The sequence below is a fragment of the Mytilus trossulus genome, chromosome 4, assembly GCF_036588685.1.
Source record: "Mytilus trossulus isolate FHL-02 chromosome 4, PNRI_Mtr1.1.1.hap1, whole genome shotgun sequence".
Taxonomy (NCBI): domain Eukaryota; kingdom Metazoa; phylum Mollusca; class Bivalvia; order Mytilida; family Mytilidae; genus Mytilus; species Mytilus trossulus.
In genome coordinates, this window is record NC_086376.1 from 37,616,369 (window position 1) to 37,741,500 (window position 125,132).

The 125,132-nt window shown below is 31.5% G+C and overlaps 6 protein-coding genes across 9 annotated transcripts in view; 4 read left to right on the forward strand and 2 right to left on the reverse strand.

The window, feature by feature from the left end:
• Window positions 1-1,294, forward strand: part of LOC134715243 (uncharacterized) — an 8,251-nt gene extending 6,957 nt beyond the window's left edge. Inside the window, exons 3-4 of the mRNA XM_063577295.1 lie at window positions 29-83; window positions 510-1,294. Of these exons, the coding sequence (XP_063433365.1) occupies window positions 29-83; window positions 510-1,279 (825 nt within the window). The 3' untranslated portion in view covers window positions 1,280-1,294. The remainder of the gene's footprint in view (window positions 1-28; window positions 84-509) is intronic.
• Window positions 1,295-8,051: 6,757 nt separating this feature from the next.
• Window positions 8,052-18,997, forward strand: LOC134713898 (uncharacterized). Its single transcript, XM_063575177.1, has 5 exons — window positions 8,052-8,159; window positions 11,735-12,371; window positions 13,911-14,201; window positions 16,674-16,728; window positions 17,727-18,997. Exons 2-5 carry the CDS (start codon window positions 11,739-11,741, stop codon window positions 18,500-18,502), a joined length of 1,755 nt encoding a protein of 584 aa, XP_063431247.1. The 5' UTR covers window positions 8,052-8,159; window positions 11,735-11,738; the 3' UTR covers window positions 18,503-18,997.
• Window positions 18,998-30,830: 11,833 nt separating this feature from the next.
• On the forward strand, window positions 30,831-66,815 carry LOC134715244 (prominin-1-A-like). 2 transcript variants are annotated; one of them, XM_063577296.1, is made up of 28 exons: window positions 30,831-31,188; window positions 33,007-33,062; window positions 35,048-35,179; window positions 36,043-36,116; window positions 36,788-36,908; window positions 39,511-39,577; window positions 39,818-39,901; window positions 40,893-41,101; window positions 42,467-42,541; window positions 42,963-43,026; window positions 43,539-43,615; window positions 44,471-44,544; window positions 46,193-46,345; window positions 47,391-47,514; window positions 48,546-48,637; window positions 49,202-49,286; window positions 50,266-50,418; window positions 52,297-52,383; window positions 53,791-53,865; window positions 54,621-54,674; window positions 55,473-55,553; window positions 56,354-56,422; window positions 57,893-57,982; window positions 59,854-59,969; window positions 60,324-60,344; window positions 62,336-62,356; window positions 65,151-65,183; window positions 66,176-66,815. In XM_063577296.1, exons 1-28 carry the CDS (start codon window positions 30,945-30,947, stop codon window positions 66,204-66,206), a joined length of 2,562 nt encoding a protein of 853 aa, XP_063433366.1. In that variant the 5' UTR covers window positions 30,831-30,944; the 3' UTR covers window positions 66,207-66,815. The 2 variants fall into 2 exon arrangements, with proteins under 2 accessions (XP_063433366.1, XP_063433367.1); XM_063577297.1 differs by lacking the exon at window positions 65,151-65,183 and having other exon boundaries at window positions 66,176-66,234.
• A 4,603-nt stretch (window positions 66,816-71,418) lies between these two features.
• Window positions 71,419-93,828, forward strand: LOC134716590 (prominin-1-A-like). Its single transcript, XM_063579602.1, has 24 exons — window positions 71,419-71,665; window positions 73,266-73,321; window positions 73,991-74,122; window positions 74,415-74,488; window positions 74,843-74,963; window positions 75,923-75,989; window positions 76,577-76,660; window positions 77,886-78,088; window positions 78,893-78,967; window positions 79,259-79,322; window positions 79,709-79,785; window positions 80,304-80,377; window positions 82,193-82,265; window positions 83,390-83,481; window positions 84,132-84,216; window positions 84,935-85,087; window positions 86,044-86,130; window positions 86,845-86,901; window positions 88,985-89,065; window positions 89,774-89,842; window positions 90,226-90,315; window positions 91,747-91,853; window positions 92,707-92,886; window positions 93,669-93,828. The coding sequence occupies exons 1-24, from the start codon at window positions 71,419-71,421 to the stop codon at window positions 93,706-93,708; spliced, it is 2,388 nt and encodes a 795-aa protein (XP_063435672.1). The 3' UTR covers window positions 93,709-93,828.
• A 4,798-nt stretch (window positions 93,829-98,626) lies between these two features.
• LOC134715245 (uncharacterized) lies at window positions 98,627-105,244 on the reverse strand. 3 transcript variants are annotated; one of them, XM_063577299.1, is made up of 4 exons: window positions 105,113-105,244; window positions 103,761-103,834; window positions 100,492-100,823; window positions 98,627-98,746 (listed from the first exon to the last, which is right to left on the reverse strand). In XM_063577299.1, exons 2-4 carry the CDS (start codon window positions 103,831-103,833, stop codon window positions 98,717-98,719), a joined length of 435 nt encoding a protein of 144 aa, XP_063433369.1. In that variant the 5' UTR covers window position 103,834; window positions 105,113-105,244; the 3' UTR covers window positions 98,627-98,716. The 3 variants fall into 3 exon arrangements, with proteins under 3 accessions (XP_063433369.1, XP_063433370.1, XP_063433368.1); XM_063577300.1 differs by lacking the exon at window positions 105,113-105,244 and adding an exon at window positions 105,062-105,084; XM_063577298.1 differs by lacking the exon at window positions 105,113-105,244 and adding an exon at window positions 104,646-104,686.
• An 11,330-nt stretch (window positions 105,245-116,574) lies between these two features.
• LOC134713899 (uncharacterized) lies at window positions 116,575-124,680 on the reverse strand. The gene is made up of 8 exons (XM_063575178.1): window positions 124,472-124,680; window positions 123,044-123,154; window positions 122,657-122,791; window positions 121,962-122,012; window positions 120,953-121,063; window positions 120,312-120,461; window positions 117,925-117,990; window positions 116,575-116,657 (listed from the first exon to the last, which is right to left on the reverse strand). Exons 1-8 carry the CDS (start codon window positions 124,563-124,565, stop codon window positions 116,626-116,628), a joined length of 750 nt encoding a protein of 249 aa, XP_063431248.1. The 5' UTR covers window positions 124,566-124,680; the 3' UTR covers window positions 116,575-116,625.
• Window positions 124,681-125,132: the final 452 nt, after the last annotated feature.

The window sequence follows — 125,132 nt, forward strand, 5'->3', positions numbered from 1 at the left end:
TATGTTAAATTTTGTCATTTTATTTCAGAAACTTCTATGTTATGCTGAAAAACGAGAACCAAGAGAAAATATTGATATCCATAGTAAGTTTTGTCACAGATATAATTTTATTTCAAGATATTATCAAATGCCAATATGATAAATATTATTTTTTTAGAGGTTTAACCATTTTTTTTATGGACACAGAGCTTTAAAATAAAAATAAAATATTTTTGCAATTATATGTTGAAATGACATTAAAATAGCAATGTTGTGTCAACTGTTAAAGTTGTGATTTTTTCTTAATAAATTTATAATATCGAAAAGACGTGTTGTTATATTAATAGTGATATATACCAGACCCTTATTTTGCGTACATAGCACTGATGCGAGATGATGTAATGATAACCTATTTGTATAAGAATTCCTAATTTAGTGGAAATTTATAAAACAGTTAGTTCATATTGCAGTTATGATTCTTATTACCTACCACATAAGCTTAAAACATTTTCATGTATTTCATTGTATAGGACAAGAAAGAAAATCCTACATACTAGGACAAGATATTTTCTATCAACATCATCAATTTACTATAGAATCAAGCTTTTTTTACTTCTATAACAAAGCTGTGATTACAGATGATGGACATATAGCTTATACACGATTTGGGATTAATACTGTAGAGATTCATAATACAGATGGTGCACGTTTTGGTCGAATACACCTACATGGTCAGCCATTTGATATTACTGTAGTCAAAAACTCTACAGTAGCTGTTACACTACCTTACAGTATAGACATATTGGATATAAACAATAAACAGAAAGTGAAATCAATACAATTATCTACAGAGTGTCGTGGCATCACAACAATAAACAACAAGTTAGTAGTAGGCTGTCCTGGAAGGTTGTTGATCATAGATCCTCAGACAGAAAAGGTGGAGAAGAGCATTGATACTTATGGTTGTTATCCTATGAGATTGTGTGGTTCTGGTGATGGTATATTTTACGGAAATGGTTTAAATCATTACCTGTACCATTACAATCACTCTAATAACAAGATTTCCCATATAGAGTTAAAAGCAAGGGTCAGTTGTATGACGATACTAAAAGACGGTAGTGTGTATGTGCTTTGTAAGGATGGACCAGTGCATGTATCATCTGATGGAAAGGAGTACAAAAAAGTTACTATAAAGGGACTAACATCGCTGATATGGACAAGTGGAATAAGTTATAATCCTGTACAAAAGAAACTGGCCATTTTTAATGAAGACGCAATTTCAGTGTTTAATGAATACTAATAAATAGAATATTTTAGTGCACTGAAAAGCAATTTGATTAGATGTCCATGGGGTAAAATTCAGAACATAACCTAGAATCACAGAAGAAAGTTTTCGCTTTAAATAAGTAAATTATGTTATCATTAATATATTATTCTAGAATAGAAGATATTTCCAAACCTACAAATATATTTGTATAGCTTAATATTTAACTTGAAGATGTTTATTAAAATATATATGATTATGAATGAAAGTTGTATTAAATGTTAATGAGACAACAACCCAATAGCAAAAACAAAAGACATCAGGGGTAAACAAATATTTATACAAGTAATGGCTGCATTGTGTCTTAAAAGTTTTATATCAGATAACTATTATAAATCTAACTTTGTAAAACATAACTTCAGTATTATCAAACTTGTGTGTTGATGATGTTATTGTTTGAAATACGGTTTGAGAAATTGCAAATATTACAATAAAGAAATGTATGTAACATTTTTAGTGTCTTTTAAAATATTTGTCGGGCTTCTTTTTAATGTAACATTAAACTCAGTACATATTAACAATATGATATGATGTAAGTCTAAAAGTATAATGGACAACAATGGTGGCAAATTTCTTTCATTTGTAACCAAAATTTAAGGACACCATGTAAGAAAACAAAAGACGACCAAACTAACAATAGTACCCAAGAAGCAACATAGAAAACAAAAGACTGAGCCACACAATCCGATTTCATAGATATGCAACCAATACGTACGATTGTTTTTAGATATTGGTGTGGTCAGAATATCTTTAATATTTTGTTTTATATACAATTATTACAAATGGTCTTTCAATTCTGTAGTGGTTGTCAGTATCCCTAAAGTTATTTATTGATGTATAAGGCCGGGACTTGGTTATCCACCGTTGATACTTCTTTAGTCGATGTTTATACTACTCCTTTAGACTTTAAGACGCAATAAAATGTTTGTGAATCAGACGTGTAGAGTAAACTGTAGATTTTAACGGAGGTTGAATAGTTTTTTTTTTCTCGCCGAGTACACCATAGATTTCTTTTTAATTGAACTCATAAAAAATGTGAATTTTAAAATTAATTTGATTGAAATTGTTATTTTGAAACCACCAATATGACGATCAATTTTTTAACTTGTCTATTGACGAAAAGTTTATATTTCTATTCAGAAACGAAGAACTATGTCAGGCAGTTGCGAAAACCTGCTATAATATTTTATGTAGAAGAACAATTTTTTTATTTATATATAGCTGATGATATATTTTAAATCTTAGATATGTGTAGTTTTAAAATTGTTTAAATTTTGTATATAATTAATCCTTTAATGGTAGTCTCTCATAATTCTTAATTGAATGGCACTTGTATATGTTTTAGTATTTTAGCTACATGTAATGATATTTTACTGTTAGTTTTAATATACAATATGTTTTATAAATGTTATCCAATATTTCATGTTGTCGCTATTTTGTGCTTTTTTCCTTTGTTCTTTTTTTGTTATAATTTTCATATCATGCTTCTCGCTTGAGATGGAAAAATTATCGCTAGAAATTAAGGAGGTCACGTTGCGTTGCTAACGAAATTGACATTGAAATTGACAACGTCGTCATAGGTAAAATAGCGTTAAATAGATTATCATTGGTCATCTCAACTCGATTGCTTTTCTCACTTTCGCTGTTCCAGCTCAAGCGAGAAAACCAATCTCGTTGAGATAATCAACGATAGTCTATAATTATACGCAATGTTTTATATATTTATTGGAATGTATAATGTTATACAAGAGGTGAGAATTTAATAAAATATTGAATCTATGAAAATGAAGAACTAATTGTGGCTAATTTACAACGAGACAACAACCCACAAGAGTTTGAATAACGAGAATATAAGCAATTGTAGGTAATCGTAGGGGTCTTCAACAATTGGGGAAAAACAAACCGTATCACGGCCGACTCTCGGCTTACCGAGAGATTGGTCGGTGTATCTATATTGAGTATGCGGCTATATCGGCAGTTGGTCGGTTAATCGGGTTGGCTAAAGTCTGTTAATCAGGTGTTATCGAGAAAATCATTGAAAGTTTAGTATGTTTCATTGTATAACTTTTTTGATATTTTTTTTTATCATAAAAATTAATTTATGTCTAACAGAACAATTCAATGTACTGAATCCAGTGGTGAAATTGTTATTTGTCTAGCTTCGATGTACGATCTATAAAATAAAAAGGCGTATCATCAATAAATTTATACACATTTTATACACACAAAATGTACACAAAATGACACGTTGGTTGAATTTACTTGCATGCAATATCGACAAAAGACAGGCATTATGTTTGTTAACCATATTGATATCAGTGTGTGAAAAATCTACACTAAAATCTGTATTTTGGTGACATAAATCAATCTTTATTTAAAACCTGGTCTGTTAATGGGTCGGATGTATAAAACCCGGTCTGTTAATTGGTCTGTTAAGAGTTATGAATGGCAATAAAAGTATAATTTTACTGCTATATGGGGTGTTATCGGATCAAATGGGTAGGCTCAATACGAGCGGCTAAAACATACGGAAACTACACATGAGCTATGAAAGATAAAATATACGGTAACAACACATGCACAATGAACAATTTAGACAATGGGAATTGCGTATAAGCATAAATACTACATACTTGCGCGACGCCTTTTAGTTTTACTGAAAACTACGCAGACTATGAAATGTGTTTACAAGGGGGAAATGTTTTATGATAGATATCATTTTGTCAGACACTTTTCTTTTTTAGATTTGGTTCTTATAATATGCCATAAATCGGTATATTTAATAGAGTTTAACTTTAAAGTGTGTGTTGTACTCTTAACAGACGTATAACCAACCCGATTAACAGACCAATCCCCCATATAGCCGCTTACTCAATATCGATTAACCGACCAATATCTCGGTTAGCCGAGTGTCGGCCATGCGTATAGTCCGATATAAATGTCGCCGACATTAAAAATATGAAACAATTTTAATCATAAAACCATCCTAATTTAAAACATCAAGTTAACAAAGAAATCCCCAAAACAAATGTCAGAAATGATTCAACGGAAACTACTGAATTGCAGACTGGTGAATGGTAAAAACTATTTGTTTTTGACACTGAGAGAAAAAAGAATTTCAGATAGAAGCGTTGAGACTAGAGAGAGAAAAAAAAATATCCCATTCAGCTGCTCATTACCTTTAAGATCTCTCTGTCTTTTATGTATTGCACCGCCAATAAGTTTGTTTTTACTTTTTCTTGAAATCCTGTTCTTTCTACTTTTTTCAGATGGAAATCTTTATTCTTTTTTTTTAGGTTTTGTTATTTTTATTGTTTGTTTACACGATACCTTTTAAATATTCCAAATTCTAACTCGTGGGAAAGAATGAAATATCAATGTTGTGTTTTAAATTTTGTTCAAATAACCTTTTTTTTTAGATCGAGATTTCTTTCAAAATTTATTGATAATTCTGTCCTTCCTTTGTAAGTGGCTCTTGTAAGTTTTCCTATGTTTTCCATAAACAAAATATTATCAATAACACAAAGTAAGATTTAAAAATTAATTGTCCAATGAAATCTTTGATATTCTTCCACCAATCACATTCACGTGTGAATTAATGAGAGGATTACATTTGACGTTAAATTTTAGTTTTTAAGAAAAATACTACATGCTACAGATAGATAACTAGTGTAGTTAACGAAAGCAAGGAGAATGGCAGGTCTTCAAAATCAGATTGAGATTCTTAAGGAAGAAGTTCAACAGCTGAGCCATGAGGTTGGTATCTCCAGGGGTAAAGTGTCGGACTCGATAGAAGAGTAAGTTAAAAAAAGAGAATGGAAAACTACTTTCACAAATACTTGAGTATTAAGATATTAAGAAAAAAATATCATTTGAAAGTAGTACAGTTTGAAATCTGATTAAAATTAAATTCTGTTGAGATTTTATTTGTACTTTTCCTTTATTTTTTACTTCACAGGAAAAACCTTTATTTATCGTTCGAATAATTGATTTTTTTGCTCGAAAGTGATATCGCTGTACTCATATTTCCAGCCGCGCCAGTTTGACTTGAAAGTGTTTTTTTCTTCTTCTGACAGACGTACGAGATATTAACTCGACAACTAACCAAACATTCGAGATATATATTGCGTATTGATACGTGAAATGTTTAGAGCACTAAATGATGAAATTTGGTCCAGAAATATTTTTTTAAGAAATAGGACGAATTGATTCAAACTTTATAAAAAGAAGTGCGACTAATTTTCTTACTACTTTAAATACTACTTTTTCATTACAGAATCAGAAGCTATATAAAAGAAAATGAGGAAGATGACCCTTTCCTTCAACCGAATAAAGATAATCCTTTAGCAGAAAAGGGAGTGTGTATCATTTTGTAGGTAAGAAAACATAAAATACTTATAAAAAAGAAGATGTGGTATGAGACAACAAGAGAGCAAATGACACAAAAATTAACAACTATAGGTCACCGTACGGCCTTCAACAATGAGCAAAGCACATTATACCCCATCGACAGCTATAAAAGGCTTCGAAATGACAAACGTAAAACTATTCAAACGAGAAAACAAACGGCATAATTTATGTACAAAAAATGAAAGAAAAACAACACAACCACTGAATTACAGGCTCCTGCCTTGGAATAAGCACGTACACACAGAATGGAGCAGAGTTTAACACATTAGCGGGACCCCCCTTAACGTGAGCTATTGATGTAAATAAGAACGAACTATATAGATAAGTTGAAAAGGCCTAAACTCATCAGATGGATACAAATGGAAATACATCTAATAAAAACACAGAGTGGACGGGGCTGGGTACTTGTATATCCCAACAACAAAATTACACTAAGTTCAGAGCTGAGAGTACCAACAACAACAAAAAAAAAACCACCAATTTCAGAGCTGAGAGCACCAACAACAAAAATGACACTAAGCTCCGAGCTGAGAGTAAAAACAGCAAAAAGATACTTAGTTTAGATCTGAGAATACTCACAGTTACTGAGAGCTTGTTCAAAGCCACTAACAACCAATAAAACAAATCACGTTTCGAAGACTAAACTATCAATCAGAACACATCCAATATTAAATGGATTTAGTATAATGACGTTAAAAAATATAATACTGCTTTCAATTTTCTTAAATGAAAAAAATGTTTAACAAAAAATACAAAGCAAAAACACCATTGAATGGATATTTCGCAAAATACACAAATTTTTAAAAACAACGTATTATCGGAACCAAACTTCAAGACAAAGACCGACTCATATTTGTCACTAAAAGATTATGTAATTTAAACAACCATTTCTGTTCACACGGTTTTGTTGATTTATGAATTATAGAACAGGTTAAAAGCGAAATTGGCGCATATAGTCACATTTCTGAAAAATTAAACTAGAACAATATGAATTCCACGTAAAACAGCAAAAGAATTAAATTGTATTTGCGTTTAAACACTGATTTTGGGTATAATATGACAAATTAAGGCGTTTTATTCGTTTCAATCCGTTTAAGTAAACATGTGCTGACAGCTTTCCCAATTTTTTTTTTTATCTAAAATATGTTTTATCCTTATTTGATATAGATAAATCTCCTCTGTATCTACCCTTTTTTGCAGGTTTTGCATCTATATTCTGTGATATGGTCTTCATCCCAAGTGGAATAGTAAATGTTAAATAAGTAAAATGACAAGAAATAAACAAGCATAACAATGTTACTGGTTGATATTAAAACAATATTTTGTTAAGTTTCTGTATCATAAATACATGTATATGTAAAAAAAAAAAACAGACAAAAAATAAATACTGGAACGTTCTGTATCAATATTACCGTTCCTGATGTTTTGTTTGTATTTCTTTATTTCAATTTAGTAAATTAAGCCAGAAGGTCTACTATGTCTTACAACTTTTTCATGTGCTCAGGTATATCTGTGTAACCATGGTCATATTTTCAATACTTTATGATGAACAAAATATGGATTGTATATCAACAAGAAGTGAATTGACGATTCGTGTTTTTAAAGAAAAATTAAAACAAAATTCCTCTTGACCTTTTTTTCTAATCAACAGCCTTTGAAAAAATATCGCGTTATTTACATGAAAAAAACCCGTCCTGATGATAACGAAAGAGTTTCTTATCTTTAACAAACTAAAAAAATCCATGCACCCGTTGGTGACATTTTTTGGGCTAACAAACAATAGCTTTTTACCTGTTCAACGAAATGGACGCCACCCTAAATTCCGAAACATGCAAATATACCTTAATTCCACAATATTAACGGAGACGATGCGTTTCTCACTAGCTTGGGATAGGCTTTAATTTATTTTACAATTCTATCATTTTGCTTAGTTTCTAATCACAAAAATATGTATAATCCATACAAAATGTGTCGTTTTGTTACAACCTGTATCTTGAAAATGCACGGTGACCTATCCATTTTATTATATTTTTGAATATATATAACATACTACGTTTTGGCAAAATATGAACAAATTCTATCATTTTTATTTAAGACTCCCATACCACCTTAAATGCTTAAAAATCTAATTAATAAGTATTCTTTCTAAATTTTTCAGTATGACTGGTATTGGTTCTATTTCTATGGGGTATGTTTGATATACATTTATTTTTTTAAAATCATACCTATTTTTTTGTTTAACTTTTTTATTTACTTAGCTTTATCCGGAAACGTATACCTATATGTTTTTAGTTTACTTTATGTAGCATTGAGTTGTCTCCCATTAAGCAATGGATCAGCGTCGATAAAAATAGTACGGGGAATTTCCACACATACAATCGTTTTGGTATGAACCAATATACAGAAACTGCAATATTTTCGTGTGACAACACATTTTCTTGATGTGGTGGGTACATTGAACATGTATTACATTTTGTTTAATTTCCTATAGATATTTCTGTTATTTTTTTTGTTTCCATTAAAGACGTATTGTAATATATTTGAAATGAAAGTACATCGGTTTATTTGATTCTTTACAAAGTAAGGAGGTAAATCAGGCGATTATATTAATTTCTAAGGTGATAATGTTTACTTTAAGCCTAAATGTCCAAAATTGTCCTGTGCGCTTTTCCCATCTCTTGACGTCCGTCGTCTGTCGTTGCCATACGTTTCCTTTAACAACAATCTAATCTTCTAGGACTGATTAGCAAATTGGAACTAATTGAAACATGATCATCATCATAATTGGGGTATCTTGTTTTAAAACATGTGTCCTAAAACCTTGCCTACCGAACAACATGGCAGATATTGCTAAAAACGAACATAGGAAAATATACGTGAAAACCGTTATAGGTAAAAAATCTGATAGAATCAAAATGCTAAATATGATGGGATCAGCCTAAAGTATATTGACATTAAAATGTCAGACTTCTCCACATATGAGTTATTGTCCTTAATCGAAGTATTTTAACGTTTTTTTCATTTTGACCCTTATTTCGAAAATTATCATAGGACATCATAGATAGATAGATTTGTTTTGGCAAAATTATCAACAGGACAAGATTTAAAAAAATGTAAAAACATTATCACAATTGTCAGTCGACATCTCATTAAACTTTTTGCCTTTTTATGACATTTTTCGATTCTAATCTAATTTTTTTATATAATCGTGAAAACTAGAATAGATTAACAGAAATTTAAAAAAAACCCATCAAATGAATAATATGGATTAAATTCACAAAAACATCAACAAGACTGACGTTATAAATCTAGCTAGAGTTATTTTAGGCAATGATATCAGAATCCTTCTATGCGACCCTTAGCCCTTATATCCTTAAATATCAAGTATTTTATTTTCCATATATATTTAAACCAATATTGTTGTCTTTTGGCTGATCTCTTTGACACACTCCCCATTTCGATTCTCAATTCTGTTGGTTAAAACGTTATCAAGTGACATTAAATAATTCAGTTAATTTTCATTTAACTGCAAGGAAGGACGAATAACCCTAAAAATTTGTATATGTGTTATCTCCCATAAAGAAGATGTCACATACGTTAAAAACAAAATGGCAACTTTTAAGTAGCAGGAAGCCCATCAAGTGCCGTAGAAAGAAGACCAAACAAGCGTTGGGAATTCATCAAGTGTCAACGGTCTCTCGTGTGAACGGCCCTTTTCTTTGCCATCTGTATATTATAGAAGAGTCTACCTTCGTTGTACATATTGTCTATTTCGACAATCTGTTGCACTATTTTACTTTTAATTGATACTGTTCGTTCGGTATAACAAAAGGATTATGGTGCATTGAGTCGGTGATTATCCAAAATTTTCAACCCGCGTAAGAGCTATTACCCCCGATCTAAAGCCCTCGAGGAATTACCCTTACAGTTTACAATTTTGGAAAATCAAGTCCTCAGCGGACCATAATTGTATGATGTTAGTTCTCTTATAATATAATATTGTCAGGTCTTCAAAAAAATGCTGAAAATAAGACCAACTGTGAATTACGATAAACTGACCAATTAACATAATTTTCTTCTCCCTCCTTGATCACATGATTTTACCTATTACTCCTAAATGAATAGTACCATGTTAAATTATAATATTATTTTAGGAAGCGCATGCTTAATCATATCATTAATTAATGAGTTATTCAATATCTGGAATAAGCTTTAGGCTGTGAAAAATTGAATGCTTATACAATAAGCTTAATAACATATATATATATATATCTTAAAGTCATATGAACCGAGTGACTAGTGATAAATAATATTTATCTAATTCTTGGATCAATACATGCATATATCATAAACTTGGTCTTCTGTGCTCGATTTTATCAAATTTTTTTCGCAAATATATCGTATACTAGTAATCGTTTTTTTTTCTCTGTCTGTTATGATTCAACAGATATGGCAGCTCATAAAAATGCCGAATTTTGACTCCAAAGTTTAACGATTGTCACCTTATAGTGAACAATCAACAAAAACATGGATTTTGAGCAGATGTTTAACATCTACAATCAGATAATAGTTTATTTCATTGACAGATCAAGGCGTATTGTGACCACCGGGTTTTTACGAGAATGTTGACGCTTAGGTCACTTTGCATACGGAACATATGTCACTGAATTAAAGTATTATCTGATTGTAGATGTTAAACATCTGCTTTAAATCCATGTTTTTTGTTGATTGATTACTATAAGGTGCCAATCGTTCAACTTCGGAGTCAAAATACGGCGTTTAATGAGCTGCCATATCTGTTGAATCATAACATAGTCCCTGGAAGCAAGCAATTAAAAAAGTAAACTTCTTCTAAATGTGGATAAATCAAAGAACATTATTTAAATGTAAAAAAATATGCATTATTATTTTTAATTTAGGGTTTCATATGACTTTAAATGTACATGTAAAATTCGAAATAATTTGGGACTCTACTTTGCAGTATTTTTTCCTGAAATCTATAATTATAGAAATTTGGTGCATAAAATACTGTGTTCACTCAAGTGAATTCAATTTTCAAAAGATTGGATTAAGTTATGTAAAAGATTAAAAAAATAAAGAAATAAGTAGGTGTAATAAGTTCAACCACCATGTTTCTGTGTCTTTAAATGTGATTTTAAAAAAAAACCATTATAAATCTCGGGATATATGAAAAGAGTGATTCACCTGTTTAAATGGGATATATATCATGGCATTGAAATGAAATGTTAGATCAATAGAGTGGATAAAATTATTATTAGTTGAATATTGTGCTAGTGACCTAATACTGTATATATGGGGTCAGTAAATTCCATATGGGGTGAGAGCGAATAAAACGAATTTATCTTACCGACTATCTTAACCGATGTGGTATATAGATTAGTGGTCTATCAAGGTGAGCAAGTCATCAACTCCGTTAGCATCAAGAAACTACTTACATTGTTCATACAAAAACAAATGCTAACAAATACAAAGGATTTGTATAAACCATGATATATTAAACTCATTTAGATTCATTGAATGCATATTATGCTATTTAACAAAGATAAAATTGACGCTTTTATTTCACATTGAATAAAACTATCTTAGCTATACTATAACAGTAACTGTACAATTAAACTTGTGAAGTGATAGGACAGCATTCAGGCAGACTCTAAATGCGTGCGTAATCATCTATTCATCAATTCTAACACTAACAACTAGTAAATCTAAATGTCCAAAGTTAATTTTACAATCTGGTTGCGCAATTTGTAAAGGTTAACAGCCAAACGTATAGTCAAGTTAGAGTACAAACCATTATTCTGTTTAATCATTTTATAGTTTAAACTTTTATTTTCGTGTCATTATTCAATAACTATGACTTCAAGTATTCTGCTTATTTTGATTGTCACATCTGTTTTTTGGTTTGTTAGATAAATGACTACCTTCACGTGAGAATTTAATTTTGTTACTGAACATCTTTGTTTTATTTTGTTATCATCTATATTGATATCTGAATTTTAGAATCATGGACAGAGAAGACCGTAGACGATTCTTTGTCATTGGGTCTGTGTTTCTAGAAGTTGTTACTCCTGTGTTTAGAAGACAACTAGAGAACAACTTTACAAAAGCTGGATTCAGTTGCTTGCATGATTTCCTAAACAACCAACCAGTAGTTCACACTTTGTTCCATTTAAATCACAGATATACATGGTACTGCTGTGTAGATAGCACAAACTGCATAGCCAGACAAAAACTTCCACTAAACAACTATCAATGGAACCTGTTGTATACAGAGAACCCTGGACCAGGTAAACACCACTGTCACTGTAAATATACAGCTAAACCCGTACAACTTACTGATCTTGATATCACCTTGATGGGATTCATCCTTGTCAACTGCTTCACCTTAAGACCACCCGAAGAGCAGGCAGTCAAGTCTCTTAGGCAGTACAAAAATGATTATCTTAGCCACAACACAAACGGCGGTATAACTGAGCCAAAGTACAATTCACTGTGGCCAGATCTGACCTATTATATCCTCCAGCTTGACCCCTCCAGACAGAGTGACCTTGATGAAATGAAAAACAGACCTCTTGATGAACAACTGTGTCAACAATACTACATTCACCTGTCAGATCTAAACAAGAGATTTGAGGAAGTAATTACAATTATGCAATAGTTTATGAAAAACCTATTTTATTGATGAGTGCATTCTCTTATATAATTATATCATTTTTGGGAAAATAAACTTGAGGTTAAAGGATTGTTTTTTTTTTTTAAAACGAATTTTTTAAGTACTAGTATTTGTTAGACAAGAAATTATAATGTTTTGCCAGAAAATCATTGATAAAAATGTAAAATCTGATAATATGAAAGTTAAACTTAAGCTAGTGCATCACAAATAGGTCTTTAACACAGCGAGAAAATCTCGCATCCGGAGATTGGCTTATGCGGGCCACTTAAACAAACAAAAACTCTAATTGAGTTAAGTGTCACGTCCATTTGAGTTCAGTAAAAGTGGACGTCACACTAAACAATAAAACAACAAAACAAAAAAATTGAATTGAAATTGAATCTAAACAGAAGTCTAGCAGAGGTCAGAAACTCATGACTGGGACAATCTAAAAATGCGGCAGTTTTGTGAGATATCAACCCTCCCCTATTAGCCAATATAGAATACACAAATTAAGTCTCAGATGCATGATATTTCTATTAGTTGTTGTTGGCTTTGAAGAAGCTGTCAGTAACTGCGAGTACTCTCAGATCGGCACTTAGTGTGTTTTTGATATCTGGATTTACAAGTACCAGGCCACTTTCACTCTGTATGTTTGTAAGATGTATTTTTTGTTGTTTCAATTTGAAGAGTTAATCCTGTTCAACTGAATTTATGGTTTGTTCTTATGTTGCACGGTTACACAACTATCCAAGGTAAGCTGAGGGTTGGTCATTTGCTAACATGTTTAACCCCACCATATTATGTATATGCCTGGCTCAAGTCAAGGGACTGTAAATCAGTGGCTGTCGTTTGTAACTATGTAACATATTTGTTTTTTGTTCATTATGTTGTAGACGAAACGCGTGTCTGGCGTACTAAATTATAATCCTGGTACCTTTGATAACTATTGACACCACTGGGTCGATGCCTATCCTGGTGGACGTTTCGTCCCCGAGGGTATCACCAGCCCAGTAGTCAGCACTTCGGTGTTGACATGAATATCAATTATGTGGTAATTTTTGTGCATTTCCTTTTTACAAAACTTTGAATTTTTCGAAAAACTAAGGATTTTCTTATCCCAGGCATAGATTACCTTAGCCGTATTTGGCACAACATTTTGGAATTTTGGATCCTAAATGATCTTTAAATTTGTATTTATTTGGTTTATAACTATTTCGATATGAGCGTCACTGATGAGTCTTATGTAGACGAAACGCGCGTCTGGCGTACTAAATTATAATCCTGGTACCTTTGATAACTATTGTAATTAAATTAGGCCGTTATTTTTCTCGTCTGAATTGTTTTACATTTGTCATTTTGTGGCCTTTTATAGCTGACTATACGGTTCGAGCTTTCCTCATTTTTGCAGACAGTACGGTAACCTATAGTTGTATTATTTCTATATCATTTGGTGTTTCTACTGACAGCTGTTCCATAAAAATGAAAAAGTCTAAAGAAATAATTTGTCTTTTCTACCATCAGTTTGAAGTTTACCTAAAAGAGACAAATACATCTGTACAAGGTATGAGAACGGATGTCCATGGCATTAGTACTGCATTACAGGGTATAGGATGGAATATTCATGGAATAGGTGGATCAGTACAAGCGGTAAACAACAGACTTCAATGCATAGATGGATCAGTACAAATGGTTAACACTACCCTACAAGGCATGGGTGGATCAGTACAAGGGGTAAACACTACTCTTCAAGAAATGAACTCATCTATACAGACAGCTGTTCAAGAAATTCCTCTGATAAATGATGCATTACAGGTAATATTTATACATGTAGCAAAATCATTGAATGATATTTTTTTGTTTATCAAAAAATAGCTGTTGGAGAAGTGTAGTGGTGCGTTCCTTGACCTAGTTGATTGTTAAGCTCATTTCCATAGCTGCGCTAGTAAGCTATTTATTCAAATAACTTTGTAAAGCAATAGCTTTTTGAAGCAGGGGTCTTAAGTTCAGAACATTGCAGCTCGTAGATTTTTTTGGATGACATCGTGCTGTTCTATATAAAACACTTAATGAGGCCAAGCCTCTTTTTAAATCACTCAGCGTGATTATGTAGGATTTTTTCGATCATTACATGGCGATTTTTAACTTCATCGTCTGATAATGTTTTAAAAAAATCCTCTTTTGGTAAATTGGAACCAAGCTAGGCCACAATCATTCTTTTTAGTTTCAAGTTTTTAAAATGTGGTCCATGTTCTTGCTTGCCATCCGTCAATGGCCTCTAAAGCTTAAATAGAACACGGATTATCGTCCATCGTTTTTAAAACTGCAATAGATCTAACAGTGGTAAAAATATTAAAAATAACAAGATTTTCTACTACTCATTTGGATTAATTTGAATTATTACCCTTAATTGACGTTTTTTACAATACTGTTTTTCAAGTTTGGCTATTTATCTTGAAAACTATAAAAAAAAATATAGCTGTAGTGGATTCAAAGTTACGGATAGGACATTGTGACGGGACTATCTTTCTGTCCGGAACGCGTTCAAAACACTCTTGTAGACATCGTGCAAGATGCGTATCTCAACAGATCTTCACTATACTTGTTGTAATAATTGACTGTTTTTGATACATTTCTCCATTCTTAGGCATAAATATTACGGGAATCACGTCAAGAGTGTTTTAAGAATTTAAATCTGCTTATCCTGGCCAGTCGTAGAACTTGAGTTGATCCCAATTTTACGAAGACGGTGTTTTCATATACAGTATAACTTTGGTCTAATATGTGAAAATTGTTGGTTTTTAAACTGTTTTCCTTTTGTTGATTTACTCTTCGGTTTTCTTCTATCTTGTTTTCTTGCGAATCGTAATGGTATGTTTATATTTCACCTCTGACCAAGCAAAGAGAGATGTGTAGGATCCGTTTATTTAAGAAGAAAAAAAAACCGCCGCATATGTTTTGCCTCTTTTCAAAACCCTGGTTGGTCAAAGGTATATTCTTTTCTCGGTTAAAGTTTTAGTCGACGATTTTATACTGCAGCCTTAGATTTGATCTCTTTGTTTTTACCGAGTCCTTCAGATTCTGGTACCGATTTCTCGAATGTATTGGGAAATCACGCGGTAACCACAAATTTGTAACGTATTGCATTGTGTGATTTTAATCTTTATTTGTTCCGTGTCCTATGTCCGTGCCTGTTTTTTATCATTAACTTAAACATAGCATGAGTGAATGTTTAAAAAAATAACAAGTATAAAGTACACTGTGAATGCATTCCAGGCAAAAAATAGTGGAATGTGAATAGACGTAGTCCGCTCTTCTCAAAATATAGAATAGAATATTAAATATTTTCCTTTTATTAGTTCATGAGAGACTGAAATGGGGTCCCTTAACTCGTATTCTCTGAAAAGTTTTTAGCCTTTTCTTTATTCTTCTTTTATTTTGACCACTATTCTTTATCATGTCTATTCCACTTTTTACGTTTTAATATTTAGTATAAGTATTTCGTACTTTTTTTTGTTACCTTTTTAACGTTTTTGGATTCGAGGTCACTGATGAGTCTTTTCTAGACGAAACGCGAGCCTGGCGTTAATATGAAATTTTAATCCTGGTATCTATGATGAGTTTATTTACCACCACTAGATTGATCACACTGTTGGCGGAGTTTTAGTTTACCGAGGGTATTATCAGCCCAGTAGTCAGTACTTCTGTGCGGACATGAATTATCATTAATATGGTCATATTTATAAATTAACTGTTTACAAAATTTTTGAATACTAAGGCTTTTCTTCCTCATGAATAGATAACTTTAGCCTAATTACTTTTTTGGATTTTTGGGTTAAAAGCATCCTTAAAAGTATAAACCCTCAATCATTGAAATTAAGATAAAACAAGCGTTTGATCTTGCTAGCGCTTTCACGTTTACAATCCTTGTCGTATTTTAATGAAACTTAAATGAAAGATAGATATCAGCAATGTCTTGATGAGTTTAAAAATCAGTGTCGATCTCTTATTTTGTTTTAAAAAGTTATGCTCCTTGAAAATATTGAGTATATGGAACATTGCAATGATATCGCTTTCATGTGATCAATTCTTGCTAGAACTTGATATTCAAAGAAAAATTTAGAAAACAAAAACAGAATTGCTTATTTTAGTCATTGTCCTTGTATTTTGGATATATAAACAATGTGGGGGCATTAAATATCTGTTTTTTTTTTTTTTAACCACACTAAAGAAAAAAAAGAATAAAAACCTTCAACTCTTATGTTAAATTTTGTCATTTTATTTCAGAAACTTCTATGTTATGCTGAAAAACGAGAATCAAGAGAAAATATTGATATCCATAGTAAGTTTTGTCACACATATAATTTTATTTGAAGATTAGTATTATCAAATACCAATATGATCTTTATTTTTTAGAAGTTTAACCACTGTTTTTATGGACACAGAGTTTTAATATAATTAGTATATAAATATATGTAGACTACATTGAAACGACATTAAATAGAAATTTTGTGTCAACTGTTAAAGTTGTGATTTTGTTCTTAATAAATTTATAATATCGAAAAGATGTGTTGTTATATTAATAGTATATATATATATATATGATACCAAACCCTTCTTTATTTTACGTTCACAGCAGTGATGCGAGATGATGTAATTATAACCTATTTGTATAAGAATTCCTAATTCAGTGGAAAGGAGTATGTTCGATAAGGTCCTAAAATGGCCCCCTTTTTTAGCGTAAATTTCAAATTCGGATTTATCGACCAATGTCACGATAAAGTATAGCTGATACATTGACTAGCTAGGATAAACACAATTTTGTTGAAAATGTTACGTTTCTGCGTTTTATTATGACGTCACAAGTTGTACTCCTGTTGAATTTTCACAAAAAAATAAATGAAAATGGGTAAATTTCCATAGATTATTGGACAGGAAACGCATACGTCGACAACAAAGATCTTTTAGAATAATGATTGTGAAGACATTTCACATGTCTTATTTGAATCTTAAGCTTGTCGACGCCTGCGCTCTATGTTTCCTGGCCCTTTACATGGTTGAAATCTAGCTGATTTTGTCCCTTTTTGGATGTAAAAATCAACGTGTTTTTTTTTTTTTTTTTTTTTTAGAACTAAACTTTGACAAAAATAGTTCTGTTTAACTTTCTAACATGTCTTTAAGGCAACTTCAACATTTATTGCCTTGTAACTATGAACTTTATATTTGGGGACAAATATGACCCTTACCGAACTTACTCCTTTATAAAACAGTTGATTCATATTGCAGTTCTTATTACTTACCACATCAGCTTAAAACATTTTCATTTATTTCATTGTATAGGACGAGAAAGAAAATCATACACAATAGGACAAGATATCTTCTATCAACATTATCAATATACTACAGAATCAAGATTTTATACCTCTTTGAGCAAAGCTGTGATTACAGATGATGGACAAATAGCTTATATACGATTGGGGTGTAGTTCACTAAAGATTTATAATATAGATAGTTCACCTGTTGGTACAATACAATTACGGGGTCAGCCATTGGATATCACTGTAGTTATCAACTCTACAGTAGCTGTTACAAATCCTAACGGTCACAGTATAGATATATGGGACATACACAATAAACAGAAAGAGAAATCAATACAATTATCTACGACATGCCGTGGCATCACAACTATAAACAACAAGTTAGTGGTAGGCTGTCCTGGAAGATTGTTGATCATAGATCATCAGACAGAAAAGGTGGAGAAGAGCATTGATATTGGTGATTGTGATCCTATCAGATTGTGTGGTTCTGGTGATGGTATATTTTACAGAAATGATTTTAATCATTACCTGTACCATTACAATCACTCTAATAACAAGATTTCCCATGTAGAGTTAACATCAGGGGTCTGGTGTATGACCACACTAAAAGATGGTAGTGTGTATGGGTTATGTAAGGATGAACTAGTGCATGTATCATCTGATGCAAAGGAGTACAAAAAAGTTACTACAAAGGGTCTGTCATTACTGGGATGGAAATATGGAATAAGTTATAATCCTGTACAAAAGAAACTGGTCGTTTTTAATGAAGACTCAATTACAGTGTTTAATGAATACTAATAAATAGATTATTTTAGTGCACTGAAATGAAATGTGATTAAATAACCTTGGGGTAAATTTGGAACATCACCTAGAATCACAAAAAAAGTTTTCGCTTTAGATCAGTTAATTATGTTATCATTAATATATTATTCTAGAATAGACGATATTTTCAGACCTACAAATATATTTGTTTTTGCATAATATTTAACTTTTAAGATTTTAAAAATATATATGATTATGAATGAAAGTTGTGTTATATTTTAATGAGACAACAACCCAATAGCAAAAATAAAAGACTTCAGGGGTAAACAAATATTTATACAACTAATGTCTGCATGGGGTCTTAAAAGTTTAATATGGTATAACTATTACAAATCTATCTTTGCAAAACATAACTCCAGTTTTATCAAACTTGTGTGTTGATGATGTTATTGTTTGAAATGCGGTTTGAGAAATTGCAAATGTCACAATAAAGAAATTTATGTAACATTATTAGTGTCTTTTAAAATATTTGTCGGGCTTCTTTTTAACGTAACATTTAGACATAGTACACATTAACAATATGAAAAGTCCAAAAGTATAATGGACACCAAATTGGCAATGGTGACAAATTTCTTTCATTTGTAAACAAACTTCAAGGACACCATGTAAGAAAACAAAATACAATTTTTCTGCAAGGTGAGAGGTAGATTTTAGATATAATGAAAGCATATATAGACATGGCCAATAGACATAATTTATTGGCTTTAAGTAAACAAATAAACAATAAATATTAAGGATAGAAAAAATATTTAGAATAAACACAAATTATATCACCTATTATGTGACTACAGAAGTTGAATTACCCAAGGCACAAAAAACGACGGTTGAACGACAGGGATATCAAGATTTATGTGTTTACAGATGTAATGTAAAAAAGAAGCCGATTTGACCAGGGAGAAACAATAGGGGCGAAAGATACCAGAGGGATATTTAAACTCATAAATCAGATAACAAACTAACAACGCCATGACCCAACAAGAAAAAGACGACCAAACAAACAATAATACTCAAGAAGCAACTTAGAAAACAAAAGACTGAGCAACACAATCGATTGCATAGATATGAAACCAATACGTACGATTGTTTTTAGGTGTTGGTGTGGTCTGTATATCTTTAATATTCTGTTTCATATACAATTACTGCAAATGGTCTTTCAATTCCGCAGTGGTTGTCAGTATGCCTAAAGTTATTTATTGGTGTTATATAATAAGGCCGGGACTTGGTTGTCTATCGTTGATATTTCTGTATTCTATATTTATATTCACTTCTCCTTTAGACTTTTAGATGCAATGTCATGTGTGTGAATAAGACGTGAAGAGTAAACTGTAGATTTTAACGGAGGTTGAATAGTTTGTTTTCTTTCGCCGAGTACACCATAGATTTCTTTTTTTTTTATCAAATTCATAGAAATTGTGAAATTTAAAATTAATTTGATCGACATCTCTATTGCTATTTTGAAGCCACCAATATAAAAACAAGGGTTTGCAGTTAATTGAGGCATAATTAACAATCACACAACAGCCCACAAGAGTTTGAATAATGGGAATATAAGCAATTATAGGTCAGCATAGGGGCCACCAACAATTGGGGAAAACAACCCATATAGTCCGCTATAAATGGCCCCTACATGAAAAATATGAAACAATTTTTATCATAAAACCACCATTATTTATACCATCAAAGTTAATAAATAAATCCCAAAACAAATGTCAGAAATGAATCAACGAAAACTACCGAATTGCACACTCAAAACTTCCGACTGGAATATAAAGACTACTAAATGGTAAAACAAACTATTTGTAAAAGTTTTTTACACATCCCTTAACCCGGGAGAGTGGTATGAAATCTTAACAAATAAAAAAGGAAACATTGAGAAGTTATACAATATTGACAAAAAATTGAAATATAAACTTTTTTAACTGCGAGTAAAAAAAGGTTTTAGATAGAAGCGTTGAGACTACAGAGAGAAAAAATATCCCATTCAGCTGCTCATTACCTCTAAGAACTCTCTGTCTTTTATGTATTGCACTGCCAATTGATTTGTTTTTACTTTTTCTTGGAACCCTGTTTTTTCTACTTTTTTCAGATGAAAATCTTTATTCTTTTTTTTTTAAGGTTTCGTTTTTTTTATTGTTTGTTTACACGATACCTTTTCAATATTCCAAATTCTAACTCGTGGGAAGGAATGAAATATCGATGTTGTGTTTTCAATATTTTTCAAATACCTTGTTTTTAGGTCGAGATTTCTTTCAAAATTTATTGATAATTCTTTCCTTATTTTGTAAGTGGCTCTTATAAGTTTTCCCATGTTTTACATAAACAAAGTATTGTCAATAATAACACAAAGTAAGATATAAAAATTAATTGTCTCATGAAATCTTTGATACTCCACCAATCACATTCACGTGTGAATTAATGAAAGGATTACATTTGACGTTACGTTTTAGTTTTTAAGAAAAATAGTACAAGCTACAGAGATAACTAGTGTAGTTAACGAAAGCAAAGAGAATGGCGGGTCTTCAAAATCAGATTGAGATTCTTAAGGAAGAAGTGCAACAGCTTAGCCACGAGGTTGGTGTCTCCAGGGGTAAAGTGTCGGACTCGATAGAAGAGTAAGTTGAAAGGAGTACAGTTTGAAATCTGATTAAAATTAAATTCTGTTTGGATTTTATTTGTACTTTTCCTTAATTTTTTACTTCACAGGAAAAACCTTTATTTATCGTTCGAATTATTTTGCTCGTACATGAAATTAAAAAAATAAAATTTCCAGCCACGACAGTTTGACTAGAAAGTTTCTTATTTTCTTCTTACAGACGCACGAGATGTTACCTCGAAAACTAACTGACCATTCGAGATATATTAGCGTATTGGTACGTGATAATGTTTAGAGCACTAAATGATGAAATTCGGTCAAGAGATAATGTTTGATGAAACAGGACAAATCGATACAACTATAAAAAAAGAAATGCGACTAATTGTCTTACTACTTACTACTCTTTCGTTACAGAATCAGAAGCTATATAAAAGAAAATGAAGAAGATGACCCTTTCCTTCAACCGAATAAAGATAATCCTTTAGCAGAAAAGGGAGTGTGTATCATTTTGTAGGTAAGAAAAAAATTAATACTTATAAAAAAGAAGATGTGGTATGAGACAACATGAGAGTAAATGACACAAAAATTAACAACTACACCGTACAACCTTCAACAATGAGCAAAACCCATAAACCATCGACAGATATAAAAGGCTCCGAAATGACAAACGTAAAACTATTCAAACGAGAAAACAAACGGCATAATTTATGTACAAAAAATTAAAGAAAAACACATTTGTAGCAAGGCAACAAACGACAATCACTGAATTACAGGCTCCTGACTTAGAATAATCACGTACACACAGAATGTGGCGGAGTTTAACATATTAGCGGGACCCCTTTAACGTCAGCCATTGGTGTAAATAAGATCGAACTATATAGATAAGTTGAAAAGGACTAAACTCATCAGGTGGATACAAATGGAAATACATCTAATAAAAACACAGAGTGGACGGGGCTTGGTACTTGTATATCCCAACAACAAAATTACACGAAGTTCAGAGCTGAGAGTACCAACAACAAAAAGACACTAAGTTCAGAACTGAGAGTAAAAACAACAAAAATACACTAAGTTCAGAGCTGAGAATACCAACAGAAAGAATACATCAAGTTTAGATCTGAGAATACTCGCAGTTACTGAGAGCTTGTTCAAAGCCACTAACATCTAATAAAATAAATCACGTATAGAAGACTAAACTATCAATCAGAACACATCCAATATCAAATGGATTTAATATAATGACGTAAAAAAAAATAATACTACTTTTTAATTTCCTATATTGTAAAAATGTTTAACAAAAAATACAAAGCAAAACACCATTGAATGGATATTTCGCAAGAGACCCGGAATATTTTACAAATTTTTAAGACAACGTAATATCGGAACCAAACTTCAAGACCAAGACCGACTCATATTTGTCACAAACAGAAAATGTAATTTAAACAACAGATGTAATGTTGAATTATAAAACCATTACTGTTTATCCCGTTTTGTTGATTTGTGAATTATATAACAGGTTTAAAGCGAAATCGGCGCATATAGTCATATATCTGAAAAATTAAACTAAAACAATATAAATTCCCCGTAAAACAGCAAAATAATTAAATTATATTTGCGTTTGAACACTGATTTTGGGTATTACATGACAAATTAAGGCATTAAATTCGTTTCAATCCGTTTTTAAAAGTAATCATGTGCTGACAGCTTTCTCAATTTTTTTTTAATCTATAATATGTTTTATCCTTATTTGACAGATAAAACTCCTCTGTATCTTACTTTTTTTTACAGGTTTTGCATCTATATTCTGTAATATGGTCTTCATCCCAAGTGGAATAGTGAATGTTAAATAAATAAAATGACAAGAAATAAACAAGCATAAAATGTTACAAGTTGATAAAAAAAATAGTTTGTTATTTTTCTGTATCATAAATATATGAAAATAAAGAACAGACAAAAAATAAATACTGGAACGTTCTGTATCAATATTACCGTTCCTGATGTTTTGTTTGTATTTCTTTATTTCAATTTAGTGAATTAAGCCAGAAGGTCTACTATTTCTTACAACTTTTTCATGTGCTTAATAGGTTTGTCTGTGTAACCATGGTCATATTTTTTAATACTCTGATAGTGAAAATATGGATTGTATAGCAACAAGAAGTGAAATAACGATTCGTGTTTTTAAAGAAAAAATAAAATAAAATTCCTCTTGACATTTTTTTCCAATCAACAGCCTTTGAAAAAAAATATCGCTTTATTTACATGAAAAAAACCCGTCCTAAGGATAACAAAAGAGATGGTTATCTTTAAAAAACTAAAAAAAATCCATGCACCCGTTGGCGACATTTGTTTGGCTAATAAACAATAGCTTTTTACCTGTTCAGCAAAATAGACGCCATCCTAAATTCCGAAACATGCAAATGAACCTTAATGCTACAATACTAATATGGCGTTTCTCACTTGGGATAGGCGCAAAAATGTGGCGGGATTAAACATGTTTTGTGATATCCCAACCATCCCCTAATACCTTTATCCGATGTGGAATAGACTACACTTAGCAATACACATAGTCACTGTGCTTAAACGGCCGTGGGTAACTTAAGTTACCCACAGCCCAAGATGTAGCCGCCTGGCTTCGGTTAGGAAGTTTGCTCCTATATAATTACAATACCATGAATACAAAAGAAATGTTCAGTAATTAAAAAGTTATATAAATCTTTTAGAGAAACTCTGCAATGTAAAACGTGGTTAGTTACTACAAAATAAACAATTACAGCACGATTTGCCAAAACACTTAAGATGTCCGTAACTTCAAAACAACTTGTCCGTAACTTTTTTCTGTATACTAATAGGGATGTCCGTAACTTTAGCATGATGTCAGTAACTTTCAAAGAGGTCAATCCTTAGCAGAAATACAGATGAATCAGTCCAACCCTCTAAAGAAGATATGTATGATTTGATACCCGATCTTATTGAACCCCTGAGGCCAATGAAACTGTAAGAAGATTTTAAATCTACCTTTATTGCTATAATAAACTGACACATGTTCAACAATATGGGCAGAATCAATTTGCGCCAATAGCAGTTTTGAAAAGGTATTAATTGCGCCACTCTCTTTTATTTTGATGGTATTAATTGCGCCAATAAATGAAATGAAATTGCGCCCAAATTTTGAGAACAGCGTGTAAAAGAAAAGCAACCAATGTGTTGTCAGAGCGACCTTCAAAAATAACAAATTCAGAAATCTTCAAAATTGAAGAAGAAAATTTAGAAAAGAAAAATTTAAAATATGTGTGTTAGTCTATGTATAGAGAGAGATGAAAACTGCGTCCGGCTTAATCTAAATATCGAGCAGAATTTCACAGAATATTGGATGATATTGGTGTTGTTACAAACAAAGACGATGACTTTGTATTGTGTAACGATCCAGAAAGCGGTATAATTTAATTAGGATGCGAGGCTCATTTAAAATTTCAGTGTACAATGTTAGAGATTTTTTTGCTGTTGGTACCTTGTTAATCATTTAGTTGTTATATATAAATAAAAATATATAAAATTGGCGCAATTAGATGATTATTTTATTGGCGCAAATGATACCTATAGTTTTGAAAATTAGGTGGCGCAAAAGAGGTATTGGCGCAATAAAGTTGTGGCGCAAATGAGTTACTTTTTGGCGCAAAAAGATATGGCCCAACAATATAGCCTACCATCTACTCCTAGTTTTTGGCATTTTTTCTCTCACAATCAACAACACATCACACTAGATATAGTAGAGACCATACCTTTTTGGCTAGCAATTCAGAAAGTATTTAATGGAAAGAATACCCTTTTTTTCCGCCAAGGACTCATCAGTGAACAATCTATAAAGCTAGAAGAATGTTAATAAATTTCGCCGTACCGTCAGAACCCGTTTTATCCCGGGAATATTTTTTTCAAATTTAACGGAAAATCTGTGACACTCTGGTTTACTTTTTTCTTGTTCAGTTTGAAGCATATCGCTATTGTATAAATCTATGTAATAAGTAAGGGGTTTGATAGTGTTTATTGTCCTTTAACTGTTAAAATGGTTAATCTTACAATTTTGAAAAAAAAAGTTACCCACATCCGAAAATAAAGTTACGGACAGTCTGATTATTTTTAACTTATAAGTTACGGACATCTTATCATTTTTTAAAAGTTGGCCTTGCGCTAAAGTGAAGTCAAAATTAACGAATTTGAAGTGATGGTAGGTGATTTCTTTATTCAAAAATCCTATCAATATTTACATAGATCATTTAAAACGTTGCAAAAAGTATATTTCGTATCAACTGTCATCTCAACGAGTTTAGAGTCCGCCATCTTGGGCTGTGGGTAACTTAAGTTACCCACGGCCGTTTAAGCACAGTGATAGTGAAACTTAGCAAAATGACAACTCAGCACTTGCGACGTTACGCTACGAGGTATCGTTCCTTCTGCTTTTGGAATCCTTGAAATTGACGGCAAACGATTTGGTCATAAGTTTGGAAATTCACCCAAATGTTATATAAACCTTAAAGTATACATATGAATCTATGGTAAGAATTAGAAGATAGCTTGAAGGAATTTAATAAAAATACTCTTCAGAGATACCAGGCTTATAATTGTTACCTCGTACGCGTGTTTCGTCAAGTAAAGACGCATCAGTGACACCTGAATCAAAAACGCTTAAATGCAAATTCAAGAAAATGAACTTTGTGAGATAGATTCATATATTGTCACTCTATGCTTTTTGTTTAACGAACCTATTTTTTTCTGACAAGATCTTCAATTAAGAATTATAATGATGCAAGCTCAAATTTATTGTATTTTTAACATAGGTAGGCATTATATACGTGATATTTTTTGCCCGAGCGATAGCATCGTTTGGAATATGTCACTTATTGTCAAAAACAGTGAAGAATTTAGATAAAATGTGAAATAATCCATGAGGGTCAAGAAGAGGGGACAGTATTTCGTTATTCTTTAAATTTTGATACCATTTTTCTGTATTCCTTATTTTTTGTCTAATAATTCCCAATCTGAGACATTATGACACTAGTATTATTTTAATAGTCTCATTTCTCTTTTCCCCCCTTTATTCTATACTTTTCACCATCATTTCTTTTTATGTAAACCCCACCCACACACTCATCCATGGTTTGTCAAAACTCAAACTTATTCATTATATCATGTCGTTATTGTGGATTAACTGTATTAGTATGTGAGTTGTATTGAGATTATCGTAATAACCGATGTCGTGGTGACACTTCCGACCAAGAAAAAGGTCAAAATCTCTCAACCATTTGCTGTTTATCTCAAAAGAAAATTTAACGCCTTTAATAGTGGGAGATATTATGAACATAATTGTGCAAATCGTGATACAAGCATGAAATTTGGTATAAAGGTTAACTAAATGATACTTATAAAAAATCCGCTGCTGGCCAGAAAAAAAAATCATTTTTTCAAGATGGCCACCACACATTTTTAAAATGGCGTCATAACAAATTAGCCAATATTTGTTAATCCTTTGAAAGTTGTGTTATATGTAAAATCCATTGATAGATTTGATAAAAAGTAAATGACAAATCAAAAATAACGATTAGACAATACATTAATAAAATTTAAGGTGACTTCCGGTTTCAAAATGTCGGCTAACGAGTCAAAATTTCGATTTTTTTTTACTTTCAAGCAATTTTACAAGGGATTTTAATCCTTGAAAGATGTGTTATGTATAATTCAATTTAAGATATGATAAAACGTTAAAAACAGCTCCTTAGTTCGACAAAACAACACATAACTGAAGAAAAATAGTGGTTTCCGGTTCCAAATTAGATGCAAATACGTAAAAAATATTTTAATAATTTTCATCAACTTAACTAGTAATAACACAAGCATGAAATACAAGCATGAAAATTGGTATACAGGTGAACTAAACGATAATAAAAAGAAATCAGGTGCTGGCCATCAAAAATTTCCATTTTTTCAAGATGGCCACCGATCATTTTGCAAATGGCGTCATATCCAGTTGTAAATCTTTGAAAGTTGTGTTATAGGTATAATCCAATGTAAGGTTTTATTAAGCGTTAAGTCCAGTTCCTGAAGTACGGAAAAACAACACATAAATGACAAAAAAGAGTGATTTCCGGTTTCAAAATGGCAGCAAAATATTTGAAAATGTAATTTTTTTATAATCTTCATCAACTTAACAAGTGATATCACATTCTTTGTTAAGATTAAATGTCTAGTTTTGTAAGAAAGACAGGTTCGTTATCTTAAAATTATCGGACATAATCCAATAACAAAACTCGTACAAGGAAGGACAGAACGGTAGCATTTACAGTCACCAACACAACTGGATTTTTCGCCTCCTCATTTCAAAAGTTCCCGACAGGAGGATGCAACTTTAACGGTAGCCGAAGAAGTCCTCGATTTTTTTCTTTCATCCAACCCCAGTGTTCATGAATTGGTATATGAATCAGGCTGAGCCCAAACTTATCCTCCTTGATACGCTGCTCTTTGGATGTGCTCCGAAAAAAACTCTTGTAGGCGGAACAACATCACAATGCCGCTGCTTCCTGGGTAAAAATTTACATCGTGCCTCGTTAACAGCAAATAGTGATGTTGTTCTGTCATACATGATGCAAACAAAGTTTCTTTTATGTCCTTGTATGTGTCTTTATACTTAAGCAAAGAAATAAGTACGTCCCTTACATGTTGAAATACTTCCTATGTCATCCAAACTGACCTATTCCCTTAGTGTCACATGCACTGAATGTATGAATGAAAGAAAGAGTAGATACACGAGGACCAAACGCATTTGACATATCACGTACAGGAGGCCATCAAAACTATTCATTCCTGCCAAAACCTATCCACAGTGTGTTCCACCATATTTTTGGAGTGCTGCAATTCTTAATACTACTACATCTGTGTCGGTGCTACCTTAAATTACCGTCCTACAACTATTTTCTTAATCAGGCCGAGCATGAACAAACATTCGTATATCTGCTTCTCCATGCTTACAAGGGGTAGCTGGAAAGTATCCTTATTAGTCTCTACAGAAACATTTCTGTCGGCAAGACTCTTGAAAAATGTCGTTTCGTTGTCATCTTCATAGAGAAAACTACTCCAGAACCCAACTTTTGTCGTCTCACATCTAGTCTTTCAATAATTGATTTAGTAAATCTAAAACAATATCTACTCTTGAATACTTATCGATGCAAGATTTTATTCAAGGCCGTTGCAAAATCATCCAATATTGATTCCCTACAAGGTGGCCTGGAATTAACCATTGCTGCTCTATCAACGATAAATGCGTCAGAATTTGGATCTGTAAATTAAAAAATGTTTCAAGTTTATCCATTTGCACCGATTTAATACCACTGTTTAAAATGACATCCGAAGACAAAAACGGAGGAGCAGTTTGTCTTTATGGATTCAGAAATATTCCAAATCAATTTGTCCACTGCGACAAAAAAATAAAAGTCTAGAAAAGATATCTAAGAGCTCTAGCTTTGTTTTTTACGAAAACGTTTACAGTTTTATTTTACCGACATAATAGGAGTTGTTCTTTTTAATCTGATTATAAGAAACCGGTTCTCCTTCGTTTTGTATTTGCTTCAAAGGATCTTCAAATTATTTGCCTTTGGTCTTTTTAAAGAAACCCTTGTGTGTTCATTAAGTCGTTCATCTATTATAGAATGCTTCAAACCACTAGATCTTGCAAATTTATCTGATAGTCTACTGACTTCTGGTCTAGCTACCATCAATACGTCTAAATGAGGTCTTCGGTTGAACCTATGACAACACATCGCCCTTTACAATTGCATTATTCTGTTTTTGTCTGATCAATTGTGTTATATAAGAGAAATATTTTCTGGTCCTACGTACAGTAAAATTATCATTTTCAAAATCAATTGCCAACTGTTGGTGACTTAAGAGAAGGGAAGCCATATCTCGGAGAAGGTCGGTCGCGATCGAGAATATGTTACACGATCAAGACCTAAATGAATACAGTATCATGCTTTATATGGACTGTTTGTACAAAATCTGACTCATGAAATCAGCATACTACCAAATTCACAAGTAGTTCTTATTTTATAATTGAACGCCAGGAATTGAACTGTGGTAGAGATGACTATATTTTCTTACGCCAGTCTATCAAATCATTGAACGTCACAAAGTCATGAAATGATTATAATTTCTGTGTTTAGCTTTCTTAAACCGATATATACCTTTCCAGCTAAAATACAGAGTTATCTGATGCGCGTGTCAAGTCCTAGGTACATTTGAACATACATACAAGAATATGCCGTTCTAGGTGTTGCAATAATGGTTTTAGTGAGGACACATGACACATGTGTCCATCTACCTTCACGTAATATATCACCCAGAATTTTATAACAAGTCATTTCAATGTGAAATCCACCTTACATGACGATAAACTTATCTTCTCTGTACAAATCAGGCAATTCCCACTGAATATCAATTACCAAAAGTGGCTGATCTGCCGTTACTATTGATGTTTTTCTCGTTTTGACCACATTTTCCGTCTTATCCATCAAATACCTGATCATTGCAACTGAATTGGCGTGTTTTTAAACAGTGTCATCATAGATTTTACACTTACTTGCTTTTTCATGTTTTTAGAGTAATGATGAACTACGATTTATACCAGTTTACCCTGGTAGTGCATACAAATCACTCATTATGTCTATAAATAGTTTGCGCATGCGCAAAATTGTTAAATCAAGTGTGTTATAACCTTGAAAAATGTTATCAAACCAAATCATTATATCATTGAAAATCCCAAATCACTTAATATTTTATAGTAAATAGTTAAAATATTTTTAATGAATTTTGTTACATTTTCGCGCGTGCGCAAACCCGGTTTGTGTCAAATACTCAGGTCTTGTGAATTATTCACATGTTAAGAAGGTAGCTACCAAACCTGACAGCTGCTTTTCACTAAAAGAAGGTAAACGAAAAGTTTTCCAGAAAAAAATCAGTATTTTCAAATTGAAAAAACAGCCATTTTAGAAAACGGCGGTGGCCATCTTGAAAAAATGTTTTTTTTTAATAGCCAGCAGTTGTTTCTTTAAAAGTATATAATAATGATGCTTTGTGGTAATTTTCATGCTTGTATCATCATTTGCACAATTCCCTCGATTTTGCCTGCTAATATCTTCCACTATAAAGTTCAAAAGGCAATACAACAAAAGTATCTAATTATTTTTTTTCGAGTTTAATATGTTCATATTTATTCTTGTAGGAATTCAAAAATATATTCTTGTGTTTATTGACATTTGTAATTTTGAGTGTTGTAGCCCTCAAGATTTGGTAATTCTGTGTCTCTTTCTAGCATTTGACCTAATAAGGAACCTTAAAGTCCGAACCTTCAGAAATATGAAAAAAGTTTAAAAAATAATATATTCATTGCAAAAAGAAGTCTAAATATAGTAAATTCGGAACTTTTATTTGCACGTCTGTTTACAAATGTACCCCAAGCTCTCTTCTCACTATAGTTCTAGTAAAATTGAAAGTATCGCAATATGGAATATTTAATATGTTGGTCAGTATGGATACAACACTTACTTATGAGCTTACATTAAATAATAGGTCATTAGTGTTGACCCAAACTTTAAATGTAATATAATGTTATAAAGAATATTTATACCTAATGTAATCCGATTGAGAATAATCTCTTTCAAACTTTACATAGGCAAATTATATACTAACTTTAACACAAGTTTGTTTTTATTCAGAGTATTTAACGGAGTTGCTTTTTTATCCAGAAAATATGAATTGAGTGATAGAAGGATATACGCAATTATGCGAGTTTTCAATTTTGTACTAGTTTTCTGTTTGATTTGTACTATCAAAACAGTGGGATCTGGAACAATAACGGATACTTATGGAAATGTAGCATACGGTAACGGTACGATATCCTGGGCGGACCCACCGTCGGGGATGTCGTACAAAACGGTAAATGGTTATGATCCAGGAACTTTGTCCATGTTATATGATGTTGTCCGGGGATTTGTAAACACTGTCCAGTCACAACCATTTCCATTCAGTAAGTTTTAACAAACGTTTGTACAAAGAACATATGACTGATTGATTTTAAAACACGTAATACTAGTATACTCTATTGTTATTTAGAGAAGGCGCCATGACATAACATAAAAGTTTACATGTACAGTCTTTAGTTTTCTATGATGGCGTTGTCACTTTAATTTTGAATGTCTGTTTGATATATTTCGTCTCTCTTTAACTTATTTTTGAATTCTGAAAATCTCAATACGTTTGTACAATAACCATCCCTTATAAGGATTACTGGTGTATGTAAATAGGACTATCCATATTCCACAGAAAGACCCATGCTATGGTGTTTAACTTTGGTTGTACGAGATGTATAATAACTACTTTATCCTATCCAGTTGGAATGCAAATTTTGAAGCCGATGCCCCATGTTTGTAAACAGAGGTTAAATCTCTGTACGGTGACCTATAGTTGTTAATGTCTGTGTCATGTTGGTCTCTTGTTGACAGTTGTCTCATTGGCAATCATACCACATCTTCTTTTTTATATGTTTGAAAAAGAGCGATATACTTTGAAGATTTTTCATCAATTATATATGTATCTTGAGCTAAAATAGTCGAGAAAGGCAAATGTGATAAAGGTTTTTTTGTTTATTTCAAATTCATTTTAAATTATTTCGAAAATTACCTAAAATGTATCAATATACAATCAAAAATATTAACTATTTATTATCAAACTGCAAATCCGCAAACGAAGTTGTATTGTCTGATTTGTGGATGGCTACATCAAGTCAGTCTGACAGAAATAAGAGTTTTCAATCCGACAGCGGACGTTGTCTGCACGTTATCAATAACCCTGGTAACTCCTTTTTAGTCTATAGATGACCCCACAATGCCATAAATTCTCCATCTTCTGTACATACATGTCCATTTAGAAACACACATCATTCCAGTCAACCATTTTGAGAGATACTCACTAATTCAGTAATCTTAATTGTGTTTTCCGAAGATCTTAATGAACTATTTGCCACTTGACGTTAATCCATTAGCCGGTAAGTAAGCAAGCTATCTTCAAATTATTATTAGTTTTTATTATTTTCTTCTTCTATCTATTTGATTTTGTGACTATTTCATACCGTGAGGGGTCGTCGTTTTGTTATACTGGATGATATAAAAAGAAAAAGCGAGGATGTGAAATCTCAGGCACATCTAAAATGTTACCTTTTGAAAAAACTCGAACACAATTAATATTTTAAGAGGATATTTCTTTCCAAATTTGTTCACCCCTGTTATCACTAAGTAGCAAAATAACATTTGTGTTTTATAGCTAACCCCACAATTGAAATAAAATATTAATTTGTTTTGCTTAAAAGACGTCACTGACAAAAAGCTATCATGATTGATTTTGCAGTTTTGATTTCTACTGAACACACAGATTCAGACTGCATGGAAACATGTAAAATATAATATTTATTTTAGTAAAGGAAGATATGGTTAACGAGATCTGACACAAAAACGTGAATATGCTCAGCACACGACTGTCGGAAAATGACAGTTCCAAGTTACTATCTTGAGATAAGGCGCATACGGTCACATGTTAAAGAAATCTCTCGTTGACAAAGGTGAAAGTCGAGCAATATTTTTTTTGGGGTTAAAATGAGACATTGGTGAGAAATAAAATAGTTTCGTTACACAAAATAAACATGAGCCTGAATATTGATGTCAAACAATTCTCATGGAAGTCTTTGTAAAAATATCAAAGATACAATTGATCACGTATTCACTGTATGAAACATTGTAAACTATTTTCTGCATATCATCACTGTTGAAAATCTCAATATTTTGAATTGTAGATATAATAAACGATGTTCTAAATGGAGGTTTTGATATAAGTACTCGTTATATGGAAGTAAGTAAAATAACTTGGACAAAGAAAAAAAAATTTAATTCTCTCTAGTTTATTATAATTTATTACTTGTAAGCAGAATGATGAAAACTAAAAAGGAAATATATTTCGTGAAGAATATTTAAGAATGAATAAGGATAAGGAAAAGACAAATTTTTAATGGATGAATTGAACCAAAACATGTAATAAATTATAATTTGTGTCTATGTTAGAACCTAGGGCCTATTTGTGTTTGCAAGAGAAATATAAAGATGGTGTATGCCAATGAGACATCTATCCACCAGAAACCAAAGGACGAGAATGTTTAAATTTTATATATAACCGTACTGCCCTTAATAATGATCAAAACTCAGCATTGAAAAATATTAAACAAGTTAAACGAAAAAATACAAACGGCCTGATAATTCATGTTACCGAAAACAATCGTGGCAGACAATAATAATAAAAAAAACCCAACTGAATAACAGAGTTCTGGAGGTTTCATCAAAATTTTAATTCTGGAAGCAACTTTTAAATTACCTGGCAGCATAGAATAAAGAAAATATAACCAGGCAAGCCATGTTTTTCTAGGGTTAGAGTAGTTAGCCATTACTCACAAACCTCATGCCATGCATTTAATATCGGAACATAAGTATATTTATTGATACTATGTAAAACCCCTAGAATATCAAGTTGTCTATATATTCGGCCCTATTCTCCAATTGAGCAGTTGTGAGAGATTATACAATTACGTAGCTCTCTTCAAATTCATTTTTTTTTTGCAACACCTCATTGAAGAGCCTGTAGTGAGTGTGTTTGGTCTGTTGAAAAATAGATAAATTCTGCCATACCCAATTTTCGCAGTGATAGTCCAAACGGGATCATCGTTATACCTTCGTTATACCGGATGAATGACTTGATGGAACGAACATATTAGTTGTATTTCTTTCGTTTTGCAAACTGAATGTGCATGTAAAACAATTTCACTAGACATTAAGGATGTATGTACATGTCTGAGGAGCCAAAAATACTTGAATTAAACTTTTTTTCTTAATCTGATTTTTGGATTCATAAGACTGTAACAAAATAATTAGTGAAGAAAAAATCATATGGTGGTGCACTTCTCTTTTTGATACGGCCCTTTGAAAATGGCCAAATTTGATTATTTTTACCATTTTTCATCGATTTTTACCAATTTTTGGGCTATTATCGTGAAAAAAATCACAGTTCCACAATTAAACTTTTTTTCATACTTTCTATAAAGATGAAGTGGACCAATCTAAATGCATTTTACTTTAAAAAAAACTATAGGTAGGTGTTAATATAAGAAAGTTTTATCATGTTTTGACGCTTTTTTTGTGTAAAATTTACCATGTTGTCAATTTTCTATTTTTGTGATTTTTCTCAATTTTAAGAACAAAGTGCATATTATTTCAACTTTTTTGTTATAAATGATTGAAAAAATACATATCTAAGAAATTTGAAAAGACCAAAAGGATATGGGATGTACATGATTCTTGTAAAATCAATTTTTGAATCCCTCACCCATTTTCTTAAAATTTTGGCTAAAAATACTGACTTGATTGGTTGTAAAATTTGAAAACTGGATTACTCAAAAACCGTTCATTGTAAATACACATTTTTTTTCACAGAGTTATGTTTGATTATAATTTTTTTTAAATTTTCACTCGTATCACATGTTTTGGGAATAATTCAAGAACGAGATTTAAACGAGACCGGACGAGACTGAAAAGTCAGAGGAATACATCATTAAAAGAGACAAAAAGATCCTGATGTATAGCTAGGTATGTGATGTTGTGAACCATTAAAAAAATGAAATAAAAAACTGAAAGGCCATAATAAAGTGCATTTTAGACTGATATTTGGAATATCATATGAAGATCAAGTTTTTGAAAGAAAAAAAAATCATTAAAAGAAATGCAATTTATTTCAAAGAATCACATTTTGTGGAAATATATAATCTATAAAATATTGTTGTTTAATTTAAGCTTATAGACGTAGTTACGGGGTTCGCTGTATGTTTCGTCATTGGACTATTGTTTGTCATCTTTTTTCCGTTGTGTGGATGTTGTTTCTGTTGCTGTCGATGTTGTGGAAATTGTGGCGGAGATCTGAAATACGTAAGTTTTAAGATCTTAATGTAGTATTACGATATTTTTAATTCATAATATATCAATGTTAATATAAAAAGAAAACAAACTAATCGGCTGTTTAGAAGTTGGTTAATGGTCCTCATATTTTGAGTAAATTCATGATGTACGCCACAAACTAACTGATTCATGAACATTTACACTAAAGCTGCATTCTTCACAGATTTACTATAGATTGTTTATCTTTCTGTTTTTTTGTTTATTAACTTTTTGATAAGTTAAGTTATCTATATCTCTATACTAAGTATTGATTGTTCTTTACATAAGTATATTGCGTCTTTTAGTAACTAACATTTAATTTAATGTTTCTCCGACATTATTGCATTCTCTTTATTTTTGGTCCAGTTGTTTTAGTGTAAACTTTAAAATATTTAAACTATAACTTGCTTCGTCGAAGATAAGAACGCGAGCAGATGTATTTTAGTCACGTTTTGAAATAAAAATAGCCAATATTACTAAAAACAATATTCCTTTTAAATAACATTTACCATAGTTTAAAAAATTTCCAACATAAAGGGATATTTAGATATTTCAATGTATAAATAAATATTTAAGATTAAGATTGTCTGTTTATTATAGGAATTAACTTTTTAAAACTATCAGATCCACCACACGTCGGTCAAATTAATAAGACTTTATAAACTAGCTTGTTTTCTCAAGGAAATATCAATGTTAAAAAACACATGTTAAAGATCGTCCGATTATATACCTTTACTGTAGTCGGTCATCATGACAAACATTCTTCAACTTCCAGTGTATTTCATCATAATTCTTAAGTTTTCAGATTGGGGAAGATATTTTTCATTGTACATAGTTTTTATATATTTACTCAGGAAGAAGACCCTAATGAAGACTGTAAGAGAATGGGATTTGCACAAGCACTGTTTATAATGTCACTTCTCTTGGCGTAAGTAAAGAAGGTCATAGTCCACATTGCTTTATCCAGTAAAATAAAATTATTGAAATTAAACTTTTCATGCTGACTGAATATATAATTTTAGAAAAATCTTTTCAGGGGTCTTTTAAGATGAAACTTTTGAAAGAAATAAATCATTTTGAATTATATTCTTTTTAAATGTGCGAGAGGACATGCGGGTAAACGTCAATGAAACACACAAACTCGAATTTAGATGTACACACACCAAACTCAACATCTTTTAACTAGTATCTTTATAGTCGATCATACGGTTAAGGATTTATCTCATTGTTTAATGCCGTACGGATGCATAAAATTGCTTACATCCATGGAATTCATTTGAACTATGGTGGATAGTTGTCGCAATGGCAATCAAACCACATCTCCTCCTTTTTTTTTTTTAATTAGTCAAATTTTGAATCAGTAATCTTTACATAATGGTACTAACATGAGTTAAGCATTATACATTAAGTGATATAGAACGAGGATTGACTTTGCCATGATATCATTTGCCATTTCTTTAGGTAAAAAGTAACCATATATTATTTTTCCATTTCATGTTTGCGGTTTTGTTTTTTAAGTAGTTAACACATTTTTGAGGTTACATCGAAAAGACAGAAAAAATATTAGTCATTCCTCATAGTTTAAATTTCCACTTTCAGGACGTCAGCAGCATGTGTGTACATAACCAATGACAACTTTACTGTAGCCATTAAATATGCTGATACTTCTATTGCTGACAACCTAGATGACGTCAACACATATATTAACAATACTATTATGGTAATGCTTTTATCTATTTCTATATGATTTAATTTTGGATGTAATATGACTTCTATAATTCTCTCTAAGTTTTTCGTCTATCCCCTTATATTAAATAACTTTCTCATGTGACTGCAACAGCAACAATGTTTTTTTTCATGATTTACTCCTTACAAAAGGGAACTTAGAATTTTTTATTTGTCTATTCGAAATAACCTAGAAAATGTGGTGCACACATACAAAAAATGCTATACTGTCATTCCTTATGTAAATATATATGTCGTGTACAAGTTGCGATTTTGTACAGGTTATAACATGTACAAAATTATTGTACATGTTATAACTTGTATAATGCAAAAATACAAGTAATAACATGTACAAAAGTACCTCATACATGTTATAACCTGTACAAAATATTGCTTAAAAATGATTTTAACTTGTACAAAATTTAAAATAAATCTTAATGAAGTAAAATATACATTTAAATTTACCACTGCATAAAGGAACAACAATAAATAGGCCAGAAAATGTCTTTTTTTCTGTAAAAGACAATGATCACAAAGTTTCGGAAATATATGTTTCATGACTTATATTGGCAAAATGTGTTTTCATGTAATTGTATGTTTTATCGCTGCAGTCCATCATGGCTTAAATAAATGTGAAACTATTTACTAAAAGCTTGCAATCCTCAATAACAATTATAATTAGATACTAGTCACTAAATTCTTCCAAAAAAATTAAGAACGATTCCTAATAGTTTTGGGAAAAACTCCTCCCTCTCGATTTTTAGCATGCAAAGACTAAAACAATGTCTTATATGCTTACTCTGTAAAAGCAAGAGAGAGCTGAAATAGTTTTCATTGGACCACGCTTCATTATCAATATCTTTGGATCTACTCTTAAACATTTTTGGCCTTCAGCATGACTTATAAATAAGATCATTGCATGAGGCGAACGTCATTTTGATGTTTTAAATATATATCCTCTACTTTGAAAGCATGTATTTGTTGCCTTTGGATCCGATGTTGTCTGCTCCATGGGCAGGTTTTTGTCTTTATGACACATACCCCATTTCAATTCCAAATTCTATTTGTAGACACATCTATCCTGGCTAACCTGTTATGTCTTTTAGTGTCAACTAGAATGAAAGTATTTTACTATTGCCTTCAAAGTGGACACTCACAATTATAATTCATCAAATAAAGTTATGTCTACAAATAGTCATAAGAGGATCATAAGACATGTCCTAAGATATATCTCATGACAGGTCTTAGGAATGCTTTGTGATACCGACCCCTGGTCATTAACTGTATCAAAAAGGACAAAAGACACTAACATGAAGGAATAATAAAAAAGTTATGAAAATGTTATTGAGGTCAATATCATCTGTTGCGATAATAGAAAAATATCCTTATTTTTTTATTTTGTACAAGTTAAAACCATTTTTAAGCAATATTTTGTACAGGTTATAACATGTATGAGGTAATTTTGTACATGTTATAACTTGTATTTTTGCATTATACAAGTTATAACATGTACAATATTTTTGTACATGTTATAACGTGTACAAAATCGCAACTTGTACACGACATATATACTGATATTGTAATGGATACTTTTCATTTACATATATCAGAGTTGGTGTACTCAGCGCTGTTAGTAATGTTTTTTGCAGTTCTGTGATCTTACTGCGTAATCAGTTTTCGTCCTACTGTTCCCTGATTTTAAAATGTTGTTCTCTCTTCTCTATAAAATTTGTTCAAATGCAGATTCCACTGACATTGCGATATGATCCTGAAGTCTAACAAATATGGAAAGATTACATACATTATACTTTGAACTTTGAGTTCTGATTTCAAAGTAACACTCTGGTACAATCTTTATTTGGACTAATGATCCAAAGTGCGTTTATGTCTCACAATACGTAAGCATTCATCTTTTAACTTGTATCTTTTACCAGTGTCATTTGCAAAAATTGGTAGACTTGAATATTGTTTTCCTATCTGTGTCTCATCGTTATTTGCAGGCTACCCGGTCCTCATAAAATTTGCTGGTCGCATGCTTGTCTTAGACTCTTTAAAATGTCAATTACCATGCATTGTGTTTGTTAGCATGCTTCAGAAGCAACTTTGTTTTACGATATTACAGCAAAATGCATCGAGTGTGTAGTTTAAGGTAATATATTTGGTTAGCTTGCATGTGAGCTGAACCATGAAGTCATTATTAGGTTAGGTAAATGACCCTCCTTTGAGAGTAGACCAGTTCGACAGATAAACAATCTATCTTTTTGTATGACTAGACTACACCAAAAGGAGGGTAGTATACCTAACCGAATAATGACTGAAGCTAACAAACAAGCGAATCAAAAATTATACTTCTACCTGCACACTCAATGCATTCTGCTGTATGCCCTATATTAGTAAAACAGTTCTATCAAATTTGTCTTGCTACATTTTGGCGTATTGGTGTTCACATATATGTTAGTAATATTGCTGCTTTTTTGTTAAAAAAAAAATCTATTATAATATACATTTTTATTTTGTATTTGCCAGTTGAGATCCACTTCCATCATACTTAAATTACAAGAGTATTTACATTGTCTTATTTATATTCATATACTTAGCAATTCCAATATGTGGCAGTTGGCATGTACACTATTGTAAGCGATTCCATAACGGCTGATATAACTGGTACGTACATATATATCCATTGCAATACCTATAACTTAAAAGTGAAAAAGTTTCAAATTATTTAAAATTTAAGATGAACCAGACTGAGTACTGTGTTATTACACATGTAATCAATAAAACACAAATCAACGCGTTAGTAGTTTATGGGGAAATTTCACTATGCGCACCTATAAACATTAGTTTAAGCTGTCGAGTATGTTACGTGCAGATAAATAAAATAGTAATTTTTGTTTTTTGCAGGTATTGGGAAGGTAATGTCGGATGCAGTTCAAGCAAATTTAAACATAACCCCAGTCATAACGGCTGTGACGGATCTGGATACGTGTGAGTTGACTAAGCAAAAATTAACAAAATCTAAGAATGGAAAATTTTAATCGTAGTAAATTTTCATGATCCGCTGTGAGAAGGTTTTAAGTAGAAGTTGATAAACCTTTAACACATTGCTTATTGTGAATCTGTGTTTTAGCATTCATTTAAGTATTTTGCCATTTTATCTATGCTTATGAATTATAGTAGCACATAATGGTTTCATAAATCATGTTTACTCAACGATCTCCTTAAACTCCTGGATTTATAATTAGCATTTCCTTTAATACTTCCTTTACTTCCATTTAAAAATGTTCTAATATTTGTACATTTTATCTTCTTAAATCGCATGATGGTATCATGTTAGCGTGCTTACACTGAGTGCAGAAAGCAGTGATTTTACCAGGAAATGGGAATACGGTGCTTTTTTGCTTTGGACGCGGCATGGAACTAAAACGAAAGATTGATCGACTCGGATTTAGAGTAAGGTTCGGGGTGGGTTGGTCGCGGATTTTAACTTATGAACTAGTGAGGAACAAAAACTCGACTATGCTTGTCCAGTTTACAGCAGATTTCAAATATATATCACTTGATACAAAGTCAGGAATATGACAGTTGTTGCCCATTCGTTTGATATGATTTATCTTTTGATTTTTCCATTTGATTAGGGACTTTCCGGTTGGAATTTTTCTCGGAGTTCAGTATTTTTTTGGATTTTACTCTTATTAAACAAGTTCTCGTACAGACATGGATGTACTAATTGCAACTGGACGATATAAATCTATCTTAATCAGAATCGTAATCACAACTCAATACCAAATGACAATTTTTACCTTAGGTTGCATTGATCGCTAATTTAAAACGATAGATGTTGAGAAGTTTCGGGGATGATGCAGTATGTACGTGAAAATGTTGCGAATATTTACGAATTTGTTGATCAATCCGAAAACAATTACTTATGTCTTAATAATAACGTACTGTTTAAGAAGATACTTTTGAACTATTTTAGCATTGCAAGCAATAAAAACAGCGCTGGACCAATCTGTTACCGACATAACAGCTTTACAGTCAGCTGCTAATACGCTGACGACAGATCTCAATGCTCTGTCATCAGATATTGGTACAACAAAATCTAGTTGTTCATCAGACTGTACACCTACAACAGCTTGTGATGGCTTTGACGAAACAGCACTTGCAGTATCAGCGGATTTCAGTACTGTAAGTTATGCACATACTAGTATATAAATTTTAGTCAGTCGGTGTGGCTGAGTGGTCAAGAGCGATGGATACAGTGCAGCCGGCGTGTCTCGATATCACAATAAAATGAGTTCGAATAGAAAAGGAAGAACAAACAATTTGCAGATTTACCATTGTTGTTCTAATATTAACAGTAGTTATGAATATAAAATGTGTTTTGAGCCGTATATCAGTTTTAATGGTGATCCAATGGATGGATCTGTCGTAGAGTTGTAACTTATTTAGATGTACTTATAAAACTGTAAAAATAGTATTATTAGCTGATTTTAGCCTGCTTTTTTCCATGCCATCATCCTAACATGTTTAGTAGATTACTTGAACTTATATAAATTACAGCATGCATATTTTATTCCTAGTGATATAATTTTTAGAAACCAGCAAATCATGTTTTATTAATAATTTGTCCTCATTCTGAATTTGTTTGAATTATTTGTTGCTGTATGTTAAGCAAGTAACAACTTACCAATCAATCATTAGTGTTTCTTACCATCTTTACAAACATACTTTACTATAGGTTATGTATTAATGATAAACAAAAGATTCTATATTGTAACATTGTAAAAAAGAGGCGGAAAATACCCAAGGGATATTTAAACTCTTAAGTCGAAAAAAAACCCTGACAATGTCATGTTAAAAACGAGAAAACAAACAAAAAAACATACAACAATCTACAATACACAATATAAAAACAACATCTTAAGCAACACGAATTCAACCCAGAAACCCGGTCTAAACTGACATTCTTGCTCAAAGTTTTTCATGTGAAATATATGATACATATGCGTATTGGCTTCGTTTGCAAAAATCATGTTTACGACAGTAACAAGCCTCGTTTTCAAAAATCATGTATACGACAGTAACAACACTACATGTATTAGTAATAGTATTGCGCTACCATATGTTAGTACGAATCAGTTTAATAATATTGTTAGTTGAGTATTTGCAAACATTAACGCTACAAGTCCTACATCGTATTGCTATAAGAGGATACAGCTAGAACAGGTATAAACTACAAACTTGACGAGCTTCGATACTTGCGTCGTAGATAATTATACTTTGATTAAAAGCATTCATTTGTATCACCAATATGTAACAAAGCTTCTTTATTCATGTTTACAAATCTTTTATTAACATACATGACAAAAGCGTTCAATTTCTTGGATATTTTTGAAATTTAAACCAATACTTTTGCTTCGACTAGTTTTCTTTACTAAATATACATAGATTAGTTTAGATTTTTCACATGTTTCAATAAGGATTTTAGGGCATGATGAATGTTTTATATGTAATTTGTCATTGATGTATTCATAAAAATATTTGTTTTAGCTGCCAGATTTAACCAGTGTACAAACCTCAATTGACGGCGTTGTTGCTCAAAACCTTACTGGAATAGCGCAAACCGTAAGTTCTTTTAACAAACCATTTAGTTGACGAATCACGCGAGTGGCTTACGAAATTATTAGCCTGGTATAGTTGTTGGTGTACGTTCCGTTCCAAAGAATAACACCAGCACAGTAATCAGCCTGTATGCACTTGTCTGAAATTTCGTTGGTACATTTCTTTTTCTATAAGTTAAATGTTAATGAATTTTTCAAATCATTATAATTACTAATTGTTCTACATGCGTAGTGATCTTGGCAAACCTTACCAAACAATTTTTTTCTTATTTGTTTTAACACTATTTTGATCTAAGCGCTATCGAGTCTTTTGTAGAAGACACAAGGGCCTGATATATAAACCACGCCTACTTTACATTGTATAACTGCACTGCAAGGCATACACTCTAGTCTAAAAGTATGTATAGCTGGTTTTCTTTCTCTAGGCACAGTCGCAGTTGGACAACATGGAAACAACCATTGATTCATCTACTTCGTCAGCAAGATCATGTAAGTATCCTTAATACTAAAAAAATATTTAGTTAAGAGCATGAGAAATTTTAAATAACTAGATATAAGATATAACAATTTTATGTTATTTTCCCTATATGCCAATGACTTATAATGTCATTCACATATAAAAATAAGAAGACACATAATTATTGCCGATGAGACAATTTTCAACCAGATTCTAAACGACGTAGTTATTTCGATTTTTCGACAAATTAAACTCATTTTCAAAAATACAAGTTATAATCTAATTTAAAAGTGAGCAATAGCTGACAGTAAATACTTTAGATTTGTATGTGTGATTTCACTTACATACTTTCATTTGTTTGTTACATTTAATAGCATTTACCTATTTTGACAGGACATTTTAAATTTATACATTAATGTTCTTTTTTAGCAAAGAAAGTCTTTTTTATGACTTTTGTTTTGTTACCATATCATGAACTACTTCCTGAATAAAATAAAACGTTTCGATCGAAATCTATAAAATTGTGGGTTTTTTTCTTTTTCAGCAATACAAAGTTCACTGGATAGTTTTAAATCAACACTGAACACGATGGTTGACGATTTTGTGACTCAAGTAAATGGTGTAAGTAGATACATTAAATGTGTATATAAGAAGGAAAAGTTTCCGGAATTATTCTTAACCGAGAATATCAAACTCTTTTGAAAGACTCTTATCTCAGAAATGTCTATGTTATATAGTTATGTATCTACAATATTTAGAATAAGTAGTTTACAAATTGTATGCGTCCGAATCGCTTCTCTGGATTGACCTTCAAAAACAAAACTCAAACCTGAATATTTGAAAATCAAGGATATTTTAGAACCAAAGAAGTGAATGGATTCCGATTCTGGAAACTCTATGGACGGATTTGTGTTCTATGTGAAAAGAATAAAAAACTGAATTATTAAATTGACGGTCACTGAAATTAAGATATTGTTCAAGAAATCGGAAATCAATGTCTCCAATGATTCTGACACCCCTAAGATTCAATGTTTTTGTTTTGGGATTACAAACAGCGGGGTAAATAATAATTTGCGGTATAAGGATAATACAAGTATAAGCGTATGACACACGTTGCATTATGTTACATAATCAACTTTGGATATGAATTAATTCTAATGGTAAATTAAAATGACTTTAACTCAAAATCAATCTGAAAATAAAGAATAAACCAAACTTCAATAGATATAAATACTGAGTATTATATATAATCGACAAATCTAGGAATTTATATAACTATTATGATTTTACACTTTTCATCATTTCTGCATCATTAAAGGTAATTATGGATTATTAGAGATAGAGAAATAAAATGAAGGGAAAACACGACACAACTTAGGAGCATACATTGTAGGAGAAAACTTTAATTGTCTAAGATATAAAATGTCTGATTGTATATACTTTTATGATTCTTTTTCTTTATGTCTGATTTAAAAGGCCATAGATACATATTCACTGAAAACGGAGATTGGCAAATTTTTCCAGTCTGCAATAGATTACGACGTATACAGGTTAGTTGTAACATTAGAGCGTCTATATAAATAAAGACAACAGTAGTATACCGCTTTTCGAAAGTCATAAACCGATTGACGATCGAGAGACAACAAATCCGGGTTACAAACTATAACTGTTGGAAACACACCAATTATACAAGGAAAACAACGAAACAACAGAAACACTTAAGTGCAACAAACCACCAAACGACAATGCAACACATACAGCAACGAACCATAAGATAAAAGTTGCCATTTTATATCATATAGTACTTGAAATACAGAAATAAAACAAAAAAAACAAATATAACTGAAGAGGCACATACTATTGATAGTGCCAGGATCATAATATAAGACATGTTAATTCCTATGGAATTAGAATATAAGAGTTATAAAAAAACTGTATTTGTCCTATTAAAATCGAAATATTTCTAAACGGTCAGTGTAAAATATCAAAAAAATATAATGCCTTCCTATGTTTAAATGAGCATCCTTTCTCAATTTTATTTTATAGAGTAGTATATGAAGGAATTATTTCTTAAATTGACATACTGTTTAACATTTTTACATATTAACATAAAATCAAAAAAATCTTCAACGTGTTTCTATTTTTGACATCATCTAGTTTATGAAAATATTCTCCTTCTTCTATTGATTTTGTCTTTCCACCTGCAGATCAGAAAATAAGAATACATTCATAACTTCACCTTTGAAAGACAACGTTGTTTATCATTTTTAAAACAAATTCGAATTCAAATGCTTAACGTTAATAAATAATTGAAAAAGCAATGTTTTATGCAGTTCTGCTTATACTTAGAGAATAATACATGGCAAAATCTGTATCACATGCCGTACCATCCCGATATACCAATATCAGCCTGAGGGCCTTTAAGCCCGATGTCTGATATAGGTCGAGGGTGATACTTTATGTGATACGGATTTTGCTATGTTTTATAAGCTTACTCATATATTTCAACTGGAGAGTATATATGAAATAAAAATAAAATGCTTTTTGATCCCAAGCACCTGGGTTGCCTTCCTTTCGACTTTTGTCTTGTTTTAAAAGCTTTAAAAGAACTGCTCAATTATTCATCCGAAGCACTTGGGTTACCCTACAATTTGCGTATTGTTGTTTAAAGTGTTTTGTAAAATATTTCATTGCGTTCTTCTTTTATTGTTGTATTTCATGTGTCAGAAAATATAAAAACTCTGCGTTTGTGACGTCACATGCCAAACACTGACGTCATTCAATAAATTGCGTCACGCCCGAATGACCCTTCATTTAGGACATTTTGAGGATAATATTTCTTGAGAAACTTGCATAAACAAAAACGGACTAAATGTAAAAATGAGGAAAAAAAATAATAGGGGTGTGATAAAGGGTGCGATAAAGGGTAGGGGTGTGATAAAGGGTATGATAAAGGTCGCGCATAACAGTTGCGCGATATGGATTAAACAGGCTGTTTATTTAATATTCAAAACTGCTGTATTTACTACTAAATATATGATAAATACAAATATTAAACATAAAATTCTTATATATAATAGTCAGTCTGGAACATTGCAGGAAAATGTGCATTATCTTTTATTAAATAGAGAGAATATATTTTGTTTAATTTGTTTTTGAGATGCATTTTAATATTGATTATTTTATTTGTTTTTTTAGACAATATTTTGGTTACGGGTTGATGGGATTATTCTCTTTTATACCACTGTTAATGATTGGTGGAATAATGTGTGGTTGTTGCTGTGGTGATGCTGAAGCAAAACCATCAGAGAGACCATGCTGTTCAAGTTGTGGAGGATGCCTTATGATGCTGTAATATATATATAATAGATCAATATTATTTAATGTTGCTTTTTACAATTTTATAATTACAATAGTCCTTACTATTTCTGATACTGTTGCAATTTGATACTTGAAGCACTACATGATTTTTTACCAGCGGCTAATACACTTTCAGGGTAAACATGTCGAAATGTACTGTTACATTGTTTATTTGTATATTTCTCTGATAACAGTGTTCTTGCAATGATTTATAATGTATTCCTTTCATGAAATGTTGTCATTTAAGCGGTATATTCAACATAACAATAAAGCGCGAGGTTTTGCTAGCCTCAAAACCAAGTTCAACTACCATTTTGTTTTAAAATGTACTATACCAAGTCTAGAAATTGGCAGTTGTTATTTAATAGTTAGTTTCTGTGTATGTTGCATTGTTTGGTATGTTTTTTGTTGCACTTCAGTATTTCTGTTGGTTCGTTGTTTTGATCTTATAATCGATGTGTTTCCCTCGGTTTTACTTTGTAACCAAGATGTATTTTCTTTCAATCGATTTATGACTTTTGAACAGCGTATACTACTGTTGCCTTTATTTAGAGCTTGCCTTAATAAAGGAACTATGAGCATTATTAGGTAGGTATTAAGTTTTAACTTTAATAAAGAAACTTTTAGCATTATTAGGTACGGTATTTAGTTTTAACTTTTATGTTTGTTGTAAAAATTCCGGTCGTTCAGAGAAAAATGCCTCCTAATCTGAACTTTGATACAGTAATAATATTTTATCGTCCACGATTGTTTTGTGCTGTTTAGTTGCTGTGTTTTGTCTTTAAACTTTAATTTCAACTTTATTCATTTTGCGGTTTAAAATCTTCAATCAATTCATATTTTTTTCTTCTCTTGAAGTTAGAAATACATATTTTATCAATCAGATTAATCATGAAACAATATAATTTATTCAAACAATGCAAACTCGTGTATGATATACACATAGGTAGAGGCAAACAATTTTTGAATTATTTCGCTTTTTGTAGATCATTTAGAATTCATTGACTTTTACACTAATGCTATGTTTATTTTGTAGTGCTGTAGCCATCATGTTTCTGATTGGCGCATTATTGATGCTACTTACAACTGTTACCTTTATGATTGGCGGAAACTTGGAAAAGATCTGCCAATCGTTTATTGATCTTACCGTATTCAGTGATGTATGCATATTTAATCAAACTATTCCATCGTTAAAACCCAGTAGAACCCCAGTGGAAGTGAAGTTTTTGCAATGACTTGGTGTCTGTCATTCGTTACCATTTCTCATGTCATATTTTTGGTTGAATATTATACAATTGTAATTAAAACCTTTATAAGGTAAATTTGTCTAGAATCTCAAATCCTAAAATTGTCTTGAAGTTATTATTTGGGGACTGCATACACACATGCATGCTTTATGATGGCAATGAACCTAATTTTTATTTTAAGACTACTAATATATGTAAAATAAAAACCTGTGATTATTTATTTTAATATGTTAGTTAAATATTTTCTTCGAAGTGAAAAATCTAAAAAAAAAAGAGTTTTGAATGAGAGAATTTAACAAACGAATATCTCATTTTTAATTGATGAGATAGAAGTCGATGAAATATGAATAATACTACAAAATTAACATGAAACTCCATTTTGAATCACATTTAAAACTACTTTTTGAAATAACACTACCAATAAAAAACGTTTGACAAGAATATAAGAAAGTGTGTGCTATGTATATCTTATCATATGGAGACAGAATAATATAAAGCAAAACTTGATTTCGATTTGAGATTATCAATTTTAAAATTGTCTAACATAAACGAGGATTTAATGCAGAAGATTGGGTTTATTTGGATAAGATACAATAGAAGTACAGTAATTGCTATTTAATATAATCTTTCATTTTTTTCAGAAGTTTTATATTGTTCAATCATTTAGAACTATTCAATGCTCTTCGTATTTTCCCCTTTTCGATGTGATGCTGGCTATAATAAGAGCTCTAAATCTAGAAAAGAACATAATTATGACCTTTATTAACATTAATTTATCCACCGAGTGACCTGGTTGCATTTCGCGTTTGTTCTTCAAATGAAAAAAAAATAAACTAGCATTTGTTTTCATTTCTGAAACATCTACCTTGATGCAAATGCGGCGTAAAGCAACCAAAAATCAATCAACCTACCTTTGACATCAAATATTGTTCCTTTTTTTTTAGTTCATAGACCAAGGTGCTATTCCAAGTTTCCATCTTGGAACGATGATACTAGGTGATCCAACTGTCAACATCAGTGTATACAGCCTAATCTTGTAAGTGTTATGGTAAGGTCAACGTGTCAAACTTTAAACTTAATTTAAGATTAATACGATGAAGCTTTGATAGAAAAATCATTGACAAGAAAATAAAATAAAACAATAATGTGTCCATAGTATACGGATGCCACATCCACACTATCATTTCTATATTCAGTGGATCGTGAAAATGGGTTCAAAACTCTAATTTAATTAAGAAAGATCATATCAAAGGAAACATACATACTACGTTTAAAGTTGATTGAACCTCAACTCAATCAAAACTATATCGACAAAAAAATTTAAACCTGAGAGGGGACAGACGGACGAACAACACACAGACCAGAAAAAATAATACTAATAAATGGGGCATAAAAATGTAACAAGCTTTTATTCTTCATGCACACTACTTTAAAACATAAGACAACCTTTTGCTATGTTACATAACAATTATCATGAAATAATCCATTTTTATCTGAATTCTTATAGCCAAAGATATAATATTTTATTAAGTTCATTATCAGAATATATAAATTTTTTATTTCAACATATATTTTTAATCTTGAGATAATTCAATTTCAGAGGATGTCGAATGAACAAGGCACCCTTCACAATTTTGAGCCTTGACCAAATTATTCCTATAGACAATTATCTGAACTATTCTACGGTAAATATGATATTGAATAACATAATTCCCCCCTATAAGCTGTCAACTAACGGCAAGGGAATAAAATAACAGCAGCATTGGACAGTAGAAGGAAAAACGAATCACAAAATGATAAAGTTTCTTTATAAATTATATCAAGCAGCCTTTAGTAACACTATGACTATTAATATATATATATATGTAACTAACAAACATATTATAATACATAAAGCAACTTCTACATTTTTGGCTTTTATTATTTGGGATTGGAGGTCCCTGATAAAGGAGAACTCAGAAAGCGCTTCGAACGCAAATGAAAATTACAATGTGTTATTTCCATTTTTAAACGCAGAACACAATGAGAATAAGCAAATCAATTTTGTCAGATTGTTTTGTAATCAGTGACAAGTAGAAAATGAACAATGAATGGTTTGAAAGCACTTCTTTCATACAAATCTGGGGGGTCTCAATAACTTTAATGTTTATGTCTGAAAGTCGTATTTCCGTGTGATTTCTATTAGAGTTATTGCTTTACATGTTATACTCCACAACTATGTTAATTCTACTGATTACATATTACAGAGGATTAGTGGATCCATTTATTTCTTATGCTAACTAGTCTGCCCAACGAGAATCACTTTATCAACAAAAAACAAAAAGATTGTATCTATCAAAACCTCTTCTTACGACAGAACAATAACCTCATCAAATAATAACATTTTTGTATACTCACAACTTACGACAGCAACAACATAACTTTGTAGAATTATTAAAACGTGTCTATAACTGAAGGTTTCATACGCAAAAAGAATAGAGACATTATGTTACTTGAAAAAATGCGTGATGAACCTGAATGAGCCATTAACTGTTAAACCAATTGTTATTTGATATTTATTATTAATATCTGATGTCAATATTGCATTGCAATGATGCATTATCATTGCAATACCAGTTGCACAAAATGTATTATAATTGGATGGTATATCTTGTTTAATTTCAGTACCTCACCAGTATTGATTCAGACATAAATGGTATTAGTAGTTCAGTGGACATTAGTAGTTTTCAAGTGTTAACACCAGATATGGAGTCAAGTTTGAATGACTTTTCAAACTCTGGCATCGACGGAATTGATTTTGCTGCCATCAATACTTCAGTAGGTTTTATTTAACTATTAAAAAGAGAATGCTTTACATGTCAGGGTGTTGATATCTTATCTACACTATTGATCAATGTTTTTTACGATATTATATGTTTATACCCCGCGCAACAAAGTTGCGGAGGGTATAATGCTTTTGACTCGTCCGATCGTCAGTCCGTCGGTCCGTCCGCCAGTCCTGTTTCTTGTCATCGTAACTCCTCTCAAACCACACAACAGAATTTCATGAAACCTTTTAAGGACATTTTATGTAGATGTGCATATCAACAATTACGATTCAATATTTTTTCTAGGAGTTACGTCCCTTTAAACTTATACTGCAACTGTTTGTCATCCCAACTTCTCTGGCACCATACAGCGGAATTTCATGAAACATTTTTGGATAATAAGGACATAATATGTAGATGTACATAGCGACAGGAAATTACGATTAATTTTTTTCAAGGAGTTGCGCCCTTTTGAACTTATTTACTTTAATGTACTACTGCGACAGTTTGTCATTGCAACTCCTATGAAACCACACAACAGAATTTCATGAAACTTTGTAGATGATAAGAACATACTATGTAGATGTGAATATTGACAGGAAATTACGATACATTTTTTTTCTTATACAATTTTCTTTTCTTACACTTATTATACATAGTAGTACATTAAATTAAATAATTTCAAAGGCCTGTAACTCCTAGAAAAAAATTCGAATTGTAATTTACTATCGATATGCACATCTAGATAGAATGTCCTTATCATCTAAAAAGGTTTTATGAAATTCTGTTGTGTGGTTTCAGAAGAGTTACGCCCCTTTGAATTTATTGACTTTAATGTACTTCTGCAACAGTTTGTCATTTCAACTCCCCTGAAACCACACAACAGAATTTGATGAAGTTTTGTAGATAATAAAGAAATACTATGTAGATGTGCATATTGACAGGAAATTATTATTCAATATTTTTTCTTATATATTTTCTTTTCTTACACTTATTTAATTTCTCCAATGACAATGTGGTGACGTAGGGTACGTGAGCGTGCTCACTAAGGTTCTTTAATTTAATTTCTCCAATGGCAATGTGTGGACGTTGGGTATGTGAGCGCGCCCACTAAGGTTGTTTAATTTATCCGGAAGACTAAAGTTCACTATTCACCTCTTTTAATCCAACTGTCAGGATATGATTAAAAGGCAGACATAAAATAACGGGAATAACGTTAATAAATATTAGAGAGATCGTGGCAACACTTTTGGTTAACATATTGATATTATTACAGTAGCACATATTTTTACTTCTGTTTCACTGTGTTTAAATTCATTTTCTGATCAGAATATTACAAATGCATTACCAAATCATGCAGTTATACCCCTATCTAGATAGACCTTCTACGGAACAAAAATATCACCAATAGTTTTCAACAGATTTTTGTAATAAATAAAATAAACATTTTACAGTTTCTAAACTGTGTAAGTCTGGGATTGTTTCGTCATTGTCAGTTTTAATGCTTTTTAAGATTTTTAAGGACGAAACCAAATATATTCAGACATTTCGGGGCGATGAGTACCACAATAAGAGCATTAAAATTATCTTTAGTATTATGGCCGTTATATGGCAGAATCAGTATCTATGACAAATAAAATTTTATATAAATAAAAGCACAACTGTAATATCGTTGCAAAATGAGACTAAACAAAAATATTCTTAGATATTCAAAAGTTTGAAACATTGATGAGTTAAGTATCAACGAAGTTTTCTTATTCATTGTTAATTTTTTTAAAATGAATTACTGAATTTTCAATAATTAGTTAATACTGTTTAAAACATAAGCATATGCAATCTATCATAGCTCTTGTTTTCGTATCTAATAAGATTTTGTTTCCTTTTGCAGCTTGCGCAGAATCTCGTAACGTTTGATATCAATACTTTGATATCTTCGATGACATCAATTAAAAACCAATGTACGGGAACAAGTGATGTAAGATTATTCATATTTAATATAATCAAAACATATAGTACACTAGTTCCTTTAGATTTATAATTCACAGTTATCAAATAATCGTTATACAATTGACGGTACCAATTTTCTTGCACCAGATGCGCATTTCGACAATACATGTCTCTTCAGTGATGCTCGTGGCCAAAATATTTGAAATCCAAAGCTTATAAAAAAGATGAAGAGCTTTTATCCAAAAGGTCCAAAAAGTATAGCCAAATCCGTGAAAGGAATCAGAGCTTTGCATGAGGGAGATACATTCCTTAATTTATAATAATATCTGATATTTTGTAACAGCAAAAAAAACACAAAAAATCCGGATTTTCATGCCAGTAAGTGTAATTATGAGTGATACGTGATTGAAATCACAATTATTTCTTTACTTTCATTCATCGCGAGAACAAACAAAATCTACATAACAGTTTATTATTTTAACCTTATAATTACGTTTGCATTTCAATCTATCATATTATGTCATACATACTTATTTACCTTGTACGATGGTTTATAGATTTGACCCTGTCCTATGGTAAGACATTAAACATGCTGCAGTCGATTATAAAAAAGAAGTTGCATGTGTGGCATGATTGTCAATGAGGCAACTAAACACTAGAGTTCAAATAACGAAAATATGAGCAATTATAGGTCAGCGTACAGTTTTTAACAGTTTTAATAACTCATACCGTAAAACCTACCACAAAAGGCAACGACTCAAACGATGTGAATCAATTCAAACGAGAAAAATAACAATCTAATTTATACTGTATATAATAATACATGAATAGTAAATATGACAGAATTTAACCAACGACACGCACATACAGAATGTGGCGGGGTAAAACGGGATTCTGAGAATATAACTCTTTAACGAATATAAGACAGTCGTGTAACATCAAAACATAAGAAGAAACTATAAAAATCAGTTGCCAATGACTTTTTCTCATTAGATCAGTACGACTCATACACATAAATACTAGTAACACAAAAAACAACAGAAACACCGTCGTTCATCGAGTTTTAGTTTTAAGTTAAAACAAATAAATGTCAACGGAAAAATGTTGTAACTAGTGTAAAATCTTTGCAGAGATATAGAATACTGTAAAGTTAAAGACTCTTACCTTTGATATTGCAAATATTAAACAAAGATGACTATTCATAATACATTAACATTAAAATATAACAAACCAGGGAAAAACTTTAAGCAGAAGTTTCATGCAGGGCATCTAGTTATCCAACTTCTAATGTGGATTGATATGCATGCACAAGTTCTCCCATCACAAAGCGATTAAGCACAGAGACATTATTGTAGAAAAAAAATCAAACTTATATATTATACGTTTCTTATCGTTAGTGTCTTGTTGTGTGTATTTATACCTATTTTCTTTTTAGTCCAGATGGGCTACACACATCAGTGATGCTGAGACAATAAGAGATGTCACAATTCCAGCTGTTACAACAGCTCAGGTATTGTTTAAATACACACTCATTCAGTCCCACATATTGTTAAATAAATATGCAGCGAGACTCACATTTTGTTTACCATTAATTACTATCAAACGTTTCTTCATTTTTATGTGTTTTCTTTAAGATGTATGACAGGATCAAAGAGAGGAGAAGTTCAATTTTTTTATACCGTTCTCATTGTTATACATTCAAAATTATTTGTAGTTGTTTTTAGTATTCCTTAGGTTGCTAGTGTTTAATTCTATAGGCGTGTATGAGTTCCCCTCTTGAATTTGTGTTGAAATTATTATTTTCTTGTTTTTCTATTTCTCGATTTCTCTACAAACATGTGCAATTGCAGTGCATACGTGCTATTTCCTGTTTATTTAAATATATACTAAATTCCTGGAATATTATTCTTTTCCTATGCCCATTAGTAATTCATATCTTAAAAGTAGGATACTTTAGTCAGAATATGATCTGCATAATAATTCATCTCTTCCAGGTACGTGTGTAAAAATAAAGTTTAAAGAGTCAAGTATATGAGCATTAGCTCATAAAGAATTTCAACAAATAAGTCAAAGGCCGGCTTTGCTTTCATAAGTTTCAACTCTATATATAGTTAATTGCGTGAAAGGCAAATTTTGTCAATGGTTATTACTTATCTAGATTAAGAGTACCGATCAACTCGAGACACAAAAAAGTAAGCATTGGAGACGACCGAAATATCACATTTTAAGAAATTTCTATATTTTTAGTAATGTTTCTTTTTACAGAGTAACCTGCAAACATCAATTTCGTCGTTAGAAAGCGCAATAAGTGGCATAATGGTAGGTTAAATATTATTAATAAAAAATCAATATAAAATTTATGATTTATGGTTTTTGCCTGCTTTTAAAAAAATCAAGGCAACTATTTAATCCTTCAAGAGGTCGAGAAAAAAAATCATAAATAAAAATTCTAGGCACTTCAAATCAGGTCGACCTGGATGAAAATTAGAAAATTTTGAATACGACTGGACAATTTAGATCGGCTTAATATAAATCTAGACGGTTAAAAAAATGCTATTTTCTTTAAACATTAGCTTCATAGTGATAAGTCTGAAAAGTCCGAAAATTCATTGAACAGTAATAAATACAGCGCCACGAGGGATATATCAATAGAACATTTATCTGCAAGTGAAATAAAATGACCTGGATTCTGAAGGAACTCCGATTTATATGAAAATAAGTGAAAAGTCGGTGAGGATAGGTTCACAATTAGTTCTAATAGGAATGGCGACAATTTGCATCTTTTAAAATGAAAAGTGGTTTTTTTTTCTCACTAGTTTGACTTATTTCTACCTGTAAAGTGCTAAAAAATCTGCATATATAGGGAGGACAAAATTAAACCAGCGTGAACAATAATAGACACCAAATATATAATAAAAGAAATAATGATCAAACTATCTGAAGTGTATCAGTTTTAATGCACAAAATATACAAGCTATATGTTAGCCTGCAAATATTTTTTTTCAACAGCAATAGATGGAATTATGGATAAATTATTAATATTTATGCTTAGAGTATTTTTAGTCTGGAAAGTTTACGTGAAGAGTATCTCATTAAAAATAATTTGAAAAATTTCAGGCTAAAATCAACAATACTCTTTCCACAGCCAGAGCTGCAGATAACGAAATTCAAAACAACATGGCAAGCGTTATACTTCAGGTAAGGCACAACACATTTACAGTTCCGAGTAAGAAATGGTCCAACAGGATAACTATTAAAACAGCTTCGTGTCAGAAAAACAGCAACAATGTAATCCACCATACATGTGAAATAAGTATCGTCACGATTGTCATTTCATCAAATACTGAATCAGGAAAGATTAGCAATATGTCAAATTTAAATATTGCGAGTGCATTTTAGGCAAATTTTTTAACGTTATTCTGATTTTCGGTCGTTAAAAGAATCACTAACTGCATTTGCCTTTATATTTTTACCACTCGGATATCGTTTGTATGAATTTGACATCAGAATTTTAAAACATGCATGCCTTGTTCCCTTGTACACATGTTAATTTACTGAGTAAGATGATTCTTTAAATTCCGTCAATTTCAGTGACAGGACGGAATACAAAACAACTGTTACTATTGTAGTTTCTAAAACAGATCAATATGTCGCGAACAAAAAATCTATGTAAAAATTCGAAAACGAATTAAAAAGTATGAAAAAAGTCAATAAAACCGAAACAAGCCAACAAAAGATAAGTTCATAGTAATTTTATCAGAATCACGATGGATATTACATGTTAAGCAGGATAATTTTACCCTCCCATCTGAAATCACTCCCTTGTATGTGATTGGGTTCTAATTGCTTAGCCTTTAATATGTGGTTTATCCTGTACTATTGATTGAATTTTCTTTTTTTCTTTTTTTATCCATGGTGTTTGCAGTCTATTTCCGACTAATGGGTTTGAATCTCCCTTTGATATTTTTCAATTCTCTTTTATAAACTTATATTTTCAGGCTGCCATAGACTTTAAAAACCAGATACTAGCATACATTGATTCGTATATCGTGGAAGTAAGAGATTTGGTAAGATTTATTTATCTACTATATACATTATACATTTGATAGGTGGGTCCGTAATTAAAAAAATTGTATTTAAAATAATTATTCTAATGCAATTATTTTGTAACAATTGTTCTGATTGGATGACAGCAAGCGTAAAATTCTCTATCTCCTTGTCTGTAACTAAGGAAGCCGACATTTTGAATTTCGGAATGTATTGACATGTTATTTCTACAATAATAAACAAAACACTCACTTGTTGCGCCTAAAAATCTTCTTTTTATCAAATTTTATTACATTTTGAAGCGGCACAGAAGCCCGAAAACGCCCGGTGTTTATGTTTGACGCCGGTAGCATACATATGACGTCACCTAGTGTAGGGACCAAAGAAGATAACATCTTTTCGCGGAATTTTCTTTAATGAAGATTTTACACTAAAATAATGATTGAAATTTAATTATGAACTTGTTTTGCATTAGAATAGAGATAACTGTATTGTATTTGAAGCTTTGCGGACGTCCATCGGTAGTTTAACTGTCGCAAATACCTGTTTACCTGTCTCCGCTCCGCGTCGCCAGGTAAACTAAATTTGAGACAGTAAAACTACCGATGGACGTCCTTAAAGCTTAAAATACAATACAGTTATCTCTTATTCTAATGCAATAAGTTTGTAACGACAATTTTCATTGGACATTGACAAATATTTTGAGGGTTTAGATTCCACGTTCTACCAGTCCGTAACTAAGAAAGCCACCATTTTGAATTCCGATATTTTTTGGGTATGTAATTTCCTCGTAATTTCTCAAAAAATAAACAAGATAGTCACATTCTGAGCCTCAAAATCTTCTTTTTGTCTATATTGAAACCATTCTGAAGCGTACGAAAAGTAAAAATACGTTTAGTATTCATGTTTGACATCCAGAGTATACATATGACGTCACATTGTTTAGATGCTAAAGACGATGCAACAGTTTCGCGGACTTTTTCATTTATGGCATTTTTAAGCCAAAATATTTATTAAATGAAATTTAATTTAATATTTGGCATTAGAATGGATATAACTGTATTGTATTTTAAGCTTTGCTATCGTAAAACTTGATTTTACTGTCGCAAATATCCGTTTACCTATCTCCGCTCCGCGTCGCTAGGTAAACTCAATTTGCGACAGTAAAATCTACGTTTTACGAAGGCCAAGCTTAAAATACAATACAGTTATCTCCTAAATTATATTGTACAAATTGTCATTCAGTTTTCTGCTGTGGGCTTTAAAATAGTCGCTTCTAAGTATATCTTGTGATCGTGTTGCGTTCATATCGACACTTCACCAATGTTTACTAATCACAAATCTGGATTATTGAAGTCCAACGCAAATATGAGTGGATTAATTGATTACAGTAGTGAAGTGATTGTTTGTAAAATTGAAAATTATATTCAAGTATTTTCAAGTATTTTCTTCATTTCAATAAGATTAAATCTGTACTTTGTTTTTTGCAGATTTTTAATAAGCTAGCAGCCTGTCTACCTATTTGGAATCTATATGACTCATTTACGACTACATTTTGCAGTTATACGTTAGATGCGTTGGTAAGACTGAAATGATGTTTTTTTCCCTAAATGATGACAAAAAATAGATAATGGTTAGACAGATATGTGAAATGTTAACTAAAAGATGCAGACAAAAAAAGACATATATTCGACAATATTCGACCCTCGTCAAAATTTACAAATCATAGTGTATGATTTTGGTTGACATGTAGTATTGCCAAATCCAGAATTTAAAAGGAGAAGCGACAGTGTTTTATCTTTACCAAAAACAAATAAAATTGAGTATAGAAATTGGGTAAATGTATTAATGTATTAAAGAGACAACAACCCGACCAAAGAGCGGGAAACAGCCGAAGGCCACCAATGGGTCTTCAATAAAGCAAGAAAATCCCACACCCGGAGTAGTGCTCCAGCTGGTCCCTAAACAAAAAATGTTTACTAGATAAGTGATAATGGACGTCATACTTAACTCTGAAATATATAAATGAACTAAATTAAAAACAAACATACAATCCACTTGTATTTTTGTCCATCTGATGAGTTATTACTACCACTGGGTCGATGCCTCTGCTGGTGGACTGTTAGTTCTTGAGGGTATCACTAGCCCAGTAGCCAGTACTTCGGTACTGGCATAAAAATACGTTTTTTTTTGTGTTATTATAATTTGCTGTTACAAAATGTTATAAATTATTATAAATTAAGGAATGTATCTTCGTCATGAAAGCTCTGATTCCTTTCATGGATTTTGCTATACTTTGTGACTTGGATTACAGCTCTTCATCTTTTATATAAACTTTGGAGCTCAAATATTTTGTCCATGAGCATCACTGAAGAGACATATATTGTCGAAATGCGCGTCAGGTGCAGGAAAATTGGTACCGTTAATGTTATTACTAACACTGGGTCGATGCCTCTGCTGGTGGACTGTTAGTTCCCGAGGGTATCACCAGCCCAATAGCCGGCATGAAATTACATATTTTTTGTTTTATTGAAATTTGCTGTTACAAAATGTTAGAAATTGTTATAAATTAATGAATATATCTCTCTCATGCAAAGCTCTGATTCCTTTCACGGATTTTGCTATACTTGCTAGACCTTTTGGGTTATAGCTCTTCATCTTTTATATAAGCTTTGGATTTCAAATATTTTGTCCACGAGCATCACTGAAGAGACATGTATTGTCGAAATGCGCATCTGGTACAGGAAAACTGGTACCATTAGTGTTATTAAGCATTTTCAACTGATTTTTATAATTCGTTCTTATGTTGTACTGATATACCACTGTCCAAGGATATGGAGAGGGTTTGGATCCGCTAACATGTTCAACCCGCCACTTTATTTATGTATGTACCTGTCCCAAGTCAGGAGCCTGTAATTCAGTGATTGTCGTTTGTTTATGTGTTACATATTTGTTTTCCGTTCATTTTTTTTTATATAAATAAGGCCACGTTAGTTTTCTCGTTTGCATTTTTTTACATTGTCTTATCGAGGCCTTTTATAGCTGACTATGCGGTATGGTGTTTGCTCATTATTGAAGGCCATACGGTGACCTATAGTTGTAAATGTATGTGTCATTTTGGTCTCTTGTTGACAGTTGTCTCATTGGCAATTATACTACATCTTCTTTTTAATAAGACTAATAAAGACCTCTTGAAGAAACTATTCGACCCTCAAAAACACCAAAATTTACCAATCATAGTGATTTATTTTGGCTGATTTGAATAGTATTGCCAAATCCATAAATGATGTGGGGTGGTGTTTTTTTCCAAAAAAAACCCCAACAAATGTATACAAATAGCTAATATATCTAAGCACTTACAAGATACTTTGTTTTTGTGAGGTCGTGCAATGTTTATCATAATTTGATACTGATTACTCCATATAACATGTTTTCTTACATTTTATTACAGAATACTTTCTGGTTTGCTATTGGCTGGGGATTATTTTTCTTTACACCTGTTATAATTGTTGGAGTCAAATTATCAAAGTATTACAGAAAGTTAAGTGAGGACGAAGATGACGATGGGTAATTAAGTGTTATTTTATTGAAGAATATTTAGGATAACTATCGCAATCAATGTAAAAATTACACATTTATATAAAAAATATTAATACGAGTACATTGATTGCATTCTGTGAGCCATCGTAGACAACCTATCTAATGTAAACAACATTCAAAAGAATATTTTAATCATTAAAGAAAGGAAGAGAGAATAGTTTGATAATTGAAAATTTTATATGCAATCACTTAGAATACATTCTGAAATAAAATTTAAAAGTTTTTTATTTTGATTATTATAATAAAATTTGGACATTGTTGATATTTATAAATATACTTGATTACTCACGTGTTTCTCATGTTCAATGTTTTTTTTTGTAGTGATGACGATGAAGATGATGGGTAAGTTAACGATAACCAATCAAATTTGTTAAAACGTTGCTATATTCTGAAAATAGAAAACATGTTGTGTATCGGAGCAATTTGAAAGGGGCAGGCAATCCAGCTTGTTCTTAACTGAGAAAAAATATCATATATGTAAAATAAAGGTAACTGTCGTATACAGCAGTTCGAAATTCATAAACCGATTGAGAAAAAAAAGTACGGGTTACAAACCAAAACCGAGGGAAACACATAAACATAAGAGTGGAACTACGACACAACAAAAACACAGCACTAAAATGTAACACGCACAATAACGAACTGTAGTATAACAGTGGACATTTTCCTAACTTGGTACAGGACATTTTAAGAAAACAATGGTGGGTTGAATCTGGCCTTGTGGCCAACCAAACCTCTCCCTTTTATGGTAAAGTGAAATACAAAATTAAAATGACAAAAAAAAACAGGACTACAATACAAATAAATGGGAGAGTATATAGGACAGGGAAACACACGAATAAAAGCTATCAAAGGGAAACAGGTTTATAATTTAATAATTTGGACTCGCTTTTCGTCCACACAGGACTAACCAGTGACGCTTTGATAAAAAAAAAAGGAGCATTGAGGACCAAAAGTTTCAAAAAATAGTGCCTAATACGGCTAAGATTTTGTGCCTGAAATCAAAACATCATTATTATTTAGAATAATTCATTCTTTTACAAACAGTAAATTTATATAAAAAAAAAAAATACAATATAATATAACATTATTAATTCGTATTATTTAATAAATTCGATTCGTTTAGGCATAGTCACATGTTAAACTATATTTTCGAAGGTAGAGAGAAAACGGCGTATAGCAAAAAGCATATTGACCGGCAAAATGCATATCGCACGGTTATTTTTAGAATATCTAAAAACCGATATACTTTGTGACGTCATGTAATGAATTTCAGGATATTGTTTAACGTTTTGAAACACATGATATCTGTGATCAATAATTTGACGGAAAAAATCTTCAAATACATAAGATGTCAAAAAAAAAGTAAATTATTAATAAATAACAAGTAATATGTTGTTATTGTCAAGGAGACAAATAGATGTAATATTTATAAAATTCCAACAAACCTAAATGACGATTTTGATACAAATATGGTCGGAAATTAATAATATAACAAATATAGCCTTTGTATGATTGATAATTTGACGAAAGAAATCTTCAAATACATAAGATGAAAAAAAAAAAAAGTAAATGAAATAGCAATTAATATGTTTTTATTGGCAAGGAGACAATGTAATATCTTTAAAATTCCAACAAACCTAAATGACGATTTTGATACAAATATGGTCAGAAATTAATAATATAACAAATACAGCCTTTGTATGAGGTCAATACAGGATATATCGACCCAAAGAAGTATATCGACCTCGGACTTCGTCCTCAGTCAATATTCTTCTTTCAGGTCAATATATCCTTGTATCGACCTCATGCAAAGGCTATATTTGTATAATATATATACATGATAACACCGTAGTGGTGACTTACTACAAAAAAAAATGAATATATAATACAACCTAAACCAGCACATCAAAGGTACCAACTCAGTCATTTCTTTAATTCTAAATACAGTTCTTTAGTTCTAAACCAGTCAAATAAATTGGAAAACAATAACGCTTTTTGGAACTTGAAATAATGATGAAAAAACGGACAAAGATCAATTTGCCTCTGAAGTTAATTTTATAAATGTTCAAAATATAAAAGGTAACAACCAGCATAATTTTAAATGTACAAAATTTAACATTAATTTGTCTCTTTAAACATAACGAGTACAATTCGATCGTACATATACATGCAACTAGTTACATATACGAGTACGTACCCAACCACTTAAATGAAAGACGGAAATAGCATCTTTCTATTTTGTACATAACGCAATCATAGTGTGCCATTGTATGAAGATATGCAATAGAATTATCAATTTAAAGTTAAAGTTATCTTTTCATCTTTTTCAGCTACCATGGTTATCATAATGGGTAGGTTTATAAAAATGTTAAATATGTCAAATATAATTGTGTCTTTGAAAATTTCCCATGTAAAAAGTGTATAAATTCTCAGCAAATGGTTATCAGATAAAAGAACACGATATTCTTTAATACTAAAATAAAACTCATGAAAATAATGCTCTAAAATATCCCCCTTTAATTACAAAAATAACAAACATTTGAAAAAATTTGAAAGTCCCTACCATGTACTGGTTACCGAAATTACACAAAAAACCATTTAAATTCCGTTTCATCTCCGCTTCGAGTAAGTGTTCTACTACTAATCTATCAGTGCTTCTAACAACCTCCCTTACTACTATCAAAGAACTGGTTATTAACTTTTGTAATAAAGCTTATGAAAATAATGGTATTAATTATTTTTGGAGTGTTAAAAATTCTTTAGAGGTTTTAGATAAAATACATGCTTTCAATGGTCCTTACAATTCTGTTGACAGTTATGATTTTTCTACTCTGTACACTACACTTCCACACAATCTTATAAAGAAAAAGTTTTTGTATTTGATAAAATGGTCTTTCGAAAAATCTCATTGTAATTTTATTTGCTGTAACTCGTTTAAGGCCTTTTTCTGTAACGAAAAAGGAAAGTATGCTAGATACACTTACTGGAAATGTGAGGATATGATTGAAGCTTTAAACTTTCTGCTTGATAACATTTATGTACGTTTCGACGATAAAGTGTATCGTCAGGTAGTAGGTATTCCTATGGGCACCAACTGTGCCCCTTTAATAGCAGATTTATTTCTATATTGCTATGAATCTCAGTTTATGACCAAACTCAGTAAAGACCCATCATTGTTACATTTGGTTGATACATTCAAAAATACCTACCGTTATCTGGATGATATTTTTTCGTTGAATAATCCAGAGTTCTCTAAATATACTAAAGAAATTTACCCAAACGAACTTACTTTAACTAAATCTAACATAAACAGCAGCAGTTGTCCTTTTCTAGATTTAGACATTTCAATTTCAAACGGGAAACTTCACACTAAAATTTACGACAAAAGAGACGATTTTTCATTTCCTATTGTTAATTTTCCTTTTTTAGACGGCGATGTGCCTTTGGCTCCATCATACGGTGTTTATATATCGCAACTCGTTCGGTTTGCCCGTGTGTGTTCTGATGTCATAGATTTTAACGAACGTAATCAATGCATCACTGGTAAATTGTTGTGTCAGGGATTTCGATACCATAAATTACTTAAAACTTTTACTAAATTCTTTCATAGATACAAAGATTTGATTAGTAAATTTGGCTATACCTGTAGAAAGCTTATTAAAAATGGTATTTCTCATCCTAAATTTTATGGTAATATTGTACTTAAAGCGAGGAAATCACTATGTGATCCTTGTAAACTCATCGAACCTTTAAACAAACTTATAAGTAAGGGTTATCGTACCAATATTGTAATTAGATCTCTGAATATAGTTCACATTGGCACTAATATTGATTTTGTCATTAGCAAATTAAAACATAACTAAATTTCATTATCTTTTGAGGCGAGATGTATAGGGGACACAGCCACGTTAACTTTTATTTCTATAGAAGTCGCTCTTCACTATACTACTACCTGTCGATACATTTATTTTTGGCATTGCACAAGTCATGTCTTCTTTGACTATTAATGACGTTAAAATACTAAATCCCTGTGATGTGTTTTAGTCGATTTTAGTCTCTGATGCATGATTTTTTACTATTAATTGGTTTTGGCTTTTAACTAGCTGTCAGTAACTGCGAGTACTCTCAAATCGTATTTTCTTGTTAATTCGACCTGTTGATACTGTTTATAATGCTTTTTTGTCATTTTTTATTTATATGGATCTTGGCTGTATACCAGCTTTGATTATTTGTAATATCTTCAATTTTTCACTTATTCTTACAACATTTGTATAAACTTCAAGATTATAAAAAACCGGTTTTTTTCTAAAGTGAACATTGATTGGTTAAATATTTCTCAGTGTGTTTGAATTTGTTTGATAGCCTTTTGGTCATGACTGTTTGTCTCTAACATTTAATTAACTGTGCATTTGTATTCAGATATCGCAGATCATATTTATTCGTTCTTTGTGTAATCATACGTTTTTTGATTGAGTTAAGTCTGCTAATTGATATTTTATCGTATGTTTTTATATGTTGTGATGTTATGCTATTGTTTCAGAAAAAGGGAGAAGGTTTGGGCCCATTAAAACGTTTAATCCCGCTGCAAATGTTTGCACCTGTCCTAAGTCAGGAATCTGATGTACAGTAGTTGTCGTTTGTTTATGTAATATATACGTGTTTCTCGTTTCTCGTTTTGTTTATATAGATTAGACCGTTGGTTTTCCCGTTTGAATGGTTTTACACTAGTAATTTTGGGGCCCTTTATAGCTTATTGTTCGGTGTGAGCCAAGGCTCCGTGTTGAAGGCCGTACTTTAACCTATAATGGTTTAATTTTTAAATTGTTATTTGGATGGAGAGTTGTCTCATTGGCACTCACACCACATCTTCCTATATCTATATAACATCTAATAACTAGGACACGCCGTAAAATTCCTTCATAATGCAACAGGTGAGGAACCACTAAAAAATAAGGAAATTTCACATAATTTAGAAATCAGAGTAAAATGTGTTCGTTTCTACAAAACGCTAGCTAAAATTGCTGTTAGACGTTTTGCTCAAGAAACATTAACACATGAACGCTAACATGGTCCATAGTTATGATACAGTCTTATAATAGTCTATGAATAAATAACTTCTATTTCATTGTTGTTTTTATCGTTCAGTTCTAGACAACCTCGAGTACGTTCTCCACGTCGGTAAGAATGATTTTATATACAATAATATGTAGTGGTGTAGGTCTTGTGAATATTGGTTATTATACTTGCATGCGTTAATTATTTGTACAATCCTGTGCCTATCTGATGTACCTCTATATTTCAAATTAACATTTTCAGTCTTTTAATCAAATTATGCTTTCTTCCTTTATCCTAATTCTTTAGTTGATGTTATTCCTTTGTTGGTGGTGAGCTTTCTGTAGTTATAAAAAAATATGTAATAAGTATACTAATACTGGAAACATTGTCAGTTTATATATAACATACATTTACATACTTCCAACATATTTTGAAAACCTTTGTTTAATTACAATTTACAAAATATTTTATTTGGTGGATTTGTGATGTTTTATATTTAAACTGCTCGCAAGATAACGAACATTAGTAATGTTAATTTTATACGTATATCCACGGCACTCTACCCGTACAAAAACACGATGGTTTGCAAATAATTTATGTTACGTACCCTTTAATGACGATGTTCCCAATTTGCTTGGCATTTTGTCATACGAGACGAAAAATACCATTATCGAGCAGAGACTTTAAATCACAAACATCAGCAAGTCAATATCTAGAATTAAGTCAAAATTTGCCGATATAGTTAGTTAACTGTCACTCTTTAAAGAAGTGATTACCATTAAATACGGAGTTGTGTACCCTCTTTTGTGATTTCAGCAAAAACTACACAAAATAGATAGAAATTTATCAGAATAATTACCAGCAATACAAGATCAGCAAAACAGAGATCTTTCTCGTGAATTCAATTCTTATCTTTAATGTTGGAGAGTGTCCTTTGTTGAATATACACCAATGTGAGCGACATGGTTCTTTGGGCCCTTGAATTGTATGAATCTATAACATAATCTTCATTTGTGATGTCAAGGACAAACATGCTCTTAAAAATACTTTAATACATTCATTGACAAAAAGGTTTAATGTGGAATAATGCGATATAAACATTCTTTTTTTTGCAGGTTCAACAAAGTATCTCCGCAGTACTACTGATATACCAATCTGAATGGTTGTTAAAAAATACAGTGTAGATTTTAATATTTTATTTGGTGGCAATATATTTTGTCGACAATAAATTTCTTTTGTTACTCTATTTCTTCTATATATTTTTTAATTCATAATAGGGATGAAAGGATAAAAATATGGTGTTTCAATTCATGGGAAACATTACAACATATACATAAAAAAGAAAAGGAAAATTGCTTTCTTGATTGTTTTGTCCATCTTCAAGTCACAGTTAGGCCTTCAAGATGGCACAAGGCTTTCAACTCACTGCGATGATTGATCTTAACACTATTTTAAACGGTCTTCTCTTCTAGTGACCCATCCTCTGATATCTACGGCTTTTCTAAATCTTGTATTATCCTAATAGATTAGGAACATATAAAGATCCTTTCACACAGGGAGTGAAATGCAAATTTTCTAATAGAAGAAAACTTTTGAACTCATCCATCGATAAGCCAAGCAATATTGCAGGCACAAGAAACATACTATACAAGTCAACAAAAAATACAATACAAGGCAATGTATTTTCCGTATATATAATGAAATTGACATCTATTGTACCAAGGTTAATATTTACCACATTGATGTAATATTTACAGAAAGTGTTTTTCTTATCAAAACCATTGATTTAAGTCAAACACGTGCATCATTTTGTTTGAAAATTTTGTTATTCAAAAATCGTATTTTCACCCTAAATTTCAAAAATCAATATTGGAACTTCAAACCTTAAACTTAAATATGGTCTGCTTAGAATTTGTATTACCTTTGCAGACATATGAAAGCTTAATCTTCGAAAGTACTGACTTTTGTAATCATTTCCATCAAAATAAATTGTAACCTTCAGGCTGTGTTAAATAACTTTGTATTTTCTCACCTAACAATAAGGTAATTTTCTTTAAATATTATGCATTTGCTTTGTACGCACGAGTTTCGTTGGATAATTCAACAGTTTCTCATATTTATTGTATTTAATTATAAATTGAAGTTTAAACTTGTGTATCGTTATTTTTGTTGACTACTTATTTATATAATTCTGGGATCTGGGTCTCCAACAATTTTTAATTGCTGTTTAGATACACTGTTGACGTGATTTCTTATAGCATTTAAATTGCGCAAAATAACAATCATATTCTGATCGTATTATAAGAAATGTTATACATGAACGATAAAATAAAGATGTTTAATGAGTTTATCACTTAATAAAATCAAACAAGAGAAGTAAAGAATCATATTTCGACAAATAAAGACTTTAGACTCATGCACAAATAAACTGGTAAGGCAAAACTTAATAAAAAGTAAAATCACATAAATACTGAACTCCGAAGAAAATTCAAAACGGAAAGTCCCTAATCAAATGGCAAATTCAAATGATAAAACACATCAAACAAAAGGACAAACACTGTCATATTCCTGACTTGATATAGGCATTTTCAAATGTAGAAAATGGTGGATTGAAACTGGTTTTATTGGCCTAAACCTCTCATTTGTATGACAGTCGCATTTCATTCCATTATATTCGGCGATTCCTCAACAAAACAGAAATAATAGGTAAATATTCTAAATGTGGGTACACCAGTCATCACTGTGTCACAATCCAAAACCAAACAAATATGTATCAAACAAGCACACTAAGCATCTATCAAATTTAAAAACCACATATATTGCTTCGCGTGTTTGACGTCATAAAATGTGAACATCACATATAGAAATTAAAAAAATGCCGTTCAATGTTTTTTCAAAATAATTACAATTTCACCTGGGGAACGGTGGTATAAAAAACAAATGTTAATAAGAACTAAGTTCAGAAACAGACCGAAATTTAAAATTATCTAGAGGTTATTTAGAATTTATACGAATCCACATATGGTTAATACCCCCTACGCGTGTAAAATATCATATGAACTTTTAGATCTTTAAAATATCATAAAAAAATTCTCATCAAAGAAATCTTATAAATAAGTACACCAGATTCTCATTCAATCTTAAAAAAACTTAACATTGAATTTTGAATTAAAACAGGTACATGAACAAACTAAGTACAAAGTCGAGGAGCATAGAAATAAAAAGAAATGGCAAAAGTGTTTGACGATTGTTGCTTGGGTAAAATATTCAAATAGGTCAACTGTTTTAGGAATATAATGATATTCATGATAGCCAACACAGTGTTGACTACTTGGCTGATAATACCTTCGAGAGGAAAACCTTTACCAGCAGCGGATTCGAACCATTTATAAAAAAAACCATCAGATACCAGGCGTATAATTTAGTTCAATAGACGCGCGTTTTGTTACCAATGGACTCATCAATGATGATCGAATCAAACAAGTTCTGGTAACTGTTAATTTATACAAATGACCACAGATTAAAGATGTGTCAGCACCAATTCATTTATTGATAACACCTCCTTACGATCACAAAATCATTAAAATTCCGACAAAAATCCCGCAAATTTAGTGTATTTACACAAACACACAACACATTTTCAAAATCAAAACACTAATCGTCGAAATATTTTCTAGGCTCAGTAACCAAAAGTAGAAAAAAATTTAAAACTTTTTATTAAAACTATAATACCCTAGTCGTTCATGAAAAGACCAGTTGCATTTATTACTTTGACATAACCGTTTCTGTCAAAAAGAGAAAATTGTTTTAATTTAAATTTAATCGAACAATTCTCGTATAAAATATCAACATTTGTCTCCTATATTTCCCCGTTATTTCTAGAACAAAATCAAGAGGGAAATGCATTTACTAAAAGATATTAGAAAATGTCATTTACGCTTTAAAATCGAGAATGGAAATGGGAAATGTGACAAAGAAACTATTACCCGACCATATAACATAAAACAGCCGAAGGCCACCGACGGTCTTCAATACAGCGAGAAAAAATCCCCGACCTGAGGCGTGATTTAACTTATTTACTAACAAAAAAGTGTACTAGTTTGGTAATAATAGACGCCATACTAAACTCCCAAATATATAAATGATCTTAACTTAAAAATCATACAAGACAAACAAAGGCAAGAGGCAAGAGGCTCATAACTTGTAACAAGCGCAAATTGTCGGCGGGGTTAAACATTTTTCGTGAGATGTATACCTTTCCCGTATACCTTTAGCAAATGTACAACAAGTCAGAGTCCGATGTCAGAATACACTCAAGTAGGTAACAAAAGAACCAAACAAAATATCAATGATACATACATTAACATAGAACTACTATCAGTTACTGACATGCCAGGTCCAAACCTCAATTTAACCGACTAAAGAATTATGATTTCATCATATGAATATCAAGCACAATTCATTGAATATATGAGAACATAATCCGTATGAAAGACAAAAACTGGTTTTAGAATAAATGTGTTTTTTATATATCAAAGACCCTATAAGTGAATCAATATTAAAACCAACATATGCCCTCTTTAATGAAGCTCTGTCGTGTAATGTTGTCATTATAATGTTATAAATAACATTGCCATTCAAGCGGAAGGTTTGGCATGCTACGAAACCAGGTTTAACCCACCATTTTTCCATAAAATGTCCTGTACGAGGAAAGGGAAATGGCCATTGCTACATTATAGTTAGTTTATATGTGTTGTGTTTCTGTTGTGTCGTAGTTCTCTTTTATTTGATACGTTTCCCTCAGTTTTAGTTTCTAACCCGGATTTGTTTTTTCTCTATCTATTAAGGACTTTCGAACAGCGGTGTACTACTGTTGCCTTTATAAATGACCTGACAACAGTATTGTAACTATATCACTCCTTTAAAAGACTGTTTAAGGTTTTGATAGCTTTTGAGACGAATGCCGACATTTTGTGCTTTGTGAGAACTGTAACCATAAAAGTTTTAATGTGAAATACCTGAACGTATAAAATATCTGCATGTTTGATTTCTATTTTCAATATATTAAGCAACTTTATTTTCAAGGAACGAATTATCACCACTTGATATACGTAGACGGGGAGGGGGCGGGGAGGCAAACTACTGACCATATATCCAACTGATTGACCGAGAACTACCATAATCATTTAATCAAAAGTTAAATAAATATGCTCCTTCCGAACATATTATCGACCCAAATCCATTCAATGACAAAAATCACAACCACTCAGCAAACATGGCAAAATAGACCAGTAAAACATATAGTTAATTGCCATCAATCGAATATCCTAAAATTTCAGAGTCACACTGCTTTTTCTATTGAGCATTCATTTATCCCTGTTTGAATCTCAATTCATAGAATAACACAGGTTCACTGTTTTGTGTTTAATTTTCCTTCTATTTTTTCATTTCCATACAATGCTAATAAATTCTTCGTTTTTTAATTTCTCTTTTTCCTTCACGAGAGGCGTACAGACTTGATACGATTTTATATGCAATGCAAAAATCTTGACAAAGGTTTTTTAAATGATAAAAAAAACCACGTTTGTATATTTTCTTATATGTAAATAAAAAATTTGAAAAGTAAAAGAAATCTTCTCTTATGTGTTGAAATGTCATTTTGACGTAACATCTAAATTCATGTATTAATATATTGTTATCAGAAAGTAAAAATTTTAATAGGTTTAATTATAATTTTACGAATGTCACTAAAATCTGATTAATTTTAGTTTAAATCTCCGTTTTGTGAAAATCAAAGTTTTGATCTGGTTTATCCCAGTTTTTAAAATGACAAATAACAGGAGTATTAAAAGTCGGCATACACATTGTAATTAAATGGACCAATGTCAAGTGTATTAAGTTAAAAAAAATAAGTAACATTTATTTAAATAACATCAAGTTTTAACAATATTTGAGTATTTATCTTATACCATGACCGAGTTGTTAAATGATTGAATCAATGCTTTTCTTTCAATTTGTCAGTTAATTTTAAGATGAAATGATTACAACAGAGGTCAAGACCGGAAAACTACACATAGGATAATTAATGTATCACTATTTCAGATTAAAACATACTGCCTATCAGAGGTTAATTCCTCTCAACATCTAGGCCTAAATGTAAAGTCTAAATACAAAACGGTTTTGATACAAGAGTATTTACTATTAAAGCGCAGAATTTGTCGGGTGTATACCTTGTTTAATGTACTGATATTGTTTAATATGTATCAAAATGGTTTCAAAAAGCATTAATCTTTGAATCAGACTAGATTTGTTATGTTTGTATCTCGGTAAAATACTAGGTACAGTTTAGCATATAAAAATGAGAAGTTTAATATTGAGAGTTTTAATTATTCAAGGATTAACATATCTGAATCTTGTGCAGTCTGGAATCATAACAGACATTTATGGGAACGTTGCATATGGAAATGGGACAATTTCGTGGGCAGATATACCTTCAGGTTTTTCATATAAGACGGTTAACAATTATGATCCAGGAGGGCTGGAAGGACTTTACAAAATGGCACGAGGTTTCATAAATATGATTCAACCTGATCCATTTCCCTATGGTAAGAGTCTTTTATAGCCAATATACTCAATTAGCACATTTCATATCTTCAAAAGAGGTCAAAATATCAAATAAAGCCTTGTCCCAAAATGTAAAGAAGTGTTATTTCTTTTATAGAAATAAAGCAAGTATAACGAAATCGAAATATTAAATTATTGAGATTCTTAAAAGTGAATTTCATAAATAAAATAAAAAAATAAATAAAAAAAACCCTAACAAATGTTGATTTTCAGAGTATATTTTAAATATTGTTTAATATTTAATTGACAATCAAATATTTGAGTTGTTTTCATAAATATAATTCTATGTTAATTAAGGAGGCTCGCGGGTATAAGATTTTCAGTAAAAAACTAAACATTTTTTTTTTCATTACGAATTTTATTTATTACCTTACGTAGTTGTAACTGTATCGTATGGTACAAAAATCATTCAAAAAAATCAAATCGTGTTATCCCCAGGTGACTTTTGAAATGTAGATATCATTGAAAGAGCTCCAAATTATCTCCCTTTGGTGCAAAAATACCAATTTTTGGCATTGAAATTGAAAAATCTTTTTTAACTCAGCGGTAACTTATATCTTTTTATTTTTGTTTCCGAATCAGCTGTACAAAAACTAAGTTCTTGTAAAATTTAAGCGATTTCTGTAGTTTATTTCTTTTTTTATTTCGATATAAACGCCTTTTCTCCTATTAGTTCAACAGAAAAAAGGGACATGAACAAAAATGTATGCCTTTTTGGAACGCAGATTGTGAGCGTAAATGAACGGTGACCCCATTTTTTTTATTTCATTTTTCTATTAAGTATAAGATAAAGTTCATATATGGAAAAAATATAGGGAAATCCTATATTAAATATTTTTTTTTTATTTAGACCCGCGAGCCCCCTTAAATTGTATATAAGTAATTTAAACAAACATTTGTATTTGAAAAATTGTTCAAATATACAAATTATTTTGGGAATCTTTTATGTGTAACAGTTTAAATAAAACTATTTAATCGGCCATCTACTATTTGTTTTTGTTTTTTTAGAAAAAAAACATGTAAAAGTCTTAAACGGATATCTATAAAAGAGTATTTTAAGTTCGAAGATTGACAAAACATATTGCGAACATAAATGTATACTACAACTTCTTTCGAACGCTACAAAAGACTCCTCAATAATGTTCGAATAAAAAAAAATTAACAGCTAAAAAACGTACAAATTTGAAAAAGCTTTGAGGACCAATAAATTCGAAAGATTTTTGTCAAATACAGCTAGTGTAAGCCATTGAGCTAATTTTTTGTGTGTGTGGGGGGGGGGGGGGGGGGCATGGACGGGGAAGTTATACTATCCTTAGGATTTCGAACAATTAAAAAATTGTAAACAGTTGATTTATTGAAGATCCTACTCCACCCGTGGCGAACTTTGACTGATTTTGCCAAATTTTAATTAAGGAGAATGAGGCCCTATATAGTGATTTTAGTGGTTTTTTTTTGCTTTTAACTTGATTATCTCTTTGACATAGTTGAAAAATTGTCGATTACAAGATTTTACAATATTTTAAGTTGAACCAAATTACAACAATCATGACCATTCTAGTACTGAAATTATTTTACTTCTAGATATAGTGAAAGATGTATTAAGAAGTAGATTCGACATAACAACGCAGTATCAAGAGGTACGTATCATAAAAGAAATCATCTTTTCAAACTTTTATTTGAGGAAGCTTATTAAAGGGAAAAATAGAGGTGAACCTAGGTGAGAGTTTGTCTCATTGGCAACATTACCAAATCTTCTAGGTGAGAGTTGTCTCCTTGGCAACATTACCAAAACTTCTAAGTGAGAGTTATCTCATTGGCAACATTATCAAAACTTCTAAGTGACAATTGTCTAATTGGCAAAATTACCTAAACTTCTAGGTGAGAGTTGTTTCATTGGCAACATTATCAAATCTTCTAGGTGAGAGTTGTCTCATTGGCAACATTACCAAATCTTCTAAGTGAGAGTTGTCTCATTGGCAACATTACCAAAACTTCTAGGTGAGAGTTGTCTCATTGGCAACTTTACCAAAACTTCTAGGTGAGAGTTGTCTCATCGACAATCATATCATTATTTTTGTTTATTCACAGTATCCTGAAATATAAACTTTAGTTTAAAACTGTATTATCTTCCCTTTTGCCCTAATTAATTTTTTTGGGAAATTAAAGCAATAACTAATTTAATTATCCCGTCTTAGTCACACGTAGTGTCCAACACTCTTCATAGTTTGTCAGCTAGTCTCCTCAAGAAACTATTATAATCTCTCTATTGATATATTAAACGTATATACATACCTTATTAATTTCAGGTTATAAATGCCAGCATGGGTTTTGGAATCTGCTTTGGTATTGGACTGTTGTTTATTATTATTTTACCAATATGTGGATGTTGTTTTTGTTGTTGTCGGTGTTGTGGCAATTGTGGGCCTGATATGAAACAGGTAACATTACATTCTTAGACACTGTACAATGTTATAGTAGAAATATATACACGCAGACTTTTAACACAACACAGTAATAGAGAACAGTTTCGGAAAACATTTTACACTTGGAAAATTTTCTCACATACCCGGAAATTCCAGACAGGCAAATTTTATGTTAGATGTCGATAACGTAAACAAGGAGCAAAAAGCAAAAGGCCATGACTGCTTTCTCACAAATATTCAACTACAAAAATACTTTATCTTATTTTCTGTAAAATTAAGACCGGTATCTTACTTTGTTTCTTTCCAGATGAATAAAGCCAATATTAAATGCAAAACAACGGGACTTTCCTCAGCTCTCATGGTTATGTCTGTATTAATCGTGTAAGTAAACTATTTTTGTGAGAGATAATATTGCATTCATTGTTCAGACTTTGCGCTGCTATGTATGAGGAAACCGTATAAATTTATATTTATCGTATAACAAGGAAAAATCATAACACAACTCCTGTTAACAAAAAGTTTAAAAAAATTTACAAAGAGAGTTAGCAGTGCTAAATGGATTTTAAAAGTTTAACTGGAGGTTGACAACATCAGATAAGGTATTAGATAAGCCTCATATGCGTAATTCATCGTATTTGTGTCTAAGTCACAGTCCTTAATAATAGGTTAATTTGCATTTATTTGAATAAAAATTTAGTATGCCGATGCTTCATAAATATTGATAATCGTTTTCAGATCTTCAGCTGTATGTGTGTTGATCACTTATGATAAGTTCACTGATGCTATCAATTATGCTGACTCAGCTATAGCAAACAATTTGGACGACATAGACACATATATCAACAATACTGTTACGGTAAATATAAATGATATTCAACATAATTTTATATTAACATACATTAGTATGTGTATATGTCCTAGAAGATTGTCGTTGTACCAAGATGTGTTTTTTTTTAAATCGCCATTTCTTTTAAATTAAGCAGTATAAGAACAAATGAAATTAGATTAGTATGAACGGTGATTTTTAAAATTTAATTTCTGCATAAAAGACATTAACAAATGAATTTATAAATATTCAACATAATTTTATATTAACATACATTAGTATATATACTAGATAATTTTTAATATCTTATTAAATCGACATTTCTGTTATATTAAGCAATTTAAGAACAAATGAAATTAGCTAAGTATGAACGGTGATTTTTAAAATTTACTATCTGCATTAAATTCATTAACAAATGACTTTTAAATATTTAAAGGATAATTTTTAAAAGTTGACAAGGTGACAGTCATTTAAAGGTCAAGACATGTTTCAATCAATATGTGTCAATCACTTAATTTCTATGGCAAATCAAAATCGTGGCATTCGATACTTCCTTGTATGCAAAAGTTTTAAAAGAAATAAGGTTTTCATTCATTTTCGTAAAAGTCTCTTCTGAAAATTAAAATAAATAATGAAAAGCTAAAAATCAATCATTTCTATACCATTCATGTCAAGCTTTTTTAAAATCACTTCGAGTAGGTTCAAAAAGGGCTTACTGATATGTTTTTAAATCAGGACAAAACACTACAAATTTAACATACGTTTAGTTGTGATATTACTATTTATACAAATTAATTACCTAATTTTTTGAAGGTTATAAAAGTATGGGCTTTTGATTTTGCATTATTTGCACTGAACATGTAATTTACATATTGAGAATGACCCTTTAAATTGAAATAAAGAGAACACTTATTTCAATTAAATATTATAGTAAATTCATTTTGACATGAGCATAAGAACAAGAAACATATCAAAAATTGTAATTTCAGGAATTTAACTACGTTGCTGTAGGAATGTACCAAATAGTGAATGATGCATTAACAGCGGATATAAACGGTATGTTGGATAAGGTGAATAATGGGGAAAAATGTAGAAATCTTTCTAGTGTATTTTGAGACATTATGAACGTTTTCTTAACGGCTCCTTTGAGGTATAAAACAGGATACAATTGACATCTTTAATTTGTAACACAACATCTGCTGTGAAAAGTTATTTAAAATCAATACTCCTTCGTCATGTATCACTTAGTATATATTTTTGTGTATAATAATATATTTCGACCTTCTAATTTACAGTTAGGAGTTTTTAGCTTGTTCATATTCAAATTTAAGTCTCTGGTCCAGACTTGTCTCATCTTTAAATAACACCACATCTCTTTATTTATTTTTTTAAATTGGACTTTTGGAAATTCTGCCGACACTATCAATTCAAAATGATTAAATCAGCATTTGATAACAATTTCAATTTTCGTAAGGAAATTATCTATAAGCTATAGCATTTTTCAATTGCCTTGCTCTTAATCATTCCAAGCTTTTCTTTCAACAATCTTTACGTTTTCTCAAATTTCTCGATATATAAGGAGCATGAAAAAAAAATGTACTACAAAGAATGATTTTTCTTCAAAACATAGTTTCATTTTATAGGAATGGGACAAATAATGGCCGATGATCTAATGGCTAGTCTGAACATAACTCCGGTTTTAGATGCTGTGCTAGAACTTGACAACTGTAAGTTATGCTGTATTAATCTTTTATTGAAATAGTGTATTGATAAGAATTGAAACCAGTTGTCTATATGTGGGTCTAAAAAATAAAAAATAAATCTATGAAGATCAACTCTTCGTGATGTTGTCTTAGTTCATACCACAATAAATATTTTAAAACAAGCACTCAACAAGTAAAATCATCAAAATACTGAACTCCGAGGAAATGAAAAAAAAGTCCCTTATCAAATCGCAAACCAAAAGCTAAAACATATCAAACGAATAGATAACAACTGTTAAAATCCAGACGTGGTACAAGCATTTTCTTTTGTATAAAAAAAGGTGTTTAAAACCTGATTGTAAAGTTATACATTTAAAACCTCTCACTTGCATGGCAGTTGCCTCAAATTCCATTATATTGACAACTCGGTGTGATTTAACAAACCGCAGTAAAATACACGGAAAAATTCAAGTCAACACATTTTCAACACAGCAAGTTCTATTCGTGTGTTTTTCTGTTCTATATATTCTTCCATTTAATTTAAATTGTAGTACTGTCATGTAATGTTGTCATTTTAATGAAATATTTAACATTGCTATAAAAGCAGTGGTTCGGTATGCCACAAAACCAGGTTCAACCACCGGTTTTTTTTCTAAAAAATATCCTTTTGTTATATATGTGTGTTACATTTTAATGTTGTGTTTCTGTTGTGTCGTAGATCTCCACATCGCACATGTATTTGATGTGTTTCCCCCAGTTTAAATTGTAACCCGAATTTGTCTTTTTTCTCAATCGATTGATAGGTTTCAAACAGCGGTATACTACTGTTGCTTTTATCTATACTATAAGCGTAATAATAAAGAAAGTTAGGATACTGGGATTGTTTATTCAAAATCAGTGCATGCACAGCAAAAAAAAACAGTAAAAGGAAAGAAACAGCACAATTACCGCTTTTAGATTAGGTTTGTTCGAATTAAAATTGAAATCAACTTTTTTTCTGATTTCATTTGGTTATTTCTTTGTTTTAGATCCATCAAATATTGTACAATTTTACTTATATGGGTATCTATAGCTCTTTTATGTCTTTTATGTTACTATCTCTATATATTTGTGTTAGATATGACAAAAACGGTATGAACTTGGACAATATGTGTTTGAAACTTAATGTAATTATAAAATAACTATACGCGCTATATTCATTTGAGCTTCAAAATTTGAAGAAAAATTAATCAAGTTTATATTTTTACAGCACTCCAGGCAATAAAGACATCGTTAGACTACGCCGTTGGGAACATTACAGAGCTTGAAAATGCAGCCAATACACTGACGTCTGATATGAATACACTATCACAAGCTATTGTATCAACGCAATCAGGATGTCAGTCTAAATGTTCAGCCGACTGTAGTGCATTCGATGCATCTGTACTGGTTGTATCCATTGATTTTTCCGGTGTAAGTTGTTTTATATTCGATGTCCACTTAGAAAGATAAAAAAATGATTAATAGAGGGTTACTAAGGATGTTCTTATCCTAGGCATAGATTACCTTAGCCGTATTTACAAAAACTGTTGAAATTTTGGGTCCTCCATGCTCTTCAACTTTATACTTGGCTGTTTCACAATTTGAATCTGAGCGTCACTGTTGTGTCTAATGTAGTCCAATATAATGTACGAAATAAAACAAAAAACATAAATAATACGCCAATATACAACTTATTGAGTCGACCACTGATGAAGCCGGACTCAGGGATCTTTTCCCTAAACACGGCAGAAACACCGGGCCTAACATTTATGCTCATGGGTGAGCTCGGATGGGCTATTTAAATATATCAAATTATAAGACGTGTATATCTGCTTCTAATTATAAGGTTTGCTTGCATGTACTCTTATTTAAAGGGGATCACAATTAAATATTGAAGACGTTTTGAGTAAAATATAGTACTGTATTATTGGTAATTCTTATGTATTCATAACCGATATCTGATTTAAACATATTTTTTGGTTCAAAAATGACAAATGGATCAGACACAGGTTGTTCAAATAAGTTACGTCTTCTCCGAGTTATAACCGATAATGCCTGGCGACGATGACTAAATTACACTATCCATATTTTGAGTAATCATTTGCAATTATTGAGGGAATTTACAGGACAGTTTACATTTGAAACGAGGTAAACTACAGTAGAATATATGTGGCAATGACAATCCTTGAATAAAAAAGAGTCATTGACATTGTCGTTTCTTTTGTAATCTTATAGCTTCCAGACTTATCAGGTACTCAGAAATCTATTGACGATGTGGCAAATGAAAATCTGACAGACTTAGTGAACTCGGTAAGCAAATATAAAAAAAAAGATTAAAAATGCTATGATTATGGAGTTAATATTCATCCCAAAAGGCAAATCATCAAATGAGTTTCGTAAAATGTAAACACATGTTCAATCCTGTTTTCTTATAAGTGTTTCAAAGTCTTTAACTTGTTCGTATATTCTTTTTTTTTGACACAGTGTTGACCTCTTTCTTCCGACTATTGTGATTTTTTTTCTTTTTTGAGAGGTTGCTATTTAAATCACCTGCATTGTATGTCCTTTGATAAATGAATTGTAAGTCTTATTTATCCTTAGGTTCAATCCCAGTTTGATAATATGGACAGTACAATCGATTCTTCAACTGCCTCCGCAAGAAATTGTAAGTAGTATATAACATTAAAATCATATGTTACATCAAAAGATGTGAAAAGATTATAGAAATTTTCATATATTCCTTATAAGTGTGCTTAAAATTAAGAATGTTATTAACAGGGATAATACAGCCCCTTCTCGCATTCGATCGACTATCCCACAGGAATTAATGTTGTCATCATTGAGCATCGAAATACAACGATTGGATTATTTGGATTAAGAATGTTTTTACTTATTTCATTTAACATTAGTTGAAAATTTTCCTACATCAATTGTTTAATCTTCTTTACTCTGCAAAAGAAGTGATTCAAGATACCAGAAAACAAAATACGAAAAGAAATACTCAATAAAACACAAAAAATAACTAAGATCATTCTCATCATTCTGTTTCAGCTATTAAGAATACGTTAGATACCTTTAAATCTAGGCTTAACACTATGGTTGACGATTTTCAGAATCAAATTCAAGGAGTAAGTATAAAAGATTGTGCATGGTAATAATACCACTAGATATTAATTATCCTCAAGTAATTTAGTGGATAGATGATTTTGCTGAGGTAAATATATATGAAATACAAGAATTGAAAGATTTTGAATTGGTTCGTGTTGCTCACTCTAAAATTAAACTTTTAACGCTAATTACTGATAAAAAGACCATATAAAATCAATTTAGTCAATATAAGGTCCTTCCTTTTGGAAAGTAGTGCATACATTATAGAATCGGGATTTAAAATAGTTAGAAACTGATGATAGCAGAATTAGTAGAACAATCTTCTTAGGTTACTTATTTCAAAAGTATCATGCCCCTTCATTATTTTCGTAATTGTCTAAGAAAACATAAATTGTTTAAAACGTGAAGGTATTCTAAATACAAGAAAAGACAAGTGGTCTTGTCGGCACTATATATATATAATTAAAAGATACATAATCAATGTGCGACATACTGAATGAAAAACATAGGAAAGATAAATATGTGCTTTGTATTTTAGGCAGTTGACACATCAACTTTGAAATCAGATGTATCTAATATGATAACACTGGCTAAAAACTATGACAAGTATAGGTAAGAGTGTTTTAATTAAATGCTATAATTGTAGAAATGACATGAACCAATTTTGTTTGCAGTAGCATTTTTGTGATATAACTTTCGTAATTAGATGATGAATAAAGCAGACAGATCAGATGATGTTTAAACCATGACCTTCTAGATTTATTATCTGCCTATGATGTCATCACTGCGTTTGAGTGTTAACATCTGGACATATAGTATTTAAACTGAAATCAGAAATCCTCACTTATATGCAGTGATAAAGTCGATGACATAAAAAAAATGCAACATATCTGAGGTCATCTCTGATACAGTCGTTTGTGTTGAATATGGAAACACAATTAATGTTATCGCCGAGAACACTATTTTATAATGCTATATACAACATTTCCAATCGAAAAACTAAGAGGCAACTATGCGGATTAACAACAATCAAATATCAAAAATATATTCAAAGTATTCAAATCAAAGTGAATGAGATCAACATTTTGAAAATTTCTTGAATTTGAAGCTGTTTATAAACCTTCATCGGAAAAACTAAAATCTTAACATTTGAAAGACATGGACGTATAGTTACGACAAAATGTTCGATGATACATGTGTAAATAAGCGAAAAAGACAATAGAATAGCCGAAGGCGTCTATAATCAACTTTGCCTTATGAAGATGAAGCATTAGTTACTTAATAATTTCATAACTTATCAATTAGAAATAAGAACTTGTTTCTTTATAAATCATGTCAGTACCGAACACTGTCTTCTGAGCTGATAATACTCTTGCAATGAGAATTAGAGGTCCTATAAAACGTCATGACATAGAATTGATAGATAAAATCAATTAAGCAATTTAGACGACTATCGTGATATTCATAAACTCGCATAAGATTCGCGTGTTATTGTTTTAAATGAAACCTTACCTTGAATATTGTATCAAATGAGTAATATAAGAAGCAGATTATGTTACTATATTTGCTCTTTTTTTACTTTACAGACAACTATTTAGCTATCCTCTACTCTCTATATACGCTCTAGTTCCAGTGCTAATCATTTGTGGATTAATAATTGGCTATTATTTTCAAAAGCCAGGCGTTAAACCAACAGAGAGACCGTGCTGTTCTTGCTGTGGCGGAAATCTTATCATGGCGTAAGATATTTAAAAATAAGGATCCATAAAAGGGATATTTGATCACTTAAAATCGTTAATTAAAGTAAACACAAGGTTTGCTGGACTACATAAATCGTCTGAGAATAAGAGGTTTATATATTTATATTCTTCTAAGGACATAAAATGATAGCCAAATGCATCTTATGTCAATTTTGCATGAGGGAGTTGAAACCTTAAATGTAAACGGCCTGTTAATAAATTATGTTATAACAAAAATAAGGTTACAACTCACGCCTGATCATTTCTACTTAATTGTTTGGTTTTTTCCGCTCAGATGCTTTAATTTTTACCACTCAAATATTTTATATTTTAAAGTTTTAAACCTTTGCTCCCACGCGAAACCTACGAAGGTGAAAATACATACTACGATTAGTCTTCATGCTGTTTTTGCCCACCACTAGTAACTTTTTTTTAGTATGATTATAAAAGACCATTTCTAATGGTAATTGAATATCAAGTAGAAAATAGATACATTTAAAACTCTATATTTAATTCAGATTTCACGTTTATACTATATTTATGTGGATAAAGACCAAATATTATAATAGTTGTAGTATATTGTTAAAGCACGGATACTTTTTTCTGCGATATAATAATGGAAGTTAATTTCGTTTAGTGCAATGGTTATCATGTTTATGATCGGATCTCTACTTATGCTGTTAACTAGCTTGTCGTTTATAACTGGTGGACCTATGGAGAAAATGTGTCAGTCATTCGAAGATTTGACTGTATTTCGTGATGTAAGTAGGTTTTTAATTTACAGTGATGATTTTTAAAAAGTATTTCAAGCAATCCAAATATAAAACAATGGCTATTCAATGCAGCGAGAAACTCCTGCACCTGGAGGAGTCCTTCATCTGGCCCCTAAACAAATATGTATTATAGTTCAGTGATAATGGACGGAATACAAAACTCCGAGTGATACAAAAGAAACTAAAACCAAAAATCATTCAAGACCAACAAAGGTCAGAGGCTCCTGACCCGGCAAAGGCGCAAAAATGCGGTGGGGTCAAACATGTCTTCTGATTTAAAGATTATGTCTTCATCATATGAATATCAAAATCCTTCCCGTTTTGGGGTTTAGTATTATACCATCATTAAATATAGGAAAAGGATATAACCCGTGTCATGCAAACAACTAGTTTTAGAATAAATGTGTTTAAATCCGTGGCAAAGACCCTTTACGTGAATCAATATTAAAGCCAAAATATGCAATATTTTATGACCTTACAACAGTATCGTAACTATATCCCTTCTTGATAAGTCTGTTTAAATGTTTTTTAGCTTTTGAGGTTTTTAAAATCCATTTGTAAGATATTTGAAAGCATTTGTATACTTTTAACAAATTACTTACATTTGTTATAATTGCGTTAATTACTAATGTTAATGAAGCACCGATTTGCATTGCTTTGGCTTTGCTTTTGTCAAGTTCTAATTTTTATTTTAAGTAATTAACACATTTCAATAAAACATGAGCATGAAATAATAAAAGTTCATAAACGTGCAATGGAAGCGTAGAAAATGATGCAAAAGTATAATATGATTGATATAAATTAAAAAGATTTTGAATCTTATCTGTCATATCTGGTCGCCTTGAATTCTATTATTGATATAATTTAAAGAACAAAATCGTATGTTCAATGAATATTTTACAACGCAAAATAAAAGAGACTGGCTACAACAGTAAAAAATCAAAACAAATTAGAATAGCATGACTAAACAAATGCACCTACAAACGACATTATTGAACACGCAGTAGGTAAACCTCCACTTTATTATCGTCAATTTGTATATGTATGATACATCATAGTTCAGTTTAAACTCACAACCACAATCATTCATGATATTGATAATTTTTTTTCAGTTTGTGGATGACAATGGGATTCCTGATTTTAACTTTGGTGATCTTATTCTAAATGACCCGAACACGACAATAAGCATCTATAACCTGATGATGTAGGTTTTGTAAGGTTGTTCTGTTTCGTGCTTTGCCTTTATGCCTTTTTGATTTTTCTTTGTTTACATATTTGTTTGTTTATATAGACATGATTAAGATTACATCACAATATTGACTACTGTACCCCTATTTTTGATATTTTTACCTATAACGTTGTTGTTGTTTTTGTTCACTTATCGTTGTCAACATAATAAGTATATGCACCGGTCATACTAGTGAGAAGTTTATTTAGCTATAAAACCAAGCTCAATCCACAATTTTCGTATTAAGAAAATACCTGTAACAAATCAGGATTATGACATCGATTATTCATTCGTTAGATGTTAGATTTTGTCATTTAATTAGAGAATTTAAGTTTTGAATATTCTCGGAGTTCGATATTTTTGTTATTTCATTTTTAAATTACTGATAAGACGACTGTTCTAGTATCTTAAGATCTAAGACTGCGAAATAAAATTTCAATACGTAAGATTGCAAAAATATGTCGTTAGTATGTTTAGACAGACAAACTGCATCAGTCGACACATTCTATTATTTGATAAATACTGTCACATTCAATTAAAGTTATCCACTGCAAACGGTTTTTTAAATATATTTCGTCATATTTTTTGTCATCCATAAAGAAAGAAATGTTTGTTTGAATTAACAGAGGATGCAGAACAAACCAGGCAGTGTTTACTCTCCTTCATCTTGATAGGTTGATAAAAATCGATGAATATCTGAATTATACTCAGGTAAATATGTGGTGGTTCTTTCCATTTTTTTTTTATCAATGACAATGAAACAACAAAACACAGATGCAGCTATAATCGTATTGTATTACATAAAATAGAAATCAGGTATTGTTTAGATGTATGAATGTGTAGAATGATTGCAAATGTTAAAACTATTAAACGAAATAGACAAAAGGACGAGTAAACAGGTAACTTCATGCCATCAAAAATGAGCAAAATCCTCACAGTTTAGTAGTCAATACAAGCATATTTAGACAAAGTTATACATAACTAGTCAACAACAATAAGACACACAGACAAATTAGTTTTCAAAACAAAGTAATGCTTATCATTTATTGTGGTTAGTGCATCGGACTACTAACACAAAGGTTCCTGGTTCGATTCCCGTTTGGGATGAAAATTTCAGGAACTACATTTTCGGCTCTCCCTTGACACCATTTGCGAGTATGGTCTTGAGGAAACGATGATAGTCCGTCGGACGGGGACGATAAATGGCTGGCCCGTGTTAAGAGAGAGCCATATCTCTTGCACGTTAAAGACACCCTTGTAGATTTCGAAAAAGAGTAGGCTAATGCCACTACAAGGCAGCACTCGCACCCGCAAAGTGGAAAGGGATTAATATAAGTTGTAAAAACTTGTTTCCCAATCCACTATAAATAAATATGTTTAAACTATCATTTATTTTTTTATCTAATATAAGTTGTTTTATATTTTACAGTATCTTGGCAACATTGAATCACAAATCGCTTCCATAAGTAGTTCGATTGACATTAGTAATTATGAAATTTTAACAAAAGACTTGGAAGACGCTCTTAACTCCTTTGCTACTTCCGGCCTCGATGGTATTGATTTTGCACAGATAAATGAAACGGTAAAAATACCTTTTATGTCATTTAAGTTTTGTGGTTCAGATGGATGTTTTGGGGTAAATGCGTGAAAGATGTGCAAAAAAACAAACTGCACTTTTTTTTTTATCCAAAAACTAATTACGTTTATTATTAAAAAAAATATAATTGAGATAACTTACTTTATTTTACTTTGTGGTTTTACATTTTTCATTAATATGAAAATTGTTATCTATTAATCATGTTTTTCTTTGTCTAATATGTTCTCCTATTTATTTGTATTGTAGTCCTGTAATATTATGTTGTCATTTCAATGTTATATTTAACTTTGCCATTAAAGTGCGAGGTTTGGCATGCCATAAAACCAGGTTCAACCCACCACTTGTATTCCCCTTTAAAAGTGTCCTGTACCATTTCAGGAAGATGGTCATTGTTATATTATTGTTCGTTTCTCTGTGTGTTGCATTTTAACGTTGAGTCGTTTGTGTTTTCTCTTATTTTTGAGATATTGAGATAAGACGTGGCACGGTACTTGTCTATCCCAAATTCATGTATTTGGTTTTCACGTTATATTTGTTATTCTCGTGGTGTTTTGTCTGATGCTTGGTCCGTTTCGGTGTTGTGTCGTTGTTCTCCTCTTATATTTAATGCGTTTCGCTCGGTTTTGGTTTGTTACCCCGATTTTGTTTTTTGTCCATGGATTTATGAGTTTTGAACAGCGGTATACTACTGTTGCCTTTATTTATCCATTCGTTTGTTGTGTTTCAGCTTTTAATTTTGTCATTTGATAAAGGACTTTCCATTTTGAAGTTTCCTTTGAGTTCTTTGTTTTTATTTTACTATTTTCTGTCGTTTATCATATACATGTACTGTTGTTTTAACTGCTTAATCGATTTTATTTTTGCAAATAAACTTTAATTCATAGACTTATGAGTAATTGTTGAAATTTTTTATAAGAATAAAAAATGTTTCCTTTTTTTAGTTGAACCAGACTGTTGCAACATGCAATATGACCTCAGTAATTTCGACGCTTACAACAATAGAGAGTCAGTGTATTCCACCTACTAAGGTAGGCCGGCTACAATTGTTTGAGTTGTAACTGTAGTTTAAAGGTGTAAAACAGAAAATCAAATTCAAAATGTTATTCAATCTAGCGCGAAATTTGTAGTACATGTATGTATATATTGCATATATATTGTCAAAACAATATCTGTTTACGTACAAATTTCTTTTTCGGTACGGCTGCTTTGGAATTGATAAACATAGTCAGCCAGTCACGCGTAAATAACAAGCACTGCATTTGGAGCAATATGGGCCCACTCAAATAGGATGCTGAAAGATGTTTTGGAACGGCAAGTGTATCCCGCTAGGAATTGTAGAGCTTAACGTTAAAAACAGGCTAAATTGTATATGAGTTGAAATGATGGTTTTACTTGTATACTGAAAAAGTCAAAACATCACAGTTTAACAATAGAATTCGATTAAGACATGTTGGATCAGATTGTTTTACCTTTCCATTTCAATGGTTTTTAAATTAGATTATAGAATTATTTTATTTTTTTCTCATAATATTTTGCCAAGTGGAGAACGTATTGTTGAGGACAGATCTTTATACACTAAGTTCAATTTAATTCAATCATGATTAAAATGACACTATTTAAAGATTGACACAATGAACAGCCATTTAGCTGTCTTCAACTATTAGTATTGTATGTTCGTTGTTTACCGGCTCATTGACGATTCAAACAACTTATTATTTTCATTTATTCATGTTTTAATTCAGAGTAATCTCCAAGCATCCATATCTGTATTAGAAGGTTTGGTTCAGACCGGCATAACAGTAAGTTAAATGTTATTAAGTACCTTTCGTTAAAAATGCTGAATTTCCTTTGCGTAATTCTGGCTCATTGAATATATATTTGATTTTGACAAAAAATCAGATATGTCAGGGTAAAGATATTGACATCAAATAAGTAGTCAATTGTGTATCGAAAGTAAGGTTGATAATAAAAAATGTAGGAAATAACTATAAAAGAGGGACGAAAGATACCAGAGGTACAGTCAAACTCATAGATTAAAAAAACTGACAACGCCGTGGCTAAAAAAGACAAAACATATTAAACTTAAGACTAAGCAACATCATGGATTCCACCAAAAACTGGGGGTGATTGCAGATGCTCCGGAAGACCCGTCGTGTTGCTCATATTATTACAAACCCGGCAACTGGGACAACATCCCTTATGCGCCTTGAAATGAGGAACTAAAAAGTCACGTGTAAACAAAAATTCTCTGTGTTGTGATATTTGACACTTTTTTTATGATAAAAAGTGACTGAGCTTAACCATTTGAGCTAATTTAGAAAGTAGAGGAACACAGAATAAATGTGTAAAATCAATGGAGCTATTAAATGTGTTCAAAGTATAAAAAATTTGAAAGAACTTATTGTGTAAAAATTGGATTTTTTACCACGAGGAGCAGCATCACAAAACGATACTCGGGATTTGTTAATTTACGGAGAAAGTAATCTCACTCCGTACCCCGAAAATTTAACCACATATGTCAAAATGTCTCAGCTTCGAAACGAGCCACCACACATATCCAAGTTAACGATATGGACTGGGCAACAGTTAGAAACTAATACGCATCTATACCCAAATAGTCTTATTCGGTAAGTCATATTCGTGAGAAGGAAAAAGTATCGTAATTACGACATAAGGAACATATCCGATATCATCTGTGAAATGGATGTGCCTAAACGATCAACTAACGAATAACCATTGCCGATAAAATTAATAAACTCATCATAGATACATGTACCAGGACTAAGTTTTGTTTAAACGCCTGACGTGCGTGTCGGCTTCAAAAGACTCATCAGTGACGCTCGAATCCAAAAAAGTTAAAAAGGCTAAATAAAGTACTATGTTAAAGAGCACTGAGGACCAAAACTCCTAAAAATTTTGCCGACTACAGCCAAGGTAATCTATGCCTGCGGTAGAAAAGCCTTAGTATTTCAAAAATTTCATTTTTTTTAAATGAAAATCACTCTTTTTAACCTGCGTCCCCAGTGCTTATCTGGATTTAACTATACATGGAATTATCATAACCCAGTTTTACCATGATGAACAATATGTAGAAACACTAGCTAAGAACTTTTATGGCTAAAAACAGATAAAAAGCATACTCAACTTAGCAATGTTTAAACCCCGTTTACACTAGCAAAAATTATCGATCTTTACTGAGATCGATCTTCCTTGGTCTAATGTAAAAGGGAAAGATCGATCTTCAATCGGACTTAAAAAGTCTAACTCCAGAGGTGGTTTTAAAAAGATCGATCTTATTTGAATCTATCTTAATTTTAGTGTAAACGCTTACATCGATCGCAATCGATCTTTTTCAGGTGAATGTTATATTTAGATATGAAAATAAATCTGCGCATGTTTGGCGGCAAAAACACACGTGTTTCAAAACGAGTAAACATAGATTCCGCTGTTTTGGGATTATGTTCTGAATCGATAAGTTCTATTTCTTTGCTGCAAATCTTCATTTTTTTTCACATCATTTTGCAGTGTTTGCGAGATGCAGAATTTCCCATTATACTCTATGTTTAGGATAATTTGTTTACGAAATATAAGGTAACACGGTCAAACCGATTATTGTTCTTGCTGAAGTGTAAACGCACTGGATTAAATAAGATCGATTCAAATAAAGATCAATTCATCAATTTCGTACAAGTGTAAAATTGGTCGCCAACTTTTCCTGGGTTGTGTTCAATATCGTAGCAGCTATGTACTGCTACGTAGATTTTGACTATTGAAAGTGTTGCTACAGACTAGTTGTTACATAGATATTGTTAGAAGCTACGTATCTGCTATGATATTAAACTCAATCCTGTTGAAGTTTAGATCATAGTTTCTTAATTTCAGGATAAGATCAATGAAGTTTTGATAACCGCACGAAATGCTGATGATCAGATTCAAAACAACATGACCAGCATCATATCACAGGTAAGAGTACTACATGTATAATTGATAAAATGTGATGAATAAAAATGTCACAATAAAACTAATCTCACATTGCTAATAAGTATAGAAAATTATCAAAGTGTCAATGGAAAAAAAAAACCTTTGTGAATAAGCTTTTGTTCCTTACATCAATTTATATTTTTTTTCTTCTGATATTTGAACATCGGTAAACGACTATTGACTGTGTTCAACGAAATAAATATAAAATACCACCCCTCTATTCAAGCTATGATTTTCCAAAAATACGCCCAAGGCATTCATTTTATTTAAAAAATAAAATAAAATGAGCAATCATGCTAGGAGATAAACATCGACTTACCATGATCTGTTTTTATTGTGAGATTGATGTCTCATTAACGTGCGTCCTCTTTGTGTTTGCATATAAATAGTGACATCATAAGGGATTATTGTAAACCGTTGGTAAAAGGGCCAGATTATTCTAGGATAAGTGAATAAATCAGTATCATTAAGAAAATCAGTTTTAAGGTATAATACATATATTCCAAATTAACATATGTTTATATATCACGTTTATATATTTGCTTATTCAACCCTCCATAGTTTCTCTGGTCTTATCCTAATTTAACATTGTTTCCCAATCAATTCGTAATTTCTGTGTACACAGGATTTTTAAAGAAAATGAATTATATCAAAATAATCTGACTGCAACAATGTAACGGTATTTTGTAGACTGCAGACAATTTTAAAAATCAGCTGTTATCCTACATTGACTCGTACATCGATCAAGTACGGTATCTGGTATGTATCAGAAAATGATTTAGTAATGAATTAAAACTATAAAATGTATATATAAATAAAACCTTGTATAACTTTTTATGCTCCGAATAAGCTTAATGTCCAGTGCCATATGATTTCATATGATATTTGAAAATTCTTACCAAATCCATGAAAAACATGTATGATATACATACGTACATGTAGTTAAAGATAGCGACCGTGCAATACCCTCAGGTAGGCAAAGGTCGGTAGAACCACCATCGTTATTGTTAAAAGGAAAGATAAGTCTCCTCTTATTTTTCTAGATATTAAAATTTGAAAAACTAATATATTTAAAATGTGTATAAAAAGTTATCAATATAATGACACACATTTATTTTTACATTTCATTTATATTTTCAAAGATATATAATGAACTAGCAGCGTGTTCACCAATATGGAACCTTTGGGATTCTTTGACAACAACTTTTTGTAATTATACAATCGATCCATTGGTAAGAATGTCAACTTAAGGCTTACAGTTATTGTTTATTTTACGATAGCAGAGGGCAAATATCTCGTATTGGAGTTATGGTTCGAAGAATCTGACGAAAAAGACGTCACACATATTCTTGAGCTAAAACGTTATTATGTAGTATACTATAACCTATTCTTTTTATGATCGACACTCTTCTATTTAGTTCGCTTCTATTTCTTTCTCTCTTAATCCTTCCCGTTCCACACTCTACCTCAGACTATCACTCTGACTGTCAATTTCACTACTCTCTATTTTAATCTCTTACTCTCTTACTCTGTCTCGGTAGCATTCTGTCAAGGTCGTGACTCGCCCCCACTCTGTTTCGCTATTACCATATATCTCTCATTTTCTCACCACTTTCTTTCTCAAGCACTGTCTCTCACTCTCACTCTATCCGAATTATTGACAAAGTATTATTGGCGATAATTGTTTTTGAGAAGATGACTTCAATTGCAACTTTAATATAATCAACCCTTAGAATAGTAGCCCGAAAAATTCCGTAATCGTCCGTATTGAAAGTCGTCATAGAAGGCATAATGAGTAGAACAGAGTACTTAATGACAACTAGAAAATCGAACAGTTCTAAAGAAATGATGTAAAATCATTTAGATCGCAAGGAGGTCGAAAATGCCGGGAAAATGTCATAGAGATATTCAATGATTGAATATTACAAAAAACAAAAATCACGAATAAACAAACATTATACTTGCACAAAAGAGATTTGTAGATGATGTTTTTACACCAAGTCTTAATACTCTGTAATACGACGGATAGTACACGTAGACACGATCTTTTTATTCTTCCAATTCACATAATATCACCCCCTGTTTCTGTTGGGATTCGTTAGCAGTCTTTTGTTTTGTATACTTGTTGTCGTTAAGTCTTTTATTGTCTTTTTGCCATGGCAGTATCATTTCGTTTAAGTTGTGAGTTGAATATCCCTCTGGTATATTTCGCCTCTCATTTATTAAATCAGTAATTTTACATATTTGAATATTAACAAGTATTCAACTATCGAGATTGATTTACTTATTGAACAGTACTGACAAAAAAAAATTAACAAAAATACAGAACTACAAGGATAATTCAAAACGGAAAATCCGTTATCATGCGGAGAAATTAAAAGCTCTGACGCATCAAACGAATGGAAAACGTTTGCCATATTCTTGACTTAATACATCCATTTCGCAAAATCAACTTTTAAAATGGACCCAGACTGACAAATTGGTAAGAATATCGACTTCCGAATTTTTCTATTTTTCATCATTTTATTCATTTTAATACATTGTGTCAGTATTACCAATTCAAAGATAAAAGTCTTACAGTAATTGGTGTCTTATCGGGCTGAAGGTATATGTTTTCCTTTACAATTTACTGTCTTACATAACTATAAATGTTTATGTTTCAGAATGGATTCTGGTTTGCACTAGGTTGGGGATTATTATTTTGCATTCCTTTAATTATTATTGGAATCAAACTGTCAAATTACTACAGAAGGATGAAAGATAAACCTGAGTAAGTTACTTGAACTGTCTTCTGAATTTATTAAGGTTTTGTCTAAACCTGAGTGTGTTAATTGACCTCTCTTCTATGTTTACTAAGGCTTCCTCTAATTAGATATAAGAAGATATCGTATGAGGACCAATCAGACAACTCTCCATCCAAGTCACAATTTGTAAAAGTAAACAATTATAGGTCAACGTACGATCTTCCAAACATGCTTTTAACATGCTATTTAAATAGGATTACTGGTAGCAAAAAGACAGGAATTATAAGTCGGACCACACAAAATCCTTTAAAATGCCCATTTTAAAATATGAATTGCAAATAATATCAATATATCTATATGTAGTGCATTTATTTGATTACTGTAAAACCACTGGAAAATCATTGAATTGAGTAATATTAGTAGTATAAAAAAAACTGCATTGTATACAACATAATAAAAATACAAGTATTTTTCAAGTAACTTATATCTTAGACTATTTTATGCAATGACAGTTTTAGAATTCATGGTGAGTTTTTTTCTGCAATAAGGAATTATACATTCCTCTATTTTACTTTATTTTGAATTGTTACTTTTGGATAATTTATGTACATGTATACGTTCTTAAAGTACAGATAATAAAACTTTTTTTTCTTCAGATAATAAAAATTAAATGTATACATAGACTGTATACTTAAGGTGGTAAAAAACACCTTGCCTAAAATAAATGTTGCTCGTTTAATTTTCATTAAATGTATAATTTTCATAAAATATTTGACAAAATATTTCCTTTGATCCTTTGATAAAAGATTTTACAGAGTTATCTCCCTGTAGTGTAACATTGTTGTATGTACCACCTAAAGCTTAATGTTTTGTTTACAGACCGAAGAAGAGACATGACGATGAACCTCCACCCCCTTATACAGAGAAAGTTGAACGTTACGAGGACCACGTGACCAGAAATCAAGTAGCACCCTATCAAATAATAAGCTTCTACGAAAAAAATCATAACAAAATAATAGATAGAGATATGAACAATTGGCCAATTTTTCACCATCAGAGGTATATAATATGCTAGTTATATTTTAATACATGTATAATGATCAAAACGGAAGATATTGCACATGGGACATATGAATTACACCAAAAGGCCAAACAAGCACCATGAATTTAAAGATATATTTTTTTACCAGCTAGGCGAAAAAAGAAGAATACTAATGCTGGTTTTAGATTATTGTGCTCATTATTTGATATTTTGAAAATAGCCGTCTTATTGAAGGAATTCAATGAAATCACATCGCATTATCTAAAAGTAGATTGAAAGTAGTTCATGTTGTTTATTCTTTAGTATTCTATGTTTTGTCATCATGTGTACTATTGTTTGTCTGTTTTTTTTTTTTTATTTTTAGCCATTGTGTTGTCAGTTTGTTTTAGAATTTTGAGTTTGACTGACCCTTCTAACGTCTTCTTGCAATGTTTTTTTTTTGTTATTCTGTTTTTATTATTTTTTAAATTTGTAAAACACTTTGACAATTCATTGCTATGATAACCTTACCGTTAATTTGTTTTGTATTGTCTAAAGCTGTTTTTTTTTTAATGTTCAATACATAGTATTATCTTGAAATAAGAGGATATGGTTTAGTGCCAATGAGACAACTTTTCATCCAAGCTTAAGTCACGACTTTCTGATTATAACTTTGGTTGTTATTTGTTGTTTCGTTTAATTTCAGGTGCGTTTTTCGTTAACATTGTGACTAAATATGTATAACAAAATTTTGAGCTCAGCATCAGTGCATTATTCTATATTTATAAAACTTTGAACGAATTATTTTCTTGCATTTCAGATCAAACAAGGTATTCCCAATGTATCAAACAATGGACTGACAAAAGAATGATTTGCTGCAAAAGTTCTGTGAAATATTGAGACTTCCTCCATGTTTTTTTTGTGTACAAACTTTAAGTGTTTAGCCCATTTTCATTTTATATCAGTGATTTTGAAACAGATTCTGTTGGACTGTTAGTCCATTGGAATACTACAAGATCAGTAATTCGTGCTTCAGTACTCGTATAAATAAAGACAAATACATGTGTATCTTCCTTTAAGTATTTGTTTATCAATTTATAAATAAAAGGGAAAGATCCTAATTTCTAAGGAAAAAGTTGTTGACCTTAAATTGATATTTCCGTTTTGTTCATATGCCTCCTGAAGGATACTGATTCTTGTACATTCTCGGCTTTCAATTTACTATTTTAATTATAAAATTTTGTTTAAAGTAGGGGTCAATTTCTTCATGAAACAAAAGGAAATATGGCACAACTGAAAAAATTATATGTCGTGCAACAGATCATATACCTGATCGAAGACCTCATCAACATATTGCTTGAATATTTTGGCCGCATCAACATATTGCTTGAATCTTATGGCCGCATCAACAAATTGCTTGAATCTTATGACCGCATCAACATATTGCTTGAATCTTATGACCGCATCAACAAATTGCTTGAATCTTATGACCGCATCAACTTATTGCTTGAATCTTATAACCGCATCAACATATTGCTTGAATCTTATGGACGCATCAACATTTTGCTTGAATCTTATGACCGCATCAACATATTGCTTGAATAATATGACCGCATCAAGATACTGCTTGAATCTTTTGAATCTACAAGTTTTTGATGGTAACGAAAAACGTGTGCGGATTTGATTTCAGTCGTCTTTTTTTTTATATCTTTTAATCAGCAGCTTTTTGTCTTGAACACACCTCTCGTAATGAATGACCATGTAAGCGCGTAACGTGTCTATTAAGATAGGTAAACGCCTATTGCAGATTTTGTTACTGATCTATTAATTCTGAAATCACGCTTACATGTATCATAGATCATAGATCCTAGTTTGAAGCCGTGTATCTGTTTCAATTAAAGCTAGTTTCTGTATCATAAGTTTAGGTTCACTTGAATATATAAGATGCCAGCAATAACCGAGATAAGAGTAATGGAATGCCATGACATATTTGAAAGTGAATTGAAAGAAATTGGCAAGATTATTTTTTTTTTAATGAAATATGCTTCATATGAATACGTGTATACGAACGAGTCGATTTATAGGAGTGTATAGTAAGTTCCCATACGAATACCGCCTGTTTGTTGAAGAAGAAAAAATCCACTAACTCAAACAAATTTTCATTGGAAAAAAATCCAGTATTTTCGTGAACCATTTAAGTACAAGTGATTTCCTATTAATGTATTAACTATTCTAAAAGTCAAATGTGGATATTTTCGTTGTCAGTTCCTACATGTATGTCACTATAAGTTCAAAATGAACAACTTTATAGTTATCTTACATATAAATCTTACAAGATATACTTTATAACCCCATGTTCAAGTTTTGATGTCGTTAGATAAAGTTTAATTTTAAACATAATAGGTGAAATTAGTTTGACCCGCAGATTCGTTAAAATAATATCATTTTATTTGATGAAAATCCTGCATAATCTTTTTCTTTGACATACTGAGCAAAAAAAGTCCTTTATTTAAATGGTTCATGACAAACCAATATAACCACCAAATTCCTCTGATTAAAGTTGTCCTTTGTTATTATCTATATTTCATTTTAGGCTGCTCACTATATCACATTATAAGTTATATGATTTGCTACTGCCCCCTTCGAATCCATATATAAATTATTGTATGAATCTGGTTAAAACTTTAGTTTACATCACTTTTAACGTAAGGGTGCCCAAATTGCACCGAGTACCCAAATTGCACCTATTTAGAAAAAATAGCCACGGAAATCTTACAAGATTTCCTAGAGACTTAAAAATTTGTATTTTTATGATTTGATACTATGCACGTCTTTCAACATAGGTAAACATATTTAGATATACACAAAACGTTCACAGTATTTATCAACAGGTGGACTGTTTACTGAAAAAACAAAATGTACGAAAACGTCATCATGCGACGTCATCAAAACGTCATCTTTTCAAAATTAGCAAATACAATATATTATAAGTATTTATTTCGTAAAATATGAAGAGTAAGCATAGACTAATATCCAATTGTTCAAAATATTTGAAGAAATTAAGCAAAAGCTCTGTTATTAGACTTTTGACGATGTGAATTAAAGCATGGATGCAATTTGGGTACTCCTCATTACAGAATCATGGACAGTTTGGAGGCTGATTCAAACCCATTTTTTTATGACTCAAAATGGGATTAAAACTTAAATTGGTGTACCTATACAATAAAGAAGAATAGGGCTACAAAAAAGACACATTAATGACATTTATTTCTTGATCATACAAAAACGTAGGTGAAAAAACTGTCAAAATAGGTGCAATTTGGGTGCCGTCACGTTAGAGTTATTAAAATCCATAGGGGGTAACCCAGATAGCAATACTTTGTTGGGCCAACATTGGTAATAAGCTGGCACAGTTGGTAAACAGTTGGCGTTGGCAGGACAACAAGAGACCAACGTTGGTCCAACAACACTCAGACAACAGTTATTTTGACACTGTTGGTTCCTCGTTGGCCCAACAACTTGGCACCAACTGTCCTTTTCGTATGGTTGGACAAATGTTGGCCCAACATTTTCTTACCAACTGTTATTAAAGTAGTTGGTCCAATGCTATTCGACTTATGTCGTCCATTGGTTCAGTGTAAGATCTTCTGACTGAAACCACTGAATCAATTTTAAACAAACTTTATTTGAATGCTCATTCTTAGTATATATTTCATGACAATATTGAAATATAAGCCAACATTGTGCCAACAATATGCCAACGTATTAAGTACTTATCTCCCCATTTTATACCACAGATTTTTATTTTTTTTAAAATCTTATTCCAAAGTGCAAACAAAAAGATGTGCTCTTAATTCTCTTTATCTAATATTTTCAAATCTGTGTAGATGTCTAAATGTATTTATCTTATTATTTGAATATTTTTTTGCGCAAACAAAAAATATTTAAAACCAGCCCAAAAAAATAAATAAAATTTGGATATAGTTTCATTGGAAAAACAATTATTAATTTCATCTTATCATTTGACACGAGTGGATATAGTCACTCTCTTAATAACAGTTGATTGCATATTATCTATAATACAATACAGTATAGACTATAGATCACTATAATATACTGATTTGTAATAAAAAATAAAATGGAAAGCATAATAAAACGATAACAACATTGGCAAACTGAAGTACGACCAACAATGGCCCAACATAATTTCAAAACTAGACTACGTTGGTAGACTGTTGGCAAACAGTTAACATTGTTGGCAGATTGTCGGCAAATAGTTAACTTTGTTGGCATACTGATGTTGGCCCAACACAGACCCAACATGTTGGGCCAAAGAAGGGCCGATGAGCAAAATGACGGTGGCCCAACAGAGTTTTCCAACGTTGGCCCAACAATGTGGCCAACAGAATGCCAACGTGGGCCCAACACATGTTTGCTATCTGGGAAGGACGTAGGCCGAGTCCTCTTTGAATTTTACTCACCCTCTATGGATTATTAGGGGGTCCGTAGTGAATCGTATACCGAATTTATCGCACGCAGGAATTTTTCTGCTGCGTTGTGTAAAAAAACCCAATGAAATACAACACAAGCAATAGACGGCGTCACTATTAACAGTAGACTTGACGTCATAACCCCTCTTTGAAGTTAACTAACCCCCTACGGATCCATTGGCGGATCCAGAGGGGTCAACACGTGACGGCGCTTAACCAATCACAACGTGATGTTTTACCAGCGGTGCGATGAAATACTATATACTCTAAAGAGTATGTGCCGCTCACCTGTATATTCACCAATAACCATTATTTGGCAAAACACTACATGCAAGTCAAAATTTCTACAAGGAGTTAACTGGCAATTTGTAGCTCTTGTCCTGCTTTTGAATTTTGCTTTCAAAATTTCTACCTACATTTATTTGTGACCAATTTTGGCTAAATTTGACTGAGTAGTTTCAGAGGAGAATATTTTCGTAAACGTTACGGGTGACGTCGGCGTACGATAGACGACGAATCCTAAGTGGTGAAAAATGACCATTTGACCTTTGGGCTAGGTGAACTAAATGACATCAGGATTAGGTAAATCGTGTAAACATGAATTAGATGAAGTATGATTGCCAATGAGACAACTCTTGATCAGCGACCAAACGACGTAGACATTAGCAACTACCGGTCACCGTATGGCCTCCAATAAAGAGCAAATTATTGTTGATCATAACTGAATAATTGGCCTGAAGCACGAACACTAAATAATTAAAAGTTTAAATAAATCGATAGTGTCACTTCTTTGTGACAAATATGAACACTTAACTATTATGAATTAACGCACATTTGCTACACGATTTTATTCATCCTCTTTTCCATTTTCAACATCACCTAGTAAACAAATCTGTAAATTTTGTAACTGAAGCCAAAGTTAAAATGTTATTTGTCGATAATATATAAACCTCACATTCAAATATTATTCAATTTAAACCAAGGTTTGACTGGGGTACGGGCATATTTCATCCCTAACTCTTAAAATGGCCAAATGTAAAACAACTCAAACGGGAAATCCAACGGTCTATCTATAAAGAACGAGAAACAAAAAACACTTATGAACCACATTAACAAACGACAATTATTGATTAGAACAACAGGTGCCTGCCTAAGGACGTGTGCAAACAAATTCAGCGGGTTTAAACATGTTTAACGTTTTAATAAAGTATAATACAATTATTGCATTCCTTTACCACTGCCGGATAGACAGAAGAAACCCTCGGTACATAATAGAAAGACAAATACATTTACTTTTACATTCTTTTTATTACTTTTTACCAATTGAAGACAGAGACACATGTGGCACAGTTTGACTTTTGCAGCATTTGTCTGTGAATCAAAATCCAGTGAGCTTTTTCTGGGCATTCTGAAAATATAAATTAAAGCTTTGATTAAAACTCAATGATACTGTTTTTTTTCACAGAATAGACGCACAGAAATAAATAAACTTGGCTTCTTTATTAACATGTTATGTTATATTCACGGAAACGCTCATTTATAGTTTTATAGTCACACCCAAAGATGTTTTGGGGCAGTAAAGCAATCAAGCGTTATTGCTCCTTTCCCAAATATTTCATTAATTACGGCAATTGGATAGCCTAGCTACTTAGCATATTTTTCGACATTGGATAGATAGATATCTAAGACATAGCGGCTATACATATACTAGCAGCATGGATATTTAACGCAATCCTGATGTGACTGCACGTGTTACATGTATCCGTGACAATGTTGAACGATGACTTTAAGAAACAGTTTAAAATAAAGCAAGTAAAACGAAGATGGCTTAAATACTAGTAACCAAGAGAAGTAACATGTTACAGTAAATAAATACAGAAAATGAACATTTTCAAAGCCACCTAGCCATTAAGTAATATAAAGAATAAATAATTATTCGAAACAAAGAAATAACTTTAAATGCTTTTTTCTGTTTTAATTGAGGCAGTATATGCATAGTAAACGATGAAATTAAGGAAGTTGTACCTTAAGAAATGAATAGAAATAAAGGATTGCCTGTCATATTGGATTTAGTTGAAGATTTATTATAACAAATTAACCTTAATTATGATAATGGGACATTTTCTGCTAAACAAGTGACTGATGCACAATTATATAACTTGTGAAGGGTGTTATTTCATGTAATTCTTTGAAAAATGAAACTCGGTGTTTTACTTGTACTTATCATTTCGCAGATATAATTAAATTCAATATTTAAAATTTGATAAACAATTTAGCAAATCTGCGAAAATATGTGATCAAAGCATTAAAACCTTCGAAATTCCCAGATTAAGAAAATATTACATTATAAAAAAAGAAGATGTGGTAGGGTTACCAATGAGACAACTCCAAAAGAGACCAAAATGACACAGACATTAACAACTATATGTCACCGTACGGCCTTCAACGATGAGCAAAACCCATACCGCATAGTCAGCTATAAAAGGCCCCGATAAGACAATGTAAAACAATTCAAACGAGAAAACTAACGGCCTTATTTATATGAAAAATGAACGAAAATCAAATATGTAACACATACACAAACGACAACCACTGAATTACAGGCTCCTGACTTGGGACAGGCACATTCTGTACATAAATAATGTGACGGGGTTAAACATATCAGCGGGATCCATTCCCTCCCCCTAACCTGGGAAAGTGGTATAACAGTACAACATAAAAACTAACTATAAAAACCAGTCGAAAAAGGCTTAACTCATCAGATGGACAAACATACAAGTGGACGTGACCGGGTACTTATACATACCGACACAAAAGACACAATGAACTGATCTGAGAGTACTCGCAGTTATCTGGCAGCTAGTTCAAAGCCACTTACAACTAATAAAAACATGACCAGTTAAAAATCTTGGATCCGAACGGGTTTTTTTAGGTACCAGCTTCTGCAATAAATGCTCACATTAACTGGGCTCATATTTTAGTATTTTAGTTTTAATTAAGGTTTTATCGCGTGAGTATATATTATCAGATTGGTGCCATTTTGACTACAGGGATACGAGTTTATTTTATGTTAACTTAAAGCGAATCATAAGAATTTATTTGCTACAAAGTTTTAGTATTGCCTTAACAGTTGTTCATAGTATTCTGACTTACTGATCCATCAGTTGCTATTTGTGTTTTGGCTTTTTTATCAGCTTCGTCTTGTGTCAAGGTCACCTCTGGATTTGGTTTCAACACTAATTTCTCTCCTGGTGGAGCACATTCCCAGATTTCAAATAGTCCTCCACATCCATGGAACACCCACCATTCTTTTTCGTCTAAACCAATTCCGAACTTTTCTTCTGGTGGGTCACACATATAAAATGACCGACGTTCAACCAAGGTCATGTTCCAGATTTTAGAATTTTCAAATTTGGTGTAGACGACTGTGGGCTCTTTGAACATACTATCAGCTGTTTCAATGTAATCCACACAATCTATTTCTTCTGTATTGAAAAAAAAAGAGAAAAAAAATTAAACCAGAGGATAAAGTCAATTGAAACGTTACAACTTTTGATGTTATTATTTCCAGCAGAGACATATATAATAATAATGTAGAACATGTCTCTGTTACCAGGTAAGCGAAGATGCAGTAAAAAAAAAAGACCAATGAACATGTAAAATTTTGATTTTAATATCATTTAAAAAACAATAAGACCCCTCTACATGTAAAAATTCCAAACATCGAGGTTACTAAACATGGTATATTTTATAAATACAATAATTTACTTGAAACAATGATCCATATAATTTACTAACAGATAAAATATGGGCACTGAATTTATTCATATATGATATAAAGAAGATTTGGTATGATTGCCAATGAGACAACTCGCCTCAATAGACCAAATGACACTGACAGAAATTAGTATGTTATGCAATAGCTAACGTATTCATGATTTAGTTACACTTTCTGCTAAAAAGTCCCCGTGCATTGCAACATTGCAATTCTGAATTCTACAGCCATTTTAAATTCGATGAATACACACCATAGCTAATTCTAATCTCGTTCATTTTTGGTTGGATTGTAAATGTAAAATGTGGCATTTACGACGGCGGATCCAGTGGGAAAGGGGGGGGGCGGCCCTTTCGTGGGCAAAATTTGGTTGATTACATAGGGAATCACTGAAGCATGACTGGAGCGCCCCCCTTTTAGGTCGGTCAGCTCCCCCCCTCTTATGAAAAGTTCTGGATCCGCCACTGATTTAATAGAGGAACTGATGAAGGGTCCGACATCATTAATATTTGAAGAACTAAATAAATAATAAGATAAACACATTCATTCAGAGACACATGTGTATATATGTCTTTGATCCACCCAACTTAAAATTTGCTTCTCTTTCTAATTCACTAGATGTATAGTTTGAAAGTTTTGTATATTAACGCTTAAAACACATTTTTACATGATATTGGAATTGAAAACGTAATTAAGGTTCTTGTGCGTTCGTATCTGACTTTCGATACATATTAATTGCACACGAACAAGTTTGATGATACATGTCTTTCTAGTTTGAAAAAATTAAAATGATACAATAAAAAAGTTATACGCCCCATTTTTTTTTTTTTTTTTACAATGGGATGACAAGTAAATAAGTTATGCACATGCTCACTTACAGAAAGTTGCAAAATTTCTGCAGTAGCCGGTTGAATTGCATATTGTCCGCTAAAAATATACTTTTATTGGTAGTAGTTGTTTATCTTTAAACTTTACTTGTTTTTTTCTGTGTTTTTTTTTTTACATTTAAACGTTTGAAGTGCAAGACAACTAAACAGGAACAAATAGATAGATAATGAGCGTTTTCATAAAAAATTGAAATGTATCATCTAGCCTGAGGGTTTGATCACATGACTTGACGTAAAAACATGATTAATCTGTCAAATTTATTATACTTAAAATAAATTGCTATGTTGAATTTGAAATATTCATATCTTAATATCAAATATTAAGAAATATTGTTGTTTGGTGTATTCTTCTCTGCTTAGTTTATATGATATCTGTACATACATGAACCAATCGTATCACATTCTTTAGTTTCATTGTAAGCAATTATTTAGAATATACGAATAGAAAAGGTACAGATAAAAATAGAAAAGGTGAAATTTTGGCGGGATAATGAAGTTCATTTTTTAATTCGAGTCTGCTATATGTAGTAATAAAATGAATATCCATTGAGCCATGTCTATACAACATAATTTCAAAGAAGTACATTTAAATTTACAGTAAATTTCTATTTTGCCAGATTGTCTGTATAGGCCATATATTAGTGCAACGCATACATGTCAAGTTAGTTTTCAAGATAAAAAAAACTCGATTTAGAATGTAAAAGAGTGTGTTTTTTTTATATAGATTTGTCAGTGCAATGATTGATACGATGACCGATTTCCCAAAAAACATGATTAGAATTTAAAACATAAAATGTATATGTCTGACAGTACTTTCGTTTATTATTTTCTTTCGAAGTCTTTTATTAGAATAAAAAACAAGACAAAGACATCTATCATCCATATAAAAATAAGGTGATAGTCGGTATGATAAAAAAAAAAGAGACAACTATCATATTACAACAATTGAGGGGACTCAGCCATGTTCTTTTTATTCTATATCATGCTTTCAAAAATTTATTTAATTTTTGAAAAACTTATTTTATATCTTCTATCTTCTATTTTGACTAACAATATAAGGAGCATTTTGGACTGATTTGAATAGTTTTTACCAACTATGTGAATGTCGATATACTCAAAGACGAAGATCTTCTAAAGCTCACATTACAGTTCACATGATTGTGTCAATCTTCTCATTATATTTTGATATTTTATACAAAAAAGTCATTTTCCGAGGGGTCAATCGTGTTCATTTTGAAAATTTGTATATTAAAAAAAAGTTATAAAAATAAACTGTTATTACACATCATATTAACGAATTTCGTACCAAATCCTTTAATTGAACACAGCAACACAAATCTGCTCATAATGAAGAAACAAGGTGAATGCTTAAAGCTTGCTTCCATATATTAAATACATTTTTTTTTATCAATTTAAGTTGTACTTCATAGAGAGCACTCTTCAAAACAGACAAAAAATTTCACAACAGGGTTAAATCGGATTGCACTTCTGTGTTTACATGAATAATCACTAAATGTATATGATTGATATTGTCATTTTTACGAATTACCCAAAAAATTTAATAGTTCCAAATACTATGGATGTTCTATTAGATTACCTAAGCTGTATTTCCGCAAAAATCTTTCGAAATGTGTGGCCCTCATAGTTTAAATTTCGTTCTTTATTAGGTCTTTTAACTTTTTAATTCGAGCGTCACTGATGAGTCCAAAATTATATGCCTGGTATCTTTAATGAGTTAAATAAGAATATCATATACTCACGTTGTTGTCCTTGTACACATAATGCACACAAAGCTACTAGTACAAAGTAGAACAAAGAAACTTTCCACGCCATGCTGTGAATAAAATATATGAAATTTGTTAAATTAAAATTTTGTCTTCGGCAATTCATATTTTTACTATAATAACAGCAAATTCAAAATAAAATGATCATTCATTCATTTGCTGTTGAAAAAAATATATCAAGACATGCGATTAGAAATGAAACAAGAATATATATATTAAAATGAATAGTAGGGATATTTCCCTACAAATTTGTCAATTTGTGGTTTCATGTTCTGATTTATCTGAAAAATGTTTTTATGTTAAGTTATATAACCAAAGTTTTATTATCTAACAATATTGCTTTGTTGATGTGGTTTTCTCTCCTGATATGTAATTCCTTTATGTCTACATTTATGTATTTCACAAATATAGGAGCGAGTGGTGTTTTTTTATAAGACTTATGATTGAACAAAATGTGTTTTAAATTTTTGATAGGACAAATTAAAGATTAATTGTGGTACATTTTTTTTTCTCTAAAATTGTCTTTTAAAAAAACAGAAGAAAAAATAATGTAAAGATCTGCTGTACGGATCGAACAGTTTCCTCAGCACCTAAATCCAAGCCACACATTCATTAAGTTAATTATGCAGGTGAGAAAGATGTTTAAAACTTGTCTACAACTCTTTTCGGTTAAAGAGCTGATAAAACGAAATCAATTTATAATGTGAATTTAAAATAAAATAGTTGACATAGGACAACCCTGCTAAATACCATCAGACAAATGTTAGTTAGATAGTAAAATTACATTTTTTTTTAATCACATAGTTTTGCTAGAGAGTATATTGATCGCTTTTTGTGTAATAAATACCATGTAATACTGACTTTGATGGGATAAATTTCAAACACATGTACAGTATGTGAACACACTAGATTAATAATGACAGTTTGACAGATTTTATGGTTATGACACCAATTCCTTTGTATCAGAACGTAAATAGCTGACTAACCGTCAAATATGATGATTTTTGCATAATTATATTTCAAAGCAGCCTGACCAGTGTCGATTAAAAATGATATCTTAAACTGCAAAATTAAGACATGGACCTTCTTTCATACTAAATTTTTCTTCCATTCCGACAATTTGTATAAACTAATAATATAACAACACGTGAATAATTAAAGGGTGTATCATGCGGATAATCAGGCCTAAAATGTTATTTACATTCACATTTACATCAAAACAATAACGGTAAACGAAAGTTATTTGATAGTAGAAAATCATAATCTTAAATCCATACCATTAAAAATTCCCGAAAAATCAAGACAAACTTAATAACAATCAAACTTACATGATCTCTTCCAGTTCTCCAAAGGCCACTACAATTAATCTACATTGAATAAGCCCCAGGCTACTGTTGCATGATGGGATATTATATGTCACAAGTTATAAATGACTCCCTTGTCTTATGAAGTGACAAAATGAGAAATGTAGTTGTATATTTTGTTACGCAAGAGTTCACACGACTATTGTCTCTCACTGTGGTTTTGTGTATTTCAGACGTCTTAAGTTAAGTTAATATTGTTATATTCTCATTGCGGGCCGCGTGATTTAACGTGATTTTACGGAGTTACCAATCTCTGTATGTATGATTCTGGTAGATACCAGTTAAGTTTGTTAGTTAAGATTATAAATTTAAAATGAAAGTAGTAATTATAGTATATGAAAGCGAGAACAAATTATCAACAACAGGGACCTGGGACAGTAAACATATATTATGTTCTAGCTTGAACTATGTAACTACAGACAAACGTGCTAGTCCTCAGTGACAAGAAAGTCATGAACCCCAATGCTTTATCATGTTTCTCTTTATTTTAATGTGCATAATTAATCGGATTCTATTAATAGGAGAAAAGTAATAAATCTTTTAAGACAAATTTAAATTTTACTATTTAGATAAAGATCATTTATCAAGAATTTTCTTCTATTAACGTACTTTATTCATACATAAAATTGTGTTCCTCCGAAAAATTAGTAAACAAGACTGATATGTTGATATTATTATGAACAATTATGCATTATATCATCATTTTCAGTAGGGTAGCTAATGCATCTTATGCACACACAGAGACAATGCAGACCAGTAAGTAAATCTGCACTTCTATAATGAAAGTATATTAAGATAACACAAATAATAATGCCTATTGTAAACCCCGCAACACAACTGTCCAGTGCGGAATCATTGCTTTAAACATAAACACTACCAGTGGCATAGTATCTTACCACAGTCGTGTCAGTATATATAGTGTCAAGAATGAAAGATATTTCAGCTTATATGTATACTACTGCTTATCTTTTAGAAGAAGAAAAAACGGATTGCAAAAAATCTTGTTGGCAGTAAATGCAAATACAATGCAGGTTTCGCCTAAGCTTAAAGTACAATAAATGAAATGAAAACTATCAAACTGATCAAATTCAAAATATGTTTAGATACTGGTTTATTTATTAAAGGACGATTGTTCATGTTTACGAATTGGAGCCTTATTATGACTAAATTCTGTGTGCGGCCTTATTTAATATGAGTTTGTTATCAAGTCGTTAAAATTTTAGTTTGCACAGTATTGACAATGTTTCCTTTAGAGTTACAAAACCTGATAATCCTAAATTATATATGACTTACTTACTTCAAGGATGCTCATCTATAAGTTTTTGGTGATTTGAGAGAGCTACATTAATTTCTAAATGAAATAAAAGTAATGATTCAACTTAATGTAATGATAGACTAGCTACATAGCTTCATGTAGAAATACACCGTCAATGTAATAAGAAAGTAAAACCTGTTTATGTAACGAGGGACTAAAGTCTGTTATATTTCATTTCTTTTTTTATTTTTTATTCTATACGTACATGTTGGCCTTTAATGAATTTGGCTATTCTTTTAAGGTATTATTAGTCATGTAGCTCCTAGTTTTGCAAAGTATTTACACATCCTTTGCTTTTAAATTTTTAGGTTTGTGTGTTTCTGTTGAATGTAAATCCAGAAAGGCGCTGTGGACACCTAAATCTTTAAAATGTTAATTTCATATACATTCATTGAGCATGCTTCATGTATTATCAACGTCCGATACTTAATTCGTTCTGAACAAGTATGAAACATTTGCCACTGGGCGTTAACTTGACAACCAACAATCAATCAATCAACCGGATACTCATTTTCGGATACTGTACTTCAGGAATTTACTGCCACCTAAAATACTTACATGATTGTGTCTATTCGGGGAGAGATACATGTATATTCAATTTAACTGATATTCTTTTCACTTAAAGGCCAAATATCGCGAATTGTTGACACCTATAAAACTTAAGTTTTACATTTCAAGATTTATTGGGCTTCATACGATGTTTTCGGTACAATTAAATCAAAGCAACATACGTGTTGCTGTCTCATAGACATATATCTAGTCCGGGATCAATGTGATGTCGGGGCGCAGTCAATAAAGAAAAACATAGAAATCACCGACCCAGGCTTTGGGCAATAAATTTCAATCTCGAAATCTTAGTGTATTCATGTAGCTGGCATGCATGTCAGTTAACTGCTAGTAGTCTGTTGTTATTTATGTATTATTGTCATTTTGTTTATTTTCTTTGGTTACATCTTCTGACATCAGACTCGGACTTCTCTTGAACTGAATTTTAATGTGCGTATTGTTATGCGTTTACTTTTCTACATTGGTTAGAGGTATAGGGGGAGGGTTGAGATCTCACAAACATGTTTAACCCCGCCGCATTTTTGCGCCTGTCCCAAGTCAGTGCCTCTGGCCTTTGTTAGTCTTGTATTATTTTTATTTTAGTTTCTTGTGTACAATTTGGAAATTAGCATGGCGTTCATTATCACTGAACTAGTATTCATTTGTTTAGGGGCCAGCTGAAGGACGCATCCGGGTGCGGGAATTTCTCGCTACATTGAAGACCCGTTGGTGACCTTCTGCTGTTGTTTTTTTTATTTGGTCGGGTTGTTGTCTCTTTGACACATTCCCCATTTCCATTCTCAATTTTATCATTGTTACAAGTGTGTTCAGTCTGTATTTAAATTCGTGGTATCATGGCCAAGTGAATATGTTCTTTAAGATTCTAACTATACTATGGCATACATCAAACATATCGCAAATTATTAACGCCAGATCCTGAAGATCCCAAAAATAGTCTAAAACAGCAATTTTGACAGAGTTATGATCATTTTGTGCTTTTATCTTCAAAATGTATAAGAAGCACATCATTGTGAACCAAAACCAACATTCTGCTGATAATATACAATTGTACCTTTTCTTATGCAAATAACTTTAACTTGGTTATCGTTTTCATTTTTATATTTACGCAAAATTTACAATTTTGTACTAATATGTTTTCAGCAGTAACGAAATGCACTTATTCAAAAAAGTTTATCAGGAGAAACCGAGAGCTTGTTGTAATTATTTCGAATCAACTTCACAAATGAAACATGATGGTCTTAAAGTATAATATAATAAATTCTAATATGCACTGACGTCGTTAATCTCCGACCGTGCAAGGGCTGTACAGCCGGAAAAGGTCGTTGACAACTTCCATTTGTCGTTTATCATCTTCATAGTTTAACATGTTATATCCTCCTTTGATTTTTCTTTGTAAATTACTAAACTTTACTATTTAGTAAGTGTTTGGTTATATCCTTTTCGCGTGGCTCGATACTTTATAGCCCGCCATTGTGTGCTATTATAGTCATTTTTGTATTTGTGTCTTTTTATTTTTCCTTATGTGCTTTGTCTATATGCCATTTTGCTTTTCTTTGTTGACATACATGTATTTATTTTTTATTAATAAAGATTAAAATTATAATACAATGTTGACTGCTGTACCCCTATTTAAATTTTGGTTTATACATCTACTGATAGCAAATGCTGTTCGTATGCCTTCTGCAATTCAATACATGTAGTCTAATACTTCCCTTAGCTTGTGCGCATATCAATGTTATAATATTAGATGTAATATGATAGGATGTTTTCCGAGTTATTTTTCTTTTTATGGTTATGTTAAACCGAATTAAACACTCAGACACACGAGACATATCCTTTTTGTTAAAAAAATCGCAGCACATTGATAAAAAAATATAATAGTGATAGAAAAACGGCGAAATTTTTGTTACCTTCCTGCACTAAAACAAATGATTTTTAGGCAGTCATTACGAATTTTCAAATATTACTATCTGCTGTTATGTTTGCACCATAAATAACCAATACAAATGCATTTAGTTGCCCGAGCTCTTTAAAATATTGCATGTTCATCCAATTCGATTTATCGCTGGTAATTGGACAACACAACGTGATCACATGCAGAGAAAAAATGATAACGGTACTTCATGATAATTGTTCTTAAAATTTCGATCTGGTCTTTTGGATTTCTCCAACCCTAAGAAATATTTGTTGTTACGCTTTGTATTTTACCAAATGACTTAACTAGGTTGACTGTTAACAATTAGAAAATAACTGCATTGTATTTCAAGCTCCGACGGCATCAATTGGGGATTTGATGGTCGCAAATTAAGTTTACTGGCGACGTGTAAGCGGAGACAGTAAATAGGTATTTGCCACCATCAGATTTCCGATTGATGCCGTCGGAGCTTTAAATACAATATTGTTATCTCCATTTTAATGAAACTGACAGAAAACAACGTTGAAACATGCATTTAAAATCTGTCATATGCCGTCTGCGCTTGCGCGTACGTCCCATAGCACCAATTGTCAATTAATGCCATGTAGATAATAGGATTTAAAATCTAAAATTTAAATCAGTTATCGGTAGTGCTCATACCACTGTCCGTCGTTATACTACATCGTCAAGTAATAGTATTTGGTTTCTAGTTGGATTATCGATCTTTGCAATAAACTGGAATCCGCTTGTATTCGCTTCACTCAAACAACCGGTATGACCCGTTTTTTAGGGCAAAATTTTGCCCTGGAGATTTCAACGAGATTGGACGATACTTTGTTACATAGCAACGTGCAATATCAGAACATGTAAACAACAGAACAATTTGTTTCCTTTTGCTTAGAAAAGCATTAATTAATGCGTCAAATACATCCATGTTCTAAATCTAAATAATCTATTGCATTATATAAAGAAAAAATATCGAAAAGGGTATACATTTGACATGAAAATAAAATCCCGCTAAACTTCATGAACGATTTTCGAAAATCAACGTGACGTCATACAAAATGGATACTTTTGAACTGAAGGCTGTGGTTTTGACAATAAATTTTAACCTGTGAAAAAAGGTTCCATTGGATGTTTGGAAGGAAAAAAGATTAATCCTTCTCATTTGCGATAACATTTCTTGGATTGTAGCATTAAATACAACTTCAAGTATAGAAAATGAAGTGCTGTGTAATACACGTAATTTGATTGGTCGACTAATCAGATTCTACAATAGATCGGCTCACACCGGCTGTCTATGAACAAAGTGTAGTAGTCAGCCGAGAACCAGCTTATCTTTGCAAGTGATTGATTTACCCATAATCCTCCTTTTTGACGTCGACATTTAGGAAAAGCAGACGCATTTTTTAGCCATAGATTTATCTTCTAAAAAATCGGAACCAATCTGACACATAAGTTGTTAAAAACCTTATTTGTTTTAAAACTGTTTCAAATGATATTTATCAATGATTTAATTGTCGTTTATTTTGACTCGATGGATACAATTGTCGAAGGGTCATGGCAAATTATGATTTTTAGAAGACGGCATGGTCAGGTTTTGTCGTCATTCCGAGAAGAAAATAGATTACTACTACATCGAATTATTTCTAAATTTTATTTCCGATATGCAATTTTGACAATTTGAATTTAGTTCAAATTTAGAGCAAACTTCTAAATCTAAATTTAGCATTATTTTGGTTGATTAGAGCGTTAAAAGTTGAGATGGCTGGATTATTGAATACAAAATAAAATATTGTTTGCTTTACGATGGTTGGGCCATTGGCATTGGCAAATCTTAAATTCATTTTTTTGTTCTCGTGCTTTGAGACACGATCGGCCACAGCAGAATCAGCAAATGCGTTGTTTTTTTTTTGTTTCTTTTGCATTGTTTTAATTCTTATATGTTCATATACATATTTACATAATTTATCATAGCATGTCTTTTTCAGTTTAAAATGCTCAAGGTATCTGGTAGGAAGAGGCGACAAGGTGTTCTACATAGGCTAAGAAAACTTTTTGCGTTCAAACATTGATGGAGATTCGAGTGTTAACATATATATAGAGGGTCCAGTAGCAACAACTTTACATAGTTCAGAGGTTATGTCTATGACTTACTATGGCTCCGGTATTCACGACCGCTACTTCTAGTTCTGCTGACGATAATCAGGTAATTTTCCAGTTTTTCAAAATTCATCTCCGTGTAGTATTAAGGACAATGATGAGCTTGCAAGAAATGTCGATAAGTTAAATCATTTCAGGCGAATATGTTGATCTGGCCTTACCATTAGCTTATTCAGAGGCCTCTTCTGTGGATAATTAGAAAGTCGTTATTTCACAGGACTTGTGATACCCCCCAAAAAAGGGGGGTCTTCCTTTATTTTTATATGTAAGAATGTGACACAGAAACAGGCCCTTTATTTTCATGTCTTGCTGATTAGAACAGGGTTGCTTTTTCTTGCAATGCTGTCGGGAACAGGTTTAATTTTTAAACAATTGAATTAAAAAGAATAGATTGGATACTGGATATTGAAACACGTATGTTTTTTGCCTACATTGATAAACTGTTTGGTGACAGGATTTATATTTCTGAACTAGTCTAGAAAATAAAGGTCTCTGGCCAGACTAAGGTATACATTTTACAAGCGTGTCTAGAACAGGGTATACATTTTCGCATTCTAAGCATGTCTAGAAGGTGATTTTTTTTCTACAATATTTTTGTTTAGAACGGTATGTTTTGCAACGTTTTCTGGTTAGAACGGGTATGATTTAGAAAGTGCTGTCGGCACAGTTATACCTGAAAAGATAGTCATTAACCCCCCTCCCCGCAATACAACCAAGACAGCAACAAAACAGAAATTTACACTAGGTACATTGCGTAACTGGACAGATGCGTTTTTTAGTCTATATTAGTATATTTTGTACTACTGATCACTCGACTGTTTTTCAAGATTTACTCAAGTACATACATAGTATATGGCTAGGCGCTAAGTGGTGCGCACTAGGATGGAAGTCGTACGATGAAAAATTTCGTCTCAGAATGTCACAGGATCCAGCTGGTTCTTGGGCTGTTGTTGACTCTGACTTATGGCTACTCAATATGTATTCTCCGTCTAGTATTGGTAATGGCAATAAGAATGGGGTCCTTAAAATGTTTCGCATTCAATTTCCAAGGTTTATGCGGGGTTCATTCATGTGCTTATACTCATTCTTGTTTAAGTTGCTTTGAGGAACACCCACTTATGATTCAGTGTCCCATACAAGACTGTTTTCCTGAAGGCAGGCAAAAATGTAAGATTTAAGCAAACTAGGCCTCTGTTTAGACCGAGATTTAAGGCACGTGTAAGCAACTCGTTGCAGTATCTCGTCAATACGAACTCGTATACTGGACAAAATATGAAGTGAATTTTTAGCAAATGCTATTACAATTGATCTTAAAGAGATATCAAATTGAGAATTTTTGTTATATTAATCTTATGTTTAATTTTGTATAGAAGTTGGATTGCATTGATTTCGAATCCAAACTGATGTATCATCTATTGAATAAAGGGTGGACTCAAATAAACACAACTGAATTAAACGTAAATTCGTATTACTATCATGTAAAATCAATCAAGAGCTATACTGGGATCAGATACTTTTAATCTTATTAAAATTTTTGTTAAAAGATAATTCTAACCTCTCAATTTAGCAACATTTTTTTTTTTATCATTATTTATTAAGATTATATTAAAACCAAGCACTATATTTGATGATTAACAAGCAAATATCAAAGTTAGTAAGGATGTTGATTCGTCCTCTAGTATTGTTATTAATGGTAATTAATTTCAGATTTGAGCGTTGTATATTCCAGGCTCAAGTAATGCAGCTGCAGATTGTCTGTCTCGTTTTCGGGTGATCCGATCCCGTACATTGGGACCGGAAGCATTTATCATACCACACATAACTTTCATATGGTCATTTCGAAACTGGAATAGACTTTCAAATACACAATTCGGTAGTAGAAAGTACGAAAAGTTTACACGGGCTTTACATTTGTTAAACAGTTTCGGGAAAGATTTTGGTCTTGCCAATGTATGGCTTATGTCCTTGCAGGACGTTGTGCTTTTACTGCATATATTTTAAATTAGGATTTGCTAATTGAACAATACGTACACATCGATCAGCTTGATCTGGCTTAAGCATTTACAATAAGCTAAATGTTTATGAAGACTTTACTAAAAATTTACAGTAAGCGTTGGTTTGGAGCGTTCAGGGTTGCTTCAGATGGACAGTAGGTTGACTTTTTAAGAGAGATATTGCATCGTAATTTGTCATTATTATCAGGTATATGAAGTTCTGCATACGAAAGCTATGATATTCCAGGCTGTTTTTCCTGGGCTTGTCGTGGTCTTTTTATGTATGGTTGGGGAGTTGACAGTTCAAAATATGAGCAATACATGGTCTACAAATCATGCTTTAAACAAGACTGATGTCAAAAAATTACAAGAAATATGTAGAAACTCATTTGGTTTCATCTAAGACCGATCAGTTTGGTAGAGGGTTAACTATAGAATAGAGTATCTTAATATTAAAGTGCAACCTGAATTATAACAAACAATTACATTCATATATACAAGTCACTGATACAGCCAGCCAAATAAGCTTATGATGCACTGTACATTGTGTATCATTATTGAAAGTTGAATAAATAAATATAGTTCAAATTTACACGCAAATTATAGCAAGGCACGTTATCAGTTGATCACAGATTGTCTGAAGGTAAAACAGTTCAAAATAATATACAAATATACACATTCTTCCTGAGCAATTAGACAAATGTGTTTGTCCAGTGGCTTTTATTGCTTTGCTATTTGCCAGATAGACTTGTAGTAGGTGGACCGCTATTTTGTCTTTTGATGGTTAGCTAGTTTGACTAAATACCAATTTTCTACAATACTCAAAATATGATCTCTACATGTTTTAGGTATTAAACATTCTCGTTGTTCGTCGAACTCATTCAACATAGGTATGGACCTATAATGGTTACTTCTATAAATTGTGACTTGGATGGATTTTTGTCTCATTGGCACTCATACCACATCTTCATATATCTATATATGGAGAGAACTTGTGTTGTGATGGATTATCCAATAAAATATTTAGGTCGTTTGAAGGCGGGTGCATATTTGCGTTACATATACGAATTCCCAGTTAATTGTGTGTATGTTGCCGATTCTCCTATAAGGGTTTGGATTGTTAGGTCGTCAATATTGAGAATGTGATTTTGGAAGCAAGACAACGACCGAGAGGAGGTTATTTGGCTTTGAAAGGTCGGAAGTGAAAATTTGATGGTAGGTTTGTTTTAACCGATGGCTAACTATCTCTAAGGTGAAGAATATTCTTATGCGAAGATTGGAAGTGCCTCACAGCTATATTACAGTTCACATTGGGAAATGATATATATAAAATATCATACTAGGTTACTTTCATCATTAGTAGTTCAATTTATATCAAGGTTATATATTGATTTGCCTGTTACAACTTGATTTGGTCTCGAGTTTTATTGCCAAGACTACAATGACGGTCTTCAAACATTACATTATATATATATATATATATATATATAGATTAGACGTTGATTTTCCCGTTTGAAAGGTTTTGCACTAGTAATTTTGGGGCAATTTATAGCTTGTTGTTCGGTGTGGGCCAGGGCTCCGTGTTGGGGGCCTACATTTACCTATAATGGTTTACGTTTTTTTTTAAATTGTTGTTAGGATGGATAGTTGTCACATTGGCACTCACACCACATCTTCCTATATCTATTTGACAGTTTTTAGTTGCCTATATATGTTCTTAGTGAACAGTTAAACGAAATATCGACATTATTGGGCTGTTTTATAAATAATACAAATAGTTGCTTGTTAACTTACAATTTATATCATATAATGGCATATTCATTTATAAGAAAATTATTTTAATCAAATTTTGCTTGAAATGGCACAGCTATGCGCAGCTCCCCCCAATTTTATTGGCGGTTGACGGTTCTGTGAAAATTTTAACTATAGGCTAAAATTGTCGCAGCACCGCCAATTTGGCAGATTTCGCTGCGCTTAGATAACATATTTGCAGTTTACAGACTTATTGTAATCGTATGATAGCATTAGCCTCTGATTTCCAGGGTTAATAGCTTATCTTGAACTTCCCCTTTTCATATATGGTCTGCCACCTCAAACATATTCGGCGATCATCATATAACATTTTCAAAGACACATATGCATTTTTATCAGTTAATTTTAGTTCATATATCTACATGTATCACAAATTGCATTTCATATAATAGTACATATATCATATCACAAATTGCATTTCATATAACAGTACATATATCATATCTGTTAATAAATGCTGTGGCCATTTCCTGCCAATACCAATCTTGTTATTTTTTATGAGCATCTAAGATAATAGGATTTAAAATCTAAAATTTAAATCAGTTATCGGTAGTGCTCATACCACTGTCCGTCGTTATACTACATCGTCAAGTAATAGTATTTGGTTTCTAGTTGGATTATCGATCTTTGCAAGTGATTGATTTACCCATAATCCTCCTTTTTGACGTCGACATTTAGGAAAAGCAGACGCATTTTTTAGCCATAGATTTATCTTCTAAAACCCGCCCACCCTCCCTTTAATTTATTAGTAGAATGCAATTCCTACGGAAGATACTGCTGTTTGGTTTTGTTTGTTTATTTCAGAATTGTATTGTCTAGACTACATCAATTAAATCATCACTCTATGTGGAAAGATGTACAAAAGTTCTAATGACGAGACGGTCATTCAAGAAAAAAGATTAATCCTGGACGAGGAGTGGACGTGCATGCATATAGAAATTGAATGGATAACTTGGAAAGAAATGTATTAGTTTGTTGTTTTTTTTTCTGATTTTTATTAAACTTTGCGTTGGTAGCGATAACTTCTGATATCCAGGGTTAGTCGCTTGATTTATGGCAGATTTCGCTGCGCTTAGATAACATATTTGCAGTTTACAGACTTATTGTAATCGTATGATAGCATTAGCCTCTGATTTCCAGGGTTAATAGCTTATCTTGAACTTCCCCTTTTCATATATGGTCTGCCACCTTAAACATATTCGGCGATCATCATATAACATTTTCAAAGACACATATGCATTTTTATCAGTTAATTTTAGTTCATATATCTACATGTATCACAAATTGCATTTCATATAATAGTACATATATCATATCACAAATTGCATTTCATATAACAGTACATATATCATATCTGTTAATAAATGCTGTGGTCATTTCCTGCCAATACCAATCTTGTTATTTTTTATGAGCATCTAAGATAAATGACCTTATCCAATCAAAATGAACGCACAATGTACTAAGTCGTACTTATAATTAACATAAATGGTGATACAACAAAAAAAGTTTCGAATACAAGCTATTGAACAAAATGGACAATGACATCTTTTATAACTAATGAGAATGGAAAACAGCCAAACTGTTTTATTTTCGTGGCAACAATTCGCTTTTTACCTGGTTTTGTGATGTCGTCTGAATGACTATGTACAAAAATAAAACATGGATAAAATATTGCGTTTAATGATTTTGTTCATCACAATGTAGTTTGCAATTATCTGCCGGGTAGTGGTGGCGCCAAGGTACCTGCAACAACAAAAAAATCTTAATGTAACATATGTAAAGCGTTTAATATCCCCTGTCCCGGTCGAACGAAATCCAAAGCCGCCTTATAGTATTCATGGTGATGTCAAGCTGGAGAGAAAGTGGGTACCTATTGCGAAATCAACTCCTAAAATTGTCAACCCATATCTGATCACATCTGTGAAATTACCAAGCCAGATTGTACATATGTTGAAGTTGTGCACCTTGTGCCATTATAGATTTTTTTTAAATAATTGTTTCTCATTTATTGTTAAATTTGTAACTAAGTAATTTGTCAGAAATTTTTTGAAAGAAGGAACAAGTTTTCATCTTCTATCATTTTCAACCCTAATTTCCCAAAAACTTCACAGAACTATTGTTCACATGTTGACCATCAAAGCCAGAACTATCTACACAAAAGTAAAATCACAAAAATAAACTCCCTGACCAAAACGGAAAGTCCCTAATCAAATGGCAAAATCAAATGATATACCACATCAAACGAATGGATAACAACTATCATGTTCCTGACTTGGTAAGGCATTTTTAAATGTAAAAAAATGGTGGATTGAACCTGTTTTTATAGCGCTTTCACTTGTATGACAGTCGCATCAAATTCCATTATATTTACAACGATAGGATATAGAACCAGAATAGGCGACTAAGTCAGTACATTGCACTCTTATTATTAAAACATATAATAAGAACTTGACTGTCCTTGTTTGAATTTATCTTTTTAATTGTTTATTTCATTTTACCATATACTAATTGAAGGCAGAATACGAAACACTTACATTTTATTCACGAGAGACATCATATTTAGTAATACAATGTAACATTGTTTGTGTTTAAAGTCTGCTGTGACTGTGCAACATTTGTGTAACAGTAAAGTTACGTGCACTTTAATGAAGGTGAGCTTCGGCCATTGCTTCGTAGAAATGCACTCTTTAAATTTGTGTGTATATACATGTACATTGTAGGTACTAAGTTCAGTTAAGGTGACAATGTTGTATCAATTCAAATAGTGAAACCTTGCACCTTGTGACCGAACCCCATTATCCATTTAGTCACGAGTTTGTGAATAATGTTTGAATGATAACTCTTTGAATTATATGTATTTGTCTTTTAATTAGAGAACAGTTTAACTTATTTTAATTTAGCTTATCTACAAAATACGAACAATAATTACCATCTACAAAATACGAGCAATAATTACCATCTACAAAATACGAGCAATAATTACCATCTTCAAAATACGAGCAATAATTACCTGAACCTGGAACTTGTGGGGCGAATAGTGTTGGAACTGGATTTAGATTTGGTTGTGGTTGGTTACCTACAGTGTCATTGTAAAATATAGAAACTTGTGTGTTTGAAAATTGGATTATGATGGTAATATGAAATCATCAAGTTACTGTACTAAATAAAGGCAACAGTAGTATACCGCTGTTCAAAAACTCATAAATCCATGGACAAAAAACAGATTCGGGGTAACAAACTAAAACCGAGGGAAACGCATTAAATATAAGAGGAGAACAACGACACAACACCGAAACGCAACACACACAGAAACGGACAAAGCAACAGACAAAACACCACGAGAATAACAAATATAACATCAAAACCAAATACATGAATTTGGGATAGACAAGTACCGTGCCACGTCTTATCTCAATACCTAAAAAATAAGAGAAAACACAAACGACTCAACGTTAAAATGCAACACACACAGAAACGAACAATATTATAACAATGGCCATCTTCCTGACTTGGTACAGGACACTTTTAAAGGGGAATAAAAGTGGTGGGTTGAACCTGGTTTTATGGCATGCCAAACCTCGCACTTTAATGGCAAAGTTAAATATAACATTGAAATGACAACATAATATTACAGGACTACAATACAAATAAAAAGGAGAACATATCAGACAAAGAAAAGCATGATTAATAGATAACAAAAAGCATCAGGTTTAAAATTCAATACGCCAAAATCGCGTCTTGTCCGGACAAGACTCACCAGTGACGCCCAGATATAAAAGATCCAAAGTGAAAAAAGTACAAAGTTGTACAGCACTGAAGATCAAAAGTTGAAAAGGTTTTGCCAAATACGGCATTGTTTGTATGCCCGGGATAAGAACATTCTTATTATATAGAACAATTCATGCTATGCAAACAGTAAATTTTATCAAATGAATATGAAAGAGATATACATAATAAAACTGGGCCCAGTTTCACGAAGCTGTCTTAGGACTAAGACATGTCTTATGATGGTCTTATGACATATCTTAGTCCTAAGTGGGTTTCACGAAGTGGTCCTAAATTAGGACATCTCTTAAAGTTGGTCATAAAGTTAGGACAACGCGAGAGGTGTCTTATGATGGTCTTAGGATAGTTATACGTTTATTTATATAAATTACACTCAATTTTTATATTAATTAAAAAAAAAAAATCTTATTATTATCTAATTATCTATTATCCTGTTCCTGCTTAAAAAGTTATCTTTCTAGATTGACAGATTATCATGATTTGTCAACGATGAAAATTCGATGTATTGAAATCAAGATTGCACGATTTTATCCCTTGACCTTTTCTAACCAATAAAGTCGAAATTGAATTCAACTCACTTGTACCAAAAAATGTCATCATTTTATATTCTTTTTTCTTAATTTTGAATTAAAAATTTCATATTTATATTGATGTATTGTTTAAAGACAATTTAGATATAAATTACTTTTATTTTTTTATATTTATTTTGCAAATTATGTCATTATATTAATCAATACGTTTAGAATAATTTATGGTAAGACAAACTACATTTACATGATTTTTTTCCCGTGAATCATATTTATATTTGAAAATTTAAAGAACTTGCGACAGGTTTAGGATGTCTTAGCTAAGATCATCCTAAGACAGCTTCGAGACGAGGTCTGAGATACATCTTAGGATAGTCATAAGAGGATCATAAGACATGTCCTAAGATATATCTTATGACATATCTTATGACATGTCTTAGGATAGCTTCGTGAAACCGGCCCCTGAAGTATTAACTAATTACAGAAAAATAAACCCGAATAGTTTTACTCCACATAATAAAGCAAATAATAAACCCGAATAGTTTTACTCCACATAATAAAGCAAATAATAAACCCGAATAGTTTTACTCCACATAATAAAGCAAAACTTGTTCATGAAACAAGAAGAAAGTATACGATAGTTGTTACGTTTTATATAAAGCCAAAAAAAACCAAAAAAAACATTTTAATATATCGATCTGTTTTATGAGTATACTAGTTAATTGTTCACAATATCATCAAAAAGTATCTCATATTTTGACCTTTAATAATGTCTTTCCAATTTAAAAATGTTTACTGTAAATAGAAGGATTGTTTTGTTTTTTGTTTTTTTTGTATAAAATCCTGTTCCAAAGAAAAAAACCTTTTTGTGTCGGACAAGAAAAGTTTTACTGTTACATTTCTTTTTCTTTTTTGATAAATTGCTCGACGTTTCATTGGTAAACATTTTTTTTTAGTTTGTAGATAGCCAGTGACAAATAACAAATATGAAGCCTTAAATAGTGTGTTTTTAGTATTGAGAATGAACAGCTCTATAATAGAGGTAGAAAAAGCTATAATTGCTACCGATCTGTAACTAGCTTACCGCTACTACTGCCATCAGAACAGAAACCACAATGTTTGTTACAATTAGTCTCTGCCCAACCTCTATATTTCGAATCAGTACAAGTACTTTTTTCGTATTGCTGACAATTACTAGCTAAATCTCTACATGGCGGCGCTGGTGTTGGGTTACCTGTTAACGATATAGTGATAAATTTAGTACATCGGTTGCAATGTATTACAACTATTTCCTAAATGAGAGCTCAAATAAGTCCTGGATAATTTAAAGGCTGAACGGTACAGAGATGATATGTTGCAACTGCCATATTTCTGACTTGATACAGGCATTTCCTTATGAAGAAAATGGTGGATTGAACATGGTTTTTCTCGCTAGCTAAACATTTCAATTGTATGACAGTAACTAAGTAACCTTAAGTAAATGAAAATAATCAATTATTTGATCCCTTACAGTTTTTCTTGATCTAAATTCAAAAAGAAACATAAAAAGGGGGAATCCAATCGGTTCGTTATCTATCTTAACCAACTCCCTCTCCATAAAATCAAAAGGTCGTCCACTTATCTACAACTAAACTCTTCTGCTGCATTATTAACATGAACTTATCTTTCTCCCTATTTGTGTTAAATTATTATTTAAATAAATGTTCCAAACTGTAAGTGACTCACCATGACAGAATCCACAATAAAGCATACAGTTTTCCTTTGCCCATGATGCATAATTTCCTGTACAAGATGTTTTACCATACATTTTACAGTCATTTTTCTTATCCAAACAACCTGAAAAGGATCAACGTACATTAGAAATGTCTGGCACTTAATAGTGTAGGTTCAAAAACCGTTCACTTCAACATTCCAGTAGGGAAAGGATCGAGACACAGCGGTGCATCATTGTAGTTTTTATTTATCCTTTTGTATGCATCTTTTTATAATATCGTCATAAGCTAGTTTTGTACTTGAATATATTTTGAGCTACAACTGTTTATAAAGATGATTTGAAACAATGTTAGCACAATTTGATTAAAACAAACACGGTTAAAAGACATGCAGCAATTAAAATAAATAAAGAACATTTGAAAGAAGCCGATCAAATAACATTAGTGCTTTTTAATATTTCATTAGCATCCAATGTAATATATGACGTTATTTGAACACTCGTTTTATATTTATTCTAGTAATAGCATAACCTATAGCTAGAGGTGTCTGTGACGCCGACAGGTAAAAGAACGTAAAATGTGTTGCACGCAGATAACTACATGCATATATGGAACTTAAAACGTCTTAATTATTTTATATGAAAACTGTTGATGCAATCACTTGGTGTTGAGAGTAAGTAAAAATGACTAATAACTGCTTTGAAAGCAGTTTCTAGTCTTAATAACCCATCAAGGCGAAGTATAACGATATGCCAAAGTGTGATTTTAATTTGTTACAGTACTAATGTTTTAAAACGCGTTTTTACATGTTAAACTATAACGATGATTTGATTTATATAGCTTCATTGAAAGCTAGATGTCAACTATGCAACCACTACAACTAAATAGACAGAAACTGATGAATACGAATATGAATACTGGTATCATATTCATTGTGAAGACATATAACCTATATTTTAATCAGATTTGATATAAGGTTAAATAATTATGATGATAAGTAAAATAACAAAACAGTAACTTACGCGCTGGAGGAACAGTAGTGAGCTGGCTGTCTTTTATTCTTAACTGCTCGGCTAATAGACAATTAAAGAATGAATGCATTAAGATAAATTTGCACTTTCAAATGTGACTTGAGAGATATTTTATAACTTTATACAGTTAAAGACAAATATTTGCAGTATATTATCATTGTAATTTCAAACAAATAATAACACAGAAAAGCTATAATACAAATGAATAACTTCATAGCTTCCACAAAATGAATATGACATTTTTGTGGCCATTTCACAGGTACAATAGATACTTTAGACGGAGATTTGTAGTCCAAAATATTTATAAATTATTTAGTTGGTTTTTTTTTAAACTAAAGTTTGTAGTTGAGGTGACATTTGCAGGGCACATTTAAACACACACACGCAAAGTGTTGACTTGGCAACCATTATCATATGTAGGCAAATGAATACGAGCAAGAAAAGGACGCGACTATAACATGGCGACGAACATTGTCATCCCCAACGATATGCAAATAAAAATGAATTGCAGATAACACTTCTTGCCAATTATTGTTCATTGTATAGTGTTACAACTTTCGATGCCAAAATATAAAAGTGACAGAAGAAAAATAAATTATCAGAACATTCTAAAATGTCTTTCAAAGGCTGAAATACCTAATGATAATATACAAAATACTAGTATACATATTAAATATATAACTTACGTGTACAAAGTCGGCAGTAGTAGAAACAGTTCTCATTGGCCCACGTTTTGTAGCGCTGGTCAGAACATGTAGATTTGGGGTATTTCTCGCAGTCACTTTTTTTGTTTTCACATGCTGGGGCTGGAGTTGGTTCACCTTAATGTAATATAAATTATTTTTTTTACAATTTGGAATATTATGTCGGTGCCTCGTTATAGAAGGTCTCATTTTAATCAAAATTATATATCAAAGTCTATGGTTTCTTTCCATATTGACAATTTTGTGATTTTTACTTTTTACACTAGTTGTTCGTTGATTAAATTTGGTTCTATATGCAACGGGTTTAAGTCTCCAGAAAAAGTAATTTAATTCAGTTTTTAATGTAAAAGTAGGTTTTTAAAGTCCTACCTTGACAATACCCACAATATCTAGCACAATTCTCTCGAGCAAACGCCTCATATTTTCCACCACATGCGTCTTTACCAAAAGCTAAACAATTGTCCATTTTGTCTGCACAATCTAAAAATTAAAATGTACATACTTAATATACAACATTTTGGAAAATCATTAACAGAGAAAACTTGACAATATGTACGAATCAAAGGAGATATTGCATTTGGCTATGGTCTTCAACAATGAACAAATGTCAATTATACTGGAATAATTTAAATATTATTAACTATATTCCCGTGATGAAAAGCGGATGTGTTGTGTGATTGGCAATGAAACAACTGTTTAACTGATACCAAGTTATGAGGATATTAGTATCTTAACAATACATATTTGTGTCATTAGTACTTGTAACGATCGAATAAAAAATATACAGAAGGCAAAAATATAGTATAAAGTCGAAGAGGAATGAAGGCATCGGTATGACAATGTTTTTATTTCATGTCTAAAGAAGTTAAGTCAAAGAGACAACAACCCGACCATAGAAAAACAACAGCAGAAGGTCACCAACAGGTCTTCAATGTAGCGAGAAATTCCCGCACCTGAAGGCGTCCTTCAGCTTGCCCCTAAACAAATATATACTAGTTCAGTGATAAGGAACGCCAGACTAAACTCCAAATTGTACACAAGAAACGAGTCGATATTATGTAAACAAATAATATTACTCAAGCTTTAATGAGCTGTCCAAATGGACCTACACCAATATTGACACACATTATGACATATCAACAAATTCAATACACACAAAAAACATAAATCATCAAGAGAAACAAGTACATGTAGTTCCATGAAAATATCAAAAATGGCATAGCTCCTATGAAGGTAAAGTGTACGTAATTTACTAATCCATAGATTAATTTTTAATTTCATATAAGGGTTCTGGTTGTAAAAGAACACCAGAGAATAAAATAAAAAGGATGTTACCGTTTTCGTTTTTGAGATACAAGCTGTTGACCCCCTCCCCCAGAAAACACTAGTCTACAGACCCATCATGTACACTATACATTATATAACAATGTTTAAACAATTATACGTATACACATACTTATAATTGATACAAGAAACATCAATATATTGTTCTGGGATTTAATAAGATATAAGTAGAAATGGTATAAGTGCCAAAGTATAAAAAGTTAAAAATTAATATAGGTAAAAGTATGGTCTTCATTTTACAAATGACCTGTCTTTAGAGAGTCATACAAGTTCCCTTTGTGAAAGATGGTTTATTTGGTCTATGTGTTTTGGTATACTTCTAAGTTTGACCTCTTGATGCTGTTTGAGGACGATAAGAATGTTAAATAAACTTTAAACGCACTAAATGTATTGCATCTGGGGTTTTTTAACTGCTGACAAGCAAGAAAATTATTCTGTTACAAAGATACTCACTAGATGGAGATGCTGTGGTTCCAAAGAATAACTGAAATCCTTGGCCATAAATCTGGGTAAAGACAAGAGGCAAAACCATTAATGAGGTCCACATTGTGTATTGTTCGAGAAGGTCCAACAGAAAGAATGGCCAGGTAATAACTGCACTGGAACCTTCAAATACGATAAGATAATGCAACTTGAACTCGACCTTTTGCAAATTTACGTGTGTCGTATTTTGATATGTGTGGGATATTTATTTAAGAACAACACACTTGCACTTTCCTGATTGTCAATAGACCTGGGTACATTTACTGCACCTACATTTATTTATAATTTCGTCGAGATCCGTTCAATGTCAGAAATATCTGTCACGAGTTTGCTGCATGTCTCATATTCTTAATTTATTTCGTGCATACATATTTCTAAACCAATTGTCATTTGATTCACTCCATTATATGCTAAGACCCCGTCCCCCACAAAAATTAAAGAAACAGACAAACCAAGAAAGCCTTAAAACAAACAATTATTATACAAATAAAATACACACATATTAAACACAAACAAACAAAAATAAAACCAAACAATACATAATGACGTTTTATGCGAAACACATATCTTTCTAAAAACAAACTGAAAAGCGTATCTTGTTTGTGGGGTCACTTTTTATGTTGTAATATAA

What these genes read in the sequence shown, in the direction of transcription:
- LOC134713898 (XM_063575177.1), top strand. Translation starts at nt 11,739, where the DNA reads ATGGACAGAGAAGACCGTAGACGATTCTTTGTCATTGGGTCTGTGTTT. An exon ending in TGATAAATGATGCATTACAG is followed by an intron (nt 14,202 to 16,673) that starts GTAATATTTATA and finishes ATTTTATTTCAG; the next exon opens with AAACTTCTATGTTATGCTGA. An exon ending in AGAAAATATTGATATCCATA is followed by an intron (nt 16,729 to 17,726) that starts GTAAGTTTTGTC and finishes TTCATTGTATAG; the next exon opens with GACGAGAAAGAAAATCATAC.
- LOC134715244 (XM_063577296.1), top strand. Translation starts at nt 30,945, where the DNA reads ATGCGAGTTTTCAATTTTGTACTAGTTTTCTGTTTGATTTGTACTATC. An exon ending in GCGCAATAAGTGGCATAATG is followed by an intron (nt 54,675 to 55,472) that starts GTAGGTTAAATA and finishes GAAAAATTTCAG; the next exon opens with GCTAAAATCAACAATACTCT. An exon ending in TCGTGGAAGTAAGAGATTTG is followed by an intron (nt 56,423 to 57,892) that starts GTAAGATTTATT and finishes TGTTTTTTGCAG; the next exon opens with ATTTTTAATAAGCTAGCAGC.
- LOC134716590 (XM_063579602.1), top strand. Translation starts at nt 71,419, where the DNA reads ATGAGAAGTTTAATATTGAGAGTTTTAATTATTCAAGGATTAACATAT. An exon ending in ATTAACAGCGGATATAAACG is followed by an intron (nt 75,990 to 76,576) that starts GTATGTTGGATA and finishes TTCATTTTATAG; the next exon opens with GAATGGGACAAATAATGGCC. An exon ending in ATTTGACTGTATTTCGTGAT is followed by an intron (nt 82,266 to 83,389) that starts GTAAGTAGGTTT and finishes ATTTTTTTTCAG; the next exon opens with TTTGTGGATGACAATGGGAT.
- LOC134715245 (XM_063577298.1), bottom strand. Translation starts at nt 104,671, where the DNA reads ATGTGTTTGAAATTTATCCCATCAAA. An exon ending in ATGTGTACAAGGACAACAAC is followed by an intron (nt 100,824 to 103,760) that starts GTGAGTATATGA and finishes TTTTCAATACAG; the next exon opens with AAGAAATAGATTGTGTGGAT. An exon ending in AAATAGCAACTGATGGATCA is followed by an intron (nt 98,747 to 100,491) that starts GTAAGTCAGAAT and finishes TTATATTTTCAG; the next exon opens with AATGCCCAGAAAAAGCTCAC.
- LOC134713899 (XM_063575178.1), bottom strand. Translation starts at nt 124,565, where the DNA reads ATGTGGACCTCATTAATGGTTTTGCCTCTTGTCTTTACCCAGATTTAT. An exon ending in ATATTGTGGGTATTGTCAAG is followed by an intron (nt 122,792 to 123,043) that starts GTAGGACTTTAA and finishes TATTACATTAAG; the next exon opens with GTGAACCAACTCCAGCCCCA. An exon ending in CCCACAAGTTCCAGGTTCAG is followed by an intron (nt 116,658 to 117,924) that starts GTAATTATTGCT and finishes TTGTTGTTGCAG; the next exon opens with GTACCTTGGCGCCACCACTA.